General features: G+C 37.9%; 4 protein-coding genes across 7 annotated transcripts; 1 reads left to right on the forward strand and 3 right to left on the reverse strand.

The window, feature by feature from the left end:
• Positions 1-378: 378 nt before the first annotated feature.
• On the reverse strand, positions 379-28,205 carry LOC306875384 (uncharacterized protein). Of its 2 annotated transcripts, none has more exons than XM_079425899.1 (4): positions 28,021-28,205; positions 3,117-3,455; positions 2,899-3,027; positions 379-1,145 (listed from the first exon to the last, which is right to left on the reverse strand). In XM_079425899.1, exons 2-4 carry the CDS (start codon positions 3,427-3,429, stop codon positions 1,051-1,053), a joined length of 537 nt encoding a protein of 178 aa, XP_079282025.1. In that variant the 5' UTR covers positions 3,430-3,455; positions 28,021-28,205; the 3' UTR covers positions 379-1,050. The 2 variants fall into 2 exon arrangements, with proteins under 2 accessions (XP_079282025.1, XP_079282024.1); XM_079425898.1 differs by lacking the exon at positions 28,021-28,205 and adding an exon at positions 10,357-10,475.
• Positions 28,206-29,410: 1,205 nt separating this feature from the next.
• On the reverse strand, positions 29,411-33,521 carry LOC306875210 (T-lymphocyte surface antigen Ly-9). The gene is made up of 5 exons (XM_079425673.1): positions 33,379-33,521; positions 32,964-33,296; positions 32,810-32,869; positions 31,213-31,452; positions 29,411-29,611 (listed from the first exon to the last, which is right to left on the reverse strand). The coding sequence occupies exons 1-5, from the start codon at positions 33,422-33,424 to the stop codon at positions 29,463-29,465; spliced, it is 828 nt and encodes a 275-aa protein (XP_079281799.1). The 5' UTR covers positions 33,425-33,521; the 3' UTR covers positions 29,411-29,462.
• A 3,186-nt stretch (positions 33,522-36,707) lies between these two features.
• Positions 36,708-79,366, reverse strand: LOC306874685 (CD48 antigen-like). Of its 2 annotated transcripts, none has more exons than XM_079424892.1 (6): positions 79,227-79,366; positions 46,815-47,138; positions 38,836-39,096; positions 38,134-38,250; positions 37,887-37,994; positions 36,708-37,579 (listed from the first exon to the last, which is right to left on the reverse strand). In XM_079424892.1, the coding sequence occupies exons 2-6, from the start codon at positions 47,092-47,094 to the stop codon at positions 37,527-37,529; spliced, it is 819 nt and encodes a 272-aa protein (XP_079281018.1). In that variant the 5' UTR covers positions 47,095-47,138; positions 79,227-79,366; the 3' UTR covers positions 36,708-37,526. The 2 variants fall into 2 exon arrangements, with proteins under 2 accessions (XP_079281018.1, XP_079281017.1); XM_079424891.1 differs by lacking the exon at positions 79,227-79,366 and adding an exon at positions 59,906-60,067.
• Positions 79,367-92,980: 13,614 nt separating this feature from the next.
• LOC306874730 (hydroxylysine kinase-like) lies at positions 92,981-111,360 on the forward strand. Of its 2 annotated transcripts, none has more exons than XM_079424948.1 (6): positions 92,981-93,252; positions 94,456-94,761; positions 104,641-104,783; positions 104,936-105,116; positions 105,194-106,811; positions 110,599-111,360. In XM_079424948.1, exons 2-5 carry the CDS (start codon positions 94,458-94,460, stop codon positions 105,631-105,633), a joined length of 1,068 nt encoding a protein of 355 aa, XP_079281074.1. In that variant the 5' UTR covers positions 92,981-93,252; positions 94,456-94,457; the 3' UTR covers positions 105,634-106,811; positions 110,599-111,360. The 2 variants fall into 2 exon arrangements, with proteins under 2 accessions (XP_079281074.1, XP_079281075.1); XM_079424949.1 differs by having other exon boundaries at positions 93,154-93,252; positions 105,194-105,574.
• The last annotated feature ends 7,763 nt before the right edge of the window (positions 111,361-119,123 follow it).

A 119,123-nucleotide genomic window follows, 5' to 3' on the forward strand; every position in this document is an offset into this window, starting at 1 on the left:
AAACTATGCAACTAAATTGTGTTTACAATTTTAAAGTGTTTAATTTGATCAGCTGCTTTCGGACAGATAAACAAAATCTTTGCAGTCAAAATGATGTTCTCTTCTGTCAAAATCAAACTAAAGCCAGATAACACACAAATAAAATTAGGGTGAAGTGAAAATATGTTTTCACATGTTGTGATGTAACGTTACTAGCAGCATGTTTCTAACATGTTTTAGTTCATTGGCAGCATGATTTAACATGTTAACATGGTTTGTTGTGAAGCAGAGTTTTTTCCATTGATTTCAGTTTAATATAATAACACTTGTTGTATTTGTGCTGGTCAGGCGAAGTACAGGAGACTTTAGGAGATCAGACAAAACACATCTTCTGGATCCGGTAATAAGACTGACATTGAGTTTACTGAGTTTACAACATTGTATACGTCACTGAACAATGGGAAATAGCTTTTATTTCATATATAATCATCAACGTCACACATGATGACTTTTTTGCCCAAGACAAAATTTGCCTGAAAATAACTTCTTCAGAAAGAGTTCATTATTTCAATATTTCGTCATTTCAGGACACAATTTCAGTGATTATCTTGATTTTATATAACTCAAAGATAGATTTTTTTCAAAATGAATCTCTCTGAAGTGGTTCACTAGGTGTCACTGTCAGACCAGAATATACAGAACATCAACATGAAAGCAAACTTGGACCCTGTGTTAACTTTCTTAACAGATGTGAATGTGCATGATTCACAAGGCTCATCAATCACTGTTTCATTCCATAATTTGAGCTAATTCTCTTGATTTTACATGAACATTGTTAGCTTTCTAGTGATCTTGAAGACATTGATTAGCTTGTTCAGGTGTGTTTGGTTAGGGTTGAAGCTAAACTCAGCAGGACCAAAGTTGACCATTCGCCGCTGGTTCCTTTCCCATGGGGTTTCATGGGGTTTTCAATTAAAATAAAGCCTTTGGAAAACATAACTTGACAATACTTTATCTAGATCATTATCGCTGTTATCATTGACTCTAACAAGTATCAGGGGCTGCTTGTAGTTATTCATTATTGCCGGAGGGACTCTCCTCATCTGAGCGGCTGCTGATTTTCCTGAAGACTATTCCTCCATTCTTCACATATTGGTAAACATCTCCTGAAATCACATCATTAGCAGAAATATCAGAACAAATAAAGGTGTAGTTGTTCACATATAAGCTTGGAGGATGTTGTTTTCCCATCCATTGACCTCCTTGTTTTAGACCAGAGTGGGGTTTAATGGTGAGATACTGAAAAGAACTGATAGCTGTAAATATTCAATTTTTGTCTGCTATCAAGAGTTCAAACATACACCTCTATCGAGTGTTTCTCTATCTCGGTCATATTCATCAGTCTGACTCTCATATATCAATTTATATATACACAATATGAAGTTACCAATACTTTTCATTTTTTATTATTTTTCTGCTACAGCAAGTGAAGGGAATGTGTTCAGCTCAGGGTTTTTTAATTGTACACAATGTTATTACAGGGCTTGACGCTTACCTTTTCCCCAAGGAGCACAAGTGCTCCTAAGTCAAAAAAATTAGGAGCGCATTAAAAACATTTAGGGGCGCAATGCAAATTTTTCAAATGAGGTGTTTTAGCTTAATAAGGGGATACAAAGAGACATTTACAAGCACAATTATTTAATTTATCAGAATACAGAAAGTACACAAGGTTTTTAAATAATTTTACTTCAGACACTATTTAATAGGCTAATTATGTAATTAGTTATAATCCTATTAAACTGTGTCGGTATAATATTTTCACAATAATCATTGAAGCTTTTGTCACGGTATATGTTTTTGTTCTTAAATCACAATATATAATTTCTAAGTGAAAAAAAGTGTTGTCCTCCTAACAGGTTAAATAACTTTATTAAAGATAATTTACTAAAAGACTTTTATAAAAAAATACATAAAAATATAAAGTAAACAAGTGTTTCAAGATTAGAGTGCAAAAGATTGTTCAAATGAACGAAAGAACAATATAAGTAAGGTCCCATTTGTTAACATTAGTTAAAGCAGGTTAACATTAACTAAAAATGTGCAATAGCTAATTGTTGCAGTAGTTAATATTCTTTGTTAATGTTGATTTAATAAAAAATACAACTATGTTAGTTAATGTTAGCTCCATTGAATTATATTAAGACAACTTTTGATTTTATAATGTATTATTAAAAGTTCAAATTAAGATAGCATTATTAATAAATGCAGGCATTGTTTTTTTCATGTTAACTAATGGAACTTGTGTTTCTGAACAATAATAACGAATCAGTCGTTGATATATAGATAGGCCCGCTGTTCTCAGTGGATGGGCCATGGTTTAGCTTAGAAACAATGTTTGAAAATAAATAGCTCATTAAGTCTTTAAGTAAGAATTATTTGAGGCTATTGTGAAGACTAAAGCGAATATAAATATCTAAATGACTGTGAGTGTGAAACATTATTTACACAGTTTTAGGAAAGTAGCGCAGCTGATTTGTTTACTGGGTTACCGGGGTAACGGCAGCGGCAGCGCCCTCTAGTGGCGAATGTGCGTCATTCAGCGCGTCTTCACTTTAACTCGCTCAGCTTTTCTTCTCATCTGTGCTCATTTAAATTAAAACGTTGCCTTTTTAAAGTTCTAAAGTAATCATATGAGGCTGCATCGCAATTTTTCCATAAATAAACAGAATAAATTAATACATTTGTTATAGGCTACTGTATAAGTTAGGCTGTTTTGTATTTTGTTTTGTATTCGCACTTGTGCTCCTAAATATATTTTCCAGTTCGCACACATCTATTTTTAGTCGCAAATGCGAGTGAAATGCTCGCACTGTGGAGCCCTGTATTAGCAGTACAGCATTAGTTGTAGGTTATACTTGCCATTTCTTCCTGCATTTCTGCAGCAGCAACAGCAAATCACAACACTAACAAGCACCAGCAGCCCCAGCAGTCCCAGTCCCAGTCCCAGTCCCAATTTCAGTTTTGTATGATCTGTTTCCAGGCCTGCTTCTGTAATGGACAAAGAGAGACGGTGGTTAGTGTTATACTATAATGTCAGAAGAAGAGTTGTAAATGAACACTATCAAGAATTTACTCACCAGAGACAGTAACATTGAATTCCTTGTGTGACAACTTTTTAGAAGAGTTAAAGATCTGTAGTTTATAAAGACCAGTGAGTTCTTTGCTGATGTTGATGATGGTGAGAGATCCGGTCTGATCGTCTATCTTCAGTCTGTCTCTGAGTCTCTCATCAGTAATATCACATGATTGGGTCTCATCTGTGTTACTCCTACATGTAGCTATATTCCTGTCTTCAGGTCCTAACATCCAGCTGATCTGATGATATTCTTGTACACCGCTGTGTAGGGTTGCAGATTCTCCCTCCACTTTCTTCACTTCTTCTGTCTTCATTTCATCTGTCCCATCACCAAACACACCTGGAAAACACAGTCAATAAAAGCTGACATTAAATACCCAGAACAAAACCATGTGAATAAGGGTTAGATGTTTGCAAACTAGAAAATGTATCAACAGAGTCTTCAATCTTATGTTTGATATTGTAATATTGTTCTTGACAGTCTTAAAGACGTCTCATAATGAAGCACACACTCGTGACGCCTGCAGCTGTATGTTCTGTGTGTATCATGAGCGCTCTGACTGACCTGAGAAACATTGTCCTGAAGTAGCCTATATTTCAGCAGTTATTGTCCTGCAGCCATGCCATTAATTATGAATTAATCAGTATTTTAAACCTTTCAGTTATTTCTTTTTCCTGGACTGGACAAACAGATTTCCAAAGTGGTCTGAATTTGTATTTGTTCAGACCGCTCTCTGAATCATCTGAAACGGTTTCTCAGTAAAGGAAACAGTACAGAGATACTTAAGAACAATAGGCCTACACCTTGAAGCAGATGTCTGTCACTTTATGGTTCACCCAAAAATGAAAATCCTGTCATAATTTACCCACGTTGTTCTAAACATGCATACAGTTCTTTCTTCTGTTGAACACAAAAGAAGATACTTTGAAGAAAGGGAAAGGGAAGTGGTCTGTTGCCAAGTATGGGTGCTGGAAGCCAGGATGACAAACTTTATATGAGTTTGAGTTGAAATAAAGTTTGACTGAGCATCTGTCTGCGTTTGAGTCCTTTCCCTTCAGATAACCTTACATTTATGGACATTGTAGCCTTTATGAAGCCTATAATCAGTGCATTTATTTGTAAATTCATGATAAAACATTTGTCATGCCAGTAAAGCACACTTATCTATACAACTGAAGCACATTATTGATTGAACTTTAGAAAACTCTGGAGTGCATGACATTAATGACACATAACTGCTCAGTCTTGAGCCACCATAAAGAGACAGACTCTTTTCTTGTTTTTCCGTGTTTAATTCAATCATTTCTCAAACATTTACACTTAAGCCCTACTTTAAAGGTTTGAACTTGAGGCGATAACTGAAGACATAAGCTCACAAGATAACTGGAGAAACAATTATATGCTACTTACCATTAGTGAGAAATATCCAAAGATAAAAGATCAACTCTGTTCGCATTGTGTTGAAAGGTTTAAAGGTAACAATCTCCTGTCTGAATGTGTAAGCGTACGCTAGCAGTAAGAGTGATGCTCAGACTGAATGACTGAAAGATTCAGAGAGGATGTTGCCGGAGTATATCCCCGCCTTGTCTCCCACACACGCGCACACAAACCCACGCACGTTTGCAGTTCGGTAAAGTTGGCAAGATATTGACAGATTCGACTTTTCCGGATCAATAACTCGCGAGAAAAATCGTTTTTAATACACAAATGGCACCTCTTTTCTTTTTTAGTGATGTAGAAAACGAGCTACAAGCGAGGTTTCCTCCGCTCTGTATAAAATACATTGGTCTAAATGCGCTGACGCCTGAGAGACAAGTCCTAAGGGACCGTCTGCAAAGTGCCAAACGCGAATTGTTTTTACTAATAACATACTCAATAACTTTACACTAACGCACTGTAGTGTCACCAAATTCAATTTGCACATAACTGCTCTCCTGCTAGTTATACTACAACACTCATTTTGAAAGTAATTGATTTGGCACATTTTTTATTAATATTTATTATGAAAAATAGTTAATAACTTTACTGTAACACACTGTACTTCCAGCAAACTCAGTTCACACATCACTGCTCTCCTGCTGGTTATACTACAACACTCATTTGGAGAGTAATTGCTTTGACATATTTTTTGGCATATAAAAGTTTTGTTTTTATATATCATATTTCACACAACAGGACAAAATGTAAGCAACAAATAAAACTTAATACAATACTACAGACATAGACAGGATAACACACACACACACATATATATATATATATCACTTCAAATGTTGACTACTAATACATCTAATATGTACTCTCCAAATGAGTGTTGTAGTATAACCAGCAGGAGAGCAGTTGTGTGAACTGAATATGGTGACACTACAGTGCGTTAGTGTAAAGTTATTGAGTATGTTATTAGTAGTACTACGGAGGGTAGTCCGGACTGCAGAGCGAATCATTGGTACAACCCTCCCCACTCTCCAAGAACTGTACTTATCCAGAGTGAGCAAAAGGGCTGGCAAAATCACTCTAGACCCCTCACATCCAGCGCACAACCTCTTTGAACTTTTACCATCTGGTCGACGCTACAGAGCTCTGAGCACCAGAACGACCAGACACAGGAACAGCTTCTTCCCTCAGTCAATACATCTCATGAACACTCAATAAATAAACGTAGAACACACAACTAATTCATTATCCATTCACCACACTCACTTATTTCATTTTTATTTTTCTCACTTCTAATTTCTAATTTGCACATACTTGACCTGTACATACATAGTTGTCTATATTATATATTATGTTTTTTTTTTATTTTTTTGCTGCTTTGTACGTTGGTTATTGGCTATTTTTGGTTATTTTGTTTTATTACCTGTGTCCTGTCCTGTTACTGTCTTTCTGTTGCACTGTGGGGCTTCTGTCACTATAACAAATTCCTTGTATGTGTAAATTTGGTGACACTACAGTGCGTTAGTGTAAAGTTATTGAGTATGTTATTAGTAAAAACAATTCGCGTTTGGCACATTGCAGACGGTCCCTTAGGACTTAGGGACCGCATTTAGACCAACGTATTTTATACAGAGCGGAGGAAACCTTGTTTTGAGGAAACCTCGCTAGTAGCTCGTTTTCTACATCACTAAAAAAGAAAAGAGGCGTCATTTGTGTATTAAAAACGATTTGCTCGCGAGTTATTGATCCGGAAAAGTCGAATCTGTCAATATCTTGCAAACTTTACCGAACTCGCGTTTGGGTGGTTCATGTGGCACACATTTGTATAGTAACATCGGTATGACAGAGGTATTACAAAGTGAAGGTGGTTTATTATGAGGACACTGACTGTCCCCGTAATTCAAAAAGCTTAAAATGCTGTTTTTAGGTGTAGGACTGGTGTACAGTAAAACCATTACACCTATGGAGAGTAAACCACCAATACCAACTTGTGTGTGTGTGTGTGTGTGTGTGTATTTCTGTAGTAATTCTGTAGGCTACCTAAATACACTGTTAGGTCTACCTGGAAAACTTAAACTACTGTTTATTTCATTTGTATTTTGTAATTGGTTTTGTTTTTATATGTTCTTATTTTATTACTTGACTTACTGTTTGCTTGTCTATTTTTAGTTAAATTAAATTCTGAGTGTGAGTGCACCTGGTTCTTGGGTGGGGACTGGTTTAACCACCTGCAAGGGGAAGGGGGTGTGGGTTCATGGGCAGAAAAATTCCAGGAGGAAACTGTCTAAACTTCACACGCAAAACCACAAACATGCACACAATAGGACACTCAGTGAGCATGAGACTCCAACACACTCCTGTCATAACTGTGCTGTGCTTCAAACAACCTATCTGCAGCCTGTCTTTTCTCCTTCTCCCTGAGTTGAAAGTCAGGATTGAAGCCCTTCAGTGACTCAGTGTAACCTGGAAACCACACACACACACACACACACACACACGTTGTTTTTTGTGGTTTATGGGGACTCTCCATAGGCGTAATGGTTTTTATACTGAACAAACTGTGTGTGCTATTGCCCTACACCAACCCTACACCTAAACTTACCCCTCACAGAAGACTTTGTGCATTTTTAGATTAAAAAAAAAACACCATTTGGTATGTTTTTTAAGCCTTTTGAATTACGGGGACAGTCAGTGTCCTCATAAACCACCTTCATATTGTAATACCTCTGTCATACCCATGTCATTATACAAATTTGTGTCCTCATAAACCACATAAACATGCACACACACACACACACACACACACACACACACACACACACACACACACACACACATACACATACACACACTCACATGTACACACACACACACACACAGTCACAGTTTTTTACAATCGCTATTGGACACATTTCTCAATACTTAGGTCACTTTTTCAAAACTCTGCACACAGCGATCACAACAGCAGATTATTTGCTAAACTGTTGGTTATTTATCACTACTTTGGTGCAAAATGCATTCAATGAAGACATCTTTCAGTTTACAGCAATTCTTTTCTCACACAGACACAAACAAAGCTACTTTATGTACTATTCAAGCCAATTTACAAATGTCCATGTACTCCTTTCCAAATTGTTAAAGCTAAGTTCAAATCCCAGTATAATACACAAATGAACAAGGCAGCAATTTGCTACTAATACCATCCTGAAATATATTATGAATCTAAAATATCAAATACTGTCAGAGTAAATGTAACTGATTGATGTAACACCTTCACAAGCGTTTGTCTTTCAATTTCATTCTCTACACATCTCTACAAAAGAAGAAAAAGTAGTCTTTATTTACTGTCTCGTAAACAAGTCACAGCCTGCACTGAATTATAAGCAGTAGTGTCATGACAAGTGTTATTTTTGTTTTATAAAGAAATGTTACTAAAGCAATCGCTGTATAATGCTACCTGTTGTGAGTGTTTTTAGGTCATTGAGAGAAAATATGTGTTTGTAGGTTAAAAGCCTTTGCTAGTGTTATGAAAGAATGAGTTGAACTGTATCAATACTTCAAACACGTCTGTATGAAGTCTTTCGGTAGTTTTAGTGCATTTTAAATTTGAAATTAACTGCTGTGCCAAGATGAAAGCTGGTTACGAGAACTGTGTGAAGCACCCTAGATGTCACTGTCAGCCCAGAATATACAGACAGCCTCTTAATATCAACATTAAAGCAAACTAAGACCGTATATTTCCTTTCTTAATGATTCATGATTCACACGGCCCCTCCGGTTATTGAAGGCTACCAGTGTTTATTGTTGCTTAAAAAGACATACATTCACTTTACTGAACAATGGAAAAAAACAGCTTTTTATTTGCTCTAATTACCATCATCAACACGATATATGTCAAAATCATGATATAATCTATTAATTTACCCAAAAGTGAGTTCTGTTCCTTGTTTATCACTTTTTCATCCCATGATTTGAGCTAGTTCTCATAATGCTCTTAATATGCTCTCTCCTATCTAGTGCTATATCGCCCCCTAGTGTTCATTATCTGTAATAACATGTAAACACAACAGACGTTACTTTCCATCATAAAACTGTACCTCAGTTTTATGAATCCTGTGATATTTCAAAGTGATTTCCAAATTTTAATGCATCTGTGTAAAAAACAAACAAACAAAAACCCACTAGGATTTGGGGAGAAAAAGGACAGATTTGTGGAGTGTGTTCCCCTTAATTGTATCGTTTGTATCATGATAATATGACTGAAGTGGGAGAGCAAACCACAGATGCACAGTATATGTTGTCCTTTTTCATATAGAGTTACAGCTTGATAAACTTGTGACTGTCCTCTACAAAGGTCTTCTACCTCAATGCTGTCTATGTACACTAATATCTACTTGTGAGTTTTTAGCTTCTGTGTTTGTTTTCACATAGTTGTCAGCTAATAATCTGCAGAGACTCATGAAAACAATAAACTTGACTTGATATAAAGATGCATAAATGACTTCTTGTTGCATGCCACAAACATCAACGTGACACATGATGACGTGATATGATATTAGCAGTGTATTTAATAAAACATATTTAAGTAGCCTACTCCTGAAATTAACTTATTCAGAAAGAGTTCATTATTTCAATAACCCTGTCCTTGTCATTTCAGGACACATTTTCAGTAATTATCTTGATTTTATATAACTCAGATTTTTTTAATGCTTCGAAATGAATCTCTCTGAAGTGGTTCACTAGGTGTCACTGTCAGACCAGAATATACAGAACATCAACATGAAAGCAAACTTGGACCCTGTGTTAACTTTCTTAACAGATGTTAATGTGCATGATTCACAAGGCTCATCTGGCTATTGAAGGCCGAAGGGAAAGTTTTATTTGCTCTCTAATTACCATCATCAACATCATATGTGACAAAATCCTGCTCCTTGTTTATTTCAATCACTTTTTCAATTCTCTATATTTTACATAAACATTGCACTGTAATTTACTTGTACAGGACAATAAAAGATATAACGAAGACATTAAATGTCATCACGCCGAACAGTTTATCAATTTATGGCAGCAATGTTTTTTTTCCACAAAAAAAAGCGACTAGCGACAAATCATGCGACTTCTTGGACAAACCTTAGCGAGTCTCTGAGTCGCCGGTGTCCTCCCGGTACTGCCGCGCGTGCGTGAGATCTTTCTGTTCAGCGCGCGGCGGGCAACTCTCTCTCTCTGCGTCTGATCTGTTCCGCGCGCGGCGGAGAGGAGCAGCACTTTCTGTTAAAAAATATAGTATGTTGCTTCTATAGTTTTACGTGCAAATATAGCCGAAATAAATTATAAATCAGGATTTCTGTGATCTTGGAATGGAGAGCTGGTTATGTAGTCTTAAAGGGCCGCGTTTCAGTCCCTATTTCACATTTATCCCGTTGTCTGACAACAGAAACAGTGAAATATATAAAAGAAAACAGTTTTATTATGAATTTGGCTGGATTAAAATACAGTAGGCTATGTGAGCACAGAGAGGCAAACAAGTGTAAAAGGCAATACAGCGGGATGACGCTACCTTTAGGGACTTCTGTGCACTTCTGTCACTAGATCTAGTCCTTCTCCCCATTGATCCAGAGTGTATGACAATCGAGCTCAGGCTCGTGCCTTCCTTCACACCGAGTCTAATAAGCGGGCAAAAAACTTTTTGCTTGTTTCTAGCAATTAAGTCTCAAACATTTAGACACTTAAGCCGTCCTTTAAAAGGTCTGAACGTGAGGCGATAAGATATAACACTCACAAGAACTGGATAAAACTTATTACTCACCAAGAGTGATGAATATCAAAAGACAAACGATCAACTCGCTTCGCATTGTGCTTTAAAGGTAAGGAACTCCACCGCAGAGAAGAGGTTGCTCTGAACTGACAAGAAAACGCAGGGTGTGTGCCCGTGTTGAGACGAGCAGGGCGTGTGGCTTACACTGACTCCTCTGACTGACCAATGATGAGCGAGTCAGGCTGAGAGATATGCAGATGCGATGTGGTGAAGCACCACTCCTCTCAGAAACTGTTTGACATACCAGCCCGGTCTCATGAAAATGCATATAAATAGCACGCCAAAATAAAAATGAAAACTCGTGGTATTGATACGAAAAAAAGGGCTTTGGCGTATATATGACACGCGCGTGTTTGTAGTGCATATAATACGCAGTTTTCGTGTGCATATGATATGACATTTGTTGGCGTGCATATGATACGCATCTACCCCACAACCCTAACCCTACCCATCACGTAGCATATACACGCAAAAGTCCATGGTATCAACGTTTTTGTTTTTATTCGGCGTACTATTTATATTTTAATCCAGCCAAATTTATTATGAATTTGGCTGGATTAAAATACAGTAGGCTATGTGAGCACAGAGAGGCAAACAAGTGTAAAAGGCAATACAGCGGGATGACGCTACCTTTAGGGACTTCTGTGCACTTCTGTCACTAGATCTAGTCCTTCTCCCCATTGATCCAGAGTGTATGACAATCGAGCTCAGGCTCGTGCCTTCCTTCACACCGAGTCTAATAAGCGGGCAAAAAAACTTGTTGGCGTACATATGATACGCATCTACCCCACAACCCTAACCCTACCCATCACGTAGCATATACACGCAAAAGTCCATGGTATCAACGAGTTTTTGTTTTTATTCGGCGTACTATTTATACACACATTCATGAGATGGTAGGACATACGGTTTCATAAGAATTAAACTCTTAACGCCTGTTATGTTTTGAGCCATAACTAACTCAGATAGACATAAATATATGCCCTTTATGTTGCACAAGGCTTAATTTTTTGAAATAAATAAATAAAAATTAACCATATAAATTAATTAAACAATTTAACTACATTGCATTATACTATAAAACCAATACTAAAATGTTCAGGAAAAACATCCCTGTTATTGCACAAGGCTCTGTTTTTTTTTTATTAGCATTTTGTGTGTTTTATAATAATTTTACAACTTTTAATGTATGCAATAATACGAATTAAACAACATTAAACACCACCATCTGATCTAACAGTAGCAAACAAACTGTAGAAATCTCTAAATATTATTCCCTATAATGCACAAGGCTTGTTTTTATGATTATGTCTTTATTGTTTTATATACAGTACTGAATCCGTATTTTTGATGTTTAATATACTGTACCTACTTAAATTCATTAAACTCTGACACAGTTTGAGATAAAGGTAATAAAACAACTGTAAATGTTATCCCCTATAATCCAAGGGTTTTTTCTTCTCAGAATATTCCTTTATTGTTTTATATGGTACTGAATCCATATTTTTTATGTTTTATGTTACGAACCACACTTATAAAATGCTCATTCAGGAAGGGGTTAAGTCACATAACAAGGACGCGCGAGGCAGAACATCAATTTAACCATTTATTAATGGCCAAGCAGCTCACGTATCACATTCAATCAACTGGCAACAGATATAATAATTAAGTCAACTAAAATAAAACAAACAAAACATAAATCAACACACACAGATCAAACGTAGAGTAAGCACCGCTTTTCAAGGGTAGGCTTGACCACAAGATAGCTGCATAGAGCAAAGTGACTGTGGCGGGACGCAACTTCCCCCTTATACTCTATACAAAAACAGTTTTTCTCCGAGCAGATCTTTTATAATGAACAATGGTAATATCTCTCATAATAACAAATCATTTTATAAGGAAAATTGGATTCAGCATAACATCTATTAATTGTAAACCAGCTTATTGACAAGAATGGGCAATTATAAACTTACCCTAAACAATTATTTATTTATTTATTTTTTGGTAAACGAAAAAGAATTTAACCAAATTCTCAAATGTAAATATTAATTATACAACCCTACAAAATCTTCAACCTTTTGTAAATGATCTCTCTTTTTTTGACAAAGGATTCAATAACAGTTTTATAAGAAAGTCCTTTAATGTTGGGTTATCCTTCATGCATATCAAAATGACTCTAACCTCATTGTATGCCTTGGCATAGCATTTGGATATATTACCATATAAATATGTTATTTCTTATAAAGTAAAAGTACTTTACAAAATTATTCACAGATGTTATCCTGTAAATGCAGCCTTTAGCAGATATTTTTGTGATAAATGTAGCTTTTGTAACATATCTGTCACGGTTCACTTATTCATTGCTTCCTTCTCGTGCCGTGTTATTGTCATGTGCGTGTGTGTTGATGTGTGTGTGGGCGTGACCAAGCCATCACAGCTGATCAGCGCCTCAGCTGAGGCTCGTTAGCAGTGCCAGCTGCAGCTCATTCACGCACCTATACATACTCACCTGTTTCTCCCCTCCATTGTCAGATCGTTTGTTGATGTCTTCACGGAGTCTTCTGTTCCTGTTCCTGTTGTCTTTGTGGATCCGTGCTACCGTCTGGAGTCGTTGTCTAGTTCGTGGATTGTTGCTGTGTTTCTCGTCGTTCGTTTGGATACATCACTCTTCACCCACGGACCCGCCTCAGCTCACCATTTCTCTGTGTTGTCTTTGTGGATAGGGCAAGTTATATTTGCTTTCTGTTCCGGAAAGGGAAGCTATGGAGAAATAGCAGAAGGAAGGGGGATGAGTGGAAGACTGCCTTTAACACCCCCAGGGGGCATTTTGAATATTTGGTCATGCCCTTCGGGCTGTCCAACTCCCCGGCGGTCTTCCAGGCACTCGTCAATGATGTGCTGCGAGATATGGTAGATCAGTTCATATGTCTACCTGGATGACATATTGATTTTTTTCTTCATCTCTCCAGGAACATGTGCAGCACGTCCGGCGAGTGCTTCAGAGGTTGCTAGAGAATGGGCTTTTTGTCAAGGCGGAGAAATGCGCTTTTCATGCACAGTCTGTTCCTTTTCTAGGGTACATCATTTCGTCTGAGGGAGTGCGCATGGATCCTGAAAAGGTTAAGGCTGTGGTGGAGTGGCCAAGTCCAGATTCCCGTAAGGCCCTACAGAGGTTTCTGGGCTTCGCCAACTTCTACCGGCGTTTTATTCGCAACTTCAGCCAACTAGCCGTGCCTCTGACTGCCTTGACCTCCCCCAGAACTACGTTCAGGTGGTCTAACACAGCTGAGGCCGTGTTTACCAAACTGAAGGGCCGCTTTGTTTCAGCCCCTATCCTCATAGCCCCTGATTCCTCACGTCAGTTTGTGGTGGAGGTCGACGCGTCAGAGGTGGGGGTAGGCGCAGTGTTATCCCAGCGTTCTTCCACAGACGACAAGATGCATCCCTGCGCGTTTTTGTCCCATCGTTTATCACCGGCCGAATGTAATTACGACATTGGTAACAGGGAGTTGTTGGCAGTCAAGCTAGCGTTGGAAGAGTGGCGTCATTGGTGGGAAGGGTCGGGGGTACCTTTTATCGTCTGGACCAATCACAAGAACCTAGAATATATTATAACTGCCAAAAGATTGAACCCCAGGCAGGCTCGGTGGGCACTTTTTTTTCGGTCGTTTTGATTTTTCTCTCTCGTACCGCCCGGGTTCCAAGAACATCAAACCCGACTCTTTATCGCGCATTTTTGACCGTTCCGAACGCCCGTCTACTCCCGAGTGCATTTTACCTGAGACTCTGTTTGTCTCCGCTCTCACATGAGAGGTCGAGTCGAAGGTCAAGGTGGCCTTAGAAGGGGTAACGCCTCCGCCCGGTTGCCCACCGAATCGGTTATTTGTGCCTGAGGGTTTACGGTCAGACGTTATTCAGTGGGGGCATTGTTCCAACGTGGCTTGTCATCCAGGAGTCAATCGTACAAATTTTTTGGTTAAGCAACGATTCTGGTGGCCATGTATGGCTCGCGACGTTCACAGTTTTGTTTTGGCTTGCTCGGTTTGTGCCACTGGTAAGACTTCCAATCGACCCCCAGATGGGTTACTTCAACCGCTGCCCATCCCTTCGAGACCCTGGTCCCATATCGCGCTAGATTTTGTTACAGCCCTCCTGCCCTCTCAGGGCAACACGGTCGTTTTGACTGTGGTGGACCGGTTCTCGAAGGCGGCCCATTTCATCCCCTTCCCAAATTACCCTCAGCCAAGGAGACAGCGTTGACAGTCGTAAACCACGTCTTTCGCTTACATGGCCTCCCGGTGGACGTGGTTTCCGACAGGGGAGCCCAGTTTGTGTCCAAATTTTGGCGAGAGTTTTGTAAATTACTGGGAGCGACGGTTAGTCTGTCCTCAGGGTTTCATCCCCAGAGCAATGGCCAAACCGAGAGAGCCAACCAAGATTTGGAAAGGGTGTTGCGATGTTTGGTCTCCAAGAATCCTTCCTCTTGGAGTCAGCAACTGTCTATGGTGGAGTACGCCCACAATGCGTTACCAGTGTCGTCCACGGGCCTATCTCTGTTTGAATGTTGTTTAGGTTACCAGCCACCAATTTTTCCCAGTCTGGAATCCGAAGTCGCGGTCCCCTTTCTTAATATTTGTCTATAAAATTGCACTGTTCTTGGAGCGGACCTGACCTACATTTCACTGCGGGTTATACTCTGTATAATTGTGTATGTGACGAATAAAAATCTTGAATCTTGAATTAGAAGCTCGCTCTTCTGTCAGACTGGCGTCAGTGGCGGGAAAGCGTAGTGGGCGTGGTCAACCTGTCACGTCAATCGAGAGTAGGCAATAGAAAAGGTCCTTTCATCCTGGTGCGTAGAGACCGCCCACTGACACACAGCTTCACTCGCAAGCAAAACTTTTCAACTCGCAAACAAACGTTTTAGACCCGCAAAAAAAGAAGGCAGGAAAGAGAGCAACATTTGTGGATTAGTGATGAAAAGGTTTTGAAGTGCACAAAGAAAATATATATTTTTTAAAGATTTACACGCACTGCAAATTATTTAGTTTTCAATTACTTTAATTTTGAACCTTAAGAAGACTTTTTTTGCAAACTTTTATTTTTAATTACAAAATAATTAGTTTTGCTCTCAAATAAAGAATTTTAGTTTGAATAATAAAGACACAAAAATAATTCCATAGCCATCTTGCTTCCTTATCCCTGAACATGACAGTATCAGTTGAAGATATTTATTTTTCTATTGCCCTTTTTCTGTTTCATCTTGGGTTTACTTTAAAATAGACATAACATAATAAAAATAAAGTCCTTAATTTAGAACCCCATGATATTTTACTTTGTTTTCAAAACCATATTTCTCTGATAAACAAAATTACATTATTAGTCTGTTAATTATCCTAGCAAATTTTTATATTCACAAGTCAAACTAATTCAAAATAAACCATAATATATTACCTTTTGTAACAATAACCTTAAACTATACTTTGAAATCCATTCTAATATGAGAATAAGAAGCTTATAAAAACAATAAAAATGGTAAAGCTTTTCAAATTTATGTGACTGCCCTAATATTATACAGCACGTTTTTAGACTGGTATTTTTATTTTAGTCTGTCATATTTTGATTTGTTATATGTATGTTATATTCATCTCTTTCATTTTAATGGCAGATAAAAGAACACGATTGCCATTGAAGTAAAAGTACTTTACCTAAACATAGGAGTTTAGAAAAACATTTCAAATGGGCTTTTGCATCTCTACTCTTCATCAATATAGAAAAATACTAATGGCATAATCTGATAAATTAGCCCTGTGTATAATAAGGAATAATCATTTGCATAATTTAAAGTTGTTTATCTCCTTTAAGTGGGTACAGTATATTAAATATATCAAAAATATGGTTTCAGTACTGTATATAAAAACAAAAAAGGCATAATCATAAAAAACAAGCCTTTTGCATTACAGGGAATAATATTTAGAGATTTTTTACAGTTATGTTGATACCTTTATCTCAAACGGTGTCAGTGTTTAATGAATTTAAGTAGGTAGAGTATATAAAACATCAAAAATATGGTTTCAGTACTGTATATAAAACAAAGGCATAATCTGAAAAAAAAGACTTCTGCATTATAGGGAATAATATTTAGATATTTTTACCGTTTACCAGATACCTTTAGATCAAATGGTGTTGTTGTTTAATGGTTTTTTATTATTGCATACATTAAAAGTTATTATTATAAAATTATTATTATTATAGTTTAGTTTAGTTTTATTTAAAGTTTGACATGACAGGATATTGTAACACAAAACCCTGAAATGTGTCAAAACATACACATACTCCACATAAAAAAAAGTACTAATATACACATATATATATATATATATATATATATATATATATATATATATATATATATATATATATATATATATATATATGTGTGTGTGTGTGTACATACACATATATATGAATAACACAGATTCACAGAAAAGGCATCCTAATCAGGGACCCGTAAGTTATCCATACAACAATTTTAGAGTACGGGGAATAAAGGAGAGTTCATGACGTTTAGTTTTACTCCTGGGTACAACAAATGCTTTGTGCCGCCGAAGAGAATAAGGTGTTGGAGCCATAGGCAGGAAACATTGTAGTGGTGAAGAACTGTCCTTGACTATTTTAGTAAGAATACGTATGGTGTCTTCCTCACGCCTCTCACTCAATGTTGGGAGAGTTGAAGTCGAAATGCCTATTATCCGACAGCATCGCTTTTGGATCCTCGCTTTTGGACTAGCATACTCGAGAACTGGCTGTATAAAAGTCAAGTATATTTGCATTAAGACATCACAAGGAAGACCTGGGGGGGGGGGACTCTGTGATTGTTAGATCATCAGCATATTTCACAGGTATTACCGAAGGAGGCAGATATGAATCCAGGCTATTTATGCATATGACAAAAAGCAGAGGGGATAAAAGTCCCCCTTGAGGAACACCAGCTGGAACTTGAAAGGAGTTAGACACACAGGAGCCCCACTTCACCCTCTGCTCTCTATTACTCAGATAACTCCTTACAATAAGCCAAAGGGGTCGTCTGACATGCAAATCAGCTAAGGAACGTAGCAGTCAACTATGTTCAATTGCGTCAAAAGTTTGAGTGAAGTCAACAAAAACAGCATGTATATCCATTTTGGGAGAGCTGTTAAGTGCTTCATGCCAGTGCTGCAGAATTTGAAACAGGGCAGTGTCAGTTGATCTGTTCCTCATAAAGCCGTGTTGTGATGGTTCGATCTTAATAACTGTATCCTGCAGAATGGCATCTCTGAGGATTCCTTCAAACACTTTTCCAACACAGAGTAGTGAGATCTGGCGATAATCTGCTGGAAAAATAGGCTTTGCTTTTTTAGGAACGGCTTTGACTATAGCCTCTTTCCATTGTTTTGGAAAGATGTTATGCTGGATACATGTATTGAAGATGTCACATGCCAACTCTTCATGAAAAGTTTTAGCACCCAGGGAGGAACGCAGTTGGGACCAGCAGCCTTGGCTGCATTCACTTTACGGAGTCTAGTCTTAACTTGTCCAATACTCAGAGGAGGTACACTACAATTTGACAACTTGCAGGTGACTTCTTCCTCAGACAAAGAAATGTGGCTCGCATAATTCCACACAGAAGTAAAGTGCCTAGCCAGAGTATCACACTCACGTTGCATGATGTTTTGATCCCATGTCACTCTTATCTCCTTCCATCCCCATTAAATTCTTCACTGACTTAAACCATTGTTTTGGCTTGGAGAATCGCAGTTCCTCCACCTCATGTTCCTCTCACCTAATATTGTTTCTTTGCGTTCTTAATTTTCTTGCCAGTGATTGATTTTATTTTCCTATAAGAGGTTTAGTCGCCAGAACAAAAAGCACACTGCTGTCTATCTTTTATCAGATCTTTAATTTGAACAGTCAACCAAGGCTTATCTGTCTTTGTGATAGAGACTTTCTTTAATGGAACTGTTTTATCCAAGATAGATTTGATAGTGGAAGTAAAGGCACCAACCTTAGCCTCAGGATCCATAGCTTTGTGAATGTGAGAAAAATCAGTAGTGTTCATAAGGAGGCCCAGTTTCCTGATTGTCTCAAGGGTACGTTTCCTTCAAAAAAAAAAAAAAAAAAGTTTAATAGGCTTGGTGGGCGAGTTTCCTGCATTTAGTAAAATAGTCTGATGGTCAGAAGAGCCAACAGGAGGCAAATGCTCTGGTGTCTGATACATGGAGGAGATATTGTTAAATACAGAGTCTAGTTGACTAGCATTTCTTGTTGCTCCAACCACGATTTGTTTCAGACCATGTCTGCTGCAGATGGTTTCAGACTTGTACTTATTTGTAGCACCAAGAATGACAATTGCAGCCTGCTGGTAGTTACATTCAATATATCTGAGACAACTATCCAAATACTGTGAGATTAGTAAATCAGGTTGGGCTGTTGCAAAAAAGTGTGGTGGAAAATATAGCACAGCAGCAATAATACAACTTAACACTCGAGGAAGACGTAACCAAACCCACAAAGCTTCATGCTCTTCCTCTTTTAGATGAGTCAGTCGAATTTGTTTGATGGTGTTACAAACATACAAGGCAACTTCTCCTCCCCCGCATCCTCTGCGATCCCGCCGATGTATTGTATATCCAGGAAAAGTTATTTGAATCTGGGATACCATCATTTAGCCAAGTCTCTGAAATAGCGACAACTGCTGAGTTATTATTCAGTGCTACACTGTGCAGCTCATCACATTTGTGGCGTAAAGAACGCACATTAGAAAGGAGAAAACCAGGCATAGATGGTATTAACTTGTGTTGGTTTATCTTGATATGAATTAAGTTCTTCGATTGGTAGCAACAGTCAGATAAAAATATTCTTTGCCCAGTTGGCAGTCTTTTAATATCCACAGCAGTTCCACAAGAAGTAGGGCGATTTCCAACAATTGTACGTATTGAACAAATATAATTTCTCCCAGCTTTCTTACCACTTGGGCGAGATCTGAGTCGAAGAATCCCATTTTACTGCAGTATGTTCTTAACTTCAGGAGCCAAAGCAGATGCACATCTTCTCAGACTTCTTAACAAATGGAAATCACTTAAATGTCCAGGTTGTGCCATTGTAAGGAGAAGAGGGAAACAATTACTTGAAGATGGTTTCCTCAATAGTTTCCTATCATCCACCAAGCTGTAGAAGAGTAGGCTGCATACCAGAATCTATCCAAAATCTCCCAGAAATAAATCCATACGCATGTCCAAACTCCCAATATAGTAATATAATCATAAAAATAAATGATCTATCCATGCATTTCCAAACTATATTACGTTAAAATTGTTTAAAAAGCTAAACAGCTCAACATTCATGCGGCTGCCCTTAAAAGTGCCACCTTACGCCACCTGTACGTTTTACACATGAGCAAATGAAATTGCTGTGTGGTTTTATATTATGGTTGGAGACTTTCACCTCCTCCTCTATTCATTAGGAGCACCTTTTGCCATATGCAGGATGTGATTCCTTCAGAAACAGGAAATGAGTGAGCTATATATATAGATATATTTTTTTTTTTTTTATTATTAAAATTATTATAAAACACATACAATGCTAATTCCAAAAACAGAGCCTTGTGCAATAACAGAGATGTTTTTCTGAATATTTTAGTATTGGTTTTATAGTATAGTATAGTATAGTATAACCATAACGCGTTTATTATTGAAATGATTTTAGTATGTTATTTACGTACTGTATTTTCTGTTTGTTTTATACATACTGCAATATTTGTTTGATTTTATTATCGCAATAAATAAAAAAATAAAAAACCTGTATTATGAAAAGGCCAAATTCGGTATAGTTTATAAAAATATACAGGCCTACTATGTATGTACAGGTAAGCAGATGAACCCAGAACATGAATGCAACACGCTGAATTTCATTTTCTCTAATTGCAATATAAAAACATTTAATATGGTGCAATTAATGGAGGAAGACAGTGATAAAGACCAAATTAATAAATAAAGACTAAATTCGGTATACAGCTTGTTAATACAATATAATATGTTGCAAGCAGCTGAGCCCAGAATATATAGCAAACATGCTAAACAACATGTTAAGCATTTTACTCCCATAGAAAACCGTTATAATGAAAATTTAAAGTGTCTAATTTTAAAAAGCTAAACTCACTACACACCTTACAATGATACTGTATAAAAAGGACAAACTCTGTATACAGGTACAATATGTAATATGTGAAGGACTTCCTTCCTCCCCTTTTCATTTCTTGCGTAGCTCGGAGTTCCCTTCCATCTCTCACTGTATCTGCTCACGCTCGGAGCCGCTGAGTCACGTGATGGCATGACAACCAAACACAGTGTAGCAGAGGAAGAGCAGCCATGCTTGCATACGAGATGTGAAAAGAGCGGCATATACACCCACAGACATGTCTACACTTTGTTGTATGTATTAAGCAATGATATTAGGATCGATACGCCCACCCCTAGAGCATATAGTTTTTTAAAGGAGCTTATCTAAGCTTCACACACAAAACCACAAACATGCACAACATACAAAACACTAGGCTACTGTCACATGTCTGGTTTTCTGTTTTCCCCTGTGACCTAGTTTTCTCCATTCTGTTTAATTAGTCATTCAGTTCACCTGTGTTTGTAATCATCTCATTAATCTCCTGTGTTTGGTCCATCCTTTATAAGTCCTCAGTTCTCCCTTTGTATTCGTCCGTTCTCGTCAATGTAAGCTTGTTTTATTGTCTGCCTCTTGGATAGTCTCATTAAAATACCTTTTGTTTGACTACCGTCGTCTTCCTGAGCCTGTGCCTCATCAGCCTGTGACAGAAGAACGAACCCATACAGTTTTTTGTGCGGCATTTTTTGGTTCCAGTATTTTTTTTTCTCACTCCCCGTCACCATGGATAATCCCAACGTTGCCCTGCTATGCCTGGAGCAGAGGGACCGCTCCCTAGAGATTTACACCAGGGAATTTGTTGAATTGGTATGCCTAATGCACTATCCTGACCGCTCGCTTTGTGTGTTTTACATCGCTAGCCTTAGCGAGCGGTCTAAGGCACGCCTCCCCGGGAACGGTCCTCGGAAACAACTTTGCCGCATGTGTGGAGTGGCTGCTGGAGAAGAATGGACTATACTTCTCCGTCTGCCCCGCTGATGAGGACAACTCCAGCCCCACTCCCAAACCAGTGACCAGCCAGCCGTCATCCTACTGCACGGAGATTTCGCCGGAGCCCACTCTAGACGGAGAGCCAGATCCTGCTGTGACGTATGAGCCAGATCTGAGACCCGCGACTGAGCCTATCGTCACCCCGGAGCCTAAGCCTCAGGAGTGGTCTGACCAAGTGCGTGAGCCGGCAACATCGTCTTAGTGAGGGAGTCTTAGTGGAGATCGAGGGCTTGGAGGGAAGCCCCGCCTACGCTGAGGGTGAGCTGCAACTGGCCACTGGAATGGGATCTGATTGACTGGTTTGGAGAGGTATTACCCAACCCTGAATCTCCTGTGTCTCCGCTGGTTCCGTCCAGCCCTGAATCTTCTGTGTCTCCGCTGGTTCCATCCAGCCCTGAATCTCCTGTGTCTCCGCTGGTTCCGTCCAGCCCTGAATCTTCTGTGTCTCCGCTGGTTCCATCCAGCCCTGAATCTTCTGTGTCTCCGCTGGTTCCGTCCAGCCCTGAATCTCCTGTGTCTCCGCTGGTTCCATCCAGCTCAAGTCCTTCCGTGTTCCCTCCCAGCCTCCCTCTCCCACCTCCTCTCCAGCCAGTCAGTTCCTCAGCCCAAGTCCCGCTGGTGCCTGTCATCCCCTTAGCTCACCCTCAGTCTGTGCCAGCCTGGCGCTCTGATCCATCGCCGCGGGACTTCCAGCCTCCAGCTCTGCCAAGGTGTGAGGATCCCCTGTCTCCACCTCCAGCTTCCGAACCCTGGACTCCATCTCAGCCCTCCGAACCATCGGCTCCACCTTGGCTCATAGCTCCCTCGTCTCCACCGTGGCCCGTCCTCCCACCAGCTCCGCCGGGCTGCCTCGTCCCTCCGGCTCCGCCTTGGTCAGTTGTCGACCATCCGCCGCCTTGGGGCTCCATTCCTCCAGCTACGCCTTGTCACTCCTCCCCTCCGGCTCTGTCAGGCTCCTCCTTCCCTTCAGCATCACCTTCATCCTCCATCACTCCGGCTCCGCCACTGCATTCCGGATCCCCCGCTTCCGCCTCAGTCGCCTGTGCCACAGACTCCGCCTTGGCCCTCCGGGTCCTCGATGTCACCCTGGCTCTCCATCTGTTCGGCTCCATCCTGGGCTCCCCTTCCATCGGCTCCATCTCCGTCAGTCGTCCCCAGGGTGTCATCTAGGCCTTCTCCACCCTGGCTCCTCCCTCCCTCGACTCCGCCCTGGGGCCTCTTCTTGGCTGGTCTCTGGATTTTCATCGGACTCCTCCTGCTACTGGCTTCCCCTTGGCTCCTCCCACCCTCCACTCCCCCATGGACTGATTTTTTTGGACACTTTTCTTTTCTGCCACCCTCCTGCTCCAAATCCTCCTCCAGAGCCCCCACCCTCCCTCCTCAGTTGTTATATTACGGCGTGGGGTCACGCCTTGCCGGGAGGGGGCGAACTGTCACATGTCTGGTTTTCTGTTTTCCCCTGTGACCTAGTTTTCCCCATTCTGTTTAATTAGTCATTCAGTTCACCTGTGTCTGTAATCATCTCCTGTGTTTGGTCCATCCTTTATAAGTCCTCAGTTCTCCCTTTGTATTCGTCCGTTCTCGTCAATGTAAGCTTGTTTTATTGTCTGCCTCTTGGATATTCTCATTAAAATACCTTTTGTTTGACTACCTTCGTCTTCCTGTGCCTCATCAGCCTGTGACAGCTACCTGTCAAAAGGAAACACTTCTTTCAAAAATATTTTAACTGGTGTTTTTGCATAATGTAAAACACTGCCATCTTGTGTCTTGTGGAGTTTGTCACTGCTCTCACACGCAGGGCTATGTGCAAAAATACACTGCATACCTTATAATATACACTGCATACCATATAAAATACACTGCATACGGTTGCTGTTACTGAACTGAACTGGATCAACATTCAACAGACCTGAGCTGTAGATTGATACTATTGGATGGTTAGAGCTGCTTTACAGCAGAATTTGAATTTGTTAAACCGCTTTGAAATATCTGTATTGTGTGAAAATAAAGATGGCTTCACTTCAGTATGTCTACAAAGCACTGTAAACAGAAATGCAAGGATGAACATTTCTTTGTTTTTCAAATCGAGTTTTTTTTTTTTTTTTTTTAAGTGATGAAATTATGTATATTTACACTATAAAAAGAATGCCTGTGTTGAGCATAGACTGTCTGCATGTCTAACTGCGTACACTAGCAGTGAGAGTGATGACCAGACTGACTGTTTCTGAAAGATTCAGAGATGATGTTCCCAGAGTTTAACATATCCCCGCCCTTTCTCCCACACGCACGCGAGCTTGCAGCTGGTTTGGGTGGTTCATGTGGCACACATTTGTATAGTAACATCGGTATGACAGAGGTATTACAAAGTGAAGGTGGTTTATTATGAGGACACTGACTGTCCCCGTAATTCAAAAAGCTTAAAATGCTGTTTTTAGGTGTAGGACTGGTGTACAGTAAAACCATTACACCTATGGAGAGTAAACCCTGTAAACCACCAATACCCTACCAACTTGTGTGTGTGTGTGTGTGTGTATTTCTGTAGTAATTCTGTACCTAAATTATTACTTCCACTGCTTCAGCTGTTATAATAGCTGTGCTGTTTTGTGATTACATCACAGGTTAAGGCCTTCAGTGACTCAGTTTAACCTGGAAACCACACACACACACACACACACACACACACAAGAAGACATCTTTCAGTTTACAGCAATTCTTTTCTCACACAGACACAAACAAAGCTACTTTATGTACTATTCAAGCCAATTTACAAATGTCCATGACATGTACTCTTTTCCAAATTGTTAAAGCTAAGTTCAAATCCCAGTATAATACACAAATGAACAAGGCAGCAATTTGCTACTAATACCATCCTGAAATATATTATGAATCTAAAATATCAAATACTGTCAGAGTAAATGTAACTGATTGATGTAACACCTTCACAAGCGTTTGTCTTTCAATTTCATTCTCTACACATCTCTACAAAAGAAGAAAAAGTAGTCTTTATTTACTGTCTCGTAAACAAGTCACAGCCTGCACTGAATTATAAGCAGTAGTGTCATGACAAGTGTTATTTTTGTTTTATAAAGAAATGTTACTAAAGCAATCGCTGTATAATGCTACCTGTTGTGAGTGTTTTTAGGTCATTGAGTGAAAATATGTGTTTGTAGGTTAAAAGCCTTTGCTAGTGTTATGAAAGAATGAGTTGAACTGTATCAATACTTCAAACACGTCTGTATGAAGTCTTTCTGTAGTTTTAGTGCATTTTAAATGTGAAATTAACTGCTGTGCCAAGATGAAAGCTGGTTACGAGAACTGTGTGAAGCACCCTAGATGTCACTGTCAGCCCAGAATATACAGACAGCCTCTTAATATCAACATTAAAGCAAACTAAGACCGTATATTTCCTTTCTTAATGATTCATGATTCACACGGCCCCTCCGGTTATTGAAGGCTACCAGTGTTTATTGTTGCTTAAAAAGACATACATTCACTTTACTGAACAATGGAAAAAAACAGCTTTTTATTTGCTCTAATTACCATCATCAACACGATATATGACAAAATCATGATATAATCTATATTAATTTACCCAAAAGTGAGTTCTGTTCCTTGTTTATCACTTTTTCATCCCATGATTTGAGCTAGTTCTCATAATGCTCTTAATATGCTCTCTCCTATCTAGTGCTATATCGCCCCCTAGTGTTCATTATCTGTAATAACATGTAAACACAACAGACATGTTACTTTCCATCATAAAACTGTACCTCAGTTTTATGAATCCTGTGATATTTCAAAGTGATTTCCAAATTTTAATGCATCTGTGTAAAAAACAAACAAACAAAAAACCACTAGGATTTGGGGAGAAAAAGGACAGATTTGTGGAGTGTGTTCCCCTTAATTGTATCGTTTGTATCATGATAATATGACTGAAGTGGGAGAGCAAACCACAGATGCACAGTATATGTTGTCCTTTTTCATATAGAGTTACAGCTTGATAAACTTGTGACTGTCCTCTACAAAGGTCTTCTACCTCAATGCTGTCTATGTACACTAATATCTACTTGTGAGTTTTTAGCTTCTGTGTTTGTTTTCACATAGTTGTCAGCTAATAATCTGCAGAGACTCATGAAAACAATAAACTTGACTTGATATAAAGATGCATAAATGACTTCTTGTTGCATGCCACAAACATCAACGTGACACATGATGACGTGATATGATATTAGCAGTGTATTTAATAAAACATATTTAAGTAGCCTACTCCTGAAATTAACTTATTCAGAAAGAGTTCATTATTTCAATAACCCTGTCCTTGTCATTTCAGGACACATTTTCAGTAATTATCTTGATTTTATATAACTCAGATTTTTTTAATGCTTCGAAATGAATCTCTCTGAAGTGGTTCACTAGGTGTCACTGTCAGACCAGAATATACAGAACATCAACATGAAAGCAAACTTGGACCCTGTGTTAACTTTCTTAACAGATGTTAATGTGCATGATTCACAAGGCTCATCTGGCTATTGAAGGCCGAAGGGAAAGTTTTATTTGCTCTCTAATTACCATCATCAACATCATATGTGACAAAATCCTGCTCCTTGTTTATTTCAATCACTTTTTCAATTCTCTATATTTTACATAAACATTGCACTGTAATTTACTTGTACAGGACAATAAAAGATATAACGAAGACATTAAATGTCATCACGCCGAACAGTTTATCAATTTATGGCAGGGGTCACCAAACACTGGTCCAGGAGGGCTCTGGTCTGCTACACTCTCCAGGACCGAGCCTGGTGACCCCTGATTTATAGTATTTCCCAGTTGTAATAATTTGTCCTACAATTAATTGTAGAATAACCAGTTAATAGTTTCCCGAATTTTATATTGTTATTTGACAATGTTTTTTTTTTTTCCCCTGAAATGCAACCAAGTCTTCGGATGGAAGATGCTTATTTGATCACTTTCCCACTGATATCCCAGCGGAGACTCTGGGTTCGTACCATAGGGTAAACTCATATTACTGTTATTCCATGCAAACACTGCATTTACCGGCTTAGTAACGGTGAAAGTGAAGCTTTAATGATGCATAGTGCTTAAAGCCATGTTAAAATGAAATGTTTACGGCCACATGATACCGTTAGAAAGCAGAAAGACTGAGGATTTTCTAGAACCAAGGGTAAAATAACATTTTGTGTGACCACCCTAACACATTGATTGCTTAATGTGGTATTTTATTCACTAAAATAAATTTAATCGTACCATATCCATGAACTTGCTCACACTGCTTCAATAGATTAAATGCACTAGAATTTTGAGTATATGTGGAGACACGTTTTTAATTCAAATATTCATATTAATCAGGGATTTATTGACTTTTAATGGACCATATTTCGAAATGCACATACAGAAATCTGCTTTCATATGTGTGTTAGTTATGAGAATTTCATTTATTCACTACTTACTATTTATTACTAATCTCTCATTTCAGTTTTAGTTTGGCTCAAGTTTAGTATTTATTTCAGTTTATATGAAAAGTTAATCCTTTTCACTGAACTAAAAATAAGTTTGAAGAAGTTGTCGGAAGCGTGGTGGTGGTGACGCTGAAGGAGAGCGGCGTGGTGTAGTTGAACACAGAGCTTATTTTTTGTGATAATCCAAAAGCCTATGGAAAAATCCTGGCTTTTTTGTCGAGGGAACCAGTGTGATGTTAACAGCCGGCTGGCCTACAAACCCTGCTGAAAACCCCCCAGCTAAAACCAGCCTAAGGAAGTGGCCAAAACCCCTCTAAAACCAGCCTGCTGACCAGCTAAAATCAGCCAACCAGCTTAGCCAGGGCTTTTTCTCAGCAGGGAAGTGACGTCATATTTCCTCCACTATTCACTTACACCTTTGGCCGTTTCTCAAACATCCTCCGGAAGTCGCATTTGTAGGGTGCATGTGTCATCAAGCCTGGTTTATTTCAGTTAACTGAGCATTACATTTGCGAGTCAAAAGCATATTACAACAATTTGCACTTAACTAAGAATAATGGTCAGATTTATAACTGTTAATATTCTAAAATAAGACCTTCTTTATGACGTATGACTTTATGACAAATGTGACCTCAGGAGGATTCAGCTTAGGCAGGTTTTAGCTTTTGTTTTTCCTCTCAGCATTTTTAGAGGGTAGAAATGCAGTAGGGAACATACCCCCCCCCCCCCCCCCCCCATTTTAATTGACTAATTGTTCTACACAACCTGAGACAAGCCAAAACAACAGTGTCAATGATAGCAGAAGCATTTCACTTTTCTAACTTTCACCATAAGTAAAGAATAAAGCTTGTTCAGTCTGACTGGGACTGAAGGGAAATTAAGTTCAGTCATCAATACACTTAATACTGAGCATTTGGGCAGCATTAATAGTAAAAATGCATATTTTCTATGATTAAGTGAGCTGAGGCATCACCTGTAGACTTTATCCTGGTTCATCTCTGCTGCTGGTCAGTCCTAGTTCTCCTACACAGGAATTCTCCATAAAGACAAGATAATCCATATTTTTTTGGAGCAGAATAAAAAAAAAAATCACAGCTAAGTTAAGGTATGAGCACGTTGTGAAACTTGTGTTGTACATGTCTCAGTGTAATGCCTTGTGGAGAAGGACACACACAACATAATTGCAGGAAAAGCACACTCCTAAGGAATTTCCCCTTCCCCTTCCTAAAAATAATAAATGGGCAGCACGGCGTCCGATTGTGGTGTGAGTGTTTGTTGGTGTGGCTAGGGTCTCAGATTAGACGCTCAGGCCCTATATGCCCGGCCCGAGTCCGAGAGTTTAACAGAATTACCAGCCCGAGTCCGACCCGAGCTTCTCCCAAATCAGATTATACTGTTTCAGCTATTAAAATAGTTCAGTTTTGTATGTAATGGCAAAGTGATTATATTTCGTTTCGTTTTTTTATTAAGTTAATTTAGAAAAACGTTTGGAGCATTTTTTGTTCATTAAATACGTTTTTTTCTTTTTTAAAGTAACGACCGAGCGGCCAGCGTCAGACCAGCAGTCTGATCATAGCCACGTTTGATCAATTTAGCCTTCTCAGATCATCACGACTTGCCTAAAATAAACTCTATAGATATACTAAAACAGTTCAAGTATATAACAATGTTTAAACGTCAAACCTAGATAAATGTGCGCTACAGGAGCGCTTGAACAGGAGCGCTTCACAAAAATGAACCGAGAGTCACCGAATACGCCTCACAGACATGATACATATATCTATAGAAAGCTTTAAATTACTACTTAACGAAATAAATCAATAAATAAATAAAATAAATCTGCTGATCATGTGTGTTCATTATTGATCGTTTAACCCTTGCGTTATGTTCAAATCCCTATAACACTGGTGTTCCCGGTCAAAATTGACAGGCCTAGAAAAAATAGTAAAAAATAATAGTAAATCTCGTTATGCTATATTACCAACAAACATGGGATTGAATCTTTTTCTCAACTAGTTTTCTTTTAATTAGGGGTTTGTATTTATAACAGGTGATATTTGGAACGGATTTATCGTAGGCCTCATTAATCTGATCTTAGTTTTTGAGTGAAAAAAGCATTATTTGTGTATAATTTTGCCAATATTAAATAATATATGAAAAAAGTGTTTTGCACAGTTTTTCACAGTAGCATGCTCTAATGTTAAACCAAAATATGCTTATTTCTTGTAAAAAAAAAAAAAAAAAAAACTGTGCAAAAGAACACTTGTGGTGTTTCCGGTCAAAAATAACAAGCTTACAAAAAATATTGTATAAATCTCTTGTTGTGCTATATTATCATCAAAAATGGGATTCAATCTTTTTGTCTAGAAGTTATTGCCTGTGTCTTTATTTATTATTGTGAGATATTCATTTATTTTACATTTCACTGGGTCTTTTAGGGACTGTCTTTGATTTCTTTCCAGATCTGATATCATAAAATAGCATAGCAACAGTAGCCACGCCCACCAGAGCAGAGATGACCAATCGGATCACAGCTTCAGTAAAACCACAGGAGTGACTGGAATCTGTGGAAACAAAAATGTTACTGGCTCTGCTGAATGAAGGGGTTAAAACACAAAATAGTACAAATGCCTTTCTAGTTTCTGAACTCAAACAAAGAACAGTGACTCACAGTAGTTTACACTGATCAGTCACATCATTAAAACACCTGCCTAATATTGTAAAGGTCTTCCTTGTGCTCCATAATACCTCTGAACATGCCCTATAGTGTCTGGCACATTAGCAGTAGATCATTTAAGTCCTGCAAGTTGTTAGATGGGGCCTTCAAAGATCAGATCCATTACATAGATGCGCAGTCTTGAACCTTTGCCATGTTCCTCAAGCTGTTCTTGAACAACTTTTTCAGTGTGTCAGGATGATCCTGCTGAAAGAGGCCAATGCCATCAGGACACCACTGCTATGAAGAGGTGAATATGGTCTGCAGCAGTCTTTAGGCAAAGTAACATCCACATGAATCTCAGGATTCAAGGTTTCCCAGCAAAATATTGTCCAGAGCACAACACTGCCTCCACTCTCTTCACATGGAGCATCTGCTGCCATCTCTTCCCAGATAAATGATTCACACGCACCTACATGCACCATCCATCTGATCTAAAAGAAAATGTGATTCGTGAGGTAATGTTCTTCCATTGCTCCATGGTCCAGTTCTGACACTCACATGCCCATTGTATCCACTTTCAGCAGTAAACAGGGATCATCACGAGACTCTGACCAGTTTGCTGTGATATCCAGTAAACTGTGATATACAGTGAGTTCTGACACCTTTATATCATGGCCAGAATTACGTTTTCCAGCAGTTTGAGCTCCGGTAGCTCTTCTGTGTGATTGGATCAGACGGGTTAGTCTTCAGTCCCCACATGCATCAATGAGCTTTTGGACTCCAGTGACCCTTATGCTGATTCACCAGTTATCCTTCTTACTGGGAACACTTGAGGTGCTCTGACCCAGTCATCTAGCCATCACCGTTTGACCCTTGTCAAGTCTTTCAGATATAGTCACATTTTTCTTACTTCTAACACATGAAAAGGACATTGGTAAAATAATCCACATGACATCAGTGGTTCAACCGTAATTTTATGCACCACACGGATACGTTGTTTTTGTTCAAATCAAAGTGTAAATAAACAAACGTATCCGTGTGGTGCAGCTGACACAGAACAGCATACTGCTTACGTTCTGTGGATACTCTCCAAAATGGCACTACGGTGATGTGGAGGAGATGAATTTTTGAATAAAGTCGTTATTTTTGTTTTCTTTGTGCACAAAAAGTAATCTCATAGCTTCGTAAAATTACGGTTGAACCCCTAATGTCACGTGGATTATTTTACCGATCACCTTACTACATTTCTGGACGTTGATCGTGTTAATTCCATTGCTGTCTATGGGAGGGTCAGAGAGCTCTCAGATTCCATCAAAAATAATCTTCATTTGTGTTTCGAAGAACACAACGACATGAGGGTGAGTAATTAATGACAGAATTTTCATTTTGGGGTGGAGAAACCCTTTAAATTGCATTCATATCTGTATAATTAAAAGTTATTCATTATTTTTGTTGGTGAACACAAAATGTGAATTCCACTAAGAGATGTGTGGTATTGAACTTAACCTGTGTTTTGTGGAGAGTGTTCCTGAAAGCTGAATCGTGTCGTCTTGTTGCTGACTGGATTAGCAGCCACACAATGATACACATCATTATTTCTGTCTTTTATCTCCAGCTGGAGAGACAGAGTGACGCTGAGGTCAGGGCTGCTGGTCTGATTCAGTCTTTCTCTCCCTTTATACCATGACAGAGAGACTCCTGGTCCATTCTCAGCTGAACACATCACTGCAGAAGAAAAACCTCCATCTGGAACAAAACAAGCAGCTGCACATTTCTGCAACACTAGTGAGAAATGAAGAAAAGAGGTTGACTTTGAGTCTGAAAATGACTTGCAGTCATCATGCTACCAAACATACCCTGCCGTTCAATCTGGGTCATGTTCCTGATTAACTTACCATCATATAAACCCTAAACCTTGCTTACTTTGGCTTAAAACCTGTGAAGAGTTCAGTCCCGAGTTAACTTGTGCACAAGGTGAGTACATAAAGACATTTGTTGTGTCCCAATTCACAGATTTATACAACACACTAAAAGTAGATGTTTTGTCTTTTGAGTCTTAAACCTCTTTCAGGGCATCTCTGTTTAATTGTCATTCTCACCATGCTTGTAGCTCTTTTTATTCGTGTTTTAGTTTCTCCAAAGTGCAGAGGGTTGTGGACAATATCAGTCGTTGGAGTGTGAACGGATCCACACTTGGGAAATCTACCGGAAATAGTAGACCATCCAGGGACTTTTGATCAAAGAATAGCAAGTACATATAAACATACACATGCATCTTTTTTGTCGCAGTTTGGTTTGTAGCTTCACCAAACTTTAGTCAACCACAGTAGATCACAGATATTTATTTAGAGCAGGTGTTCTCGATTCAAATGAGCCCAAACACAACATTATTTCTCATAATTATCTCTCATGTAAAGCACTTTGGTCAGCCGAGTGGCTGTTCAAATAAAATGAACTTGAACTCATCTGTTATAATGTCCCATTTCACAACTCTCAGTTTGACCCTCACAGCCTTCGAAGGATGCAGCCTCTGAAATGCAGACCGATGCTACATTTTTCTTCTTCTTTCCTTTAATGGTGAGTTACAGTCATGGTCTGTATCTACTGGGATGTTGTGCAGTCATTTTAATCTTAGCATCTTTCTATTTTCCCTTTTCTCTGTGCCATACTTCGATCATGGAAAACTGTTTTTGTCAAATTTACAACAAGAAATGTTGCAGCTTCCCAACTGGGAGATAAATCTCCATCGGCCAAAGCAATGCAAGTATTGCACATTTGCCTTAACTAAACAGAGGTTTGGCATAAGCCGTGTTCTCTTTGTTACAAAGGCGCTGATGGTTTCTGATGGAACTCTTCTCACAGCTTATTCCCCTTATTTCTATAACAGTTTCACTTTTACTTCCCCTTGTTCCCATGTATGTGTGTGAGTGTGTGTATATGATTGTGTGTACTAGTTATGTGTCACCGTTTAAGTTAATAAAACTTTTGTGCACAATATCATGTGTGGTTTCTGTGGTTACTGCTTGCTACATTTTCTGTAGCATGCATAGTATGGTAGTAAACTATTGCAACAATAGCTGGTTTATTTTCATGTATTACTCACCAGATATCTGACACTCGCTGACCTGTGAGCTGCTCTCAATGACTGGCAATGAGACAGGTGCTTTAAAATAACAGGAAAATATATATTCTTTCTCAAAAACATTTTTTTTTTTTCAGTATGTAAGAGGAAAGATCAAACTGATAGTGTAACTCACCATAAACCATAACACTGAATCTTTTAAATGTGGTCATTGCGTTCATAATCTGTGCTGTATAGAGTCCAGAGTGACTGGTTGTGATGTTTCTGACGGTGAGAGATCCCGTCTGCTGGTCCATCTGCAGTCTGTCTTTAATTCCCTCATAACTGTCATATATAGAGATGCTCAGCTTGTAGATTTCAGCAATGAGAGTGTCTGCTTTCTCAGGTCCGAACAGCCACAGAATCTGCTTTTCTCTGTTAATCTCACGGACACCAGTGTGTAATACTACAGAATCTCCCGTCATCACTGATATTATCTTGATTTCATCTGTCTCCACACCAAACGCACCTGGAGAACAAGAGCGGCATGAAGCTTTCTTTTAACAAGAAACAGCAAAGACAAATAGAAGACAAACAGAAGTCTGACTTACCACATACAATGAGCAGAATCGAAGCAAACTGTTCACTGACAAGCATTTTTCTTAAGTATACTTAACCGTTTACTTCCTGTCCATTTTTAAAGCACAACCTTTTGATCGCATGTCAATAAGGTCTGATGGTTTTTATGTGAAGTGCCCTTCACACAGCTCTGTCACGCACCAGCACCAGCACCTGCCCACAAACCACATCCCTTTAGTTTACACTTACATGATCTAAATAAAAATGAGATTGAGCTGCTGGTCACAGAGTTTATCTGCTGGTGTACATGACCAGCTTTAACAGCAATAGGCCTATATATACACGCAGGCAAATATTTTATACATTCATGTTTCACTCAGAAAAGCTGATTGTCATAGAAATGTGAGAAGTTAAAATCAGGGTGATAAAGTTCACCTCTTTACACTCAAAATCACACAAATCCACCCGTCTGTGATATTCTTCTGCTCAGAGTCATCATCACCACACGGTTATATCGTTGTTTAGGTGCTTTAGCAACAAGTAATGAATTGTCATTTATGAGAAAATTATCTCTTTAAGTGTATAGGATTTACCCAGTTTGTCCTAAAAAGGTGTTATTGTTTCATACAGTGACTGTATATATCAGAGTTTATACAGGCCAATGTAATTATGCTGATGAGAAACACTTGAAAAGCATCACCTCAGGTGTTCAGGTGAGTGAGACCTCTGGTGGCGGTTACAGACAATTGTTATAAACAATTCTGATGTGTCTGATTACCTCCTAATGTCCTGATTGTGACTGACTTTCCGCTGCCATCTACTGGTCAAATCATGAAAATGCATCTGCTTAATATTTATAATTACTACAATACTAGTTTCTTGCTAGAAAAGCATCATAAGTGGAAAACCTATATCTACACAAAAACTGACCACATTTAGACACCATTTTATGTTTTAGCTCAAATGTCACAGAATTGAAAGCACAGGATTGTGGGAAATCAGGCAGCAAATGACACAACTATGCTGACTTAAAAAATTGATCAGATGAAGGCTCTCAGTAGTTGAGGCGCCAACGTATTTATTTTCATATTACACTGCATTAGACATTTATCACTCAGTTTAGAGCTAAAAATACAATTTGTAGGCTATCGAAAATCAGGTTGTAGTAATAAAATAAGTTGTTGAGGACCAAGGAGGAGAGAAGTAATGGGTGAGGGCAGTGATGAAGAATAGGTTGTTGTGGAAATCAGGCATTTGGGTACATTATTGAATGCCAGTTTGAAAGATGAGATCCATAAAACAACCAGAGGTCAGGAAAGATGCCTATGTCTATTAGCAATCTTATACTGACAGGCAGCAATGCTCCAATTATAACTGCACAAGTCAACATCTACTTATGTTTGGGATGTGTGGAGTACAGTACACTGAAAAAGAAGAGTCTTGTTGACTTTCACTTGTGCTATAATAATTGATTCAAAATTCCCAGATAAAACACAAAGTTAAAGTTGTTTTAATGTTTTTAATGACTCACTTCTTTTCAGATGGTGAAAAAGCATTTGATTGTGTGTGAAGTTTCAAACAATTTGGCAAAAATAATGAGCCGTAATGGGACAAAGGTAGTTATAAATGACAGAACCCTAAAAAAAGTCAGGTCAGATGTAGAAAAAATTTGGAAAGAGATTTTACTCCTAAATATATAGGCAATAATTTTTTTCAAGCGGTGATTTCACAATTAGTCCTAAATTAATATTAATAATACACATGTTACTCACAGATAGATAATAAATGTGGTCATTTATATTATATATTTTTTAGTATATTATGTCATTATAGACCTTTGACAGGGTAAACCACTAAATTTAATATTTGACAGGAATGAAAACGAGGCTGTAAGGGATAGAAGTAAAGTGCGGATTCAGTGGATGATTTTGAAAGTTGTGAGTTGAGAAAATTTGTTTGAAAATTAGCTAAACAACCTTCCTTCTGTTAAAATGTGTGTATTATTTGATCTGTAAAGTTGTTTAAAATAGACATGTTATTTTATGCAACTACAGAGATGTTTTCATTGCAACAATGTTGTATAATTGAATATAACCCTATAAAAACATGTTGAAAGAACAGGATTGTTCTCAGATGATTACTCAGTCATCTTATTAGTCATGGATGTACTGTACCAGTCTTAGAGAAGAATATGTGCCGTTTCATCCTGCTAGACTGACCAGAAGATGTCAGCATAATTCACACATGCATATTGTCTTCATAACTTATCCACTCACCATTTGCAAGACATTAGGGACCATTCAGGCTGAAAAGGATAATAATCGATGTAAATAATTATGATGCTATTATCAATAGAAACATTAATTTATGGCAGTAGCAGTGGTGGCAGCTAGAAACCAGTTATGAGAGCTGTAACCAGTTTGCTCATTTTGTGTCTTAAAAGGTGTTACATGCCAGCCCTCTTTTAGTCTAAAGGTAAAGGGCATGCAGTAACACATTTTTGGAGAGAGAAAGCACAGGGACCTCTCATCGCCCCAATAACACACCTCCAAACAAAAGACCTTTTAAGTACTTTAAATAAGAATAAGAAAAAGAAAAACAAACTTCAGGAGGGGGCAAAAGGCCAACATAAACAAAGATTTCTAACTCCGTTTTAACCATAACTTACCTATACCAAAAACAAATAAACAAAATGAGCTTCCCTTCCCTGTCTCCTTGACTAGCCAGATAACCAGGAGAAAAGTAGTTAAAGAAAAAGTCACACACCTCCCTACAAGTTCTTACAAAACACTTAAACTATAAACAAATGTAAAAATCTCCAACTAAATCCACAGCAGCACCAAAACACAATAACGCTGTCTCGAGCCAGAGACCACAAGTCCACATGACCGTTTACAATCTGCATCCCTCTCAGTTTACTGTGAGACAATGCTGGCTTTATATGCTGGCTTCCTCCTGAGTGCAGCCAATCAGTGGAGCTGAATTGAATAGGTAGCAAATCAGCAACAGGTGTATCCAATCACCTTCATGACAGTGATAGCAGTAGACATGAAAAAGAGAAAAACAATGACAAAAGAAAACGCGCCACAAGACACATAAAACAATCAAAAATACATCTCAGGACGTAACTATAGAAAGATTTTCTCCGTTTCTGTCTGCTACCTGAAGATCAACCTTATAGTCTATAAATCAACAAATATAAATCTTTAATTATTTGATTTCACAATAAACGATCAAAGTCATTGTATTACCATATTACTCTCTAATGGAAGCAAAGTCATTGGCACTTGATCCTCTAAAGGACAGAAACGAACCCATAGAAAAGAAAAGAGAAAAGAGTTCATAGAAAAGAGACATATTTGTGACCAGAAAGATTTTTATACATGCACACACAACATATACAGACATATGTTTATTAAAGAAAGAAAAACTATACAATGTAACAGGTGTAATGTGGAATGAATCCATGACACATTTTTGACCTCAGAATAAAGCACTTTCCCACTGTACATGGCTATTGGGACAAGCAGTTTTGTGGTACTTGGAAATCTATATAATTAATAATAATAAAAAAAAAGGCTCAGGAAGGTGTAATTGTTCAAATAACATTGTTTAATTTTAAAATATATAAAAAATTTTAACCCTAATGTGTATTTCAATTGTAATATTTCTGTAAAGTCTAGGGACAGAAAAGTGGACGTTTCTGTAGAATTACCCGGTACCATTTGCGTGATATAGATTAAGTTACAACACTTACAACAACACTTACAGTTACCATATTATCACAGAAGATATACTGTATATCGACTTGACTCGAGTGGAAAATGAATCATCCGTGGTTGTGCGCGCACTTGTTTGCACATGAGCAAAGGTGTTTAGGAGTCTTACTTGCAAGCGCCAGACCACTGATTCGTCAAACCTGCTTTCCTGCAGTGTTCTTCTGACTTCTGATACTCCCAGTACAGATACTCCCAAAAAATACTTAAGTACTGTAACAAAGTATTATTACACCACTGGCAACAGGTGTCTTCAATGAAACCATTTTGGAAAGTGGATCATTGAGTCAGCGCTGAGGAAAACCCTGCACGATCATCACAGACACTATTTATTTATTTTGTGAATGTTCACACAAGTGTCAGAGTTTGGCTGAAGTTCTTCATCAATCCCGGCGGGACTCTCCTCATTCTGAGCGGCTGTTGATCATGGAGACGGTTTCTCTCTTCACATCAACCCCTGCAATCACAGCATTCGACCATTAGACCAAATATAGGTGCTCTCTTCTTCTATAAAGCTAGGAGGATGTTGTTTATTCACCATTAACCTCCTTGTTTTAGACTAACGTGGGGTTTAAAGGCGAGATATTGAAAAGAACCGATAACCAGGGGCGGACAAAAATTCAGCTGTGGCTCTGTAGCCACACCAGCCCACATTACCACACCCACAGACACCGCATTCACTACTTACATTTGTGTACAGCTGGTGAAATAATATTAGCAGTTCATTACAAACTCCTTATGTGTCACTGTTTTTTTTTTCCTACCTCTGTCACACTCCTCCCTGTCTCTGCTAGGCCTACCGTAGCATCCTGCCTCACAGCACTGGCACTGGAAGACCAGGGGTCTCTGGCTGTACTGATTCCAGAAACATCCTATGAACACAGTATTGGATTTTGTTTTATTATTTTGCTTTTACGGTAAGTTAGAGATAAGGTAATGTGTCCAGCTCAGGGTTTTTAAATTTTACACAATATTATTAGCAGTGCAGTATTAGCTGTAGGTAATACTTGCCATTTCGTCCTGCTGGTCTACATTTCTTGCAGCAACAGTAAATCATAACAGCTGCTGCACAGAGTACAAGCCCCAGCCCCACCAGAACCCATTTCACTGCTGGATGCAAACCTGCTTCTGTGATGGACAAACAGAGACAGTCTTTAGAAACGAACAGCAACACTAACAGCAGAATCCGATTTAGAAGATTAAGTGCTAATGGTAATTTTATAAGTATAATTATATTCTACTTTTTATTGGGTCTAATTGTTGTATTTTAAATTAACTAGTTTTACATTTTCCATTGTTTATATGATTCTTACATTTAAACTACATTTTTGCTGCAGCGGCTTCAATGAAAATCATGTTGCTCCAAATCCACTTTCGTTCATTATTGAAACTCAAATGAAGATTGTTTACCATATTTGTTGTGCTCTACATATGTGTGTTGAGCTATGTTTGTGCCTACAGTACTTTAAATCTGTTGATTGTATAAAGTGATCTTGTCTCTTCAGTCGACTTGAATAAATCTTCTTGATTCATAATGTTTTGGTGGAATGAATTTTCAATGGAGGGACCGAAATTTAATTAAACATATCTTCATTTGACATGAGGGTGAGTAACTGATGACAATTGTTATTTTTGTGTGAACAATCTCTAAGAAATTCCCTGAATTTGCAATAATTTGCAGGTAATAATTGATGGCCTCTGTAATAATCATACCTGGACAGTGCTGACAGGGTTCAGTGATGTTGAGTTGTGTGGTCTTGTTTCTGATCGAATCGTTCATCACACAGCTGTAGAAATGCTGATCATTCACCGTCAGAAGTACAGAGACACCGCTGCTCAGATCAGAGACACTGATGGAGGAGAATGAACTGTTTCCTTTGTACCAGGAGAGAGTCACATTCACCACCGAGCACTGCATGAGGCATTTTGGGCATGATGATTGTTCAGGGACAATGGTGGGAATGGTCAGAGGAGCTGGAAACACAAGAAAATAAAATTGAAATATCACTGACAGGAGCATCAAAATACAGGCAGAAATGTATGTCTATGCAGCAGTGAATCTGAATGAAGGGTTTAATAATGAATTGTGGCTGACTAAAAATATTTGACACTAAAATGGTTAGTTATTCACTGTTATGATATTATATAAATGGCCAATTATCAAACAACTAATTGACCAGGGTTGTTTCCCAAAAGCATTGTTAGTCAAATTCCCTTGATATCAATGGAACCAAAGCTCTAATGAAATGCAAAAGCATCGTAAACTTGTGTGTTTGGATCTACAGCACTTATCCTGTGATTAGAAGCATAATGGAAACCATACACATGACTTGAGTGTCTTCTGTTTAGGTGAGGATCGTGCATGTTCTGTCCTGGAGGGGTCACAATGTACACATTGCAAGAGCTTTTCAATGAAAAATCTCTGATGGCGCTTGTCCCTTTTCTCAAGTGAATTAGGACAGGAGCCTGCACCCCATGGTTTGGGATCTGCTGCAGCCATGCCTGCCCCATAGGAGGACTTTTGGGGGTTATGGGTCATGGGCAGGTTAGATCTTTCTTGGAAGCTCGAGAGAACGGAAATTGCTGGGGGCAGATTAGACGAGCAATTCCTATCTGGCCATAACCACCCAGCCTCTGAGTCTTCCTGATATTCATGCTGAGGTGGAGAGACTGAAAAGAGATCTGAGCGAGGTGATCCAGGCTCGGGTCTCTGAGAAGAAATCACATCTCCTCTCCTCAAATAAGTAGAAGATTTTACCCCACAACCTGCTTGAATTATTATCAGCAACTCTATATTGTTGAACCAATGCAGTTTGACCGACGGATGTACGACAAAGTTACTGGTTTCATGACTAGCTAATTAATTTCTCAAGAAATTCATTGTTTTATGGTGGTTAAGCAGCAAGTTATGTTGTTGAACGGAAAACACAACCCTGGTCTATGAGAAAACATGTTTTGTGTTATTAGTTATTAACAGTTGTAGTTCACTTTGAGTTTAAATGTTTGATAGTTTTCTCATATTTCTTTTTTTTTACTGTTTTGACACAAGATTATTTTCAAGCATTTCCAAACAGACTAGTCGGGCATTTTCTCCTTGACAATACAATCAGCTCAATCATGATGTGGAAGCACTGCCTCGTCTCACGTGGATTTTCAGAACAGTGTAAACTATGCTTTAGGATCGCTGTGAGAAAACAGTGAGATGAAACTGAAAGAGAATCTCTTTTGGCTTCATCTCACTGTTTTCTCTCAGAGATTGAATAAAATAATCAGAATAGAATTGAATAGAATAATCAGCAGAGCAAAAACTAAACAAATATAACACAATTTGAAATTAAAATAGTGTCTAAACCACAGTTTGTTTCTAGATTAACAGTATCAAACAACACAAGCTATTTCAGAGCGAGCACCATCTTACTCTGTTGATTATTTTCTCATCCATATTTTAAGGAGGCACAACCTCCATTGCATCCTCAGAGAAAAAAAGCCCTGATTCGCCAGATTAAAAAAAAACTCTATAGTCATTGATAGTAAATACTATAGTGTGCATTTAACCACTAGAGTAATATGTATTACACTGTATATATTATAGTATTTACAACACTTTGTTAATGAATGCTACAGCATACTGTAGTATTAACTATAGTGAACTGATAAACTGTAATAAATACTGTAGTATACTTTAGTTTTTACTACAGCAAACTGTAGTGTATTGTAGAATAATATACCCTACCCTGATAGCACACGTACATCTCGGAGATGTCTATTTGACGTCTGCAAGACATATTTTTTAGAGTGTTTGCTCATCTGCAATATGTCTATAGGATGTTTTAGATGTCAAATAGACGTCTATTAGATGTCTTTAAGGTATTTATGATTTAGAATGTATGTAAAACTGACTTCTGAAAGATGTCTGTCAGACGTTTGGAGACAGCAGATGCTTTCCAGATCAAGAGATCTGTAGCATTTGGACCAATCAGACACACAATTGTTCATTAGATTTAACAAATCAATTAGTCATTGGATTAACAAATAATCACAAACCCCTCACCCAATACACATACTGGGTGCCAGTATGTCTGTGAATGACTCCAGGCCCCCGGTTACCATGACAACCAGGACACTTCAGCCAGACCAGATAAACTTTATGACCTAATGGCATATTGAGTGTCCTTCCTTTCACCATCTTTGAACCTTAGGAAAGACATTATGCCATAAAAATGGACTCTTCTCTAATTAATTCATAGAAAAACCTTTCTTTGAATGAACACACAAAAGTAATAATTGTGTATATTATTACTGTTCTTGTATATGTTCTTTTGTGTTGTATACTGTTTTATGCATGCTTATTATAGAACACTAGTTAATATTACCTCAATTACACAATGTTTGGTCTCTATCAATTCACCTTCGGATGATCTAATTAAGAGTGAATATTATACAGTGGTGTGAAAAAGTGTTGGCCCCCTTCCTGTTTTTTAAATTTTTTTTTGCATGTTTGTCACACTTTAATGTTTCAGATCATCAAACAAATTTAAATATTAATCAAAGATAACACAAGTAAACACAACATGCAGTTTTTGAATGAAGTGTTTTATTATGAAGGGAAAACAAAATCCAAACCCACATGGCCCTGTGTGAAAAAGTGCTTGCCCCCTAAACCTAATAACTGGTTGGGTCACCCTTAGCAGCAACAACTGCAATCAAGCGTTTAGCAATAACCTGCAATGAGTCTGTTACAGCGCTGTGGAAGAATTTTGGCCCACTCATCTTGGCAGAATTGTTGTAACACAGCCACATTGGAGGGTTTTCGAGCATGAACCGCCTTTTTAAGGTCATGCCACAGCATCTCAATAGGATTCAGGTCAGGACTTTGACTAGGCCACTCCAAAGTCTTCATTTTGTTTTTCTTCAGCCATTCAGAGGTGGCTTTGCTGGTGTGTTTTGGATCATTGTCCTGCTGCAGAACCCAAGTTCGCTTCAGCTTGAGGTCACGAACAGATGGCCGGACATTGTCCTTCAGGATTGTTTGGTAGACAGCTGAATTCATGGTTCATTTATCACAGCAAGTCTTCCAGGTCCTGAAGCAGCAAAACAGCCCCAGACCATCACACTACCACCACCATATTTTTCACCACCATGATGTTCTTTTTCTGAAATGCTGTGTTACTTTTACGCCGGATGTAATGGGACACACACCTTCCAAAAAGTTAAACTTTTGTCTCGTCAGTCCACAGAGTATTTTCCCAAAAGTCTTGGGGATCATCAAGATGTTTTCTGGCAAAACTGACGAGCCTTTATGCTCTTTTTGCTCAGCAGCGGTTTTCGTCTTGGAACTCTGCCTTGCAGGCCATTTTTGCCCAGTCTCTTTATTATAGTGGAGTCATGAACACTGACCTTAACTGAGGCAAGTGAGGCCTGCAGTTCTTTAGATGTTGTTGTGAGGTCTTTTGTGACCTCTTGGATGAGTCGTCGCTGCACTCTTGGCGTAATTTTGGTCGGACGGCTACTCCGGTTCACCACTGTTCCATGTTTTCTCCATTTGTGGATAATGGCTCTCACTGTGGTTCGCTGGAGTCCCAAAGCTTTAGAAACGGCTTTATAACCTTTTCCAGACTGATAGATCTCAATTACTATTTTTCTCATTTGTTCCTGAATTTCTTTGGATCTCAACATGATGTGTAGCTTTTGAGGATCTTTTGGTCTACTTCACTTTGTCAGGCAGGTCCTATTTAAGTGATATCTTGATTGTGAACAGGTGTGGCAGTAATCAGGCCTGGGTGTGGCTAGTGAAACTCTGGTGTGATAAGTTATGTTTTAACTCCTCCACAGCGCTGTAACAGACTCATTGCAAGTTATCGCAAACGCTTGATTGCAGTTGTTGCTGCTAAGGGTTGCCCAACCAGTTATTAGGTTTAGGGGGCAAGCACTTTTTTCACACAGGGCCATGTGGGTTTTGAATTAGTTTCCCCTTCATAACCCCCCCCCCCCTTCATTTAAAAAATGCATGTTGTGTTTACTTGTGTTATCTTTGATTAATATTTAAATTTGTTTGATGATCTGAAACATTAAAGTGTGACAAACATGCAAAAAAAAAAAAAAAAAATTAGGAAGGGGGCCAACACTTTTTCACACCAATGTATGTTGATACCTATGCAACATATTAGTGTCCTATAGACCTTTAATAGGTCCACTTCCGATCCAGTTACATATGCAAATTTCCACAAAAGTTCAAGAAACCATTGGCTCTTTGACACCCGAAAGGAGTGACCTCTATATCAGATAAAGCTCTCACACCAGTGACCTGCCTAGTCAGTCTGCGGTTCTTTAAGATCCTAAGAGGATGCGGAGGATGTGAGCTCCTCAGCAACCCTTAAGTTTTTGTGCCAGGCCTTGCGGCCTTGACTTTCCATTCAACCAAAGATCCTCGGATCTCAGCAGATCTCTTTCTTAGCTTTTTTTCACTCTCTACCTGGGAAGAAACTCCCAATCACCATCAAGTCAGGACATCAGAAAGTGATTGCGAGTCCAAAACCTTGAAACCATCGAGACTTTCATCCGAGACTGCATCCGGACACTCATCAACGACAAAGGCAATGCAAGTATCGTACATTTAACTAAACAAAACAGAGGTTTAGTATAAGCTATAGACCCCGTTATAAACAGCGCTGATGGTTTTATTCAGGTGGTTAACTGACTCATTTCATAGCTTCATTCTCTGGTTTCTCTATTGGCTTCATTCATCCACTTTAGCTCCCCTTTTGTATGTATGCGTGAGTGCATGTATGTTTGTTTGTTTGTTAGACTAGCTTGTGTTAGTGTTTAGTTAACCCTCTAAGCGCCAAAGTCGCAAAATTGCGACAAGACGTCATACTTCATGAAATGGGCTGTAGTTCCTAATCTGGTGTAATGGCTCATTTGTATTCCCTTCCACTAGATGGCAGACATGTAGTACTTCGATTCTAGACCAAAATTGTTTGAGGAAATAGCAGAGTAAGTGAGCTATCGTGTCATTGATGCGGAAGCAATTCAGTTCATAGCGTGTGAGTAAATTGTGAGATTTGTGAGAGAAAATCGCCAAACGGCTAATAAAAAGTTGTACCGTGAGGATGTGTTGCAAATGTCATTCGCCGATTCTGACTCTGAAGGGGAATATTTGCCTTTTGGAAATGACGATCGGCCGTCTAATGATCGCGCTTCTCCAATGGTGCCATGGTGCCGCTGCGCAAGGCGCGATCGTTCACAAAGCACAAACAAGTGATCATTTCAACACTTTGCCCAATGGGGATGGGGGTGGCAGGGGTGGACGTGGTCTTAGTGTCCATAGGAGAGCTGTTGCTCTCTGATGATCTGCCAGATTGCGCTGTTTGTTCTGATCGCGCGCGCTCTAAGGGCCGCCAGCAGACAGGACAGGTGCAGTCAGTTTGGGGTAGGTCTGTGCGCTGTGCCATACAATGAGAGGTACCATACTCTCAAGAACTATAAACTGTCACCTAGATACCTGATTGGGCAGATAGCTGGTCAACTGATCAAAAAATAGGCATATGTATTTTACTATGGCACAGTAATATAGTAATAATTTACTACTTTCTCCTGTTTTACTGTTGATTTCCTCTTTTCCTGATCATTTGGAATGAGGATAAAAAGACAAAAAAAAACAACAACAACATGCAAATAAGTTCAAACATCCATTCAATATCTATTATTTCCTGAATATTACTGATGAACTGATCAAAAAGTAGGCTACTGTTCACATGCGTTTTACTACTATATAGTATAGTAATATAGTAATAATTTAGTACTTTCTCCTGTTTTATTGTTGGTTTCCTCTTTTCTGATTATTTGTAATGAGGAGAAAAAGACAAAAAAACAAACAAAAAAATCAAACATCAATTCAATATCTACTATTTCCTAAATATTATGAAATTCAAGAGGGCCGCCCCTGATGACGTCATAATATGCAAATTAGATGAGTATATTTACACCCCACATAAACTTTCGGTCATGCCCAACATTTTTCTAATTTACAGTAGATCTCTATCTTTAAGCCATTTCAAGCCACAAGCTTTTGAAATCTTGATGTCAAAATCCAGCATTTTTTCCAAAAAACCCTGGCGCCTAAAGGGTTAATAAAACTCTTGTGCACAGATTACATGAGTTTCTGATTCTGCCTTGCATATTTATGTCCCTTTACGTTTTTGATCCTTACTACATGCTCTAATGCATTAATACTTAGGAAAGTATTTTCAGTTGCCACAAAAATATATTTTCTAAGAGTTGATATGAACTTACACTGAATGTTCGCTGGACGAACAGATTAGTTGATGGCAATTTAATTCTGCTACAGTTATTACTGGCAGCCGATATAAATAATTGGAATTAATTATAATTATTGTAATTTAATTATTTATATACATTTCCCTTTTGATCTAATTTGCTACAGATCTTTAACAAACATCTTGCAGACGTACATTTGCAATCTGGGTATAGTTGTAGAAAACTTAGTACAGTATTGGGTAAAGTATTTTGTTTATATTACTATAATTGTTATATTACCACAGAAACTATAGAATTACCACTAAAAAAAATATTCAAGTACTTTACTATAGTATGGTTCAAAATCACTATAGTATTTACTATAAATTAGGGGTGTGCACAAATAGTCGAACATTCAAATATTCAAAAAAAAAAAACCCTCATGTTTCTGGCATCAACAATAATAATAATAACCATGTAATAAAGTCAAAAATTTAAAATTTAACTTAATAAAGATAGCAAAATAATTGCATAATAACAAAAAAATAGAAAGACAAATTTGGAACATGGAATGCCTTTAAAACTGTTATTAAATTTCTATAAACTTCTAATATTAAACTTATTTATTTCAGAAGCTTAAGAAAATTCTAATGGTAAAAACACTTCATAACAGAACTAAGCAGTCCTGGCCAGTCATGGACTCATCACGGTCCAGGATCCCATTGTCCTCTAGTCTCTAAATTTGGATCTTAAAACTAATAATATTGCTGCATTATAAGCTCAAAAATTAATTAAATCAATTGAATAACATAGTATATTTGACTGTCCCACATTAGTCAAAACATGCTGTCCCACTTTTGAAAACATCCTTTTCTAAAGTGGGACGACAAAGACTGCTTCAAATAGAAAATATTCTTAACACATTTTAACAATATTATAGCAAATCTTGATGTACAAATACATAAAAAATATAATAACAATTTAGAACATTGTTTTATTTATAACAGATTTATATCCTTAACGTAAATTTTTATCTAAATCCTATGACACTGTCATTTCAGTAAACTTTGCAAGAGATTTTCATGGCCACATTTCTGACATAATTTCCAGAAAGTGAAGTGATTTTAATAACTTGACACCTCTGATTGAATTCAATACCAAGCATGTTCACTTTAATGTTGTATAAGAAGAGATAAATGCACTGAAGCTTAGGTGTCCCACATTAGTCAGTGTCCCACATTACACTAATCTACCCTATTCGAAAATTCTTTTTTTTTAATTAGCCCAAATATTCGAATGCAATATTTTTGGAAAATGCCCATCCCTACTATAAATTACTATAGTTTTTTTTTTTTTAAATCTCCGCCATACTACAAAGTCTGAAAAACTATAAGAATTATAGTTAGCTATAAATTAGCTATCAATAATTTACTCACCAGAGACAGTAACACTGAATTCCTTGGATGACAACTTTTTAGAAGTGTTGTTGATGAACCGAAGGTTATAAAGACCAGTGAGTTCAGTGCTGATGTTGATGATGGTGAGAGATCCGGTCTGATCGTCTATCTTCAGTCTGTCTCTGAGTCTCTCATCAGTAATATCACATGAACCCCTACATGTAGCTATATTCCTGTCTTCAGGTCCTAACATCCAGCTGATCCGATGATATTCTTGTACACCAGTGTGTAGGGTTACAGACCCCCCCACTGCCGTCATTGCTTCTTCTGTCTTCGTTTCATCTCCCTCATCACCAAACACACCTGGAAAACACAATCAATAAAAGCTGACATTAAATACTCAGTTGAACATGTTTTACATCAGCAAACTGGAAAGTATCTGAACTTATAAATGTAAGCTCTGTCAGAACCTTCACGGAGTTTAGCACAGAAGAGTGGATTATGTTTGATATTGTAATATTGTTCTTGACAGTCTTAAAGACGTCTCATAATGAAGCACACACTCGTGACGCCTGCAGCTGTATGTTCTGTGTGTATCATGAGCGCTCTGACTGACCTGAGAAACATTGTCCTGAAGTAGCCTATATTTCAGCAGTTATTGTCCTGCAGCCATGCCATTAATTATGAATTAATCAGTATTTTAAACCTTTCAGTTATTTCTTTTTCCAGGACTGGACAAACAGATTTCCAAAGTGGTCTGAATTTGTATTTGTTCAGACCGCTCTCTGAATCATCTGAAGCGGTTTCTCAGTAAAGGAAACAGTACAGAGTATCTCTAAATTTAGCTGTGCCATAGGAATATTCGGCCATTCATACCGAAAGGTTTCTTCTTCTTCTTCTTCTTCTTATTATAGATTGCTTCATCTTCACAAAGTAAAGAAGGTACATACAGTAATCATATTCCAGAATATAACCAATCTTGATCAGCCTTGGTTGAGCAAAACCAAAAACTAAATTAAAACATCACAATAAAACAAGCAAACCAGAACAAGAAAGATATAAAATACATCAAATATTAAATAAAATAAAACAAAAAGGGCTATTTAAAATAATTTATATAAATTATATAATTTATTGAAGTCAACTTATGGGCTTACTTGTTTTTAACAAATTTTAAAGAGTTGCATAAGAGTTTTACCTCATTTAACCACGGGTTGAAATTGGATTTAGATTTAATTTAAGAAATTAATACCAAATTCAAACTCTCTGTTTTCAAGAAAAATACCAAACCTGCCCTTCACAGTGAGGGGTGGTAGTTCAACATCCCTGGACAATAACCAGCTGTAATAACGGCCCACAGTGAAGTCCAGCTGGGTGAAGGTGTTCTGCGTGAATGTCTTTTAGATTTAATCAGCCTCCACAAGATCTACTAGTCATAATGAGTTCAGGATAAATCAAATATAACATTTTATTTGTCAGGTAAGAATTTATCATGCTAATTACTCAATTAAACAATAAGAATCCAATTCAGAACTAGGTTCCGTTCCAATTCAGATAAATAACTTCAATTGCTCAAATATGAATCTAAGAGTGAGAGATGCAGAGAGACACACAGCAGCATGTGAGAGATTTGGAGCAGATCTCCAGAGACAGAGACTGTATTTCTGGCTACAGAACCCCAAATGATAATAATGCCACTTCGCTTATATATCCAGATCAGAAAAAAATTATAAAAAAAATATCTTCAAATCACTTGTAAAAACATAAAATAACTTTTGGTCTGTTAGGATCTCATGACCCAGGGTCACACCTGGGGCCTCATTTATAACCGTTGTGTACACAACCTAATTCACGCGACACAGTCGTGCACTTTAACCGAAAACACAAACTCCTGCCGTCCTTTTGCGCAAAAATCCACATCTGCGCATCTGTTTCATTGCAACAACTGCAGCACGCAATGGAAAGCAGACTGCAGTTTTTGTCATTCATAATAACAAACAAAGTGCAGAGACGCTGTAAATAATAGATTCAGGCTTCATTAATTAAAATGGAAGTTTGTGAGATCACAAATTTAGACGAGTGACAGCTTTTTAATTATTATAAAGGGAGTTTGAAAATGTGAAATATAATTTATATAACAGTTTTATACATTTTTGGGTATATACAAAAGATAATATTTAGTGACTGACTTACATTTTAGGAACACTGTTGTCTAATGGTACTCTATTTCATCCAAAAATAGTTCCAAACAACATCACAGTCGCTGCACATCTCCAAGCAAACACAGCACTGTTTCGTTTTTGAACAAATTTAGTGAATCAGTGATTCATAAAGAGAGTCACTTGATTCATTCCTAAATGAATAAGTCGTTTGAACGAATCTACTGAACGTTCAAAACTTTCTATCCAAAACATTAATCTAAAAAAAATCTGTAAATATTCCTTAATGCCACATTTGTGCTCTTTTTTTTTTTTGCCATGCAAATATTTATTATTGATGCTGATTTCATTTGACTGGTAACTTATTCTTCCTGATTGTATCTTATTATTTTTAATTTAATTTATTGTTTAGTTATAATTTTTTTTAAATTGATCTTTTTTTGGCACACATTTAATAAAGTTAGACAAATTGAATTACAAAGGTTTTTAAAAAGTCAAATATCGCCTTATGATGGGAAGGTTAATTTTTGTCATTGATCAGAAGGTGATCCTTTTTTTTAAGTAGGAGCACAAGCGTTGAAAATAAATTAAAGTGTCGAGTCCTTAAGAATGTAATGTTACCTTTTAAAAACTAACTACTAACGTGCAAAGTGTGATCTATTAATAATCTATTATAATCTACAAATCATGCAATATTGTATACCATTAAATAAGAAATAGAGCTTTAGCTCTGCGTGCACAATAAATCATCTTTAAACTGCAGATCTCATGTTAAGAGAAAATACTTTTAGCAAGAACAATGATCAATGATGCACACTTTCTTCGATATTACGGCGGATACTGCTGGATTCAGTGGTCGAACGGTCCATTATCCAGTTTGAATAGGTCCAATGATAATAAATTACTGTACAACCGCAGCTGCACAGAGATGTTAATGTCAAGTAATGTTAAGTAGTGAAGTAGGGATGCACGATATTGGAATTCTGCCGATATTCGATATGCCGATATTTTTCAACTCATTTTGGCCGATATCGATGCCGATATATTTATTTTGTTTGGAAACAACACCAAGTCTCTCCTGTGCAGAAATTATAAGCAAAATATTATTAATTTTGGTTAGTTTTTTAACAAGAACTTATTTATTAGAATTAAATAAAAAATAATAAAAGGTTTTTTAACAGTACATTGAAGCTTTGAAAATAAATATAAATCCACTATATCAATCGCTGTATTTTTTCCCCCAGAAAGATGCAGTGTTAACCCTAATATTTTATTTTAAGATTTAACATTTGTAGATGGTCTAAAACAAAAGAGTTGTAAAAATTCTGAAAATCTTTTAGAGTTCATGATTTGTTTAAAAAATAAAACGTTACACATTAATGAATAAATCAGTATATATACAATTATTTAATCTACAAGTGTCATGTTTGTGATTTTTTTTTTTTTTTCATGTAAGCTATAGCTTATGACCATTAAATCAAAACATACTTATTTTATTACATCAATTACTGCTTTATTTAATCAGAAACACAGTCTAAATGTTATTTGTGTAGGCTATTTTACTTTTAATTTAATTAGAAGTAGGCCAACAGCGCCCCTACTAATAAAACTACTTACCGAACGGGCATTAGGACCTGGGGGAGGCTGTCACTGCTGCCCCTGCTTGTGCTATAACTGTTTACTCTATCCCACACCGAACGCGTCATTCTGTACATGCCTTCACACATTAAATGCAGCGATCCAAAACAGTCAATCTATTCATCATTCAGACAAAACTTTGCTTCAAGAATGAGCCACATTGCTGACGTGATCTAATCGCTAGCACACCCTGAGCACATGCGAGTTAACCCCTTCCCCTTATCGGCAAGACATATCGGCATAATTTTGCATGTCAGGCCGATGCCGATATTTACATTTAAAGTCATTATCGGCCGATTTCGATATCAGTCCGATAATATCGTGCATCCCTAGTGTGAAGGCATCTCCACAACATTACGAAAAAAGATTTGCACGTTTCTTTTTTAAAATACGTCAGTGATGCGTCGAGTCAGATAATGGTATTTAGCTGGCTAACCATTTATAGAAAATGTAATAAATTACAAAATTTAAGTTTTAAATAATTACAGGTTAAAAAATTCCTTTATTTATTTTTTTATAATTAAAGTTTTTTATTGCTTTTCGGAAGGTAAATGGGTAACAGGAGTACAATATAATAATAATAATAATACAGGGTTACAAATTTCTACAGGCAAGGTTGGAACAGTAAAAAAAAAAAAAAAAAAAGTACAATACAAAACCTACTGCCAAGTATAAATCTATTCATTCTGAGTTGTTACTTTAACATATGTCCAGAACTCTTCCCAGGGAGACAACCCATCCTCTTTCACCCCATTTACTGCATGGATTCGTAAGAAGCAATTTCAATCATTGCACTCGCCCAATCTTTCAGTTCTGGGGCTTTTACGGTCTTCCAGTGTCTTAGAATAATCCTACTAGCCATTGTAATACATACCATCACAACAGAAAGTACCTGCTTAGAGACATTTGGTAATTGAGATTTATCACCTAGTAAACACAGTTGGGGTGTTAGAGATATTGTGGAGCCATACCAACAACTTATAATATCTATAACTTGTTTCCAGAATGGTTTAACTAGGCTACACTCCCAGATACAATGTAAAAACCGGTTTCCATCTGGCATTTCCAGCACAAATTGTCCTTCATCAGTTTCATCCTGTAAAGTCTTACCGGAGCGTGGTAGTATCTGTGGAGAATCTTATATTGAGTGAATTTTCCCCTTCCTTCCTTTATATATTTACCACACCCCGCCAAAATACTGGACCAAGTCTCTGGATCAATTTCTTCACCAATATCTCTCTGCCAAATGGTCTTTAAATTTCCCAGATCACTACTCCTATAGGAGTTTACCATTTTATATAATTGTGAAGATTTATGAGATTCTTGTATTTTTTTGAAATATCTTGAAATAGGGTTGTCAACCATGGGGCAAACTTTAGACAGTATACAATTACGTAGCTGTAAAAACTTCCAGAAGTTTTCCTTTCCTAAAAGATTTTAACGCTTCTTTAAATTCTCATAAGACCTTAACACACCGTTTTCATACAAATCATCAATAATGCTTATACCTTGCTGGTGCCAATACTTCCAATAAATCATCTTTTTACCAATACGAATTGCCGGGTTATGCCATAATGAAGAATATTTCTGTAAATAGTGAGATAATTTAAATGTTTTATGAATTCTAACCCAAACATCTCTAGTATGAATGAGGACAGGATTTGTAGTATTAAAAGTGGACTGTGAGAATACTTCAATGGGATTGGCCTCCCAAATATTCTCCAGCCTTTGTTGATGAGTTCAGTGTCGCTCTTGTTTAACCTGTATATGCTCCCACTAAGTCAGATAATGAGGACGAACCAAATTGCCTATCACAGCTATGCTGATGATACCCAGATTTACCTAGCCTTATCTCCAAATGACTACAGCCCCATTGACTCTCTCTGCCAATGCATTCATGAAATTAACAGTTGGATGTGCCAGAACTTTCTTCAGTTAAACAAGGAGAAAACTGAAGTCATTGCATTTGGAAACAAAGATGAAGTTCTCAAGGTGAATGCATACCTTGACTCTAGGGGTCAAACAACGAAAAATCAAGTCAGAAATCTTGGGGTGATTCTGGAGACAGACCTTAGTTTCAGTAGTCATGTCAAAGCAGTAACTAAATCAGCATACTATCATCTAAAAAATATTGCAAGCATTAGATGTTTTGTTTCCAGTCAAGACTTGGAGAAACTTGTTCATGCCTTTATCACCAGCAGGGTGGATTACTGTAATGGTCTCCTCACCGGCCTTCCCAAGAAGACCATTAGACAGCTGCAGCTCATCCAGAACGCTGCTGCCAGGATTCTGACTAGAACCAGAAAATCTGAGCATATCACACCAGTCCTCAGGTCCTTACACTGGCTTCCAGTTACATTTAGGATTGATTTTAAAGTACTTTTACTCGTTTATAAGTCACTCAATGGCCTAGGACCTAAATATATTGCTGATATGCTCACTGAATATAAACCAAACAGACCACTCAGATCATTAGGATCGAGTCAGTTAGAAATACCAAGGGTTCACACAAAACAAGGGGAGTCTGCGTTTAGCTATTATGCGGCCCGCAGTGGGAACCAGCTTCCAGAAGAGATCAGATGTGCTAAAACATTAGACACATTTAAATCAAGACTCAAAACTCATCTGTTTAACTGTGCATTTGTTGAATGAGCACTGTGCTATATGTCCGAACTGACTGCAATACATTTTATGTATAATCATTTTCTTTAAATTCATTTCAAATCAATTTCTATATCATCTTAAATTTCCTTGTTTTTATTATTTTTATTCCCATGTTTTTATTGATTTTTAATGTCTATTTCACTTTCTTTTATGTAAAGCACTTTGAATTACCACTGTGTATGAAATGTACTATATAAATAAACTTGCCTTGCCTTGCCTTAATAATACAAATTTTTCCCCAAAGAGTAAGTCTAATTTTTTCCCACTTCTCCAGATTAGTTTTAAACTTCTGAAATAACGGGTCTAAATTAAGTGTTATTATTTCTTCCATGTTCCGGGACAGTTTTATTCCTAAATATTTCATTCCCTTAGGGACCCACTTAAATTTAAACTTTTCTACCATAACTGGTAAACATGAATTGGAGAGGGGGGTAGCTTCAGATTTATTCCAATTGACTGTATAACCAGACAATTTTGAGAAAGATTGTATGACATCCATTAGGTGTGGTAGAGAGGTCAGGGGGTCAGTTATAACCGCTAAAATGTTGTCTGCATAGAGTAATAACTTATGTTCTTTATCTCCGGCTTTCACTCCTCTAATCCCAGAGTGTGCTCGAATAATAATCGCCAGTATTTCCAAAAAAATAATAAACAAAAGTGGACTTAATGAACACCCCTGACGTGTCCCTCTTGAGAGGTTAAAAAAAGGGGATACTACTCCATTTGTTATCACTGCAGCCTTGGGTCCTTTATATAGTATTTGAACCCATGAAATAAAGTTTTGCCCAAAGCCAAAATGTGACAAGGTAGAGAATAAAAATTGCCACTCTACCTTGTCAAAGGCTTTCTCCGCATCAAGAGAAATGGCTGTTATTGGAGTGTTTTTGGATTGGCATGTTGAAATTAGGTGAAACAACAATCTTACATTGTCAGATGAAGCTCTATTGTTCATGAATCCAACTTGGTTAGGATGAATAATGTTTGGTAACACCTTTTGCAGGCGATTGGCTAAGATTTTTGTCAGAATTTTCAAATCAACATTTAATAAGCTAATAGGTCTGAAGTTTGAGGGGTCTGTAACATCTCTACCTTTTTTAGGAATTAAAGAAATATAGGCCTCGTTAAAAGTTGGGGGTGCTTGCCGTTTCCTAAACATTTCTTGATATACCTCGTTAAGTATTGGAGCTACGATCTCTACAAATTCCTTATAGTACTCCGCAGGCAAGCCGTCGGTACTCGGTGATTTCCCATTTTTCATTGATGAAATTACTTCTTTTATCTCGCTTACTGAAATAGGAAATTCCATCTCCGCTACCTGATCTGGCTGCAAGCTCGGCACTTCAACATTTGCGAGAAAATCTTCAATCTCGTTTTGAACAGAAGTAGTATGTGTTATAGACGTATAAAGCTTTTCATAATATTGCTGAAAAACTTTATTTATGTCTTTGGATGCAAAAATTAGTCTATCTCCCTGTTTAATTGCTGGTATTGTGTTGGAGGTGTTTTTTTCTCTCAGTTGTCTGGCTAACAATTTCCCTGTTTTCTCTCCCCCTTCATAAAAATTTGTTTTCAATCTATACAGTGCATATTCCACCTTTTTATTAGAAATCTCATGCAACTGATATTTCAATCTACAAAGTTCTTGATAAAGCCTATCAGAAAAAAAAATAATCAATTGTAATTCTTTGTTTTTAATTTCCTTTTCCAACTCATTAATCTTATTTAAATTCTCTCTTTTCTTTTTTGCAGCCTGAGCGATTATTAGCAGCCTCCCAAACTGTCGAGATATCTTTTGTACTTCCTATATTTATATCAAAAAAATGTTTTAAATCCTCCTCTAGAGCTTTCCTGAATAGTGGATCTAACAGTAATGCCGTGTTCATTCTCCATCTTCCTCTTTTTTCTGTGTCACTGGCTACATTCAGAAGTAGTTCTACTGGTGCATGATCAGTAATAGTTATTGTCTTTATAACACAATTAACTACTTGAGCAGTCAAAAGGTTTGATACTAAGAAAAAATCAATCCTTGAATACGTTTTATGACTGTGAGAGAAAAAGGTGTAATCCCTATTCTTTGGATTGACCTGCCTCCATATATCTGTGAGACCTCTCTTCCCTTTGAAAGTAAATGAGTCTGTCGTGAACTTTTATCAAGGAATGGATCTATTACCTCATTAAAATCCCCAGCTAGAATGATATGACCCTCAGTATTTCCCAGCATATGATTAAGATCATGAAAGAAAAGTGGGTCACTCTTGTTAGGTGCATATATATATTGCACAACACCATTTTTGTACTCTCTACCATGGCTTCCATACATACATTTCTTTGTTTTAACAGAACACTTATATTCTTATTGATCAAAATTATCACTCCATTACGTTTGCTGGAGTATGAACTATAAAAAACGTGACCTACCCACAAAACTTTACATTTTTCTGCTTCTTTACACTTCATATGAGATTCCTGAATAAACACAATATCTGCTTGATTGTTTTTCAGATATGTCAAAACTTTTTTCCTTTTTGCTCTGCTACCACACCCATTGATGTTCAATGAGATAAATTTAACTATTCTCCCAGACATTGCTATCGTATTCTCTTAAGTCTGTGCCCGCTTTTAACAATTTATTCTGTATTAACAACTTAAAACTCTGAGACCCCAATGTATGAAAAAAGGACGTTAGCCAATACCTTCCTAATTTTAGTTTTCCAAAACTTATCCTTTCAAACTCTCTGAACTTTGATACATGTGAAAAATAACGTATACAAAAATAAACAGAGAAAAAATAAAAAATAAGAAAGTAAAAGTCCGACAACTCCCCATCCCTCTTTTCCAGGCATCCACTTTTCTTCACCATGAAAAAAGAAAATAAAAATAAAAAAGAAAAACAAAAAACCTCCGGTCCGTAGGTTTATCGCCGCTCCCGTGCACACTGTCTTTTGGCCGTTTCCCAGCCACTTGGGAGTTATCATTCAGCATCTACATTCCCGCATAACAGTTTAAATGTTTATGAAAAATATGGGCCCACCTTTATGTATTGCACATGTTCCTCATTGACAATATTAATTAATAAATCTTTCAGCTGCCTCCGCATTTGTGAAGCTTTTATTCTTCCCCTTGAAGCGTAGCGTCGCTGGAAAGTTGAGTGAATATCTCACGTCGAGTTCCCGCAGTCTCCGTTTCGCCGGGCTGAAAGTCTTCCTCAAAACAGAGAGCTCTTTCGACATATCTGGAAACAACGAAAGGCGACAGTCCTCCCAAACAACTCCCTGCTTCCCTTTCACAACGTTGATCACCTTGTCTCTCGCAGACTGCCTTAAGAAGCGGATCAGAACCGGTCTTGGGGGCTGATCCGAATTCGGCATGTGAGTCGGCTGCCGATGCACTCTTTCGATCTCAAACTCTCCGTCTGTGTCTAGCTCGAGGCCTTCCTTCAAAATCTTCTGTATGCAAGTCGACAGAGTCCCATTAGCACCGTAAGTCTCTTTAAGACCCATCAGCCTTACATTATTTCGTCTGCTCTGGTTCTCGAGAGTTTGTACACGGTTCCATAACACATCCACTTGTTTTCCCCTGACACTACTATCATTCACCAGTCTCTCCGAGGAATCTTCCAGGTGAGCGATACGCTCCTCTGCTTCTCCCAATCTCTCCTGAATAGCCGTTACCGTTGTTTTCAGTTCCGCCGTGGTTAGTTTAATCGTTGAAACATCCATCGCGACGGTCGATAGTGTAGAACTCATTTTAGAGACTTCCACGAACAGTTTCTCGAGACTTTTGTTCGAATTTTTAGGGCTGCTGGGCGTGTCTGAGGTGTCGTCCTCAGTTTCGTGTGCCGGGAATTTCCGTGTGGAAGGACGGCTTGGAGCTTTAAAATATCTCGACGTAGCCATAACTTTTTGTGTTCTTTCTCAGAATTCTTAATACATTGACTTGTTAACTAACAGCGGTGAGCATATGATCACGTACATTTGTAGGATTATAAGCGGTTAGAGTAAATTAACTCCAGAGTGGCATGGAGATCTCTAACACGCTGCCATCTTGGTCGCTGCCCCCACGTGACTCCCAATTCCTTTATTTATTTACTTTATTTAAGTCAGATTCTGTTAAACAAAATAGGAACGAATATTTAACACTAGAAAATAAATGTCAAACAGTACAAATGTAAACATAACAGTAAAAATAACAATATGCATACCTGTACTATAACCCTACCCCTAAACCTATGCATCACTCAAAACTTTCTGCATTTTTTTTTAATTGTCAGTCATAAGCTTGTTTCATCACGGGACCTAAAAAATATTCCCATAAAGTGAATTTACTGGTATTAATATACTTGTGGGGACATTTGTTTCATAATGTAGGTAATACACAAACACACAGCCTCTGTATGCATTTTATTTTCTATGATTGAACGGTTATGTATACAGTACATAGCAAACTATAAAGTGTGTCTCAACTGTACCCACTTTAACACTTTGTATATTTCTTTAAATGCTACGTAATCCTTTTAACATTCGTGTTAGAAAATATGTCCAGTAATAATAGACAGTTGAAACATCACAAATATCAACAGAATTTGTTAGCATATATGTAAATGTGACTTTTATCCTATTATCACAACACTGTACAACTAAACAGCACGTGAAGCATGTGTCTCAACCCCACAGACATGCTCACACATTTCTCTAGATTATGAAAAGACCTTGCATGGCACAATGTCATAAAATATGTAGCACAGAGTAACGTTTGCAATGATATATGTAACAATCATAGAAGAATAATAAGCTATTCATGGTGAAATGAAAATCTGAAAGACGCACACATTTCGTAACCCAAGTTATTTAAGGTGGTGTTTCAACTGTACACCTCTGAAAACTGTAATTAATGGTATGGCTTTCTGAACTTAACTACTGTGTTTTATTTGTGTTTGGTGTCAGCTAAAAAACAATTCCCTATAAATGTTAGATTTTATAATAAATAATAATAATTAGCTTATTTACTGTTGGTCATATGTGTCATTGTAGCTGCAGTCAGAAGAAACCGTTTGACTTCCACTGCAACAGACCAGGAAGTAGAAAACTGGATAAAGAGATGGCTGCAGCTTTCCGCAGACAGGGATGGAGGCCGTCGGGCAAGACAAAAAAATTGACTGTTTCTTGGTTCTGCCTGCTCAACGGACTGCCCTTTTGCCTTGCTCTGTTTTTGAACTATAGATCTGATTCTCCACTTGTTTATTAAATTCTCCTGGTTCTGACACTGGCTGCTGTTCAACGGACTGCTCTTTTGCCTTGCTCTGTTTTTGAACTATAGATCTGATTCTCCACTTGTTTATTAAATTCTCCTGGTTCTGACACTGGCTCGCCCTGCCTGTTCAACGGACTGCTCTTTTGCCTTGCTCTGTTTTTTTAACTATAGATCTGATTCTCCACTTGCTTTATTAAATTCTCCTGGTTCTGAGTGACACTTGCTTGACCTTGTTCATAATATGTAGACCTTGGTCTAATGTTTTCTTTGGACAGTCCTCCCCTTCTGGACCTCTGCCTGTTTAATTGTATATATTTATATAATGTATTTATATTTATTGTTTCCTGTTTTTGATTTTTATTTATAAATATTTTTCTTTGGACTACCTTCTGGTTTCTTGCAGTCCCCCCTTCTGGACCCTGCCTGTTTTATTGTATATATTTATATAATGTATTTATTATATTTATTGTTTCCTGTTTTTGATTTTTATTTATAAATATTTGTTTTCTTTGGACTACCTTCTGGTTTCTGGCAGTCCTCCCCTTCTGGACCCCGCCTGTTTTATTTTATATTTGTTATATTTATATAATATGTATTGTTTCCTGTTTTTGATTACTATTTATAAATGTATTCATGAAATATTTATATTTATTAAATCACTTTTGACTGATTATTTGAGTATTTTCTTTATTATATTATGATTAGATCTGGGCCAGATGTGGCCCATGCCATTTCTGGGATCTGGCCCGGTTGTGGCCCATGCCATTTCTGAGATCTGGCCCGGTTGTGGCCCATGCCATTTCTGAGATCTGGCCCGGTTGTGGCCCATGCCATTTCTGAGATGTGGCCCACGTCTGGCCCGGTTATGGCTGACTTCTAGCTGCCACACTCAGGTTGAGTCATCGCCGTCATTCCATGCGGTATGTGGGCCAGAAGAATTTGGAAGATGTGGGCCACAACTGGGCCAGATGTCATTTGCTATCTGGGACGTGTCTCAAATGTACTCAGTCTACCCCTATTATTATTTATCAATTAGTGATAATTAATATTTTAACGTAAGAATTTAAAGTTTTTTAACAGTGTTATTAACGAAATATCATGAAATGCTAATAAAATAAAAAAAATAATGATCCTGATTTAAAAGGCAGATATGTATGCTGTATGTTGTTGAAGACCACCTGTCAGACTAGACCTTCTAGTCCTTCCCCGGCCAGAGTGTATCCATGACAACCAGAGCTCAGGCTCGTGCCTTAGTTCACACCCAGTCTAATAAGAGCAAAACTTTTTGCTTGTTTTTCGTAATTAAGTCAAGGACTTCTCAGACATTTACACACTTAAGACGTACTAAAAAAGGTCTGAACGGGAGCCGATAACTGAAGACATAACACTCACAAGAACTGGAGAAAACTTATTACTCACCGAGAGTGATGAATATCCAAAGACAAACGATCAACTCGCACCGCATTGTGCTTTAAAGGTAACAAACTCCACCGCAGAGAAGAGGATTTGCACTTTACCGACAAAACAGCGCTGAGGATGTGAACTTGGAGAAGCGGAGCGCTGGATTCCACTGAACTGAGTGAGATGCACTGAAGCACCTCCCTGTTTAGGAAACCTGAAGGGAGGGGTTAACACTCCTCACAGAATCACACATCTAGTCACTTCTATGCCATTTAAAAAGCACGGTCTGTTTTTATAAAACCGAGGTGCTTATAGTTTTTTAAAGTAGCTTATCTAAACTTCACACACAAAACCACAAACATGCACACAACATAGAAAACACCAGACTACATGTCTCTTGCGAAAGGAAACACTTCTTTCAAAAATATTTTAACTCCTATAAAAATGGTGTTTTTGCATAATGTAAAACACTGCCATCTTGTGTCAGAATTTGAATTTGTTAAACTGCTTTGAAATATCTGTATTGTATAAAAATAAAGATGACTTTACTTCAGTATGTCTACAAAGCACTGTAAACAAAAATGCAAGGATGAACATTTTCTTTGTTTTTCAAATCATTGAATTGAATTTTTCTTTCTTTTTTTAAGTGATGAAATTATGTATATTTACACTATAAAAAGAATGCCTTTCTGGCAAAATCAAACAAAACAATTTCACCTTTACTCAAAACCATACAATACTTTCAGATCATGCACACAGTTAGTCAGTATATAAACACCAAAGAGGCTACATAAAAAATGGAGAACATGGCATCCAGAGAAAAAAATTATATTGTACACAGGAAACAAATTTTGCAATTACGTAAAAAATGATAATCACAGCTGTGAATATTGTAAAGTATATATTGAATATGTCTGTGTATTCAGCACTTGCATACTGTAAAATATGTAATCCAAATGTAAAATCAGAAAAGGTCTAAATCTCTAAGTGAAAAGCATCTCAGTTACAGTCAAAAGCTGTGCAACTGCAAAATTAGAGAATGAGAGATTGATTCTGCCTTAGCATTGGTGTTGGGTCCAGCCTGAGGACTTTGACCACATCACAGGAAATAGCTTGGTTTCCATCCAAACATGAAGCAGATCTTTTCAAAGTTTGCAAAAAAAAAAAAAAAAATTGAATTAGGTGCATTTCCATCAAGTTGTTTGAGTGGATGACGGTGGTTTTGGTAATCTAGTAACCAACAGTAAATAAAACAAGGCAAGCAGAGAAAATGAAGAGCGGACTGCTATTAGTTATGATTGGCATGTTGATTTAATGTCCTCTAGGTCATAATTCAGCAACTGTGTTTATATCTCCCATTATTTACATTAAAATACATAAAAACGTTTTTTGCAAAATAAAGTTTTTTTTGTTTTGTTTTTTATTTCCCAAAATTTGCCATTTCCATTACTCTTTTCTGATGCGTTACTTCAAAATGCACATAGAAACAGGGCGATGAAAATATAGCTATTTGTGGTCTCTTGCCAAGCAAAGGGAAAAATCCTCTGAGTGCTAGATCCAGCCTTGACAGCACTTCACAACAGCTCTTTCTCATCCTCATTCTCTTCCTCCTCATCCACCATGTCTTTCAGTCCCATTGTGGTATCAATTTAGTGCACCAGGACCACCTGGGCACTCTGAGCTGGCTAATATTTTGTACAGTTAGTTTGATTACATAATTAGGAACAAATGTGAACAAATTTGAGCTGTTGTGTGTGAAAAGATAACTTTTGCCAATATTGTGATTACTATACTGCAGTAATTATTAGACTGAAAGCTTAAACAAACTAATACACATAAAAAACAAAGCACTGCAGCATGTTCTTGTGCAGGAATGATCATGAGGAAAGTTGGTCTACAGGCTCATCTACAGGGTTTTTACACGACTCACACATACAGTATAATGACAGTACACAGTGCTTGAGAGGACTTTCACTGTTCTTTGTACAGTAAATACTGCACATGTTAATCACAAATTCATAACTGTTGAACTGATTTGTAGCCAAGTACTTCTTACATGAACTGTCGACTGTCTGGAGGAGGTAAATACTAAGAAACTGCTATAACAATTCTGAATTTATTCATTTATTTCTTTACTGTACTGTAATTGGCAGTATACTGTATTATGATGCATACCAAGTTCATTTTCAGTCTATTTGATCTTTTCTAGTGCTTTTCATCTATTTGTTTTAAGGATTGTTTTAAAAAGTGTATTGTTGAATTTCACTGCATCTGCACCTCTCTATTTATGTTAACATAATAGACATTGACTTGCAAAATGGTTCCTGATTCCCAAAAGGAGGTGTTTGTAACAGTGTTTTGAACTGATCTCACTAGTGTTCTCCAGGCAGTGCAGTAGTCTGTGTATTTCACAGGTTTGTGTGTCATCTGAGGCCAAGAATTAAATTCTGACAAATGAGAATATGTTTTTGACAGACATATAAATATGAATATAACTATAGACATGTAAATACATGTAAATATTTTCAAAATATATACTGTATTTGTGTGTATTTATATATACATAATACATATACACAGAGCACACACATATATTATGCAAACAAAAACTTTTATTTTATATTAATCGCGATTCATCATTTGACAGCACTATATATATATGTCCAACAAAAACATATTCTCATTTGATTGCTTCCATTGTCCTCATTTGTAAGTCGCTTTGGATAAAACCGTCTGCTAAATGACTAAATGTAAGTGTGTATATATATATATATATAGTGATGACAGATATTCAACAGATGTTTCACAGTTTTCTTGTGAGGGAAGACCATCGTGACTATCTCCGTTTTTTGTGGTTCCGTAACCATCAACTTATATCGTATATAAGGGTGCATGTGTTTGGGAACTGCCCCTCACCTGCCCCTCACCTGAAAAGGACTGCTATGGAAGGAGCAAACGAGTATGGGACTGAGGTGAAGACATTTGTTGAGAGACACTTTTATGTTAATGATGGTCTCAAGTCATTTCCCTCAGAAGAAGAGGCCATCAGTGTGTTAAAGGCAACTCAAAACATGTTGGCCCAATCTAACCTCAAGTTACATAAAATTGTATCCAGTGAATCCAAGGTTATGTGTCACAGAATGGCCCGTCTCCACCTTCACTGATCACGTTCACCTGCACTTCATCACTAATCATGTGCACCTGATCCTTGTTCCTATCATTCAGAACTGGATATAAGCACTCACCTCAGTCACCACGATCGTCCGTTCTTGAAGTAACACTGCTGCAACAACGTCGACCCAACAAGGACCCACGCTTCACAGAAGCTATTAGCTCATTATACTTACCTGAATTCCTTACCAGATTATACTTACCTTCTGTTTTGCTCCTCTTCATCTTCCTCGCCTCCAGATTGCCATCATAGCGTTGAACTCTTGGATTACACTGGCCTTCCGGGATTCCTGTTCGTCACGATCCTGCAAGGAACAGAAGCTCAGTTAGAATCCCAGCTCACTCCCTTCATTCCTACGAAGAATAACCACTTACCTCACTCGAAGACTTTCACCTTTGTTGTTCTTGAGAATACCTGTAATAAACTCACTCGCTTCAACACTTACCTGTGTCTGACAGTTCCGTTACATTATGAAAGCATTCCCGGCTGCCGACCTTGCCAAGGACTTACAGGATCTTGATATTGGCCAAGATCTTCCCCCTGTGCAAAGAAGTTTAGGCCTCAGATGGGACCTTGTTGCAGATACACTCACTTTTCAAGTAACTGATAAGGAGAAACCCTATACTACTGCTATCGACTATTAACAGTCTATTCGATCCACTTGGGTTTGCTGCTCCAGTGAGTATTCAAGGGCGAAAAATTTTGAGAGATCTAACCACTGATGTTTGTGACTGGGATGCACCGCTCCCTGAGCACAAGTTTGAGGAATGGCAAAAATGGTGTACTTCTCTGAAGGAACTGAAAGAGATAAAGATCTCAAGAGCTTACACGTTAATTCCATTCTCACAAGCTCAGAAAAAGGAAGTCTGCATATTCTGTGATGCATCAACTGAAGCTATCACTGCTGTTGCCTACTTAAAGACTACAGATGCTAAAGAACAAACTAGAGTGGGTTTCATCTTTGGCAAGACAAAGCTGGTCCCTAAACCTGGATTCACCATACCAAGACTCGAACTCTGTGCTGCTGTCCTGGTGGTAGAAATAGCAGAGGTGATCTCTGAAGAGTTGAATTTGGAATTGGAGAACATGAAATTCTTCACTGACAGCAAGATAGTGCTTGGGTACATATTTAATGAATCAAGGCGCTTCTATGTTTATGTTAACAATAGAGTGCAACGAATCAGACGTTCAACTCAGAAACATCAATGGCACTATGTCCAAAGTGATCTCAATCCAGCTGATCATGGTACGAGAGCCATTTCAGCTAATCAGCTTACTATCTCTATGTGGCTCAGTGGTCCAGCGTTCCTTTCGCACCTACAGACCTTTCAACCAGTTGAGGAGGCCTTTGAACTCATTCATCCTGAGTCAGATACAGAATTACGACCTGAGGTAACAACGTGCAGGACGGACATTTCACCACAACTGGGAAGTGCACGATTTGAAAGGTTTTCAAACTGGACATCGGCTTCTAGAGCTATAGCGCAGCTCTCACACATAGCTTGTTCTTTTACTAAAGAAGCTGAGCATGATTCCTGCCAAGGTTGGCACATTTGCAAGAAGCTCTTGAGTGCAACACAACTAGATGATGCGAAGACTAAAATACTTCTTGCTGTTCAGACAGAGATCTATTCGCAAGAAATTCAGAATATCAACAAGAGAGAACCTATTCAAAAACGAAGTTCTCTTTCCAAACTTTGTCCATTTATTGATTCTCAAAGGCTTCTCCGAGTTGGAGGGCGGATGTCAAGAGCGCAGCTTCCATCAAAAGAGACTCACCCAATTATAATTCCAGGAAGACACCATGTTACTTCCTTGATCATTAGACACTACCACGAGAAAGTTTGTCACCAAGGAGCTGTAAGTTTACTGAAGGAGCAGTAAGGGCAGCTGGTTTCTGGATTGTTGGGGGGAAGAGATGTATTAGTAGTCTGATTCACAACTGTGTAATTTGCCGTAAGCTACGTGGTAGGAGAGAGGAACAAAGAATGGCTGAATTACCTACTGACCGTCTGAACACTGATCCTCCATTCAGTTATGTAGGTTTGGATGTGTTCGGACCTTGGCCCATCATTACACGAAAAACAAGAGGAGGACAAAGTAACAGCAAGCACTGGGCAGTCATCTTCACGTGTATGAGCACAAGAGCCATACACATCGAAATTATTGATTCACTAGACTCATCTAGTTTTATAAATGCCCTCTGGCGATTCTTCGCAATCAGAGGGCCTGCAAAACAACTGAGGTCGGACTGCGGAACGAACTTCATAGGGGCCAACAGGGAACTTCAGATTGGCTTGACAGATGCCAACCAGCAAGTGAAGAATTACCTCTCAGAACAAGGTTGCACATGGTTATTCAATCCTCCGCATTCCTCACATATGGGAGGCAGCTGGGAGAGAATGATTGGAGTCACACGTCGTATTCTCGATGCTATGTTCTATAAAAAATCTATGCCCCTGTAAAATGATCAAAAACTTAAACCACTGCTATAACTATTCAACTGCAACAAATCCTGTTCATAAATAGCACCACAGAGCTGAGTAAGGAAACAATGACTCAGGCTTCAGAGAAACCACCCTTACACTTGCAGTCGTTCAGGTGGCATTTTCCACTGGTAGATGTAAAGTATGGAGTACAAAATGTGTCTTTAACATCTTACACATACAATATTTCTTGACCAAACCACACGTAAATTATTTCCATCATCATGGAGAATAAATAGAGTCCAAACATGATAGGAAATGTTTGAACTATCCCCTCATTCTTTACAATTTTTCTTAATTCACAAACTATTCATTCAGCTTTCAAAACAAAGACACATTTGTAACGACTGGACCAAGCAGACACACAATTATTTGTTACATTTAACAAATAATCCTTAAAACCAACAAGCCAACTATGAGAGCCAATGGACCCTTCCCCATGAAATGCAACTAACACCTCAAAAAAGGCAGAACAGGCCTCTGGTTCCATGGCAACCAAAGACAAATAATCTGGTAACACTAGTTTTATTGCCCAAAGGATTCGTATTTTGCTTATATAAACGAGAGAGAATAGTATATGTTGATACCTATGCAACATAATAGTGATCTAAGAATCTTTAAAAGTTTGTGTATGGACAACCAATCCAGTTACATATGGAAAATACCATGCTCGGAGACAAAGGGTTGTAAACTTTCCCTCCAAAAGTGTAGATCTCCATTGGTTCTTGTCAGATGTATTGCCTGGTCATCTGTTTGGAGAGGTTTTAGACACAATCAGCCCCACCCTCTTAGCTGGTATAAACATCTCTATAATAAATGGGGTATTTCCAGAAACAGCTCCTATTGAAAGGCGTTCATCTTGACCCCACTGGAGGTACACCTGGACACTTTTAATATTCTAGACCTGTTTCAGTCTGGTTCTAGAATGCTGCATATCACTGAGTGGGGAAGTCGTGGCCTAATGGTTAGAGAGTCGGACTCGTAATCGAAAGGTTGCGAGTTCGAGCCCCCGGCCGGCAGGAATTGTAGGTGGGGGGAGGGAATGTCCAGCGCTGAGGTCCAATACCACGACTGAGGTGCCCTTGAGCAAGGTACCGAACCCCCAATTGCTCCCCGGGCGCTGCAGCATGGCTGCCCACTGCTCCGGGTGTGTGTTCACGGTGTGTGTGTGTGTGTGTGTGTGGATTTGTTCACTACTCACTGCTGTGTGTGTGCACTTGGATGGGTTAAACGCAGAGCACCAATTTCGAGTATGGGTCACCATACTTGACAATACGTCACAACTTAAACTTAAACTTAGTTGGCATTGCTGAAGGTTATAAAAACGACATTCTGCTGTCCATTGATTCTGGTTCATCTGCTATCCTGATACTTTTAGATTTGAGACTAACAAATAAAAAAGAAATCTCGGCAAGTGAATGAAAATAAAACCAAAGTGCTTCTACTGGGTAATGCACAGTTAGGTTTCTTAAGAAATAACAGTCATGCAAAAAATATTGGAGTCCATTTTGATCCTCAATTTGACAAGCATGTAAATGCAGTTGTAAAGAGTATCTTTTTCATCTTAGATCAGCGGCAAAAGTGAAACACTTTCTTTCTAGTAAAGACCTTGAAATTGTAATTCATGCACTAATTTACTCTCAGTTGGATTACTGTAGCTCTTTGTACATTGGCCTACCTCAATCTACACTGTCTCGGTTACAGATGGTTCAAAATGCAGCAGCCAGATTCTTAACATGAACTAAGAAAAGGGATCATATCTCCCCTGTCCTTGTCTCATTGCACTGGCTCCCTATAAAATTTAGTCGACTTTAAGATTCTTCTTTTTGCATACAGGGCATTGCATAATTCTGCTCTGGATTATATTTGTGATCTTATTAGGCCATATACAGCCTCTAAGTCATTAAGATCTAGTGATCAGTTTCTTTTATCTGTACCCCGTTCTCATTATAAATAAAAAGGTGATCAAACTTTCTCAGTAGTTGCTCCAAAGCTGTGGAACAGTCTACCTTTGAATATTTCCATCACTGGATGCTTTTAAAACCAGGGTAAAGACATATTTTTACTCTCTAGCATTTGAGTAATGCTGTGTATGTACTTTAAACAGTTGAATTGGTGTTTTATGTATTATTACATTTTAATTGTTTTTGATACTTGTTTTTAATTTCTTTTTTTCTCTTTTCTCTTAAATTCTGATTTATTTTTATTGTAAAGCACTTTGGATCAACTGCGGCTGTGTTAAACTTGTGCTCTAAAAATAAAATTGGCCTTGCCTTGCTGAATTTCACTGCATCTGCACCCCTATATTTATGTATAAATACCCCTCTAATAGACATTGACTTGCAAAATGGTTCCTGATTCCCAAAAGGAGGTGTTTGTAACAGTGTTTTGAACTGATCTCACTAGTGGTCACCAGGCAGTGCAGTAGTCTGTGTATTTCACAGGTTTGTGTGTCATCTGAGGCCAAAGATTAGATTTTGATAAAAAATAATGTTTTTGACATAAATATTTGATTTTGACCTGGAAGTCTAAAGTTTGTGGGTGAGCAGTTTTGCGACTGTGTTTATAGTTGTGAGAAAATGTACCTTTTATGGTTATTAGAACATTAAAACATTACAATCTAAAATGGCTCTTTAAAGCATTAAAGCATAAAAACACAATCAAAAGTTAAAATCACTGAATTAAAAATGTAAATTTATAATAGAAATCAGAGTACATTTTAACTGATAAGAGGAACACACATTTAACTCATTTGAGCTAGTGATTAACAGTTGCTGCTATCATAAAAATACACTTATATGTAGTAAAATTCTATGTGTCACATTTAATGTCCAACAACAAATATTTTAGCAGAATGTATATTTTATTCAGAATTCTTGCGCTAGTATTCTATTCTGCTCTGTCTGTGTAGCGCGCATGCGCGCCGCAGCGCTCGTTCTCTCGCATAAGCCCCGCCCACTCCTGACAGCTAAATGGATATATATGCATGACTCTCTGACATTTACAGATGTAAAAAATATACCTGTGACGTATCAGTTATGCACTGAGGAAAACACAATGTTTCAAATGCGTTAAACAGCACAAATATTCGCTGTTTGCTACGGTGGATCGATTTGATCCATGATCGACATTAAGGGCTGCTTCAGAATAAGCGTGTACATCACATTATCCAGACTCACTGAACCTGGATAGCATTAGTCAGATTGCGTGAACTTGAATTGTCGTTTATGGAACCGCTTTAGTCCCGATTGATTTGTTAGGTTATTTCAAGTCAGGTTTTGGACTTTAATCCCCGCTTTTCTTAGCGTCTTTTATGGAACAGCCCCCTGGAGATCTACCTTCCTGTTCAGCTCCAACCCTAAACAAACACAACTGAACCAGCTAATTAAGAGCATTTGATAATGACAGACAGCTGTGTTGGCATATCTCCAGGAACAGGATTGGCCACCGCTGCTTTAATGTGTTAATAAATCTGTCCCATGAACTGTTGTGTTAACAGTAGCCTAAATAACCATTAACTTAAACTTAGCTTGAGGATGTAGTTGATGTGTTGCAGTTTATGACATTCTGAGGTCTCTGAATTCAGGTATGAATGTATTTGGACAGATGTTTGTGTCCTTTCTTTGTTTCTGCTACATCCGGAGGTCCTAGTAATTTTTATAGCAGTCTTCGCCTAAACTGAGGAGTGGGTTTGGTGGTTCAGTCCTCTCTTATGCAGAGGTGTGCAAATGGTCTCTTTTCTTGCCCTGTAAGGGGTCTGGCTGTTGTTTTAGCATCTTATCTGATGTTTCTAATCATTAGCTCATGTTCACCATATCCAGTCACATTGTGGCACATCTTCGTCCACACCGATAGATATAGAGCGAGGCGTTGCCATATACTGGTTCACCACAGATATTCCACTGGATATGTCATTACATCTAGTTTGTGTTTTATTTCTTTCTATTTGTTTATAATTGCCATGTCCATAAATTAAAATACCTAACTGATTCAGCTTGATTTGTTTTATTTTTTTCATGTAAAGCCCCAACAGATGCAACAGGATATTATAAGACCAGATATAAGACAAGGAGTTATGAACAACCTAAAGTGCATTAAACATTACATCATGTCCGGGATTCCATGTTGACCTAGTTTCTTAGTCTGTCTCATTATCATGTTCACCCATGACCTCATTAATTAGCTCAATAGTTTCTGCTAATAATGTCATAGTGTCGTCTTTGAATTGAGAGAAGCAGTCCTGAGAGTGTTACAGAACATTATTTGTTCAAAGGCAGACTGGTCAAGCATCACTTGTTGTGTACAGAAGGAGGATGAAACAGTGAGTGAGTACACTAAAGGTTTTGTCAATCATCTGCAGCATACAGTGTTATGGCTGACACTCCAGAGAAGATGCTGGATGATAAAGGACCACTAGTTCACACATGTCCTTTCATCAGAGTATCGAAATGCATTGTTCTTCACAAACCTCTCATGAATGAATGAAACTTTGCAAAATCATTTATGAAAAGGTCACCTGGGAAAGAGATTCAGATGTAATGGTAAAAGTGAAGATTTCAGCAGCATCCAACGAAACCTGTCAAAAATATGAATGTAAGGGGAGGGCAGCTGTGATTACTGTGGTAAACTCTGTAAGAAAGAGTGCAGAAAAATCAATTAGATATCAGGAGAAATGAACAGCATTTCTCATCTACTGCTCATCTTCAGTCTCAGTCTCTCATCACTAAACTCAGCTGCTGACTAATACCCTCTAATTTACAACAAAGGTGAAATTCTCCTTGTTAACAGAACAAATGTTATTGTTATAATGACAGTCTTGCGTTTCCTGTTTTGCGTTGAAGGAGTTAAGTTGAAATATTTTCTATTCTGTGCTCCACCCTTCCTGTTTACTTCTGGTTCCTCTGTTCCCGTTTGTTGCCCTAGTTACCCCTATTTGTTTGTCATAGTGACTCATTAGCTCCCCCCTCCCCCGTTATTTTGTTTACCTGAGTATATATTCACCTGTATTTCCTGATCATTTGTCTGGCCATGTTTCTTATAGATGCTTGTGTCCAAGTGCATGGGTTTGATTTTAACATTGGACATTAGACTTTAGTGGGAACATAACAGCAGATATCCTGCCATGCCACTCACATAGTTTACCATAAAATCACATTAGATTTGTCCCACGTTACTGTTAATGTTCCTAATGACTTCATCCTAGGCTGGAAGTTTGTATATTGTGCATCTTTCAGCAAAACATTTGTCTTTCTGTCTGTATGCTTTATATTCAGTGTCTTTTTGTCAAACACTGAGCTTCAAACTCATCGACGCAACTTTGTTCATTCCTGAAGTGAACATTTAACTCTTTTGGAGTGCTGTCTTGAACTGGGTGCAGTACCTGCGAGTTGTCCTATGCTTCTCGTCTGGTATGTGATTACCAAATATGCTCTTACTCTTAAATGTGTATCCTGTGTGTGTGTATGTGTGTGTGTTTGTGTGTGTGTCATGATGTCTTCATAACCGCCACCTTGAGCAGCGTCTCAGAAACTCATGAAAATGCTTCATGTGTAAAAAGGCTGTGCCTGAATCAATGACAGTCTTCCAGTCTTTTAAGTGTTCAAGTGTTTATGATCATAATGACTATGACTTTATCTCTGTGATGTATCTGAATTGTACAGTTGTGCTTATTGGATTGGGCTCATAAAACCTTGAAGTCTGGGCAGGCTCCTAACAGCTGCTGTGACCTGAGTGCTTTTGTCTTTCCTTGTAAGCACTGCCGGGCTGCCAGCTATTCAGGCTCTACTGGGTGTGAGTCCAGGCTCTACTCTATTGAGTCCACCACAGTTCTTTGTTTACTTCTCCGAATGCGTCTTTGATGTGACATTAACTTGTGATGATTAATGCTAATAAAGACATGTCTGTGAGCCTTATTGCTGTCCCATGGCAAAGATTCTGCAGAAAATTGTCTGTTCATAATATGCAGCGTTTAAGTGATTTTGATCAGCTGCTTTCTGACAAATAAGCAACATCTTATAAATACACACAATTTCAAACTTCCGTGTCAAACTCAAATATTTCAGTCAAAATCATATTCTCTTCTGTCAAAATCAAACTTCGGCCAGATGACACACAAAAGCTAACAAATAGTGTACACCGCTAGTAGACTATTCTAGCTCCGCCGCAGTGAGACCAGTTCAAAACACGGCTACAAAACCCTCTTTTTGGGAATCAGGAGTCATTTTGCAGGTGAGTGTCTGTTAATGGACAGGCGTGGAGACTGTAAATAATATTTGTGAATTCAGTATGTAAGCACAGGTACTGTCAATTACTGCACAGTAAAATAAACTGAAAAAGCCTTGCCTGAATGCTTGCTCAGCATGTAGTTGTTGTTGAAGTGGTGAAGTGTAAAGATGTTTTAGCATGTTAGCATGATTTACTTTGCATGTTGTGAAGCAGTGATTTTCCATTGTTGGATTGGTGCTGGTACAAGATGAAGTTCAGACGAAGTCTGATCGAGTATGGAGACGTACACAACTAAGATTATTAAATAAACTCATTTTATATCATTATCACTTCAGGTCCTGCTTTGTAGCCTTATCTTACTTCCTCTGTCAATTTCTCAGGAACATCTTTGTGCCTTTTACGTCAACTCAAACTTTCAAACTCAAAGCACTGAGGTGATCCGAGCCCCAGTTTGTAAAAACCTGCTTCATGCAAATGTAGTGTGTAATTCTGTTATGCCATCTAACCGAGGTACAGCAAGTCCAGTTATGATCACTAGTCACTGTCAGACCAGAATATCGTCATTGTGGATTTAAAACTGAATTCACACGGCTCATCACAGGCTTTTATCAGTAGTTGCTGGATCATCTTTCTATTTACTGGTGTGTTATCTGTTACTTACAACTCAATACAACATTCTTTACTGCACATGTGTATTCGTGTTCTCTTTGATCGTGGGAAATTTGAAATATGTGCGTCTTTCCACTCTGAAGATATCAGCAAAAGTCTTTTTTCCAAGGTGAGATTTTCATTTCACCATGTCCCTTCCACAATGAATATCTTATTGTTCTTTTATGATTGTTAAACTTAATATACATCATTGCAAACGTTACTCTGTGCTCTAAAATATACATATTTTATGACATTGTGCCATGCAAGGTCTTTTAATAATCTAGAGAAATGTGTGAGCATGTCTGTGGGGTTGAGACACAGTGTATCAGCGGTACCCGGATCGGTGTCCTATTGCTTCACGTGCTGTTTAGTTGTACAGTGTTATGATAATAGGATAAAAGTCACATTTACACACATGCTACGCAAATTATGTTAAAAAAAATAGTTGTGATATTTCAACTGTCTATTACTGGACATATTTTCTAACACGAATGTTAAAAGGATTACGTAGCATTTTAAGAAATATACAAGGTGTTAAAGTGGGTACAGTTGAGACACACTTTATAGTTTGCTATGTACTGTATACATAACCGTTCAATCATAGAAAATAAAATGCATACAGAGGCTGTGTGTTTGTGTACTGGTACTACCTACATTATGGGGACCAAGTATAGCAATACCAGTAAATTCTAACCTTATGGGAATATTTTTTAGGTCCCCGTGATGAAACAAGCTTATAAATCATACAGAATGATTGAAAATGTAAAAATGCAAGTTTTACATTAAGAAAGTTGCAAATTTTTTTTGTTGTTGTTGTTATTTGTGCCTGATGAAGATTTGATTGAAACGTTGCAATAAAAAAATATATAATTTTATGGAGCAGTTAATTCAGTTTGCGGATATTACATTTGTCCCTTTTTTTTTTTTTTTTTTTTTTGTCCACCTGAACCCTATTTGGGTTTGTGGGATGTGCACAACTTTCTTACACTTTGGCTTTTAAATATTTTTTAGGTACCCATGATGAAACAAGCTTATAAATCATACAGAATGACTGAAAATGTAAAAATGCAGAAAGTTTCGAGTGATGTGTAGGTTTAGGGTTATTTATATTTTTTACTGTTATGTTTACATGTGTACTGTTTGTAATATTTGTTCCTGTTTCGTTTAACTGAATCCTAAATTAAAAAAAGCTAATTTATTTTTAAGCTGTAATTATTTAAAACGGTAATTTTGTAATTTATTACATTTGCAATTCATTATTTATTACATTGGGGTGTCTCAACTGTACCATGCTACTGTTTCAATTGTACACCATATGGGTACAGCTCAGACAAAAATTCACCTCAGGTTTATGAGCTAATAGTGGAAAATATAAACTACTTATGGCTATTATCAATTTATGATATTTTAGTACACAAGCAAAATAAATATCATGTGAAAAATCACTTCATTTCAGCATCTAGTTTTTGTGTAGTAATAAAAAAGCAGAAAGTGTCTCTACTGTACTCAGTCCTGAACACTGCATAAACTTGACTTGATATAAAGATGCATAAATTCTTGTTTTATGCCACAAACTCAAACTTCAAATCTAATCTCATTAAAATGGTTCACTAGGTGTCACTGTTAGAGTAGAATAAGCCTCCTTCACCTCAACACAAAGTCAAACTTGGACCTTATATCTACTTTCCTAATGCATATTAATGTGCATGATTCACACAACCCATCAGGTTATTGAACAGAGAGTTGTTTGATCATCTTTGTTTACTGGTGTTTATTATTGTTTACAAATAAACAGATCTACCACATCGTTAACTTTTCTGAACAATGGAATTTTTTTTTTTGCCGTCAAACATCATCAGTGTAAGACAAGTTCATGATGTAATCGGTAATAACTCAAAAGTGTTTTCTGTTCCTTGTTTATTTCAATTAATTTGTCATTTCAAGATGACTGCAGGAATTCTCATTTTACTTTCTATAAAATACACTGTACCTCAGTTTTATGAATCCTGTTGCCTACAGGTACAGTTTTATTCACTTATCCTACTTTTAAGGTTATGTAGCCTTTGTTTTTGAACATTTGCCAATGTTCTGGGATCTGAGACTGGTCAAAAGCATTTACCTAGTAAACTTGACTACAAATCCCATCAGCCCTTGCGCTGGTCAGGGGGCGGAGCCACGCTCACTTCCACACTTTTATCTTCCACACGATGGGTTGCGTCTGTCAAGCTGATCACATTATTGACGAGTGGAAGTGAAAACACATCGTGGAGTGTATTTTTATTGGACTAATGATGATTGGTTTCACAGCAACATCACTGGGATGTGATAGAGGACGCATTTAATGGTAACTCGATTTCACAGAGATTTCTGTGTGATGTAGTTTTTTTAGGGTGTAATTTGTTCATCTGCAATACGTAACTAAAATAATTCCTGTAACACTTCCTCTGTATTTCTACACAACAGAATGACTTGCTCATTAACAGACATGTCAGAGACGGTATGTGTGCTATACTTGTTTTTTAGGTTATAATAAGTAAGCATTGAAAGAAGCATTAAAGGAATAAAGCAAACACAGTTGTAAATGCAAGAAAGCATTCTGTGTTAATAGTTTTAATAGGCTACTCGTTAGGTTCAAAATGAAAGCCTAGACAAAGAACAAGCTTCAAAAAGAACATAAAGAGTTAAAAGTAATCCATGTGAATCAAGTTTAATCCAAGTCTTCTGAGGATAGATGGATTTATATGACAGAGAGATGTCATTCAGGTTTTTATTCAGATATAAACATTGATTGGGTTAACAACTCTTTAAATGAGGGTTTATGCTTTTGACATATTTGGGCTTTGTATACATGAGTTAATCAACGATTTGATTTGCTTTGAAAGTAAACAATGACTTTTCAGCCTGTTCATCATTCATTTGATTAAACCACTGGAGATGTATAAATCACTTTTATGCTACATTTATGTTCTTTTTGGAGCTTGAAACTTAATTGTATGGACAAATACAGCTTAAGCAATCTTCTAAATATTTTTGATGCTTTCCACAGAGGAAAGGCTGAGTAAATGATGACAGAATTTCCCTTGGGTGAACTCTCCTTTTTTGACATCCACTTTAACTGAATTGTTTTACAAAACCTTAAAGGGGTCATATGACGTTGCTAAAAAGAACATTATGTTGTGTATTTGGTGTAATGCAAAACTCACGTTTGAATCGTCAGTGGCAAATTCTTTAAATAAGAAAACGTACTTACAGGCTGTGAGTCAGAATCGCCAGACTGTGCTGACCTGCCCTGGGTTTCCCGATAACGATTGGTCTTAGCACTTCAGCGTTTTCTACGAGTCATTTTACGAACGTTTGTTTTTGTTTCATGTGCGTTTCCCAAAAATGCTCTTAACACAATCACACGTAGCCCTGCTTTAAGTGCTACTTAGGAGTCACTATCTGTTGGTCAAGTGCTGAAATGTCAATTTATAGAATGGCTCGTAATTGTACACGCTCGTTTATTGAAATGTTAACCTAATGCTACGTTCCAGACAGCTCGGATATAATATAATATAAACACAGTATAATTATAATATAGTTATACGTTTAATATTAATATGCTAGTGTGATACACACAAAGTATGTTCACAATTGTGTTTTTTTTCCTTTTCTGAATATGTATATGTATACAGTTATTGCATTAGTTTTTTTTATGCAGTGTTGAAATGCAAATGAAAAAAGGACTCTTATTTTGACATTCTGGCTGGAGAGTCGCGAACGGAACTGCGCATGCTTCCTCATATCTGCAGAGGAGCTGTATCAGAGCAGACGCGACTCTCTTGTCTCTTTCTTTGAATCCTGTTTTACAGGTAAAAATATGGATATACAAAAGAGAAACCCTTGAAAAATACCACAGCAATTGCACTATTACCACGTTTGGTAAACGTATGGAGAATGTAAAATGTTAAATGTGTTTATATGATAACGTTTTGTTCGTCTTGATGTATGCTGTCTATAACGTGAAGAAAATAAGTTAAGTTATGCTCCAGTGGTCATTATAATCGAACTAGTATTGTATTAATAGTTGTTTGATCATAAAAAGTTTGTTTGCTCGTGTTAATGAGTGAATAGGTAGAGTTAAGTGTATCTTTGAAGCTCACTCTGTGATCACATTTGCCGCGCTTGCCAGTCACGTGACCAGGCACTGAGGGAAGCATAGAAAGTTACTGAATCTTTCTGTATTCATTAATATCCATTCCTGTGGAGGTAAAAGAGTGAATTGTGTTTCACAACTGTTTTAAAAAGCGAGTGCCTTTTGGAAAACAGTCTTTCCCAGTATAGTACATTCATATTAAATATCATTGTGTTAATGAATATTTCTATTACTGTTTATAAAATATAATACTTATATAAGTTAAATCTTAACTAAAGATGGTAAAGTGAAGAAATGAGACTTCTGATTCTGAAAGTGATTTATTTTGATGTTGGTGACAAAAGTGATGTGATGAGACAGACAAAAGAATGTGAATTAATGCTGTAAAAGCAACTGTTGTGCTAAAATTGACTTATTGTGTATAAAATAAAAATATCTGCAGAGGAGCTGTATCAGAGCAGACGCGACTCTCTTGTCTCTTTCTTTGAATCCTGTTTTACAGATATCACAGTAATCTGTCAGCTGGGTCTCCTGAACCGGGGCCTGCAACACTATATATAATAATATATATTATTATATATATGTGTAGAGATGTTATTTCCGCATCCAATAGCTACATGGCTGGTTTTCGTGCACGTCAGAAAGCCATTGACAGATTTTTTTTGAGTTTCTCCCTATTTTTCCCAGTCTTTGAAGTGTATTTCCTACATTACTCCTTTTATTCTTTTTTTTTTGTTGTTGTTCAGTCATTTAATTTAGATGTGTATTTGTATGTTTTCTACTCTTTTTAATTATTGTACTTCCTTTTTTATATATATATATATATATATATATATAAACAAGTAATAAAGTGTACAATAAAGTACAATCAAAAGCTTTAATTATAATCACATTGCAGTTGAATAAAGTTAACGGTGTTATCTGCCGATTGTCCTGCAGGTGACCTCATAATTCTGTCTTCTTACGATGCACGCAGGGCTTTACCATTACTCCTGAGTACTCGTAGATCTACGATGATTTTCTAGCGCTACTTAAAGGTGCCATAGAATGCATTTGATACAGTATTTTAAATTGTTCTCTGATATCTACATAGATGGTATATGGCTTAGGTAAGGGCAAAAAAATCTCCAGAAACGATTTTACATGTCCATTTACAACCCTAGGATTTCTCCCTAGAATGAAACGGTCTGTTATTGGCTTATTTGGCAGGGTCATGAATAATAATGAGCTCTGCTCTGATTGGCTGTTTCACAGTACGGCTCATCAGCAAGAAGGAAGCACAGGGAGGAAAATATATATTTAAATACTTTCTCTCACAGTTATATCGTCGGGTAATTATACTGTATATAAAACGCGGGCATCAGGGAGCCGTTATTAATATGCGAGGCATTGAAACTGCTTTTGAACGATCCATCGATCGCGTTATAGTTCACTTTCAAGAGACGCGATCACACAAACTATGTTTACATTATGGAGCAACAGTACTTACCACACATTTCACAAGATCAGATGCTTGTCAGTGGTGCTCAGGATCTGTAAGTCATTCGCCATCATCCTCATCTCTCCTTACTGAGAGTGAAATCGTATGTACTGTAACAGGCTACCGCTAGCAAGGAGCTAACCATGTCCCTTTAGTGGCTCGCGTTATTTGCATTCTGTGCCTTTCTGAATACAGACACCAACCCATCCCTGCACTTCACACCCCCTGCACGGCCTGGAACATAACATTTATTTTGTTATTTTCGCTGTTGTCCGCGCTTGTTTATTTACAATACCTGCAGAGCTTCTGATGGTTCGGCCGGCTTAGAACAAGGGCGGGTTTATGCAAATGTTGGGGGCGTAGTGATCCCGACTGTTGCGTCACAGTCGGTGTTATGTTCTGATTCGCCTGTTTTTCAGTGGTCTTTTTTAATCACGTGATTTACATATGAAGGAGAAAACTATGGTGTTTGAGGCTCACTGTATGTCATTTCCATGTACAGAACTGTTATTATTTAAATATGCCAGGGTAAAGACAGTTTTTCATTCTATGGCACCTTTAAAGGTTACGATGCTTTTGGGAAATGCTGCCCTGTTCTGGAACAGTGTTGTAAATACAGCTTGACCACTGATTTCTAGTTGTGTTCTCTTTTGGAAGCCCAAACAAAGTACTTTCGCTTTCACAACGAAACACAGTCTCCAGGACATGGCGCCGGCGGCAGTAACAATACTACAGCGAGAATAAAAGTTCCGCCACCTTTCTTTGCATATATGTTTGGGCGGTGTTTTGTAAATCTTCCCACACCGTGACGTAGACATGTGGGGGAGTGTTTGAATGAGCCGTTTTAGGGGGGCATGGTTGAGTTTGAACTTTTATAAAGAATATCTCTTTGGTTTTGAGACTTTAGTCTTTGCATCTTCAGAGACCTTATCTATGCACAAACAGCTTGTAACGCCCCAAAGAGAAAGGAAAACTTGAAATCATATGACCCCTTTAAGATCCACAGCTTCTTATACAGTCAGACTCATCAGCTTGAAGTTCAGACAGTAAGAGAATACCAGACAGAAGGTTTGATTGAAAACTTCAGTCATCAGTAAAGTCTAATACTGAACATTTGGGCAGCATTGATAGTAAATATGCATATTTCTCAATGAGTTCTCTGATTTAGTATGAGTGAGCTGAGGCATCACCTGTAGTCTTTATCCTGGTTCATCTCTGCTGCTGGGCGGTCCTAGTTGTCCTACACAGTGATTCTCCATAAAGACAAGATAATCCATATTGTGGAGCTGTTTTCCTCTCTACCTCCTAAAGTCACAACTGAAGTTAAGGTGCAACCAAATAGTTATGTTCTCAGTGGTGACTGAACCAGCTTGGCTGGTTATGTAAATATTGCAAATGCACTATGGTAATGGATTTGTGTACAGTAGATACATGTAATGTTTGTGCTTGTGAGTGTGTGTGTGTAAATGAAATCTTTGCAAATTGCAAAACAAACTAAATCCGTTTAATACCTCCAGATGTTTAAAACCATTTTGCTTTATGTACAAAGCCCACATTTTGTCATTGTAAATTGTCTTTATTTATTGCTTGTGATAAATGTTGTGTTTATTAACCGTGTCTACTGGTCATGTGTGCTCATTACTGAGCTTTTAAAAACATGAATGTATTAAATTGTTCTGCACAGGAGCTCAGGTTCACACTGTGTGTCTTTTGGTCCTTTGCCAAGCCATAGAAGAGGGTGTGTATCACAATCCTGTTTTTCTGCATGACGAGTCATATGGTTGATACTTTCCCAGATGGCAAGAGAGCAGGTGAAAACCATTGAATCAATGTTAAAAATAGTTGATTTGTCAATGGTAATGGCATTGAATTAATATCACGTTTGCACCTGCAATTAATGTTGAAAAATGTTGAAATTTCAACAAAGCACCATTATTGTGATCAGTGTTTGTTTTAATTGGGTTCTTGACTCTTGCTTTTCTCTTTCAGTGCTTACAATAGTGTTTCAGTATAAACACTTATGCATTATTAAAGAAGAAGATGCTATAAAGTTAAGTTGGATTACTTTTTGTGATTGGTGACGAGCTGTAAAAAAGTTGAAAAATAATACTAAATGTTGAAGTTGATCTTTCGTTAATGATGTAAATGTTCTGTTTCACAAAAATACTGTGGCAAAATATACAGAAAAATTTACTAACACACTTAATCCACTTTTCCACTGAAATAACCTGGAACAATTTGTCCCAGGAACTTTTTCCCCCCAGACCTCTATCTCTCTCTATCTATCTAGGGCTTATGAAAATGACAAGATGTATGCTAAATATTTCTGTACAGTAGCTCAGGAGACACTGCGTTGTTAGAGAAAGAGGAAGTGTATAATAATCCTGATTTGCAAGGCAAAAAATATTCATAAAAGTCACATTGTTGTGGTTAATAGCTCAGGCCATAGCATTAGGTTTAATTATGTTTATGAGTCATTTGTGTGATTTGGTAATATTTCAGAGCTTCAGAATTTTTAAAGTGGTGGTTCACCAAAATTAAGTCTTAAAAGCTTTTCACAATTGCCCTTTATAATTAAAAAAAATAAAATAAATATCTTTATCATTTTTAGCATAAAATATTTTCTTATTTCCATCATACAGCAAGCATTTTGTCATGTCCCCGAGGCACTTCACTAAGTTAGAAAAGTATTAACAAAATGTGCACAGTGTCTATAATTATTGGCAATAATTCATTTATTTGTGTTCCTTTCTTGTGAAAAATATTTTTCTAAAAAGATGCAAGATATTTTATATATAAAAAAAACAGACTTCAAAGTTACATCCCTCAGTCTAAACTCAACCCCGTCACACTAACCATTTTACACCCATAATAATTTAGTTTCCACACATATGTGACATTATTTACCAGAAATGACCTCATTCAGGTCTCTTTAATAGTGGATAGTAATTAGTTTTTATTAATACTTTTGAGCTGTATTATAGACAGGGAGGGTATGGTCAAGCTTAATGTTTTTTGACATTTTATTTGAATCCATAAGTATATATAATGTACTTGTTTTATTGCTGCCATATGGTCTCCTCTCCTGCACTACATGAGGAGCAGTGACCATTTTGAGGGAAAAAACAACCCCTTGCAGACCTTGAGCTGAAAACTCATCACCAAACACCAATGACTTGTACAGACACTATAAGGACAAAAGTTTTGGGACACCCCCTTCTTTAGAACAGAAAAAGGCACTAACAAAACTGTGGCAACAAAGATGGAAGCATAATTCACATATTTAAAAATTGTATTTCCAACAGTTTTGGACGTGTCTAACATGACAGTACCCTTATGTACAAGTCATTGGTGTTTGGTGATGAGTTTTTGGCTCAAGGTCTGCATATAAAGTCACACCAGAGGTGTTCAGCTGGGATCAGGACTTGGCTTTCTGCAGACCAGTCAAGTTCTTCCACACTGACTTGAGTATAAAACACATGAGATGGGAGTGAAAAACAAAATGGCGCCGCTGTGTTCCGGGCAATTTCTTCTGACGTCAGCGAGTTCACGGATGTAGCATTAAGCTTTGTAAACACGCTAACCGAGCAAGCTACAGAAACAATAACGATAAGGACATTCTCCAACCAGAAACCGTGGGTGGACAGAACAATCCGTGCCGCGGTTAACACACGCACTGCCGCTTACAATGAGGCTCTTCTGTCTGGGAATACGAGCGAGTACAAAGCATCGTGCTATGCTCTCCGACGCGCAGTAAGAGCCGCTAAACACGGATACAGAGAGAGAATTGAGTCTCATTTCCAGCTCAACGACTCTCGACGAATGTGGCAGGGACTGAGCCAACACGATGCATTAAGAGCCAGGGGTGAAAACTTTTGAACAGAATGAAGATGTCCAAATTTTTCTTATTTTGTAGAAATATAATTTTTTTTCCATTTAGTTCTGCCCTTCGGAAGCAACAGAAGCTACTTGCATGTTTCCTGGAAGACAAATTAAGTACAATTTACCTTGATCTTCAAATTCAAAAAGTTTTCACCCCCGGCTCTTAATGCATCGTGTTTCCTTCAGGAGCATCAGTGAATGTTTGAACCTTTTTTAATTGTTGTGTTTGAGTCCCTCAATCATCCTCAGCGTGAAAAGGTGGATCTCAAAATCATACAGTTACTGCTGGAAAGGGTTCAAATATGCAAAAGATGCTGGAAAACTGAAGATTCTGCAGGACCTGGAGGATTTTTCTGAAGAACAGTGCTCAGTTGAACTGTTCAGAACAAACAAGGGACTCATGAACAACCATCACAAAACAAAAAAACAGTCGTAGATCATCCAGGTAACCACACACAGTATTAAGAACCAAGGGTTCCCAAACATTTGAATGGGGTTATTTTAATAATTTCAGCTATTTCTTTGTCTTGTGGACTATATGTAAACATCTTTTATGGAAAATATCTTACTCAGGACAGTACTAAATAAAAAATAACATGCATTTTGTATGATCTCTCTTATTTTGTTAAAATTATTCACATTTTCACAGATTCTGCAAGGGGTTCACAAACTTTCGCATGCAACTGTACATATACATACACACTGCCGTTCAAAAGATTCTTTTTTTAATGTAATTTATTTCAGTGACGCAAATCTTAATTTTGGTTACACTTTATTTCGATAGACCACTTTAGACATGCTACTAACTATAAGTAACTTTGTAACTACATGTCAACTAATTCTCAGTAATTTGCAACTACATATCTACTAACTCTCAGAGTAGACCGTTAGGGTAGGTTTAGGGTTACTAGAAGAAGTTGACGTATACTTGCAAAGTTTCTAATAGTCAGTATGTTGTATGTTGTGGACCCATAAAAATAAAGTGTTAGAAGATATTAAGCAGACAGTCTACTAATACTCTAATGACTGCTAGTTGACATGTAGTTGCAAAGTTACTTACTGCTAGTAGAATGTCTAAAGTGGACTATCAAAATAGTGTTACCTTAATTTTTATTAGCCTTTACGGCAGTCTTCAGTGTCACATAATCCTTCAGAAATCATTCCAATATGTTGATTTATTATCAATGCTGTTCTTTTAACCTTCTATTCATAAAAAAATCCTTAACAAAATGTCACATGTTCCAAAAAAAGCAGCAAACCCCTGTTGGAAAAACCAGCATATGCTGGTATAGGTATGTTTTGAAGCATGGGATGCTGGTTTGAGCTGGTTTAATGGTCCGACCAGCTTAAGACCAGCACATGACCAGCATAAACCAGCATCCCAGCTTCAAAACATACCTAACTAGCATATGCTGTTTTTTTCAACAACACTGATAATAAATCAATATATTAGAATGATTGCTGAAGGATCATATGACTCTGAAAACTGGAGTAACAGCTGATAAAGATTCAGATTTGCATCACTGAATTAAATAATATTTTAAAGTATATTAATTGTTATTAATGAATTATTATGTATTATTTATATATGTATATAACCTCTGACACGGAGAAGAGAGAAATCTCCTCACAAGACCGCTACAGAGCATCTGAACATAACGAAATAAATGCATATGACGGATCTTCTTCCGTCTGTTCCGCAAAACGTAAACAAATGTAGCTTTTATTTCTGCAAGCGTAAATATTGTGAAAATATCAATATTAATTGTGTCTAAGCAAAGGCATTCCTCCTGGAACTAACGCGGGTTTGGCGGGTGTTCATTTCATACTCTCTGACAGCGTATTTAATGAATAAATTATACATTGTATTTAATGTATAAGGTACATTTATAACTAACTGGTAATGTCATAGTGGCATCGTGTAGTCAGTGCAATCGAATCTATACCTGTGGAACCGACAGCACTGTTCATCTAATAAAGATCTTCATAGCTAGCAAACCATAGCCTTTTCAGATTTGCTTTCACCTGACTGTAGATCCAAAGCCACGTCTTCATCGCTCTTGATGTTCTTAAACGTTCTGTTATCTGAGAGAGAACCGCTTCAGACTCAGCGCGTGCGGCAGGGAACTGAACGAATCATTCAAACTGATTCGCGAACCGATTCACTGGTTTGCCAACAGGTTTGTTCGAGCCTTCGAACAGAATTGACTCAAAAGAATGAATCATTCATAAACTTAAGCATTTTTAACTTTATTACGTATTGCAATAAGATAAAGTAACGAGAGGAGCGTCGCCCACAGTAACTAAGTAAAAGTACCGTTTTTTCACTAAAAATGTACTTGAGTAAGAGTAAAAGTACCCATTTTTAAATATACTCTAAAAGTATGTTACCCAAAAAATTTACTCAAGTAAATTTAACGAAGTAAATGTAACTCGTTACTACCCACCTCTGTTTTCAAGTCATTTTTAAATATATATGAAATGGTGTTTAATTTATCTAATAATGTATAAATATTTTGTGTATATTTAATTTTGTGGATTGATAGACATCACTTCTAGCAGAGTTAGGGTTGAGGGAACACAAAACACAGTATAAATCATATCTATACATAATACAGTTCCTTTGTATTCTGATCATGTGTTAAGATGTTTAAATGTGAATCCCGGTGAAACAGATGAGATACAGTGTAAATGGAGAGAGGTAACAACTAATTGTTTTATTTGATGTTTTTTAACTATTTTTAAAAGTTACATTGTTTCAGGTGATTCAGGTTTTCGCCAACTCCGTCAGACGTGTCAACTCTGTCAGATGAATATGTTGATAATATTTGATTATGATATTCTATATTTCTTGAAAATGTAACCTGTCTGCTAACATGAGAATGTGCTTTGAAATGTTAAAAATATTTTGACTGCTTAGTTGCAAAATAAGTGATGGCAAGGAAAAAATTTGATAAAAAATGTAGTATTTTGATGAAAAACAGAAAAGTTGGGAAGTTGTATCAAAGCATAGCTCAGTAAGATACATACATGTAGTTTCATGTGTCTGAGTACAAGGTTTTATTTTTTCAATATTGCCTATCCTCTGGATGGTGGCATTGTATCACAAATGAAAGAACGTCTTAGGTTACTTATGTAACCCCAGTTCCTCGAGGGAACGAGACGCTGCGTCTGCGCTTTGCTCGCACTGGACACATACGGTTTAGCTTCAGCTGGTCAGGATCCCAAAAGGGAGGAGGACTAAGGGCCTGCAGTACGACAGGCTGTGGTGTGACTGAAGGAACCTTGGGGACATACCCTGCACGAGGGTATAGAAAGGCTTTGGCCATACCAGGCGCAAAGTCTAAATGGGTAGGGGCCACTGAAAGGGCCTGCAGGTCCCCCACTCTCTTCAGAGATGCCATCGCCAGAAGAAACACTTCAGAGTGAGATGGCGATCTGAGATCTCCTCGATAGGCTCGAAGGGAGGCCTACAGAGAGCGTTCAGCACCACAGCCAAGTCCCAAGGTGGGACCCGGGACCATACCGGAGGCCTTAGCCTCAGTGCACCACGGAGGAAACGTGTAACTAGAGGTTGTGCACCCACTTTCAATCCACCAAGAGGGGTGTGGTGAGCAGAAATTGCCGCCACATAGACCTTCAAGGTGGAGTGGGCTAACCCTGCAGAGAGTCGAGCCTGCAGGAACTCCAGCACTGTCCCTACTGGGCAGTTAACTGGGTCAAGCTGGCGATCTCCGCACCATGAAGTCAAGAGTCTCCACTTCAGGGCGTACAGTTTCCTCGTAGAGGGAGCTCTGGACTGGAGAATGGTCTCAACAACCTCGGTTGAGAGACCGGAAGCTATCAGCTGTGCCCCCTCAGGGGCCACACCCACAGCTTCCATAACTCCGGGCAGGGGTGCACAAGGGTGCCTCCTGCCTGTGAGAGGAGATCCCTCCTGACTGGAATCTCCCATGGGGAGCCGTCGAGGAGGAAAATCAGGTCCGAGAACCATACTTGGCCCGGCCAGAATGGGGCTACCAATAGCAGCCGGTGTCCGTCCCGGCGCACTCTCTCCAGAACTCCGGGGAGCAGAGCGATCGGGGGAAAGGCATAAAGACGCAGCCTCGGCCACGTCTGTACCATGGCATCCAGCCCCAGGGGAGCTGGATGACGTAGAGCGTACCAGAGGGGACATTGTCTCCTGAGTAGCGAAGAGGTCCACCTGAGCCTGGCCAAACACTCTCCAAATCTGCTCCACCACCTCGGTGTGAAGCATCCATTCCCCGGATAACAGCCTCTGCCTCGACAGGGTGTCTGCTCCAAGGAGACAGCCCCCTACCAAGGTTGTCTCCACATGTCCAAGGCACCGCCGCGTGACCTTGATCATGCGAAGCGGGTTTCCCCTCGGGGAGAACCCCTTGGTCTTGAGCCACCACTGTAGGGGTCTCATGTACAGCAGGCCAATAGGTAAAACGTTGGACGCAGCCGCCGTCAGACCCAGCAGCCTTCTCTCACTCTCCCGACTTCTGTGAGGATCGACTCGATCCGAGCAGGAGACATACGTGCCTGCATCGTGGTCGAATCCCACACCACCCCAAGATAAGTGGTTCTCTGTACTGGAGAAAGAACACTTTTCTTGGCATTTAGTCTTAACCCCAACACTTTCATGTGGGCGAGAACAGCATCTCGATGCTGAACCGCCCTCCGCTCTGACTGAGCAAGAATCAACCAATCGTCGATGTAATTGAGTATGCGGACGCCCCGCAGTCTCAACGGAGCTAACGCGGCATCCACACACTTCGTGAAAGTGCGGGGTGAGAGTGCTAGGCCGAAAGGAAGTACCCGATACTGGTAAGCTTCGCCCCCAAAAGCAAACCTCAGGAACCTCCTGTGAGAGAGAAGAATGGAGACGTGGAAGTATGCATCCTTTAGATCGATCGCGACAAACCAGTCCTCGGACTTGATTTGAGACGCGACCTGCCTTAGTGTGAGCATCTTGAACCTCAGTCTGCTGACTGAGCGGTTAAGATGAGTCAGATCTAAAATGGGACGCAACCCTCCATCCTTCTTTGGAACTATGAAGTACCGGCTGTAGAACCCGGACTCCCTCTCGAGGGGAGGAACCACCTCGATGGCCTCCTTTCTTAAGAGAGTATGTACCTCCTGTTCCATTACCTGCTCGGGGCCCACTGACATGGAAATCACCCCTTGAAATTGAGGCGGAAGAGAACCAAACTGGATTCTGTAGCCTCTTTCTACAGTGCGCAGGACCCATCGAGACACATTTGGCAGTAGTTTCCACCAGTGTTAATTTTGGCAGGCATTTTTGATTTAGTCTTAGTCTTTATCTTGAGACGAAAAAGCTTAATAGTCTTAGTCACATTTTAGTCATTTGAGTCTATCATAGTTTTAGTCTAGTTTTAGTCAACGAAAAGTCATTGCATTTTTGTCAACTTTTAGCCATTACTTTTAGTCAAACTGCAGTTACCAACATTTATTTTGGTAGCTATTTTATATGTAGTATTCAAACAAAAATAGTCATTAATTATTCTCTCTTTAGACCAAATCAATTAAGCTTAGTTGTGAGAAATTTGAATCAAGGATTGAATTTGGAAAAACTGGAATAAACTTTCATTTTTTGGTAGAGATATAAATTAAACTATTTTTTCAGATACAGTAGGTTTACTTAACAAGTATACATTTATTTAACATCTTTTGTTGGTTAACATTTATGACAGATAATTAAGAATGCTGTCCATTTAAGACGGAAGGTATGCATGTAATAGCCTACTGACATACATTCAGTTTTCACCCACCTGTTTAAGCTCACTTAAACCATAACCGACTGTATTGACGTGAGATACTCAACATGATAGACATTTGGACTGCTGTGTGTGTATTTGAGCACTGAGAACTGATCGTGCGCTGTATGAGAACTGAACAAGTGGAGCGTGCGCGTTGTTTCAGATCGCTAGTTCGCGTTTTGGTAGGCTATCCGTCCACTGCGGCTGCCATGCAAACGCACCCTTTCCAATGACAGAGACGCACATTTTGAAAGACAAGACAGTTAACTTAGCCTATAGGATGTATTTTGAATGTCCGGTAGTCCTCAAATAACATTTTAGTCCCGTCTCGTCTTGTTAATGAAGACGCGCATACATTTCTTCATAGTTTTTATCATCAGATATTAGTTTTAGCTCGTCAATGTCTCGTCTTAGTCACAGAAAAAAGGTTCGTTGACGAATATTTTTCGTCGTCGTCTTCGTGACGAAATTAACACTGGTTTCCACGCTGCGAAATAGTCTACTAAGGGAACCAGTCTCTCGAGACTGGCCTCTGGTGTAATCAGCAGCTCCAGAGACCCCCGAAGGGGTGGCAAGCATCTCGGCTCCGCTACGGTCCCGGGTGGAAGAAACTGAGATATGCGTTCGCTGGAGACCGCTACGCCCTGAAGCACCGTAGGTGGCAGGGTTGGCCAACCCTGAGGGCGCTGGGGGGCAATGATCGCTACCCCAGCGGGGGCTACCCTCATAAGCCCTGGACCACCACCATCAGGGCCTCTTGGGATGGGAGGTAGCACAATCTCAGTGGGTAAGACAAATCGTCAGAACACCGGCCCTGATTCTGTGAGATTATTTTAAGACCTAAATGTAGCTACTTCCTGATTCTGAATCACTGGCCTATAGTGAGCTGCAAGTGTGGATTATTGCTGCCATCTACTGGTCAAGTCATGAAACTGTCACCCTCTGAAAACTACCACAATACTAGTTCTTGCTAGAATAACATCAAGAGTGGATAAGGTTGTAAAAAATTTATATCTACCCACAAACCACAACTTTCAGACACCATTTTATTTCTTAGCTCAACTGTCACAGAATTGCACAGGATTGTGGGACATCAGGCAGCAAATGACACAACTATCCTGCCTTCAAACATCAATCAGATGAAGGCTCTCAGTAGAGTTGAGGTTCCAAATGTTTTTATCGAGCATCTTCATGATCCAGTCAGTTTCTCATGGATGAAATCAATTCCCACGGCCTACTAAAAAAATCACTGCATGTGAACCACACAATCGTTCCTGTTCCGACTTAAGCTCAATCACTTGTTGAATAATATTAGATAAATAATCATTCAGACCAAATCCAGAGGGACCATTTAGACTCTAAATAATTATTGATCTAAATATGATCTGCAACCTGTTTGCTCATTTTGTAACTTGTGTCTTAAATATGTTGAAACTCTCTTTTCTAGTTAGATCTGTGTCTGTATATAAAGCACTGTTTGCTTCCTGAAGATCGGCCTTAAATTCTATCAATTAATAAATATGAATATTTAAATATTATTTGAATTCACAATAAAATATCATAGTTACTTTGTTAGTCATGTCTCTAATGTTTAGAAAGCAAAGTCATTGGCATTTGGTCCACTAGAGTGCAGAAATGAACTGGAAGAGCTTATAGAAAAGAGACATTATTGTCAGAGATTTGTATTCATATACAGGTATACACAACATATACATACAGTACATATATATTATTGTAGCCCAGTTTGTTCTGAATACAGTATGATCAGATTTTAGCCATTAATAAGCTTTTAAGATTCTGAACCCCCCCACAACTGTCAGGGACATGACAACATTTCTACAGGGGTCCCCTAAAACCCCTCAGACCCATAGAGGGTTAAAGAAGGTGGTGATAAATATATGATTAAATATGACAGTGTTACAAAAGCAAATCATTCATCGGACATTTTAAACACATTCAGCATTTATTTTAAATATTTATTAAGCTTATTAACATTATAAACCATCTTACTAAACCAAATCATTTATCAACCGTTTTAATCTCATATTCAACATGCATTTAAGTTTATTGAACTTATGAATCAAATCATTCTCTTCTTTTAAAGATGTTAATCAATAAAATGTGATTATATGTAACATACTATATAAAAATAAACATTTACAATAGTTTTAAAGTCTTAAATTTTTCTGTGAAAAATGATCTTTAATTGATGTGAATTAAAGATTAAAAAAAAAAAAAAAAAGTTTAAGTTGAAACATAACAAAAACTCAAGAGATTCTCCCAGGGTTGAGCAAGATTGTGAAATGAACACTTCAGACCACTTAGAGATGGGGGCGGAGTTACAGTGCATGCGTCAAGTTAGTCTGTTACCCCTTTTCAGAGTGAACGTCTTGATTGTATGAAATTTTATTATTAAAGCATAATCTTAAGTGTTTAAATAAGATCTTTCAAAATGAAAAGATTTTTAAGACGAAATCTTAAAATATTTTACTTATTTGTTTACAAATTTAACCTAAATTATGATTTTTATTCAACAGTACCTGTTCAAAAGAAAATTTTATATTTATTTTATTTCAAAACATATTACGTCTTAAAAGGCTAAATAAAAAAGTTTCCATATCTTAGATACTAGGGTTTTCCATATCTTAGATACTAGGGGTTAGATACTACGCTTGTATATCAGACTTTTCTGAACCGACCTTTATCGGCGTGATAAATATCATATACTATCGATATACTATTATAGTTATCTACTATATGTCGATGTATCCGCTCGGATGCTGATCTTTGAAGAGAGATTTTATGACTTTAGTAGGCACCAACCCTTTCCCCAATAAAGCTCATTTAAAATGTTTAAGTCAACTACAGACATGTGAAAAGTCTTTACAAAATCATCCGTGTCACCATGACACACGTTCTTTGGATTACACGCTTGAATGAATCAGCACATGAGAGGAGTATCGTCTGTGGATCAATGGGTCTCCTGAGAATATTTAATTGCGCTTAAAAAAGCACAGATCAAGCTAAATGGAAAAAGATTGGTTAAAACCTATATACAATATATATTAAGCATATGCTTTTGTTGTTAAGACTGCTTATTAATAGTGGTAATACTTTTAAGTTTTAAGGGTTCATAAGTCTCATAGATCTATATCATTTTCATAGTAGAGAGACTCTCCTCATCTGAGCGGCTGGGGATTTTCCTGAAGACTGTTCCTCCATTCTTCACATATCGGTAAACATCTCCTGAAATCACATCATTAGCAGAAATATCAGATAAGCTAGGAGGATGTTGTTTTCCAACAAAAGGCTATTTTATGAGCGGTAACTTTGAGAAAATTTAGCTGTGCCATAGGAATATTCAGCCATTCACACCGAAAGGTTTATTCTTCTTCTTCTTATTATTATTATTATAGATTGCTTAAACTTTACAAATCAAAGAAGGCACATAATCATACTGCTTACACACAAAATCTTTACTTGTCACACAATTTCTGAGACCTGACACCAAAATCTCCAAAACCATACACTAATTCTCGGCCTTTGACTCAATTTTCAATTTCATAAAACACTTTTTGCAAAACACAACACAACAATTCTCTATGTAACACACAAAAATCTGACATGAAGTGTCTTGATTTCCTTTTTCAAACACACCCAATCAAAATGAGACTACTTCATCAGTGCCTCAGACTATAGCCCCACATGTGCTGTACTGAACACCAACCAATCCTGCTTTAGAACATGCCTATACATACTTCACATGGTTGATGTATTTCTTTTCTTTCATACTGTGTAATATTCACAACCACAAATGCTTACAGTAAAACAGTTTGGTTTCAATCTTGCTTTCGTGTTTACAGTGAATTTTTCAACATCTCTTTGCCAATTACTTCAAATCTTGTACAGAAATGTACATAGGAACTCATGAAAGAAGAGCTTAAGTGTATATGATATATCCAAACATATAATATTATGGATTTCAATTCAGCAGCATGCAGATCCTCATCAGACTGTGGCGACAGCAGCGCAGACAATCACTCAGCTGTTCACATAATGTACCATATACCCAGGGCTGGACTGGGACAAAAAAATAAATAAATCGGCCCTGGCATTTTGGCCCAGACATGAAACCGCTACTACATTGCTCTGAACACTTTCATAATCATTTCAAGAATTTCTGCTTACCTTATTGAATAAACTGTGGACTCAGTCAAAAGCATGTTTGCAAACTCCTTCGATGAACCTTTAAAAGAAAGAGGAGATATCCTGTGTGAGTGTGTGTGTGTGTGTGTGTGAGAGAGAGAGAGTAGTTATGATTAAAAAAAAAAAAAAAAGATTACATGATCAGTGTCTTCCAGACATCCAGATAAAAGTAGCATTTAATTACTGTAAACTTACCAAGTAAATGCAGGTAATCTCTTTTGATGAAATGCTTAAAAAAAAAAGTCACATTTGTCAGATTCCTGTCAGAGAGGAGGGAAGAGGGTCACTCTTGAATGAAATGTAAGACAGTTACTCCACTGCAATGAATGGTTTCATATTTATTTCAAGAACTTCATCTTACCTTATTAAGCTACAAGAGCAGTTTCTTAATAATTGACTCTTTTCAGCGACCCTGTCAATGACCATGTCTGAGTCCAATGCCATGAGGATGTCTTTCTCGGTGGCCATCAACATAAACATCTCCAGCTTGTTTGCTGACAGGGTGCTTCTGAGTCTGCTTTTGATGAATTTGAGTGTTGAGAATGTTCTTTCACAGGCCACCTGAGTCAAGGAGAGGGTCAGCAGGAACTTATATGCAAGCCCAAGGAGATGACAACATGTTGAACCGCCTGAGTATTTCATAGCAGCACAGTGCGCAATTTTTGCAGGAGGCACAGCTTTTGTTCACAATATCAGTCTCCTCTCCCTGTCCTGCAGGCCTATCTTCCACTGTTCTGGTCTTGTATTCATCTAGATGTGATGCTTTAAGCCTGTCCCATTGTCCAGCTAAACTTTTCAGTTCTGATTGTAGGTTGTAGCTCTGCTGTCAAATTTGATCAGACATTTACAGAGGTCTTGCAGTGCATTGCTGGGAAGAGAAGTGGCCGTGATGTGATGAAAGTTCCTATCAGGAATACCTTATGTAACAAAGAATTACAGAATTACTTTAAGAAAACATTTCAAATGATTATACAAAACAAGCAAATTAACAGAACAAATAATTACGGATATGCTCTCCTTTACTCCTTACATCAAGAATTCATATCCTGTGAAGGAATAAAAGTGAAAACGGCTTGCCATAGGCGTGTACGTTTGCTGCACTCACTTTCACTCTATCAGCTGCTCTGCTAGTGCTCATCCCTTCATCGGTTCTCTTTCGCAGCTTTTCAGTCAATGTTGTGAACCGTTTCAAACGATTCATTTCGATTTGGTGAACTGGTTGACCGGTTCACTAAGAAGATCCGGTTAAATAGAACGATTCGTTCGCGAAGCGGACATCAGTACAGCTTGCTGCGTCTGCGGCAGCACGAGCTCCAGGCCTGTTAACAGACCCTCAGCACAGGTAACACTTCAGTTTGTGCTCTATCCGGGGTTTACTTTGCTATTAAATCTTTTTGCACGCACTTACCGTTCAGCTCGTGCCGTTTGTTTTACAAAGAGACAAACAAAAAAAAAAACAATCCGGAAGGACGACTCGAAAATGAAAACGAAAGCTTAATATTTTACTCTGCTTGCTTAGACGACTAAAATGGATAAAAAACTACAATCTTAGAATTTGTTGACATTTATACATGATGTATTTATTATAAAGGTTTTTATAAATCTAAAAGTGCATGAGAATGAGTCTATTTGAGTTTATAGAGGATGAAACGCGGTAAACTTATGGTAAACGTATTTACTGTGTACAACACTGACTGAAGTGTTAAAGAAATAGCTGACCCAAAAATAGCACATTTCCACATTTACTTACATATTTATTTCATGAAACAAGTGATAATTTTTTAAGAATCTTTATGTAGTTTGGTAACAACATATAAAAGTAAATTATTTCTTTAACCTCTTATAGGAAGAAACTTACAGCATATAGTGATTTCTGATTAATTTATGGCAGTGGCTATTTGCACTAAGTGCAAATAGCAATAGATGCTATTTACACCAAGTGCAAATAGCATATTTTTTTAGTGACAGATGCTATTTACACTAAGTGCAAATAGCTATAGATTCTATTTACACTGTTAAAATAGCAAGATTTTCTGCTATTTATACTACTTATTGCAAATAGTGGCAATTATCTGCACCTCAGTATTGTAGTACATTATAAAACAGTACGCATTAATAACGTACTGAGTGTAAATTATAATTTTAATTCAAATTTATTAAATGGATGCCACCTTTTTGGGACAATAAAGCCCTCCCTACACCTACCCTAACCCTACCCGATACTTTATTTTCAACTTTTTGATTACTTCCTTCATTTTTATTGAAAATAAATGCCTTTCTGATGCGATATGAGATTTGGGGGGCTCGAACTCGGGTTGATCGCGTCAAAAAGCATGCGCCTTACCATCTACGCCACTGAAACTGATGTTAAACCAACTGCTTTTTTTATTGTTGACTAACCCAATCACACGTTAGTGGACGGAGTTAGTGCAAATAGCCTTTGCCAACAAGATGGGCTATTTGCACTTAGTGTAAATAGACACTCCGTTAATTTATTCCTTCTATTATGAAGTTATTCACCAATTAACATTTTTTCTATCCTCAGCCATGTCAACAAAAGAATCAAATCCATATCTCAGCCATTCCCAGGCTACAGAGATTATCAAGCGACTCTATGGCTTGACCGTGTCCGTCATGCGACCGTTGCCCAGTTATATTGATCAGAACTTTTACGTTGCCCCCAGTGAGGGTGGAGAATTTCTGCTGAAGGTTATAAACTCTGCAGACAGTCACAACAGCACTGTTATTGAGGTGCAGACTCATGCCATGACCTTCCTTCATCAGAGAGACTTTCCTGTCCAGACCACTTTGCCAACTCTGACTGGCCAACTCATGAGCTTGGAAGAAATTGGTAAGAGTATTTGTCATTAAAAACATTAAATGTTTCTTTTTCCGAAGGGGTGGTCACACTAGACCTTTCATTCCACTCTTTATGGAAGTTCAAGCTGCACGAACCTGCAAATTTGTATGACATGAGGGTGTGTGTCCAGTAAAAGATCAATAGTCTACTTAACAGCATGACATCTTAGCTCAATTAAAATAATAAAAACTTTAAAGCTGCAGGCTTGCAGAGTAGACAGTATATTTTTACATTTTGGATTTATTATTATTTGTTATATGTGAATTTTTATATTTTTTAAATACACTGCAGAGCATGTCATATCTTGTTTAAATAAATTTTGTATGCAAAGTCTAGTGTGACCTCATCTGAAATCGCAAAGCATCTTAGTGACAACAGTTTGAAATTCCTGTTAATGGTGAGTAAATGATGACATATTTATTTCTGAATTAATTATCCCGCAAATAACGTATGGAGATCATTGAATGCATTTACAGTATCAGGGCTTGACATTAACTTTTTTGCTCATCGGCCACTGTGACCTGTGATTTTCCAAAATTACTGGCCACTCAGCATTTTCACTGGCCTCAATTTTGTTGTTAGGAAATTACATTTTATATGATTAAAGTTTAAAATGTACTTAAATTGATTTCCAGGTCATTTTTTACCTCTATAAACAACAGTTTTCCCTTAACTTTATTAAATGTATGTGTCATCTTTAATGTCAAATTCTTACATTTTGTTAATAATTTCAGTTAATATAATAAGACACTATAGGCTGTTACCAATCGAATTAAATCAGTATCAACAAAATCTGTCTTTCCACTGCAGAAAAAAACAAGCAGCTGATGGATGCATTTCAAAGACAGTTTAAATGAAGCTGAAATGTAGCATGAAGGCATTTGCACAGCAGAATTACAACTTCAAAAATAACGTCATGAGCTTATTGTTTTAAATCTGTTTGTTTAATATTAGGGCTGTCAACGCTAACACGATAATACATGCGATTCAGTCCTTAAGGCATTAAAATAACAACACAAATAACGCAAAAAAATTACTGAAGCAGAATTTCTATCCTAACTCTAACGCAATTTCACTTCTCTGCGATCAGATCATTTTTAGGTGCTAAACTCCGGGAAAGTTTTCAGTCCAATGATCCATATACATATATATATATATATATATATATATTTTTTTTATGTGTGCTTTGGTGTGCATAAATTAATCAGTTATCTGATTAATAAGTGATTAATTACTTTTATCTCCATTTATTCTTTTATCATTTGGTACTTTGGTGTCCTTTCAGAGATTCCAAGTGTCATTTTTTGAAAATCTAAAATGTATCTTGAAATAAGCTTTAAGTTTAAGTTTTGTGAGAAGTACCCTTCAATCGTTTGGTTTACTTTGCTGAATCTTGATAATGATAGCAAAATGAATGTGTCAAACAAGATGAATAGTGTATGCTTCATTTCATGATAAGTGTGCGATTAATTGTGATTTAATCATACAAAAAGGTTGTGATTTAATCCGACTATAATTTTAATCTATTGACAGCCCTGTTTAATATACAAATATGAAATGTTGGAAAAAATGCAATGATAGGCTACTTTTAACTGGCAAAGGAACCGTCAGTAGGTAGCAGCAAGTGACTGTCCTAATGAGTGAGTCATTGAGTCTTTCATTCAAACAATTCATTCAGACAGCAAGAATGAATCAAGTGCTTGTCTTTATGAATGGGTTATTGAATCATTGACTCACCCAATTCATTCAATCACGCTGAATCATTCAGTAACGAAACATCGCTCTGGCCCTGTCCCAAATAACACACTAAACCCTTGCGGTCTTCCTCAGAGTCCACACTTTTGTGACGTAATACTGCTTTTCAGGGGCGTAGAATTAGGGGGGGACGCTAGGGATGTGTCCCTACCAATATCCAGCCACTACAAAACTGTCCCTAGCAATAATTTTGATCAAACAATTAAATATATGTATATGTTTTTGTCATTTCAGATGCATCTGAAACGTCATATCATTGATATTACCTAACAAGTTAAAGTAAATACATTAGAAAACTGCACGCTTTCAAGGACGTGCATTTAATCCATGTGCAGAATGTAGTCACACACCGGACGAGAAGCGCAGCAGCGTTTAGAGCAACTCACAGGTTTTGCACCCAATTCAAGAAAGCAGTCCAAAACAGTTAATATAATATAATATGGGGGGGGGGGGGGGGGGGGGGGGGGGGGGGGGGGGGGGGGTTTGTTTGTGTCCCAACCAATGTCTAAAGTAAACCTACACCCCTGCTGCTTTTGGCATCCGACCATATCGTGGACTTAACGGACATTAAGACCATTCTAAGTCCGCGGGACCGCAAGTGCACGTGAAGTGTACCATTTGGGACAGGGCCTCGGTGTTACTCACGAGATGTGCGACTGTTCCACTGATCTTTGTGAGGAACTATTTTCATTAACCAAAATGAACACATGGCAAATGCTTGCAATATTGTGTCTACAATTTAATGATGTTTTATTAACAAAGTTCGGGAGGAGCACGTCAGATACTTAGCCTAATTAAACACAAGTGGCACGCCTTTTCACACAAGCACGCATTTTCACCAGGATTTGCACACGTGCAAACTTTAAGGTTTATGCCCGTGAACGTCTTAATCTCAGTCAATTCAATATTAGTACAAAGTGAAAGACGAGAGATAAATCTACTGTAGCATATAGCCGTTTATTTATTTCTCTTGTGGCCGGTACATACTGAAAAATATAAATAAATAAAAATAAGCAACGTATTTCGTGTTAAACAGGTTGTTTTTGAAAGTCGGTGCTTGCAATAAAAGTTTTATCGATTTTTATTGATGACTGCAGTGTTAATATTTTAATTATAGGATAACTAATTTTAGGTAGCCTATAGCCTAATAGACCCGTTTAAAATACCTTTTTTTTTAAACATTTTAATTGAGGAGTATATATAGCCTAATCTTATGCACGTCAGTTATGCGTTAATTATTGCGGGGCAAATGAATTGTACTTTTAATTTAATAATAAAAGTTCATAATAATAATAATAATAAGCCTAATAAAAATAAGAATTTAACAGGTCTACATTAATTGGAAATGCCAAATCCTCTTAAGATTGCCAATAACTGATGTTTTTGACAATATCTCTGGTGATCGTCGATACAAGATGATCTCTTTAGATGCACCCCATTATTATTATTATTATCGCGGGGCAGACAGCACGATGCCTGTTATGTCATTTGGGCTGAGTTGTTGAGCGCAGTGGCACTGATATTTCACACACTTTAAGCTTGAATTTTCCAAACTTAATAGAATTCGTCCAACGAATCATTCAGGTTGTAATGCCTACCGAACCGAAAGCCTCGTACCAAACTGTTCAATATGATTATCGTTACATCACTACATAATAAATAAATAAATAAATATCAGGCTTGCCTACTGTGGAGGAACAAGGAGCGAGGAGACGAGGTGTAAACACGAACAGTAGTCTTTAATGTAACCACTGGACAGGCAGGAACACACAGGTAGGACAGGGACTTGACGTATAAGACCCGACAGCAACAGAATGCAAGGACCAGGACTTAAATACATGAGGTAATTGGGAGGAACACAGGTGTGACAAATGACATAATTAGACAGGGAAGAAACTGGGTCATGGAGCACATGGAGAGGGAAAACACAACAAAAACAGTCCAGGGGCGTGACAATATACAAAAAGGCATAAGGAAATTACGTTAGAAAATAAGTTGAAGATCAATGACACTCATGGTGTCTGGAAAAGTCTGGAGCAGATCACAGGCTATAAGATAAAATCTCAAGTCATCTCTGATGACATCACATTGCCTGATGAACTTAATGTGTTCTATAGTCGATTTGACAATGCAATGGAGGGACAGGTAGGTCAGCCAATGCTGCCCTCCTGGCTCAGTACTATGACTTCCTCCTATAACTCCCTGGGGTCGACGTATCACTGGCAATACCAGCTCAGTTTTTTTAATCATTCTCGGGGACTTTAATAAAGCAAATATCTCCCGCGAACTGCCAAAATACAGACAGCACATCACATGTCCCACCAGAGACAGTAATATATTGGATCACTGTTACACAACAATAAAGGACGCATATCACTCGGTTCCACAAGCAGCTTTAGGACTCTCTGATCACTGTTTGGTTCATCTTATTCCGTCCTACAGGCAGAAACTTAAGTCTGCAAAGCCTGTATTAAGATCTGTTAAAAGATGGACTAATGAAACAGAGCGGGATCTACAAGCCTGTTTCGACCTCACTGATTGGACTGTTTTTGAAGCTGCTGCAAATGATCTGGACGAGCTCACAGAGACTGTAACATCGTATATCAGTTTCTGTGAGGACATGTGCATTCCTACCAGGACTCATCTATTCTACAACAATGACAAACCATGGTTCACTGCAAAACTCAGACAGCCCCGTCAGGCCAAAGAAGATGCTCACAGAAAGGAGGATAAAGTCTTGTACAAACAGGCCAAATACACACTTGAAAAGGAGATCAGAGTGGCAAAGAGGAATTATTCTGACAAGCTCAGGAAAAAATTATCTTCCAGTGATCCTGCTTCAGTGTGGCTAGGAATGAAGGATATCACCAGTTACAAGACATTATCCCCCAGCACTCTGGAGAATCAACACCTGGCAGACGACTTAAGTTCTTTTGTCATTTTGAACGATCACCCCACACCCGTCCCGAACACCTCTTCACACAACCATTAACACCTCCAGCAACCCCTCTCTCCCCCACATCTACAATTCAAATCAGCGAAGAAGATGTGTGCCAGGTCTTCAGGAAAAACAAAAGAAGGAAAGCACCAGGTCCAGACGGTGTGTCACCAGCCTGCCTAAAAATCTGTGCTGATCAGCTGACCCCCATCTTCACACAGATCTTCAACAGATCACTGGAGCTGTGTGAAGTACCCTCATGCTTCAAACGCTCCACCATCATCCCCGTCCCAAAGACACCCCAAATTACTGGACTTAATGACTACAGACCTGTGGCCCTAACGTCTGTAGCCATGGAATCATTTGAAAGACTGGTTTTGGCTTATCTGAAGGACATCACTGGACCCTTACTGGACCCCCTGCAGTTTGCCTACAGAGCAAACGGGTCTGTGGATGATGCAGTCAACATGGGACTGCACTTCATCCTGCAGCATCTGGACAGACCAGGGACTTATGTGAGGATCCTGTTTGTGGACTTCAGCTCCGCTTTTAACACCATCATCACGGAAACCCTTCAAAATAAACTAACCCAGCTCTCCGTTCCCACCTCCGTCTGCCAGTGGATCAACAGCTTCCTGACAGACAGACAGCAGTTAGTAAAGCTTGTTAAATTCACATCCAGCACCCGCACCATCAGCACTGGAGCTCCTCAGGGCTGCGTTCTCTCCCCACTGCTCTTCTCCCTCTAGACCAACGACTGCACATCTAAAGACCCCTCTGTCAAGCTCCTGAAGTTTGCAGACGACACCACACTGATCGGCCTAATCCAGGACGACGACTGCACATCTAAAGACCCCTCTGTCAAGCTCCTGAAGTTTGCAGACGACACCACACTGATCGGCCTAATCCAGGACGGTGACGAGTCTGCTTACAGACAGGAGATAAAGGAGCTGGCTGTCTGGTGCAGTCTCAACAACCTGGCGCTTAACACGCTCAAAACTGTGGAGGAGATTGTGGACTTCAGGAGAAACCCCCCTGCTCTCCCCCCACTCACCATCATGAACAGCACTGTGACTGCAGTGGAGTCATTCAGATTCCTGGGCACCACCATCTCTCAGGACCTGAAGTGGGATATTCACATTGACTCCATTGTGAAAAAGGCCCAGCAGAGGTTGTACTTTCTTCGCCAGCCGAGGAAGTTCAACCTGCCACAGGACTTACTGAAACTGTTCTACTCCGCCATCATTTAATCTATCCTCTGCACATCAATAACTGTCTGGTTCAGCTCAGCTACCAAATCTGACCTCAGAAGACTACGGCGGGTTGTCCGGACTGCAGAGCGAATCATTGGTACAACCCTCCCCACTCTCCAAGAACTGTACTTATCCAGAGTGAGCAAAAGGGCTGGCAAAATCACTCTAGACCCCTCACATCCAGCACACAACCTCTTTGAACTGTTACCGTCTGGTCGACGTTACAGAGCTCTGAGCACCAGAACGACCAGACACAGGAACAGCTTCTTCCCTCAGTCAATACATCTCATGAACACTCAACAATAAACGTGGAAGACACAACTAATACATTGTCCATTCACCACACTCACTTTTTTCATTTTTATTTTTCTCATTTCTAATTTCTAATTTGCACATACTTGACCTGTACATACATAGTTGTCTATATTATATATTGTTTTTTTGCGGATTTGTACATTGGTTATTGGCTATTTGATGTTATTTTGTTTTTATTATCTGTGTCCTGTCCTGTTGCTGTCTTTCTGTTGCACTGTGGAGCTCTGTCACTACAACAAAATCCTTGTATGTGTAAACATACTTGGCCAATAAAGCTCATTCTCATTCTCATTTAAACTAAAATGTCTAGTTTAAATCTTTATACTCATATGCAGTGTAATATTCTGCTCCCCATGAATTAGGCTACTGGAATATCTTCATATCTGAAATAATCTGTATTGTATATAGTATATAAATGAATGTGACTCGACTTTTTGTATTCAAATAACCTTATCACCACTTGCATTTGGTTGGTACCTGGATAATGTCTGCCTCTCTGAAAGGATTCTGCTAAATAACTCTGCCTCAAGCCAGTAGATGGGGGTCTTGTCTCTGTTACCTCCTTTGCTCGCCTCGGCTGTACTTCGTCGTGCTCTTTAGGGTGTTTTACTTTTAGATGCTTTATCATATTTGTGGTATTGCCACAGTGGCGTATAGTTTTATGACAAACGTCACATGAAGCTTCATCATTGTTAACTGGAGTGAAATAACTCCAGATTATGCTTCTTTTTCTTTCAGTCATGACCGCAGCCACGCACTCTTTAATGTTGCGCTGCGCGTGCTTGCTTGCCTTTGACAGAGTGAACGCATGCTGTCTTGACAAGCGGAGATACAGCGGAAGAAGTAGTTCCCATTGCCGTTCCTATTTAAGTAAATATTTCAATAATATACAGTGTAATACTGTTATTAAAATATCCCCCCCCAAAAAAACAGATAGGATCGATACTTCTATTTGAGAATCGATCTTTTCGATACAACGCCAGTATCGAAAGTATCGATACTTTAGGATCGATCCGCCCATCTCTAATGATCGTCATCGCTGAAGGAGAATTGATCTGATTTCCTATGGCAAAGCGCCCGCTTATATAGCCAGATGGCCCCGCCTTTTCTGGCGGGCTCTGGCGTGCAGCGCCGCTGACGAGCCATTGGTTCATTTTGATTTCCTGCACGAACCAATGGCCGTGCAGTCACACTGCGTGATTGAAAAAGTCTTCAGTCCTCGAAGAAAAGGTCGTTTTTCCCCATAGCGTCTAGCGACGCAGTATGAGTGAAGTATCGATAGGGAACTAAAACTAATTCGCTTTAGCATTCCTGGCCACGAGTACTAAGGAGAGATCACACATCAGCTGCTCAAAAAAATGTGCCAGTGAGACGAACGGAGCACTAGCGCAATCCTGTGACAGGCAGTTAATAGTGGAGCGCGTGAAGGAGAGATGTGAGGCACAAACACTGTTCATTAATTTGTGCTTGTTGTAATGTAATGTGTATATATTTTGAAAGCATTGAATCGCTATAGAAATTGTGATTCATTCGATTCTTAGCATTTAAATAGATTACTGTCCGAAATCGATGATTCACGATTCAAAAATCCATGTTTCAAGATTGATGCATATGCATTGTCAGGGTTTGTAATCGATGCATCGAGAAAATTTGTGAATTGTTACACCCCTAGTAAACAGGCATCTCAAAACAAAACATTGATTCACTTTACAATGTTACAACAGTTTAACAATGCCAATTACAGAGTATCATTAACACTACTGGTAACACTTTAGTTTAGAGACCAATTTTCACTATTAACTAGTTGCTTATTAGCATGCTAGCATATTAACCGTTTATTAGTACTTATAAAACACTTATTAATATATTAACATATTAACAACCTCATACCTAAACATAACAAAAACCTTACTATTAATTTTATTGAGGGAAAACTCCTAGATAATATTGAATGTGTTTCCTAATTCTAAAGTTTTACCACACTTCCTTTTCAGATGAATGCATTCACCTTTACATAAAGCTGTTTACAGGCTTCAGGAACAAACAAACAAACCAAAAACAACAACAATAAAAAACACCTAGTTTATATGGTGGACTCATTGTCACGGTTGCCTACTGTGGCGAAATGAGGAACAAGGAGACATGGATAAACTCAAAATAACAGTCATTTAATGCTCTGGAGGCCCCTCAGGACAGGATTACACTGGAATGGCCGGGCTCCAAAGCGGGACCCGTTCCGGGAGGCCATGACGGAGCAGGGAGCTCGGGGAGCCATGGCGGAGCAGACAGTTCAGAGTTCATAAAAGACGCTAATAAAAGCGGGGATTAAAGTCCAAAACCTGACTTGAAATAAACAAACAAATCAATCGGTCCTAAAGCGGTTTCATAAACAACAATTAAATTTCATGCAATCTGACTAATTCGATCCAGATTCAATGAGTCAGGATAATGTGATGTGCACGCTTATTCTTAAGCAGCCCTTAATGTCGATCATGGATCAAATCGATCCACCATAGCAAACAGCGAATATTTGTGCTGTTTAAGGCAGGACACTTAATGTACTGTTCGATTTTGAGATTTCAGTCTATATTGCTTCCATGTCTTCTTTTGCTCTAATGGAAAGGAAATTTTCAAAATGCACATTAAGGTGTTTGTTTTAAGCCTACAACCCTCGTCTGTTTGCTTCTGTAGATGTCTTCTAAATTAACCAAAGCAAGCTATCTGCACATCTAAACATTTCAAGGGAAAAGACTCTTTATGTAAGTCATTAACTAATGACTGGGGCAGTTCTGTGGTGATATGCTTTAGTTGTTTATCCTATTCATCTGCAATGCCTTGTGTCAAATGTATGCAAATTAGTGCATTTTAATTTCTTAATGCCTGATTTGCATATCAATGTGGCGATTCTGATGACGTTATACATTTTCCTGTATTCAGCTGTTGTTTCTCCTTTAAGTTTGCCTGTATGCCTATGATATATTGCCTTAGCTAAACTTTAGCTAACTTATAGGCTAAATGGTAGCTCACGAGTCATGGATGTTAGCAAGACAAATTAAATATATTTGCCTTTTGGATAATTAGCTGTAAAATCGAGGCACAGGTAGCTTAGTCTGTTGTTCATCACCATTCACCTCCACACCAAGACAAACACAACTGAAAAGGGAGCGAGGGCTTCACTTCTGCGGCTCTCTGCCTGTCTGTGATGTGCCGATCAATATGTATTACACTGCTGTGTTGCGCTGAGACGAGAAAGGCATCAGAACTCAACTGAGTCAACATTTCCCAACATGACCTGATATTTAGATTTTTTATTTGTTTGACAGGGAAAGCTGTGCCCAAACAGAAACATACATACATACGCACACATATATACATATATTCATTTAATAAATAAATAAATAAAGTCCCAAGAAAAGAAGGTCACTTTCTCTCGAGTAAGAAAAAGGGCAGGTCCCAGACAAACATTAACAACGTAACAACGTTACACACCACTGCTGACATCCAGTCGCATTTGGAGTGTTGGCAGGTGTCAATGCCTAGCCCTGTAAATGATTGTAAATCAAATGCTTATTAACAAATTTACTTATTTATTTTTTTGTGCTATCACAGATTGTGGTTTTGGCATGCAGAAATATTTAGTGCGCTTGCTTACCTACCTTCCTGGCACTACAATATCCAAAATCACCCGCAGTCCTCAGATCTTGTACGACGTTGGGAAAATGGCCGCAACATTGGATACAGTTTTACTACAAGTAAAATATTTTATTACATTCCATGATTTAAAATAATAGTTCACCCAAAAATGATGATTTGGTCATTTTTGGGTTTTTTTTTCTCCTAGTTTAAAAATTGTATGTCTTGTATTTAGGCATTTGTTTGGTTTTGTTCATTTTTTCTCATACAGATGGAGCATTCAAACATCAGTGTCCTTCAGAGAGAAGATCTTATATGGAATCTTGCCAACATTCCACTCTTAAATCAGTATATTCATTTGATGGATGGGGATCCCGTACAAAAGGTTGTTAAAGCCGTTATGGAGCAGTATGAGATCAAAGTCGTGCCAAAACTTCCATTGTTTCGCAAGTGTAAGATGTTATTTCAATTTCAAGTTTTTCACTGAGAAGTCAATACAATTCTTATAATATTTTTTATCATGTTTCAGGCATTAATCATGGAGACTTAAATGACCGCAATCTCTTGGTGAAACCCGATGGACCCTCAAAGTACAATATCTCCGGGATCCTTGATTTTGCACACATGAGCTGTGGGTATTTCATATTTGAGCTGGCCATAACTATCAGGTACATGATGATTGGGAGTCCCAATCCAGTAGATGTCGGAGCGTCAGTGGTGGCGGGATGGGAAAGCGTTTTTCCCATCAATGAGGCAGAAAGAGACTCGCTCTATTTGCTGGTTCTGTGTCGGTTCTGCCAGTCCCTGGTTATGGGCCGGCACACTGTGATCCAGCAGCCAGAGAATGATGAGTATGTGATGATGGCCTCCAAGTCACGTGTAGACCATATCCGCCTTCTTTGGGAGCTAGGTAAAGAGGAAGTTGAAAGAATATGGTTCCAGAGTGCGGCACAGTTCATCCAACCTTGACTTAAGCACTCAATGGCGACTGCTTGCTCTAAATTACATGTACTAATCTGAAATATACTATACTAATCTGGAATATACTGCATTAAAGAAATAGCCCCAAAAACCAAAAAAAAAAAGAATTTTCAAGCCATATTTTCCATTTAAAGTCCACGGTGGCTGGGCCTGTCAAGCTTGAAATTACAAAAAAAAGCAACTTAAAAGTTGTCCACTATTCTATATTCTTTGCTAGGATGTCAAATGATGTCACCCCCATGAAATTCTGTGTGGTCCAATGTTGTCTTTGGCTCCACTGACTTTCATTGTTTCATTGTTTCTCGTTGTTTGGGCAAAACAGTTAAAACATTCTTTAAAAGAGCATTTTCTTAATGTTCCACACGAATAAGGGAAGTCTCATAAGGTTTGGATCAAATAAAAAGGTTTGGGTGAACTATTCATTTATGATTTGTGCATTGATTAAAAGCAATCTGAGGTTAGGAATGCCCCTTGACTCACTTGCAAGGTGATAACGGGCAGACATATTTGTGTGCTATCAGGGTGGGAATATGTAAATTCATTTATGTATGCTTGTTACAATAGCAGTGATATAGACTCCTGTCATGTTGTCTTATAGAACTGTCATTGGATGGTAGAAAAGTAAAAACTGTTGCATTTTGGTTAAGTGAAAATAAGATAAAGGTGTGAAAAAGTAATTGCCCCCTAAATCTAATAACTGGTTGTGCTGCTCTTTGCAGCAACAACTGCAATCAAGCGTTTGCGATAACTTGCAATGAGTCTGTTACAGTGCTGTGGAGGAATTTTGGCCCACTCTTCTTTGCAGAATTGTTTTAATTCATCCACATTGGAGGGTTTTCAAGCATGAAAGGACTATTTAAGGTCATGCCCCAGCATATCAATCAGATTTAAGTCCTTACTTTGACTTGGCCATTCCAAAACCTTAATTTTGTTTTTCTTTAGCCATTCAGAGGTGGACTTGCTGGTGTGTTTGGAATCATTGTCCTGCTGCATAACCCAAGTGCGCTTGAGCTTGAGGTCACAAACTGATGGCCGGACATTCTCGTTCAGGATTTTCTGATAGAGTGCAGAATTCATGGTTCCATCAATTATGGCAAGTTGTCCAGGTCCTGAAGCTGCAAAGCAGACCCAGACCATCGCACTACCACCACCATGTTTGACTGTTGGTATGATGTCCTTTTTATGAAATGCTGTGTTGGTTTTACGCCAGATGTAACGGGACACACACCTTCCAAAATGTTAAACTTTTGTTGCATCAGTCCACAGAATATTTGCCCAAAAGTCTTGGGGATAATTAAGATATTTTTTTGGCAAATGTGAGACGAGCCTTTGTGTTCTTTTTGGACAGCAGTGGATTACGAAGGTGAATATATATATATATATATATATATATATATATATATATATATATATATATATATATATATATTAGTGTTGTCACGATACTGGAATTTCTAACTTCGATACGATACCTTGAAAAATATCGATATTCGATACCATTTTCGATACCACGGTGAAAAAAACTGCCACAATATTAAGGGGGTAATTTTTTTAATTTAAAGATAAATGTAACAAGTCGAGAACATGCGGTATATTTTACATGAACAAAAAAATGTCTTGAGGTACTGCATTTGTTGATTTATTTATTAATCTTGTATTAATCTTAGTTGAATGTTAATTGAAACTAACGTTTACTAATACATGTACTAATTAAAATCCAAAGTTCTATTTGCTGATATTCTCATTTGCTTCATAACCAAAACATTTCCAGATATAGGGCCCTATGAAATCCGTTTTATTTTTCCCCAAATTCCGTTTTTTTATTTTTTTCTACATTCAATTTTTTATTTTTCTGGATTCCGTTTTTTTTCCTTTTGAATTTTTCTGGACTCTTTTTTTTTTAATGGTCAAATTAAATGCTATTAATCTAAAAGCACGTCTAATTCATTAAAATCATGAAAATTATACAATTTAACATTTAATTTATTAAAAGTGTAACAAAAATGACAAAATGTCTTATTTTTTTTTTAAATGTTTTTTTTTCTCACCTTATGCTTTATTGTTACCAAATTCTGTGTTTTAGCATGTCTATTATTTGAATGCATACAAACAATTTTTATTTATTCTTACAGTAGCCTTATGAAATGTGTTTTCCCCTCAGAAATTCTGTGTTGTGTATTTAAATTTTACTGGATATCAGATGAAGGCATAAAACTATTTTAATTAATTTACATTTGTAAACCTTTACATTTTTGGCAAATGAAGGGGATTTACTATTAAAATTAAAATATTTTGTGATTATTTCTTTAAAAAAAATGAACAGTAGTAGTAAGTAGTAGTATTATGTACATTCTACTAAATAATAGTAATATAGCCTATTTCTGGCACACGGTCTTTAATAGGCTAAAGTTAAACCGAACTTTTATTTTGACGGGTTGCCGTGAATACTTCTAAAGTTCTGTGTGTGTATGATATGACGCTAGTTTTACTCAAATTAAATGGTAAAATGCTCGTAAAGTGCCTTTCAGATCAGTTCTGGAGATATTGTTGATGTATTTATGTCCTCATTGAGACGGCAGACGCTGAAATCACCGCGAGCGCCACATTAGTACAACCGCACTTGTAGCACATTCACACAGAGACGCGCAGAACATGCAGGATTCATATTTAAATCGACTTTTGCAGCTTAATATTTACAGATACTAGTCCATATCGCGATTTGATTTAAGTGTAATGACCTACTTTTGATTAATTCATCCAAACTTTGACAAATTCCGTGACATTCCGCGTTAAACTGTAAATTCCGTGTTTATGACTGGATTCCGTGCGCGTTCTCTGCATCGCGGAGATCATAGATCCCTACAGATAGCGTTCCTGCTGTGTTCTTTAACAACCAGAGCAGTCATCTTTCTATTCACTTCACTTTTGCTATTTAACCAGAGCGAAGGAGACGAGTGCGGTCACGTGTGGTGCTTGTCCACGCGCCTTTGGAGAGAAGTGAAAGTGACAGCTCGGCTAGTACCGGTGTATCCATACTTCGGGAAATTAATATTGGTAACGTTACCGTTCAGATATTTCAGTATCGATATTTATCGAAATATCGATATTTTTGACAACACTAATATATATATATATATATATATATATATATATATATATATATATATATATATATATATATATATATATATACATACACATATACACACAAAAACCAATTCACATGCACAAAATTACGAGTCCAACTCTCTAACCATTAGGCCACGACTTCCCCAAGTATAGCTACTATGCCCTAAAAGCATGAACTCTTGTAGAGAAAAAGTCCATACTATGAGTGTGTTGCAGCAGAGTAGACAAACTTGGGGACATACTAGCTGCATTCCTAATGTACTCAACTATGTAGTGCATGAATTATATAAGGTTATTTTGTCATTCAACATCACAGTGTAATAGCCTCTTTCCTCCTCTTCATAATTTAAGCTGTGACAGAGTGCATGAAGTGTCCACCATTCCACTTTATTTCCTGGTTAATTAAGTGCATCATCCAGGTATTTTAAGTGAAATTTCAGAGGGAACATACTATGTGCACTATTTATACTACAAATATACTAAATATGCTATATAACTACCATAAAGAACAGTGTATTAAATACACAAACTGGGATGCACCTAAAATGTATGGACATTGTCATTCTTGCACCAATTACAACATTTGGAGCCAGAGTCTGCACAGTGATTAATTTGGAGCCCAAGTCTGCACAATAGTGATTCATTTGGAACCCGAGTCATAGACATCTAAAATACATAGATGCCAAAATTGGCCGCTGGATTGTACGTCAAAGCTGCTGCCATCTTGGTCCGAGCAACTTTTCCATCATTCTCATAACTAGACTCGAGAAAATGCCAGAGTCCTGTGCTGCTTGGGGCTGTACAAACCGCCGCACAATCAATGGCTGTTTCTCAAACTGAAGGCTGCATCCTCCAGAGGTCTCATTTGTAGGCAGCATACGTCAAAAAGGACATCTTATTTTAGAATATTAATAGTTATAAATTTGACCATTATTCTTATTTAAGTGTAAATTGTTAAAATATGCTTATGACTCGTGAATGTAATGTTCAGTTAACTGAAATAAACCAGGCCTGATGACGTATGCAGCCTGCAAATGCAACCTCTGGAGGATGCAGCCATGTATATGTGATGTATGCATGTATAAAAATCTCTCTGGACACAATAATGTCTCTATAAGCTCTTCCCATTCGTTTCTGCATTCTAGTGGACCAAATGCCAATGACTTTGCTTTCTAAACAAGACAGAAATGACTAACACAGTAAATATGATATTTTATTGTGAATTCAAATAATATTTAAATATTCGTATTTATCGATAGAGTATAATCTTGATAGATTTATTTACATTTATGCATTTAGCAGACGCTTTTATCCAAAGCAACTTACATTGCATTCAAGTTACAGTTTTTACATTTTATCAGCTCTTGCTTTCCCTGGGAATCGAACCCATGACCTTGGCGTTGCTAGCACCATGCTCTACTATTTGAGCTACAGGAAAGCTATTTATGAAAGCAGCATCATGTATTATTTGCTGTGAGTTCAATTCTGTGACAGTTGAGCTAAAACATTAAATGGTGTCTAAAAGTTGTGTTTTGTGTTCACTTTGTGTGTAGTGGCAAGAATTAGTATTGTAGTAATTAGACATATTTATAGGTAGTGGCAGTTTCATGACTTGACCAGTAGATGGCAGCAATGGTCCAAACATGCTGCTCCTGTTTAACCACTGTGGTGGGGGGTACAGCCTTGTTGAACCCTAAAATCATGGTGCTTCTGTTGTGGAATGCATGTGTACGGTGTATTGTTGTTACGTCCTTGTGTTGTATTAATGTTGTTTTTTTTATTTATTTATTTTTCCCCAAGTTTTTTTCACTTTCACTTCCACAGACATGTCTTATTGGACCTCGCCGCTCACCTGATTTCTGTGCTCCGGTGACGTCACTGACCAGCCCACCAATCTGATCGATGCCCGTGGCATAAAAGTGGAGAGAAGACGCCACTCGTGTGGGAGGGGGAAACGCTAGACATTTGTCGATTATGTCCTGTGTGTCATCCTGCATTATACTGAATCTAGGTAGCCAGTGTGTGTCTAGACTTGTATATAACTCATCTGTCTGTTTGTTATGCTCCATTTGTGTACCTCTTGTGATGGTGCTCTTGATTCATTCTGAGGTTGGAGTAGGGACAGGTAAGGAGGTCGCGCGATATACATTTTGCACACTTGGGTACCTTCCTCTTGTATTAGACACACTAGTTTAGGGGCGAGCTCCACCCTCTGTGATTTTTGTCTTTTGTTAGTTATGGTAGGTCAAGAAGTGCGGCGCGGACGCGAAGACTCTCCTCATTATTTTTTTCGGGTTTTCTTTGCTAGTTAGGCAAGTGGTTGAGATTATTAGGTAGCTTGGTTTCTGTTTTTGTTTTTTTCTTTGATTTGGATGCCGCCCGCGTCCCCTCTCCAACTCTTTTATAATTATTCACCTTACTTATCGGTTTATCTTTACTGGCTCTGTTGTGCCTATAGTGTATGTGTGTGTGTGTGTATATATATATATACAGTTGTTTATCTCATTTATCTTTGTTTACTCTCTCTTCCTGTGGTACTATTTTCTAAAATCTTCATAACCTGTAAATAAAACTTACTTGTCGCATAGATCGACTGGCTTACTCGTTACCTGGTGTGTTACATGTTTCATAGATGTGGTTTCATCCAATTTTAATGTTACTGCCCCTTTTCTCCTTGACCAAACACCTAGGGTCGTAACAATTGCACAGTCACAGTCGATACAGGTATACTGCTTTGGCAAACAATTTTTGCACTTGACCACTGCCACCTTTGCCTTGCACTCCAAACACAGCTGTACCTTGATATGCTCTGTTGCAAGTCTGTTGTTTATCAAAGAGGGCCTAGCCTCCCTCCATCTCTCCAATGAAGCTGCTGTCCTCATGCCCCAATGTAGTGATGCTGAATGTGGTGTACTCTCTGAATGGAGGTTAGAACTAGCAGTATATAACCAACCATAATCTGGACCCTGGTCATGATGACACTCTGTAGGCTTTGGACCTGCCCTTGATTTGACTCTTGAATCTGATGAATGTATGTAAAAGTGAGTCATTTACTCTTTGATATTTCAAAACAAATGCTTTACAACATCAAATATTTTCTTTAGGTCAACAGAACCTTACCATGTGAAGTAGAAGGTTTTACTTGCTGTGGACGTGACTTGCGCCTCTCATTCTACATTTGATTTTAGTGCTGGATTGGATTCTTTTTTTCTTCTTTGCCTGTGAATTTCAAACATTACCCCATATCTGTGCATCATGATTCTACATATTTTACAAAAACTTGACATTTTGTTTCGCACACCAAGATTAATAGTATTATGTCTGTTCTAATCTTAAAATTAATAACATGATTTAAATGTATAAATTATATCCATTCTTCCACCCACCTTGCATAATTTTCTTAATTTTATATACACTAATTGCATTAAATATTGGATGTTCAAAAAAAGACTGACCTTTGGGCCATTTTGGTTTGGCCATCCAAAGACCTCTATAGATTGTTTTAGAAGACGATCCAGATGATTTCTAGAACTTTCATTGTCCAAGTTTTGAATAACTGTTTGCCCCTGTTTGACACCGGTCCATTTTTGCAGGGCCAGCGTGGCCTTTCTTCACGATGGCATCCACTTTGGTGCAGTCGTAAACCTTTCTGAGGGAGGCTGTAACATTGCGCCCTTTTCTGAGAAACTGGATTAATTCTTTGTCGCTATGCGCCATAGTGTAATAAAGTGTGACCTGAGAACATAACTACATCAAATGCATCAAACAATTATTAATTTACACTAGACTAATAATAAACACGAATCATTAATTACTACCCAATGCTAACAAAACCTAGCATCATTTCAGTCGATGCACTTTTTCTATTACTAGCCAAAAACCTGTTGTTATCTGACAAAAAGCAACAACTACCCTACCTACTTAAGAATATATGTCATAAAACAGATCACAAATATAAATTAACAAATGTAAGTTAATTTCCTCACCTTGAAAAACGAGTACGTTAATGTTAAGCACCGCAGCGATTCTGATGCTGTTGCAACTCTGAAATGAATCCGGTCGGAAACGCGCTCTCTAGCTTCTCCAGATTATTATCATTTCAAATCAAAACAACGGAATAAAAACATTTGAAGCTCATATTTTATAACACTTCTCAGCAAACAAAGTATTAAACATAAATTAAGCAGATACGCAATTAAAAGCGTTTTCATAAGCAAATTTCTTATAACTGACTGCTTCAGTCTGGATCCAACCCTTAAATGATCTGAGATGACCGAACACCAGAGAAAAGATAATACCAACCCTTCAGAGGACCTCAGAGGATGCCAACGCTCAGACAACATACAGAATTACCAAATTTTGCCATAAATTAAATAGATTAAGGTTCTGCAATATATAAATATATTGTGGAAACTTAATTTCCTGTAGAGCTGCTTTGCAACGATTTGTATCGTAAAAAGCGCTATACAAATAAACTTGAACTTGAAATATGTATGTTTTGTGTGTGAGATCAGGCTTGTTCATTCAACACCTAGCTATTTTTCCTGGAAATAAAGCACTGTTTGTTTTATTTGTATAATATACAAATATTTACAGTCAGGGGCGTAGCCATCATTTCAAAAGTGGGGGGGACGGAATGTCTAGTGTTATACCTGTTTTTTTGTTGTTGTTTTTTTTCAGCCCTTGTCTAATTGACAGGTTTTATTTTTAATCATACCTGTTTGCTTAATATGCTTTATGATTATAGTATTATGTATGATTATAACATAGAAGGAAAGAAAGATAGGAAAAATAAAGAAATACAACAGCTTGTCACTGGGACAGTACCCTTAAAAGCACATCTTTGTACCTTATTTACCCCAAAAAGTTTCATAGTTGTACATATTGGTACTCTAATGTACTAATATGCACCTTTTTGAGTATAAGTTACAAAGATGTCCTTATAAGGGTACTATTGTTTACATATTTCAGATTGTATTGTGTGTGTGTTGTATGTAGAGTACATGGCACACAGTAATGGATACTTGCACATTCACATAGTCCTTTATTCTGTTCTGTTCTATTATACATTAGTCTGATTAGTCTATGTTAAAATACATATCTTATCATAGACAATGCTGTAAATAATCTTTACCTCTGAAGCCTCACTGAAACTCTCTGTCTCATTCACTCTCATCTATTCACTTCTGCCTCTGTCTACAGCAAATAAAGCAGTGTTTGAAACATGTACATACAGGGAATAGTGACATACAGAAGAAAATAACTAATTAAGTACACTGCTGGACAATAACCAATAATTTGTATCCTAAATTAATTTTTAACACTTTAGAATGATAAACACATTCACTATTAACTATGACTTTTGCCTCAAACTCTTCATTTACTGCTTATTAATAGCTTGTAAGGTAGTCGTTGTAGTTGTTAAGTTTAGGATTATGGGATGCAGAATATGGTCATGAAGAATACAGAATTAATATGTGCTTAAGTACTAATAAACAACCAATATGCAAGCTAATAATTACCTACTGTAGTTAAAAATGATAGCTGAGAAGTTGTTCATCATACTAATGTTATTTTTTATTTTTCTATATTTGACTAATTATGTGTTTTTTATGATTGGTCCATATATAATCCTACAAACGCTTGTGTATTATAGACGTTATACAATGTAAAAACAGCCAGGTTTTAAAAGCCACTCTTCTCACCTGTCACTGTGTGTCGTCCTAATTCTGTCCTAACAAACCTAGGCTGACTGTTTCTTGTTTATTCTTGACAACAGATAAAAACGTCAAATTAGTGCAATAATGACAGAGCACCCCTAAATGAAGATCGGTCCTGTATCAGATCAGTGCTTGCATACTTGATTGAAATACATCATGTGGCAGAGTTAAACATGTCACAATGCTGCAAACGCTGTAAAATCTCAGTTCAACATTATCTTTATTCTTATTTGAAGGGTTCTGATAACATACATACGTGTTAAAATAAAAGACGTTACAAAAGAGTTACGGAAAAATACACTGAAAATAAATAAGTGCATGTTTGTCCAGGCAGCTTTTTTTTGTCCATATAATGAACATCAAAACTTGCTAATTATTCAACAAGAGCAATAGGCAGAGTCACTCAACATTGTGCAACACTATTCGGATACCACATGCCAACTTACGCTGCTTGACTTCTTCGTAAAAAAGGAGTGAAGAGTTTCTTGCCGCTTTGAACTCATCTCGACCTCTAATGAATGATGGATACAGCGCGGGACCGCGGACGCGAGCCTGGGCATGTCGTGACGTCACAAACTGAGTGACTGATTGCCATGGAAACGTAAACGTCATGTATAAATTATCCTGTCTCTTTGAATTTTAAATCATTCTGCATTTATATACATTGCTCCATTAAAACCTCAACATGTCGAGAACACAACTGTCCAATGAAAAAGTGCGGGGGACGAATTTACTTTTTATAAAAAGTGGGGGGGGACACGTCCCCCACGTCCCCCGCGTAATCTACGCCCCTGTTTACAGTAGGGGTGTGCGGTAAGTAACATTGCTATGCTAATTACACACAGCTCTACTTTTAATTTCAAGATCCCACAGTAGCTACACAAATCTCAGACTGACTGACGGACATGTCGGCATGAAAACCCACCATCTACAACTCAATCTAGTGAATACAGAGCTTCATGTCTCTCCAGCCACTCCAACAATACAGCACAACTTCACCATTCAGCTAAAATCATCAATAATCAAACCAACCAGATCAAAGACCACTTTGCAAAGACAGCACAGTCAAGCAGGTTTGCACTGAACAACATCAGGAAGATCTCAACGAGGCTCTTGTCATCTTGTCAATGCTCTTCTGGCTGCACTTCCAGCATGTGCAATCAAACCTCTTCAAATGATCCAGAATGCAACAGCACAACTGGTCTTTATTGAGTCCAAGAGAATCCATATTATACTTATCTTCACTGGCTATCGTTTGCTATCTGTTAGGGGTGGGCGATATGGAAAAAATATATCATGATTTTTGTTTTAGGAATATCACGATTCACGATTCTTTGTCATGTTGGTTTGACTATTTTGCAAGTTGTCTGAGCATTACAGCGAAACTGATTTCCCTATTATAAAGACAGCCTTTTAATGTTAAAAATTTTTTTGAATGGCAGCTATTTAGGCCAAAGTGGGTGAAGATAAAAAATCTTTGTCATTATTTTATATTTGTTATTAAAAACTAAGAACAAAATAACAAAGATACACATTACAAATACACTACCGTGAGATCAACTGTTTGAAATTAAAAGTAGAGCTTGTTGTGGCTTCTGCCTTTTCTATGAAGAATCACTCTTGATGTCTTGGGGTTTTGATGCCAGAAGAGAGACTTTATTATCATTAGACAATAAGGCAGAGAAAACTCTGCAGAGAGATTTCCCGAATATTTTTTGTATCCTCTCTATATAGTTTGTCCTCTAGGTGTGTTCAGTACATTTCATACATATGCATTTTACCTTTTTTGGCTGTGTCTCTAGTCTGCTACCAAGATGCGGACAGGGGACCTTAATTTTATGTTCCGTGAAAGTAAGGGCCCCCTCATATATTTTGTGTAATGTCAAAACAGGACATGCAGCCTCCCCATATGTCTGCATGTTCCATTCATGCAGGCCTTTACACACAGGCAGATAAAAGGTTATATTAGTAGAATAACTTGATACATAAAGGGTTATATTCACTTTGAATATACTTGAACGATTAATATTTTGATCAATAAAACTCTGTCATTCCCCCCTTTGAGACTTACCAAGTCTCACCTTTACTTGTCTTTACCCAGAGTGCAGTTTCATAATTCAGTCTCATCTACCCATCTACCTACCTAGGGACTAAATTAAGTCACACAGTTTTATCACCAATGACTAGATTATGTAACAGCATTCTGGCGGAGCAGCAGGACCAAACCTCTCCCCCCACATTTGACTAGGAAGGAATAAAAGATCCCGTCTCTGTAACCCTTATCTAAGATAAAACAGTGTTATAAGTAGGGCTGTCAACATTAACGCGTTAACGCATGCGATTAATCAAAAAATTTTAACACATTAATATTTTTAACGCAAATTAATAATTTGATAAGGTTTGACCCCAACTTCTTGTCGTCATTGCAGCGCAGAAGGTAATCATTGCCTGCGTCCCAATGTGCACACTATCCATCCTAAATTCTACGTGGTATTAGTAATTTTCAATACTATTTAGGGCAGATAGGGTGTATAGTATGCACATTGGGAAGCAGGGATTGTGTGATTATGAGGCGCCGGGTTCGACAAAAGTGAAGCGAATGCAGAGAGAGAGAGAGAGAGAGAGAGAGAGAGCGACAGTGCGCGAGAGATATGTATACTCATATGTGATAAGGGTACAGCGAAGTGTTGCCAGGGTCGCGGTTTCCCGCACAATTGGGCTGTTTTGAAAATACAGTAGCGGGAAAAATTACAGACCTGTGGGTTGCGGGTTTTCGGGCTACTTTTATAATGTACCGCGTCCGCCCAAAGTATACACATGTGATCGCAAAAGGAAGTTATTACAAACACTCGATGGTGGTTTAAACTGAGTTCTGAGTAAAAGTGTACTATTAATCTCATAAATTGTCTTATGTAGCATGATGCTAATGTTAGCTCTAATACACCTGCAGAACAGGTCCAATTCTTCTTAATAATGCATTTTATCATAATACTTCATGTAAGGTCGCAAGAAAATGTTTTGTTGTATTTATTTAGAAATACTTTTGATAATAGGCTATTAGGCTAATAGGCTACTATGCCATTAGGCTGGCAATAAAAGGCTGATAATGGCTGAATTAAAACAAAAGAATAATAAGGAATATGTCTCATACCTGGTGGAGGTGTGAAAGGTTCTGTTTCCTTAAACTAGTTTGTCATGCATTCCTTTATTTCAACACATTTACAGGTAAATCGTAGTATTTTAAATTTGTGATTAATCGTGATTAATCACAGTCCAGAACTGTGATTAACGCAAATAATTTTTTTAATCGATTGACAGCACTAGTTATAAGCATGAGCATGCAATTGGTTCAGCGCTTGCCTGTGGTTGTCACAGTTATGTATAATACAATAGAAGTAAACATCAAAACATAAAACAATTTTACATAAAAAAAAATAGCCTAGTTGATCTTCAGCCCAGACACTTTGCGCATCGTAGAGGGCCACCCTTGGGCAGAGGTTAGGCTAGCACTTACACCCAGGGTATGGTTCATCTTTATACCTCTTCTTCGTCCTCAGTTGAGGTACTAGAGTCTCTATCATTTGTCAATGTTCATGACTTCCAGTTGGGTGTATAAGGCCAGTCCTGGTAATGAATATTTTAATTACTCTTCAAATTCCATTTCTCATCATCTTGGCATCTTAGTATTTCCATTTGCCTTGCTGTGCCTTTGACAACTAGTGACCTCAGTATAGGAAGTAAACATCAAAACAGTAATCCTCCTAACAAAAGTGCAACACCTAAAAACATTCCTAATTTAGCTAATCATGCTCTTAACTTTAGATCAAACCAATCCCACATTTTACAATCTGTCACAGCATTAGTTTTAAGCTCAATCCTTAGATTATTCAATTTGGTCATTACTTCAGTGAATGCTCCTTCTGGAGCAGTATTATTTGGTATAAAAAGTACAGCACTGATCCCCAAACATAACACACACTCCTCCTTTCTCAGCTAACAAATAATCCAAAACTATTCTGTTTTGCCATGTCATTCTGCTTGTTGCATCAAATTGCTCTCCTAAAAGCGATAAGGCCTTATCAGTGTAATTAATAAATCTTTGCTGGTTGTGATATATATAATTTGATCCATTATGTATTTTTTTATTTTGCATAATCCAAATGAATATCAATTCAAACCCTGATTTAACTTCATCTCTTGCTTTAAACTCATAAGGTATACCTCTTGGTTGACCAATTGAATCTATATAAACTGCAGGCTTATAGGCTTCATAGGCTCTTTTAGATCTGGGTTTTTCTTCATTTGTTGCTCCCTCTTCTAGAGAGATGTGACTCATTTTGTGTGTCAGCATAATCCTAATACATAATCCTGACCATTTGCCTGGTAATGTTGTCAAGAGGCAATATTCTAATCCACATATCCACCATATGTCTGCCAATGCAATATCAATTTCATTAAATATAGGTGGTGGGCCTTCTTTTATCACTAAATAGTCATCTTTACATCGTGGTATTTTCCATATTCAAAATACCACAAAATCCTGCATTTCCCTTCAAATCTTCCTACGTCAATATTCCCCTTCTTCTCATAAAATTCAAATTCCTGATCTGCCAATAATTGTATTTTTCC

Source organism: Barbus barbus (genome assembly GCF_936440315.1).
Source record: "Barbus barbus genome assembly, chromosome: 9".
NCBI classification, from domain to species: domain Eukaryota; kingdom Metazoa; phylum Chordata; class Actinopteri; order Cypriniformes; family Cyprinidae; genus Barbus; species Barbus barbus.

Excerpts from the sequence above, each read along its gene's own strand:
- LOC306874685 (XM_079424891.1), bottom strand. The coding sequence starts at position 59,951 with ATGCGGTGCGAGTTGATCGTTTGTCTTTGGATATTCATCACTCTCG. Across the intron at positions 47,139-59,905 it reads TTGGATATTCATCACTCTCG|GTGTGTTTGGTGATGAGGGA; the intron begins GTGAGTAATAAG and ends TGTGTTTTCCAG. Across the intron at positions 38,251-38,835 it reads ACCCTGTCAGCACTGTCCAG|AAGCAGGTTTGCATCCAGCA; the intron begins GTATGATTATTA and ends TGTCCATCACAG.
- LOC306875384 (XM_079425898.1), bottom strand. The coding sequence starts at position 10,402 with ATGCGAAGCGAGTTGATCGTTTGTCTTTTGATATTCATCACTCTTG. Across the intron at positions 3,028-3,116 it reads ATTCAATGTTACTGTCTCTG|AAGCAGGCCTGGAAACAGAT; the intron begins GTGAGTAAATTC and ends TGTCCATTACAG. Across the intron at positions 1,146-2,898 it reads CAGAAATGCAGGAAGAAATG|GAGATGTTTACCAATATGTG; the intron begins GCAAGTATAACC and ends ATGTGATTTCAG.
- LOC306874730 (XM_079424948.1), top strand. The coding sequence starts at position 94,458 with ATGTCAACAAAAGAATCAAATCCATATCTCAGCCATTCCCAGGCTACA. Across the intron at positions 104,784-104,935 it reads TGGATACAGTTTTACTACAA|ATGGAGCATTCAAACATCAG; the intron begins GTAAAATATTTT and ends TTTCTCATACAG. Across the intron at positions 105,117-105,193 it reads ACTTCCATTGTTTCGCAAGT|GCATTAATCATGGAGACTTA; the intron begins GTAAGATGTTAT and ends ATCATGTTTCAG.
- LOC306875210 (XM_079425673.1), bottom strand. The coding sequence starts at position 33,424 with ATGCTTGTCAGTGAACAGTTTGCTTCGATTCTGCTCATTGTATGTG. Across the intron at positions 33,297-33,378 it reads GATTCTGCTCATTGTATGTG|GTGCGTTTGGTGTGGAGACA; the intron begins GTAAGTCAGACT and ends CTTGTTCTCCAG. Across the intron at positions 32,870-32,963 it reads ATTCAGTGTTATGGTTTATG|CACCTGTCTCATTGCCAGTC; the intron begins GTGAGTTACACT and ends GTTATTTTAAAG.